At 46.8% G+C, this 142167-nt stretch overlaps 2 pseudogenes; both read right to left on the bottom strand.

Annotated features, from left to right (window-relative positions):
- Window positions 1-28960: 28960 nt before the first annotated feature.
- Window positions 28961-102259, bottom strand: LOC127692017 (glyceraldehyde-3-phosphate dehydrogenase-like; annotated as a pseudogene).
- Window positions 102260-104648: 2389 nt separating this feature from the next.
- Window positions 104649-106023, bottom strand: LOC127692016 (histone deacetylase 1-like; annotated as a pseudogene).
- Between the last annotated feature and the right edge of the window lie 36144 nt (window positions 106024-142167).

Below are 142167 nucleotides of genomic sequence, written 5' to 3'. Positions count from 1 at the left end.
AAATTAAAATTCCAACCTGCCTCATTTATTTTTTAAGGTCAGCAGCAGGACCTTCAGCCTTGATTGGTGCTCTGCCTGCAGCGGAGTGCCCCCTGGGCCCCAGCTGGCAAGTAGGAGGCTCTAGTAATAGTTCTATTCAGTGTGTGGCATCTGGAAGGTCCCGCAGCCCATGTAGGACTCTATGCTCCGCTCCTAGCTATACTTAGGCGGTGGGAGCAACTGGAGGTGGGGCGTGGAATGCTCTGCCCAGAATTCCACACCCTAGGGCAGGTGGGAGGGGCTTGGGTGCTTGGATTCAGGCCAGAGTAGCCTCTGGGAGACACATCTGCTGTCAGGCCAGGCACAGGTGCCCACATCAAGTACTCTGGGTCTGTCCTGCTAAGGGGCGGAGTCAAAAAGTGGAGAGAGAGGATGGCACTGGGGCTCCAAGGCATTTATTGCATGTAAAAATAAATAAGTAAATAAATACTGTTGAAAAGAAGAGCAAATGAGAAAGCCCTCCCATGCTGAGAGGACAGGAGAGAGAACGCAGACTCACTTAAATCCGACTTGTCAGGGACATGAAGAAACTGGGCTCAGCTGGTAAAGTGCTTGTCGTACAGGAATATGGACCTGGGCTTGGTACCCAGGACTCAGGTTTAAAATGCCAGGCATACTTGCATGTGTTTGCAAGCCCAGAACTGCTGCGGAAGAAGAGCTGGGCAGATCCCTGGGGCTTGCAAGCCAGCCAGTCCAGCCTATATGATAGCAAGTCAATGTGGGACACTCTCAAAAACTAAGGTGGGCACCCCTCACACCTCTCAAAGGACAATACCCAAGGTCCTCTGTCCTATACCACACACACACACACACACACACACACAGAGAGAGAGAGAGAGAGAGAGAGAGAGAGAGAGAGAGAGAGAGAAAGAACATGTTTTGTAGACAGACTGAAGAAATTACCACTATGGTCAGATGATCATATTGTCCTGAACACACTACATAATGACCTAGAACTAGGGCAATCAATGGGTGTCCTTGGTGAGACCCAGGGCCTTTTGCCTCTGGTCCAGAGAAACCCAAGGGCAGTTTGTTTGGTAATGATTTATTCTGGTTAGCAATGGCGACACAACAGCGTGCTTGGGGGAGATCCCTTTTAGTAGCTGACCAGGGCAGCATTCCTACACGGGATTTGGTTGACAGCAGTCCTGACGTACAGGGTGTTGCTGCAAGTTAACCCAGCTGATGTTTTTGCTTGGACTAAGGATCTACCAAGAGGCCAATCCCAAACAGAGCTGCTCCCGCTCTAGGCATAGCAGACGGGTTATTTCCAACCCCACTAGCAAGCCTTGCAAGGGCACAAGCTGGAGCAACCATTCCACAAAAGTGAACACTGAGGTCTAGGGGAGATCTCCAGAGCCAGACACACCCTCTCACTCTGTTCCCTGGCTGTGTGCACCCCTTCCCGAGCTCTGACTTTGCCCAGCCTGTGTACATCTCTGTTCCCCAGGCCAGAGGAAAGAGCAGAGGCTCACTACAATGGTCTTTATCGCCACGTGGCCTCAGAGCATTCAAGAGAGATCCACCTATGCCCGACTGCACCAAAGGGACAGCGGAAGCCTGAGGAGAGCAGGGGAGTCTGGTATAGGTACCCAGTGGGTGGTTGTCCCTGTGACAAACGACACTGGTAGCCATGGCACACGGCTCAGGGATCGACAATATCTCATCAAGAGAAGGTGCTTCTTCAAACATCATTCTTGCCATGAAGAGTCCCCTCCTTAGCCAGGAAGCCCCCTCTTTGTTAAACTCCCACAAAGAAAGTTTTGCCCACTCTCCCTATTTATAGTAAGGCCTGCAGGTGCAGCTTGATACCCCGAGGCAATTGGTGAGTGGGGGAACTACCCGGAAGTCAAATTCCCCCAGGTCTTAGGTCAAGGAGTGAGCCTTTGCAGCCCGACTAGCCAGGCTTCACCAGGCTCTTTTCCCTGAAAAACTGGCAGAAATGTGACACCGAGGGTTTGCTGTGCATCGCCTGTGAGATCGAAGAGACCCGTCTGTCACCGGGACTCCGGACTCGGTGAGGGTTTTATTTGCTATTCCTTTTCTCTCCCTGGGAGCCAAGGCTCCTCCATAGTCCTGGGGATGGACGCAAAAAGGCAAAAACCCAAAAATGTTTGCTGGAGGGAGTACCCAGCCTCGGTGTTTGCGTCTTCTTTGTCCCTACCTTGGTCCTCAGACTGCATACTTCAGAGCTCTGAGTTAATTCGGAGGAAAAAGAAAAGGACGGCTAGTGGTAGGATGTGAATGAAAACGTGTTACCTTACTTCTGTTGGAGAAAAGATTAAGCCAGCTAACATAATTCCCTACCTATCATGTGTCCTTATAGTCTGAGAACCAAGAGATCAATTCCTCCTTCCTCCCCCCCTCCCCCCCCCCACTCTCCCCGGGCGTGCAGTCCCGCGGGCGGACACGCGGGGGCACAGCCACCGGCGGCTCCCTCGTTCAGCAGTTGACATTGTAAAATTGGGGGATTTTCCACACTTGCTTCGCTGGTTCTCAGTCGGCTGTCTGCCCATTGTTTCTGAAGGAGTGGAGGGGCAGTCACGTTGCCTTTAGAGCCTCCCCTGGGGCTGCAGGCAAGGAGCAGAGAGAGGTTTTGCTTAAGGACAAACTTTTAAAGGTGACTTGGTGAAGCCATTGCTAATGGGCTGAGTCGAGAGCTGCTACTGTGGGATGGGGGGAGCCGAGCTGGGCCACTCTTGTGGATCTGAGCCCACCAATCCCCATAGACGGAGTCTGCTCCCCGTACCTCTGTCGTCGCCTGGTCTGAAGGGTACTTTCTTTGGAGTCCCCAGTATCCTCTACCAAACAACCTTTCCTCCATATTCCCTTCCCTCCCGTGACCACGTTGTGCTGTGGCCATGTGGGCCCCTACCCACTTTGTAGTACCCTCCCGCAAAGGCCTGCCTACTGGAACCCAAGGAAAACATACACGATCTAGTTATCCTCTAAAAATAGCCCACTACCAGTGGTTTGAAGAACTCAGACCTGAAGTGGCCACCAGAGCTCCTGAGACTGTCCCCTCCTTTACAGGAGAGCCTGAAGAGTCTCCTGCAGGCTGGTGCCACTCTGAAGAAGGCCACCCCCAAGGAATCATCTTTCCTGCCTACAGGCTGCCTGCCGTGTAAGAAGGCTATGGTCGCTCCTGGCGGCTGTGCATCCAACAGTGGAAACTTCATTTCAGGCCCCTCTTTCTCTTGACCTTTCCAATGCTGGACTTGGCTTCCCATGTCACATCTCTGAGATCACAGTGGCAGGCTGGGCGAGGCAGATTCCTAGAGCTTGATGAGACGTGGGCAAATATATTGTCACCCAAAGGGTTTTGCCTGTCTGTGCGAGTGTGCATTCACAAGCATGTATGTGTGAGTATTGTATATGTGTGTGTCTGTATTTTTCACATATGTGTGTAAGTGAGCATGCATGTATTTGTATGTGAAAGTCAGAGGATGACAACTTGTGTATCTTCCTTGATGTCTGCTTTATTTTACTGAGTCAGGGTCTCTTGCTGTCCCTGGAGTTTTGCTAATCTAGCTAATAATCTCTAGCTCTGGGCATCTCCTTTCTCTGCCTCCCAGGACTGTGATTACAGGCAGTTCATCACACCTACCTGACTTTTATTTGAGCTCCGGGGATCCAAACTCTGGCCCTCGTATTTGTATAATGGTGCTATATCTGCTAAGCCGTGGCCCTAGACCCCTGGCTGGTCATTTCTGCTTGGAACATCTGCTAGGACTTGCCTCCAGAGAGAGAGTGTAGGAGGCCTCCTACCAGATTCCTGCCATGGCTTTCCTTTTTCCAGAAGTCCTGACCCAGCTGGGATAGGGGGTGTCATGGGAGAGGATAGTGGGGGGTCTAGGAAAATGCGTGGGGCCATCTGGGGAGCATGCATGACTCAGCGGAGGGTTGACCCCAACAGGCTGAGACAAGCACCTAGACTGAGAAGGTCTTTTTCTATCGGTGCCTCGCCTGGGTAGGCAAAGGCCGCCTCTGTCCTGGCCCTATGCCACCCTGAACCTGGTGGGGGTGGTGGCACTTGGCACACCTCCATCCGCCACGGGGCTGCTGGTGGCTCACCTCCTTTGTCTCCTGCATGTGACTCCTCCTTCACCTGTGACACTGCATCTCTCTGTGGTGGGAGCTGCCCTCGCTGGGCGATAGCAGAGCCCCTCCCCTAGCCAGCTCTTTTTTAACTGTTCATCTCTGCTGACCTCAATGGTTGTTTTCATGATAGGCTAACGACAGCTGGGACAGAGCTCAGTGGAGCTGCTTTCTCAGGGCAGTATTCTGTGGTGATTTAAGGAGAGGGGCCAAGGTTTCAGAGAGAGTCTTTGCCAGCAAGGTCTTGGCTGTGGGAAGTGGTACATTTACACATATGTGCACATATGTGTGCATGTACAGGAAAGCCAGAAGTCAGGCTCCAGTATTGTTCCCCCAAAGATATCCACTGTGGTTTTTTGAGGTACCATTTTTTTTTTTTTACCAGACCCAGGGCTTACTGATAGAGCTAGGCTGGGTGGCCAGAAAGGCCACTTAGCTCCAGGTTTATAAACATATGCACCATGTTGGGCTTTTTTGTGGGCTTGCTAGAAATTGAACTTGGGCCCTCCTCATTCTTGGGTGACTTACTAAGTGATCTCTCTAGCTCTCCAAGTACATCTTGCCACTTGCCTTTATAAACTGTTCTCTCCTAAGGAGAGGATTTCGGATGAAGTGGGCCTGGTCCGGGGGTGCACAGTAGCTTGGAGTGGAGTCTGGCAACCTACTCTGAGTCTAAAAAAAGATGTCAGGCATGTAGTGTGACCCTACACGATCCCACAGCACTTAGGAAACAGGGCACTGCCCACTGGCCAAAGGACTGAGCTTTGAACAGATTCTTGTAGTCTTGGCAGCCCCAGCAGGGGCTAACCAGGAAGAGGCCAGCTCCTAAAGGAGTGACAGGGCCTAGACTGGCTCTTTCAGCAATAGGGATGGTTGCTTAGACCTGCTGGGTCTGATGCCATCACTCAGTTCAGAGCCTTGTGTATCTTGTGACAATAGCTGGTCCTTTGGTAGGAGCTGGGCCACTGTGTTCGACCCTCACAGGTTGCACGGTCAGTACTACACCGGGCTGCGTTGTGGGCAGGGCCCTCTTTATCTCCACTTTCCTGGTGGGTGTGACAGCTCGGGACTGAGTTCATTAGTAAGGCCACAGGGCTTCAGGTCAAGGAGAGTGGAGATCAGGGGCCTACAGACGTGGAGACCTCTTGGTAGACGCATGGACCTGGAATAGCTTTTGAGTAACCGGGGCTTTGCATATTTCTTCCACCTTCCCAGCTCGGCTACAGGGTCCAAGGATAGTCTTGGACTCAGATTATGGAAGCTGAGGGTAGCTCAACTGTTCAGTACTTGTCTAGCATGTATGAAACCTAGGGCCTTACTTAGGTTCACATTGCTGTGATAGAACACCATGTCTAAAAACAACCTAGGGAAGAACAGTTTTATTTTACCTTACAGTCGCCCCTCCTAATTCATCACTGACGAAAGTCCAGAGGATGCAGATGGTCCCTTGATTGGGAGGGAAGGGTCCAGCAGGCACACCAGGCCATTCCTGAAGTCTTTGATGCCGAGATAGGCCCCAGAGGCTACTATACCCTAAATGGGGATGCAGAACTCAGAGATATAGGCTAAGACAGAATGGATGCTATAGGTACATGGGCCAAGTTATCCCTAGTCCCAGACCCGCTTCTTGTACCCTCTCTGTACATCTCTTGCAGGTCCAGAGCGTCACAGTGCTGGATTGTGCACACTCAAGGCTATGCTCCCTATTGCATCACACATGGTCCTGTAAGATTCCCTAAGTCTAGAAATTTCAAAGGCCGCAAATGCCCTCTAGCCATGCAAACAGACACCAGACTGTCCAAAGAGGTGGGCGGCTGTCTGATGACTCTCTGAGATAGGACTGGTAGGGTTTGCTACAAATATTCCCCGGGGCCTGGGGCTGTGATAAATCTGACCGGCTTCTGGCTGGGGTGGGGGTGGGGGACCGGCCTGGGAGAGAGCAAAGCCCATTGTGATACCACCTGCTCCACATCTGCGTCAGTTTAACTTTTCACAAACAAAAGCTAAGACACAAAAGAAAGCCTCAGCAATTACTGGATCAGGCATCTCCCAGGGTGAGGTTGAGTCAGGTTTTTTTTTTTCTCCATCACAATGGATTGGCTCTTAGGCAGGTGGGGACAGGTCAGCACAGACTGAGCAGTGGTCCGATTCTGATCAGACAAGGTGGTTTAGACTAGTCTGTTGTTCTTTGTTGAGAGTTGTTTGGCGTCAGAGACAGACAAAGGAGGCTGATTGAAGGTGGGAGGGATACTAAGTTGATCTGCAACCTGGGACTTGGGAAAACAGCAGAGGAGGGTGGGTCCTGTAGACTGAGCCTTCTCCAGGGCGTGTGCCTCCACTCTGGTGTGGTTCCCTGGGTATATGTTCCTGGGAATAGCTCTCAAGGTGACCTCCACAGACGGAGTGCTTTCCTGTCACTACAGGCCAGTGCTGCTGTTGGGAATTCCAGGTGAGCCTTGCATTTCCGAGATGTGATGACAGACTAGATTGGGGAATTTCCTTCCCCTGAGGTTCGAGCCCTGTCTCCACACTTCATCACCGGGTGACATCAGCAAAGTGCACCTCCACCCATGCCCGCACACACACTGGCCTGGCCAGTACAGAAGGTAAATCAGCACGGTCCACTGTGAGCATGGTGAGAGCTTCGGGCTCATTAAGGAAACACAGAGAAGTGGAGGCTGTTTCCCCTTACACATCCTCCCGAGTGCCTGGAAGCTGATCGTCCCAGAACCCGGAGAGGGAAAGTGGCAGGCACTCTGTTCCGTGACAGAGCCCACTCTTTTAAAGGGGGCAGTCTCAAGCCCCAGGACAGTCGCTAGATAAAGCTTTGCATCCTTAACCAATAGAATGAGGACTTGGGGAAGGGGAGGTTATGCTAAAAGAGCTCAGAGGATAACTGTGGAGAGCCAGCCTATGGGGAAAGGGGGCAGGGGCTTCTCAATCAGGGCTTTCAAAGCCGATTTTGCCTTTTCTCTAGGCTGGTGTCCCTTTTTTCAGAGTTGAATGAACTGTTTCCCTTTCGCTAGCCTCTTGAGCTCGTGGTTGGAGAGTGGGGGGGGGGTTGTTTCTTACACTCGAAGCCCCTTCAGGTCAACTGGCTGGAACATTCCTCCACCTCCTGCAGGACTGGCTGATTCACTTGGCCATCAGCCCCCAGCAGCCATACCAGAAGAACCAGACAAACCACACGGACGAAAAGCAGTGCAAGAAAAGGCTGCAGAAATGAGGTTCTCACAGAGCCTGTGCAGCCCACCGTGCAGGCTGGGACCTGCCGGCTCAGCCTCAGAGGGACCGGCCGCTGAGATAAAAACACTTCCCAGCACTCCCTGCAACGTAATGTAATAGAAAACACATCCCGGACATAACAACAACAACAACAACAACAACAACAACAAGCACTCATCAGTCTCCCAAACTGGGAAAATTGCAGCTTGAACATGAAAAGAAACTCAGCTGATGCTAACACATAGTTAAGTCAGGTGTTGGACTTATCTGGAAGGCTTTTCAAGTAGCCATCCTAAAAATGCTTCAATAAGCAATTAGACATTCTCTTGAAACACATTATAAAAATAGAAAAAGTTGTAGGCAAGAAATAGAAGCTACCAGGCCTGGGAAGATTACTGAGTGGATAAGGTTCTTGCTTGGCAAGCAGGAGGGCTGGCTGGCTGGCCACCTTCAGGATGTGTGTAACACGACTGTAATCCCAGCATGCCTACGGGAAGATGGGGGGTAGAGACAGAACTCTCTGGAAGGGTGTGGGCCACCTAGCCTAGTAGACACATGCAATGAGGAAGAACTAGAGGCCCTGTCTCTAACAAGGTAAAAAGCAAAGACCAGCACCTCAGGCGGTCCTCTGACCTCCACGCATGCTCGTGTAGTCACACACACACTCATGTGTGCACACATGTGCGTGCATTCTCATATGCAAACACACAGGCACACATACAGGCATGCACACATGTGCATATCACATACACACATGAAATAGTAATAAATTAAATAAATAGAAGTTGTATAAACTGGACCTGGTATCTTCTCTGCCAATACCTGTTAGCCACCCTTTCTAGCTAGCTCACCACTGTTCCCTTGTGCCAGTTGACAATCCTCAGAAATACTTTCTGGGGACCCCAGTGACCCCTCCAGACTGGGACTCACTCAGCCATCATCACAGAGGCCTCTTGCACTAGATGGATACTCATAGCTTCTCATAGCTGGACAATGTGCAGAGAGCGAGAGACTTGGAAACACTCGGCCCTAAAGGGGCTGCCGTCATCACAGCCTCCCCTCAGGGCTGGGGAGCCATGCAGAAGAGGAAGCAGAAAGATCGCAAGAGCCAGAAGCTAAGGAAATGGCGTCCTCCAGACACACAGGGCTGGTGCACACACGAACTCTCAGAGACTGCGGCTGCGTGTGCAGAGCCTGCACAGGCTCAAGCTAGATGTGGTCCCAGCACTGAGAGAGGAAACCGGACATGGCCTCTCACCTCTAAGAAGCTATTTACAATTGACACCTGCCGACACAGGAGCTCCGCCAGTGGACTCTCCCTGAACATATTAACCACACGAGGGACAGCCCAGCAGGACGTGGCCAACACAAAACAAACTCAGTGGCAGTTTTGTAGACTTTTTGTCTCATTTTGCTTTGCTTAGGCATTTATTTTGTCTTATTGGTCTTTTGCATATTTTGGTTTCCATTTTTATGTTGTTGTGAGTTTTTTGGGGGACACAGGTTTTTTGTTTGCTTTTTGCTTTGTTTTTGTTCTTGACAACGGGTGGGGAGGCGGAGGATCTGAGAGAAGTTGGGGGACGGGAACCATGATTAGAATAAATTGCATTAATTTTTTTTTAATTAACAAAACTGTTCCTGAAAAAGGAAATGGAAGAAGGTGGAATCCATGAGATGACAGAATCCTCACAGTCTGAATAACAGGAAGTGGATTTAAGGAAAAAAAACCCACAGTGGCAACGACCAAGAGATGATAATGAAAGCCAACGTTTGTATGATGGAAGTCCAGCTAGAGACCAAGAGTGACACTGGAAGAGTATTAAGAGAAATGATGACTGGAGTCATCTCATCCTCCAACAAAGGAATGGTTAAGCTGTGGTATGTCTATACACTGGAATACCACACACAGCTGAAAAGGAACAAAATACTGATACTGGCTGAGGGTAGGGTTTGTGGTGGCAGAAGGTGTGGCCTGGTTGGAGGAAGTGTGTCACTGTGGGGATGGGTTTGGAGATCTTCCTTCTAGATGCCTGAGTCTGTTCTTGGATACCTTTGGATAAAGATGTAGAACTCTCAGCTCCTCCTGCACCATGCCCACCTGGATGCTGCCATGCTTCTGCCTTGATGACAACAGACTGAACTTCTGAACCTGTAAGCCAGCCCCAATTATATGTTGTCTTTTATAAAACTTGCATTGGTCATGGTGTCTGTTCACAGCAGTAAAACCCTAACTAAGACAATGTGTGTGTCTGGTGCCTGCATAGGCCTAAAGAGGGTGTTGGGGCCCTTGGAACTAGAGTTACAGATGAATGTAAGCCACCATTTGGTACTGAGAATCGGACACCAGTCTTCTGGGAGAGCAGCCAGTGCACTTAACTGCTGAGCCATCTCTCTAACCTCTGTATCTTTTCTTTTCTTTCATTTATTTTTAATGGCGGTACTAGAGATTGAATCTAGGCTCTTATATGTATGAGGCAGGCAAGTACTACATCACTGAGCTATGGCCTAGCCCTCCCTTATTTGTGTGTGTGTGTTGAAGCCAGAGTTCAATCTTGGGTGTAATTTTTTGGGATATGACCTCCTTAAAAATTATTTTATATTATGTGTATATGTGTGCATGTGTCTGTGTACATGTGTGTGTGGGTGGAAGAAGAGGATGTCAGATCCCTTGGGGTTGAAATTACTGGCCTTTGTGGACCACTCAACGTGGCTGCTGGGATCTGAAGATTGGACCTCATGATTGAACAAGTGTTCTTTACCACTGAGCTATTTCTCCTCTTATTTTTTAAGACTAGAATCTCACTCTCATTTGGAACTCACCAATTTGGCTAGGATGGCCAGCCAGTGAGCTCCATCTGCCTGTCCCTGCCTTCCCATCTCTGGGTTCCAAATGTGTACCACCACACTGAGTTGGAGGATCAAACTCGGGTCTCCATGTTTGCATACACAGCACTTTACAGGCCGATTTGTCTCTGTTCTAGGACAATTCATATTCTAAACCCTTTAAGAAGGGAGAGCAGGTCAATAGTTACTCAGGATTAAGATTTGTATCCTGGTGGTGGTTGTGGAGGCACAAGCCTACATATCCTGGGATTGTATGCAACAGAAAAGACACAAACTGGCTGGGTGGTAGTGGCACACGCATGTTATCCCAGCACTCTGGGAGGCAGAGGTAAGCAAATTTCTGAGTTTGAGGCCAGCCTGATCTACAGAGTGAGTTCTAGGACAGCCGGGGCTACACAGAGAAACCCTGTCTCGAAAAAACCAAATCCAAAAAACCAAAATAAGAAAAGACACAAAGTAACAAGTTTGGGATTTTATGGAGCAGAAAAGACAAAAAGTAACAAGTACAGGATTCTATGGAACTGAAAAGACACAAAATAACTAGTGCCAAAGCTAGGCCTGATCTGCACTAGGTAGGATGATTGTGTTGACAGGATGTCCTGCTTATAACAGAGTGCCACTTTTCTGAAAGTCCTTCCTACTGCTTGCCTGCCTGCCTATGGTTAGCTTAGAACGAAAGGTTTGATTAAACACACACATACACACACACACACACACACACAAAAAGCCAGCAGGCCTGGGAGGTTGCTGCCCAAACACAAGGCCTGAGTTTCCCCAGAACCCAGGTTAAAAGCCAGGTGTGGGGCTGCAGCATTAGCACAGCTGCTGAAACACTTACTGCACAGCTGAAGATCTGAGTTTGATCCCTAGAACTCACTCGAAGAGGAAAGGAGAAATCTGACTCCACAAAGTTTTCTGACCTCCACACCTGAGCCATGGTATGCATAATACATACATACATACATACATACATACATACATACATACATACATAAACAGTAATAAGAATAATGCCAATGAAATGACTCTGTGTACAGGCACATGCCACCATGTTTGATGATCTGATTTCAATCCCCAGGTCACACCGAAGAATTGAAATACACACACACACACACACACACACACACACACACACACACATGCATGGTGCATATTGATGCCCAGGATCTGTGAGCCTTTTCCATGCTCTCAGCCCTGCTGAGCCAAGCCCTGCCCCACTCTCTGTATAACCAGTACATATGGACAGGAGTTGCCAAAGAAGCTGTGAACTGGTGGCTTGTTTTTCTTTTTTGTTGTTGTTTGGTTGGTTGGTTGGGTTTTTTGTTTATTTTTTGTTTTTGTTTTTGTTTTTTGTTTTCAAGGCAGGGTTTCTCTGTGTAGCCCTGGCTGTCCTGGAACTTACTCTGTAGACCAGGCTGGCCTCGAACTCAGAGATCTGCCTGCCTGTGCCTCCCAAGTGCTGGGATTAAAGGCGTGCGCCACCACTGCCTGGTGGCTTGTTCTTTACTTGCCTTGAACTCTTTGTGAGGACAAGGCCAGCCAATGTCCAGCCTTTAGTTTGGAAGACCATCGTGGCCCTACCTCCCCTGTGTGATGACAAAGAGCTGCTCTGTCACACTGTGAAACTGAGACAAAGAGCCCTTAATAAAGAGATGGGCTCTTTGGTCATGAGTGTCCCGGGGTTTGAATTCAGGTTGTCAAGCTTGGTGGCAGTAGAACCTCTACCTGCATGACCATCTTGAGGGCCCTATCTGGTTTTTTGTTTGTTTGTTTGTTTGTTTTTAAGGTAAGGGTTTCTTTCTCACTGTCCTAGAACTCAGCTCAGCTGGTTGGCCAGCGAGCGAGCCCCAGGGATCCCTCCTGTCTCAGCCTCTCCTCTTCAGTATTGAGATTATAGGCACACACTACCCGTGTTCTAAGCATTAAACTCTGCTCCCACATTAACCAACTGTCCTCCCAGTAGACTTTATATGTTTTCTAAAAGAATCAAAGAATCAAACGGCTATAGCTTTGACAGCAGAGGCCTCCTAGTACGGCAGTGTTGGGAGGTGAGATCTGGGAGAGAGGGCAAGAGTGTCAGGGCAGAGGCTCCAGGAGGAGATTGTGACCTGAAGGGAGCAGGCAACTACGCCATGCGCTGGCTCCAGGCCTTTCTCTTTCTGTGCGTGATTTGCCCTCTCCCATTCTCAAGCCATGGTAGAAGCCAAGGCCCCTCTGCAAATGGTAGTTCCATGTGTGTAAACTTCTAGCCCTCAAGATCATAAGCTAAATAAACTCCCCACCTTAGCACACCACATAGGGATGGGGATGTGGCTCAGTCGGTAAGTTGCTTGTCTCTCATGGCCAAAGGCCTGGGTCTTGTCTCTAGCACCTTATAACCTGGACACGGTGGCGCTTTCCTTTAATCAAAGCACTTGGGAGATGGAGGGAGGGGGATCAGAATCCAAACTCATCCTCAACTACACAAGTGTGTGTGTGTGTGTATGTGTGTGTGTGTATGTTTGTGTATTTGTGTGTATGTTGTCTGTGTATGTATATGTATGTGTGTGTGTGCACATGACATAATATGCATGTATAAAGGTCAGAGGACAAACTCAAGTGCATGTCTTTGCCTTGCCTACCTGTGCTACACACCAGGCTCTTTGGCCTAGGGCCTTCTGAGAAGCATCTTACTCCACAGCCTTGCTATCGGAATACTGGGGTTACAGACACATTCTGCCACATCAGGCCTTTCAAACTCTGGTCCTCAAATTTGCATGACAAGCATTTGTCCCCATAAGTCATCATCCTGGGCACAAACCATAGTGTTCAGAAACCGTAGATAGCCGGGGTTATAAGAAACGATGGGATGCTGAACTTTAGAAAGTGGATGAAAGTTGGGATAACTCTCATCCTGGAAGACCAGTAAGAGCAGAAATGCTTGCTACAGGGAAGGAGGAGGCAGCGGATACTTTTGCTTTGTTTTGTGTCGAGACAGGGTCTCACCGTGTAGCCCCCGCCAGTCTGGAACTCTTATGTAGTTTAGGCTGACCTCGAACCCACAGGGAACAAACTCCACTGCCTCCCAAGCCTTGGCGCTAAAGGTATGCATCACCATGACAGTTGACTGCCAACATCTTAATGCATTTTGTAGCCCTTCGTGGCTAGATAGTACTCTAGCAGACACCACAAGGTGAATCCATATGATCTGCCAACTTTAAATGACTAAAGCCAAATGTGGCTTGTCTCTGCTACACAGCAGTGGCTCCATGGGGGAAAAAGGGATATTTCACTAGAAGCATATGACATTAACTTCAGTATTAACTATTATTTTACAGACAGAATCTTGTATACACAAGCAGTGGTGAGGCCCCCAAGAAGTAATAGACAATGACCACACCCAAGGGGGGAAAAAGCATGGAACAGAAGCAGACCCAGATAGATGCTGGGATTATCAGATTTGAATACAATCAGGAAACAAACGTTAAAGGATTCAACAGCAAAAAGACAACTCCCATGAATATGGTTCAGGTATTTTAACAGAGATATGGAAAGCGTGTTGAACTGGAGCTATGATTTCCTCAGAACTGTGGTCAGGAAGCTTAAAACGGGGAGTCTTGAACCAAAATAAAGTGATTCTAGAGCATGAAGTAATAAACTCTTCTCTCTCTCTCTCTCTCTCTCTCTCTCTTAAAGATTTATTTATTATTATATCTAAGTATGCTGTAGCTGTCTTCAGACACACCAGAAGAGGGTGCCAGATCTCATTACAGATGGTTGTGAGCCACCATGTGTTTGCTGGGATTTGAACTCAGGACCTTCGGAAGAGCAGTGAGTGCTCTTAACCAGCCCCCCTCTTTTTTCTCTCTGTGGCATCTTCCTTTTTCAGATTTCCTCCTTTCACAAATTTCTCATTCATTTCCTTGGTTATCTGTCTATTGAAGCATTGATGACCATATTCATAATAGCCTTAACACATTAATGGTATGAATGGGGATAGCCGCGTACACACTTGGAGACAGAGGCAGGAGGATTGAGAGTTTAAGGCTTACTGGGTCCATGGCCTCTGCTTCAGTTCCTTCCTTGGGTCTCTGCGCTGACCATCCTTCATAATTGGTTGTCAGCCGGAGGTGAGATAAACCTCTTCCTCTCCGAGTTTCTTTTGGTCCTGGTGCTTCATCAGACCAACAGAGAGCAAGCTAAGGCTGTGGGTGAGCCTGTGTGCCTAGCCAGAGGAGAGGAGCATAAGGAAACTTTCCGGGGGGGATGAGGTGGGGAATATTACAGATCTTGATTTGCATAAACATGCATGTCAAATTGTATTGAGTGGAATAGAAAAGGCACAAGTTCACTGTGCTTCTGTACTGCTTGGCCCCTCTCCGGGCAGTACTCCTTTTTTGGCCAACTGTCTTGGCGCCTGTAGCTGTGGTCACAGAGACTCTAGTTGCTACTGTGGTTTTGATTTCTCTTTTTAGTGGCGTGGACATGCATGTGCTTATCTGCGTGTATATGTATGATGTGTGTACATGTGTGGAGCTCAGAGGACAGGCTTGGATGTTGGTTCTCACCTTCTACCGTGTCTAAGATAGGATCTCTTGTTCTCGTGTTTCAGGCTAGCTGGCTTGAAAGCTTCTAGGGCAGTGGTTGCCCCCTTCCTAATACTGTGACCCTTTGCTACAGTTACCCATGTTGTGGTGACCCACAACCATAAAGTTATTTTTGTTGCTACGTCCTAACTGTAATTTTGCTGCCATTATGAACTGTAATGTAATATCTGCTATGCAAACCCTGTGGGGAAGTGACCCACAGGTTGAGAACCACTATTCTGGGTTTCTCCTGACTCCATTTCTTGACTCGCCCTTTGTGCTCTGTGGTTACGGATGCTTGTGGTATTTATTATATTCATACATAAGTGATGTCACAGATCTAGGGTTCTGACGTCATGTTCTCATGCTGGTCTGGAAGCACTTTACCCACTGAACAGTTTCCCTGGCCCTGTGGTTTGGATCTTAATGTTCCCCCCAAAGTCCATATATCAAAGGCCTTGTCTCAGGCCTGTGATCCCATGGGAGCTAGTGAAACCTTCAGGAGGTGGGGCCTTTTGGGAAGGTGTTAGGCCACTGGGGAAGCCCCTTTGGAAAGGATAGATGGGCACATACTCTTCTGTCTTTCTTTGTTTTCTGGCTGCAATGAGGAAGCGAACCTTCTCCAGCCACCCCCACCCCCACCATAACTCGTTGCTTTGCCAAGATCCAAACCCAAGCACCCAACAACTACAGCGTCCAAAAGCTGAGGTCCAGCCTTTTCCGGGTGTGTGTCCCTGTATGGACGCCAGTGCCAGATGCCTGCTTCAATCATTTCTTCACCTTAGTTTTTTTGAGACAGGAGCTCTCTCTCTCTCTCTCTCTCTCTCTCTCTCTCTCTCTCTCTCTCAAGGTTTATTTATTTTATGTGAGTACATTTTTGCTGTCTTCAGACACACCAGAAAGGGGCAGGTGATCTCATTACAGATGGGTGTGAGTCACCATGTGGTTGCTGGGAATTGAACTCCAGACCTTTGGAAGAGCAGTCAGTGCTCTTAACCACTGAGCCGTCTCTCCAGCCCTAGACAGGATCTCCTGTTGAACCCAGAGCTTATCCATTTGGCTAGCCTGGCTGGCAAAGAGTTCCATCTCTCCCTCCCCGTATGGGGGCCACGGGTGTGCAGTGTTGTACTGAAACTGCTTGCATGAGTGCTGGGAACCTAAGCTCAAGTCTTCATGCTGGCATAGCAAATACTTTACCCACCTCCTGACGGCACCTGTTTTTTTTTTTTTTTTTTTAGTGGATTTAACTCATAGCGATAGAAAGTTAACATAATTGATCTCAGTTGTTGGAAAGTAAATTTGACTCATCCCCAGTAGGAATAGCACAAGAGAAAAATGGAAATAGTAGGCGTCTAGAACATTAGTGGATTTAAGCATGCTAATCTGGAAGTGGTAATGTCTTTCCTAACAGATTTTCAGTTTTGCAATTCGGCAAGCGAAACTTTCTACTTGAATAGCGCTTGTTTCATCTTACCCCCACCAAAGTAGTCTATGCTTTGTGAAAAACCAAGCTGTGTATTGGGGGAGGGGGCTCTCTTCCAAGCCCCTTCCACACGCTTTGATCCCCTACACCTGGAAACAATTTCAGGTCTTATCAAATTTCTCCCCAGGCCAGTGAGAGCACAGGGTGTGGCTTTGCTCCTTCTGTAGGGGCACTGGGGTCCAGCTTCCCAAGAACCACCACACCCTAGGACTTTTTACCTTGTTCATGAGGAACTTGCAACAAACCTGAAGTCTTACTTGGTTTTTAAAAGATGGAGACTTACTACTTTAAAGTAAGGACACATTTGCAAGCTGTGAGCTGATGGCCGACTTTGAACCATAGACTTTATCTTCAGATCTCCATTCTGTATTCATCAGACAAATATTGCTTGTTTTTTGTTTTTGTTTTTGTTTTTGTTTTTTAATGTAATGGTGATTCCGAGTTCAACTGAGCAGTGTGTTAGAGTCATCTGCTATTTTCTTTCAATAATACAGTTTCTTTCCTCAGCCAGTTCCTTAAAAAATGCACTCGTAATCAAGAGTGTTCCCACCATGGTCCTGTTGTCATCCTGGAATCTTGCGATAAAAGTGACACCCAGGGCAAGGGAAATGTATGTGTGTGTGTGTGTGTGTATGTGTGAGTGTGTGTATGTGTATGTGTGTGCGTGTATGTGTGTGTGTGTATGTGTGTGTGTATGGTGTCTCTGTGTGTGTCTGTGTTATGTGTGTGTATGTGTGTGTTTATGTGTGTGTATGTCTGTGTATTTGAGTGGAACAGCAGTAATGAGGATGGGGAGGGAGGCCAGGATAATGGGGTCTCAGTCTCCTGTGCTGATGACGTCACAGACATGTGGATCTTAACTCCAGGCCCGTCCAGGAACGATTGAGGGGTGTCAGCCACTCACTATCCCTGATTCAAAGTACAAGTTAAAGGGTTCAGAGGTCATATAGAGAGGACACTGTATAGTCTGCAGGTAAGGATTCTGCAAGGATGGTGAGCTTGCCAGTGATGGTGTGGAAACCCTGTTGTGTGTAATTTAAAAAACAAAACAACAACAACAACAAAAAACCACACTTCTTCCTTTGAGCAGGAAAGCCCGGGGCTGCTGTCTGTGCTACCTCTTTTTCCTGGCTAGCTTCACCTAGCCGCCATCAACCACCCCATCTTCTCTCTTTCTCCTGCCCACCTTAGCTCCGCAGAAGAAAAACACTACACAGCTTTATTCCTTTAAAACTAGCCAGATAGCACAGTTGCTGGGCGAAGACTCTCTTGTCTTACACTTATCAGTTAGCCTGTATCAGCTGGTCTGTATCAGCCAGCCTCTTACTGGCAGAGGCAGCTGGTCTAGCCGGGTCTAGCTATCCCAAGATCTTACGTGGTTGTTCATGTTTCTTACCGAAAGCCTCCTCTTTTCCTGCGTCTCTTCTCTCACCCAACTTTATGTTCTTTTAACATTTTTTAAATATTTGCTGGCCATGATGGCATATTCATTTAGTCCCAGCACTTAGGAGACAGAAGCTGGTACATCTCCATGAGACTGAGGCCAGTCTGGTCAATAACTAATGACTCTGATTCATGTAGTCCATACTCTTCTGAGTCCATCTGCTAGAGTCAGTCTACCAGGTTAGAGTGTGGTAAGTCTGTCAGGATCCATAGAGTATGGTCAGTCCTCCAGGATCCAGAGAGTATGGTCAGTCTACAGGATAGAGTGTAGTCAATCACCAGGATCCAGAGAGTGTGGTCACTCTACCAGAATACATAGAGTGTGGTCAATCTACCAGGATCCATAGAGTGTGGTCAATCTACCAGGATAGAGTGTAGTCAGTCCTCCAGGATCCATAGAGTGTGGTCAGTCTACCAGGATAGAGTGTAGTCAGTCTACGAGGATACAAAGAGTGTTGTCAGTCTACCAGGATCCAGAGAGTGTGTTCAATCTGCCAGGATATACAGGGTGTGGTCAATCTACTAGGATACATAGAGTGTGGCCAAATTGACAGGATACATAGAGTGTAGTAATCTATCAGGATACCTATACCCTTAAAAACCAACTGACTCTTCCTGGCCCAGAGGCCTTCATATACCCATAGTTCCTCAGATGATGGGACTAATCAACAGCTTTCTCTCTCCCTGCTGGAGCTGGAGTAGAACACAGCTGGCTCCATCTCTTGTAGGTCATGTGAAGGTGGTCACAGCTTGGTGAGTCCGTGAAGGCTGCAGTCCTACCACACAGCAGACATCCCTGGCCTCTGGCTCTTTTGATTTTTGTGTCCTCTTTTGCACAGTGTCCCCTGAGCCTTTGGGAAGAGGTGTGGTGGATTTCCCACTTATGGTTGGACACTCCACTGACACTCTTCTCCATACTTTAACCATATTTGTATTTCTTCGTCTATGAACTCTCTGTTTAGTTTCATGGCCCACTTTTTAAATGGCTTATTTTTTTTTCTCATTGTTTAGTTATTTGAGTTCCTTTATATTCTAGACACTTATTTTTGGTCAGATACATAGTTGATAAAGATTTTTCTCCCTTGTAAGCGGCCTGTTTAGCCAGTTAAGTTTCCTTTGCAGTAAAGAACCTTTTAATTTCATGAAGTTCTACTTATTGATTGTTGGTCTCATTTCCTGGGCAATTCAGAAAGTCCTCACCTGAGCTGTCCTGAGGCACAATTCACACTCTTTCCTCTAGATGCTTTGGTTTGAGGTCTAATACTGAGAACTTGAATTCATTTGGAATGATTTGTATGAGAGTAAGAGAGAAGGATCTAGTCTTTTTCTCCTACATGTAACTAGTCTGCTCATATATTAAAGATGCTATATTTTTGCTAATGTATGTTTTTGGAATATTTGTTAAAAATTAGGTGGCTATAGGTGGTGGACTTACATCTATGTCCTCAGTTCTAGTCTCTTGATAGGTGTGTCCATTTCTGTTCTAGTATCATGGTGTTTTCACTAGTATGTACACCTTGAATTCTGGTTTATTGATCCCTCCCAGCAGTGATTTTATTGGTCCAGATCATTTTGTCTACCCAGGATCTTTTCTGCTTCCAGATGAATTTTAAGATTGATTTTTCAATTTCTCTGAAGAATTATGTTGGGTCTTGGTGGAGTAGCATTGAGTCCGAAGATTGCTTTTGGTAGAATAGCAATCATACTATTAATCCTATCAATCCATAAGACTGGAGCTCTTTCCATCTTCTGATATCTTCTTCAGTTTATATTTTCTGTGTCTTAAACTTTGCGCTGTACAAATCTTTCACTTCCTTGATTAGATTTATTGAGAGATTTTTTTGAATGGAATTGTTCCTTGATTTCCTTCTTGATATATTTGTCATTGGTATATAGGAAGTCTGCTGATGTTTGTGTGTTGATTTTATATCCTGCTACTTTGCTTAATGTATTTATCTGCTCTAGGTAGGTTTCTTATATATAAAATCCTATTGTATGCAAATAAGGATACTTTGACTTCTTGGTTTCTTATTTGTATCCACTTTATCTTCTTCTCTTATTCCCTAGCTAAGACTTAAAGCACTATGTTGAATGGGAGTTCAGGGAGAGGCCATTTTTGTCTTGTTCCTTATTTTAGTGGAAACACTTCAAAGTGTTCTCCATTTGGCTATGGTGCTGGCTATGGACTTGGTGTATATTGTCTTCATTATGTTGAGACATGTCCTGTATCCCTAGATTCTCCAGGGCTTTTAATCAGGAGGGGATGTTGGACTTTGTCAAAGGCCTTTTTTGCATTTAGGGAATGACTGTTTGGTTTCCATCCTTGAGTTTCTTTATGTGGTACATTACATGTATTGATTTTCATATGCTGAGCCACACTGCTTGTCTGTGATGAAGCCCACTTCATCATAAACCACTTGGTGGGTTATGTTTCTGAAGTGGTCTTGTAATCAGTTTGCACACATTTTTATTGGGGAATTTTGTATCCATATTCATTGGGGACAGTGGCCTGTAATGCTCATTTTGTGCTGGATCTTTGGCTTTGGTGTCAGGATAATGTTGGCTTTGTAAAAAGAAGAGGTCCTTCTTTTTGTATTTTATGGAATAGAAGTATTGGTGGTAGTGCTTGAATGTCTGGCTCTGAACACTTTTCAGTTGAGGGATTTTTTAAATTACTGTTTCTATGTCTTTGGTTGTTATAGCATTTCTTATTCAGTTCATCTTGATTTAGCATTGGTAGCCATATATATTGAGAAATTCATCTATTTCTTTTAGATTTTTCAGTTGATACAATATAATTTTTTAAACATATCTTTATGATAATTAACTACTTCAGAAATTATGAATATTATCAATATTAATTATATCAGAATTATAATTATTATAATAACTAATTACCTCAGTGTCCATTGTAATGTTTCCTTTTTCATATCTTCTTTTATTAATTTGGTTATTAATTCTTTTGGTTAAATTGGCAAAAAATTCATCAATCTTGTTAATCTTTTCTAAGAACCATCTCTGTTCCATTGATTTTTTTTTAAAAATATTTTTTTGTTTTTGTTTTATTAATTTCATCATTGATATTGGTTATTTCTTCCTGTATATTGTTTTTGGCTATTTTTTCTAGGTTTTTAGGTGTATCAATAACATTAATTGAAACTCTCTCAAAGTTTTTATGTAGGCACTTAGCACTATAAACTTTTCTCTTAGGATTGCCTTCATCATGACTTATAGGTTTGGCTATATTGTGCTATGTTGTTTTAATTCAAGTCTATGAATTTTAGAATTTCTTTCCTGGTTTCTTTCTTGGTATAATTATTCAGAAGTGTGTTGCCTAGTTTCTATGAGTTTGTGTATTTTCTGCAGTTTCTATTGTTGTTGTAAGCTACCTTTATTTAGTTGTGGTCAGATAGAATGCAGGATATGATTTTAATTTTCCAATATTTATTGAAACTTACTTCGTGTCCTAATATGTGGCCAGTTTTAGAGAAAGTTCCACAGGATGCTGAGAAGAAAATGTATTCTTTAGTGTTCAGATAGAGTGTTCTACATATGTTTTTTAGGTATATTTGATTTATGGTGCTATTTAACTACAGTACTTCTTTAATTTTTGTCCAGATGGTGAGAGTCTTGCCTATTGGTGAGAGTAGTATATTGGAATTATCCCCTATTACTGTGTTGGGCTTGATCTGTGGTTTTAGAGCTATTTCTTCTATGAAATTGGGTGTACCTGTATTTGGTGAACCTGTAATTGGGTGTCCTATATGGTTAGGATTGTAATATTCTCTTCAGAAAGTATTCCTCTAATGAATATGACATGACCATCTTCAACTCTCTGACTGGTTTTAGTTTGAAGTCTTATTTTTTGTTGATATTAGAATAGCAATGTCTGCTTATTTCTTGGTCCAGCTACATGGAATATTTTCTTCTATCCTTTTACCCTAAGATGGTAATCCATCTTTGATGGTGAGTTGTGTTTCTTAGAGACAGCAAAGAGATGGTTTCTGTTTCCTGCAGACTGAAGCATTCCTTTTTGTGTTCTCTGCTGAGCTTGCTTAGTGCTCCTACATTCCTTTAATCTGTTTTCATCATACATTTTTTATTTCTCTTTTATTTTTAATAGTTTTGCTGGGTATAAAATTCTGGATTAAAATTACTGTTTTACTGTTGTTCCAGGCCCTCTGGTTTTTAAAAGTTTCTGTTGAATAAGCAGGTGATATTCTGATGGGTTTGTCTATATAACTGACTAGATGTTTCTCTCTTGAAGGTTTTAATACATTTTATTCTATTTTTAAAAGCATTATTTTAATTATAATATTCCATGTATATTTCCTTTTCTGATCCTGTCTATTTGGAGTTCTGTAGGCTCTTTGTACCTGGGTGGACATGTCTTTCTCTAGATTTAGATTTTTTTCTTCTATGATTTCATTTAAAAGATTCTCAGACTTGAGAGATGACTCAGCAGTTAAGAGCACTGACTGTGCTTCTAGAGATCCTGAGTTCAATTCCCAGCAACCATATGGTGGCTCACAACCATCTGTAATGGGATTTGATGCACTCTTCTGGTGTTTGTCTGTAGAGAGCTACAGTGTACTCATATAAATAAAAATAAATAAATCTTTTAAAAAAAGATTCTCTATGGTGTTCTTCCCCCCTCCCTCCTCCACCGCCCCCCCAGACAGGGTTTCTCTGTATAGCCCTGGCTGTCCTGGAACTCATTCTGTATACCAGGCTGGCCTCAAACTCAGAATCTGTTTGCCTCTGCCTCCCAATTGCTGGGATTAAGGGCATGCGCCACCACTGCCCGGCAAGGTGTTCTCCTTTTTCTATGCCAATAATCCAAAGATTAGTTCTTCTCATGACTTCCTAGAGCTTTCACAGTTTTTGCTCATATTTTATTTTAAGTGATACTTTGGCCCATTCTGTATGCGTCACTTCCTCTGATTGGCCTGTACTGTATGAGCCACTTCCTCTGATTGGCCTGTACTGTATGAGTCACTTCCTCTGATTGGCCTGTACTGTATGAGCCACTTCCTCTGATTGGCCTGTACTGTATGAGCCACTTCCTCTGATTGGCCTGTACTGTATGAGCCACTTCCTCTGATTGGCCTGTACTGTATGAGCCACTTCCTCTGATTGGCCTGTACTGTATGAGCCACTTCCTCTGATTGGCCTGTACTGTATGAGCCACTTCCTCTGATTGGCCTGTACTGTATGAGCCACTTCCTCTGATTGGCCTGTACTGTATGAACCACTTCTTCTGATCAGCCTGTACTGTATGAACCACTTCTACCTTGTTTTCTGATTCTGTTTCCCAAACATTTCATTCTATTGGTGTGGCTTAAATTGACATTTTGGGTTTTGTTCAATAATTCTCTCAACTTTCCTTTCTTGGATTGGCTCCATCATTTCCTTCATCTCTTTATTTTTATTCTCTTGGAGTATATTTGTGTCTTTTTGAACACACTCATAGTTTGAACTTCCTTGTAATCACTCTTTCGAATTCTTCATTAGTTCTTTCAAGTCTTTTCCATTAGGCGCTATTGTCATGGTGTGAGTGGTTCATGGAGCAGATACATTGTCTCCATTCTTATTTCTTTTTCGCTTTTTAAAGATTTATTTATTATATGTAAGTACACTGTAGCTGTCTTCAGACACTCCAGAAGAGGGAGTCAGATCTTGTTATGGATGGTTGTTAGCCACCATGTGCTGGGATTTGAACTCAGGACCTTCAGAAGAGTAGTCAGTGCTCTTAACCACTGAGCCATTGCTCAAGCCCTCCAATCTTATTTCTATTTCTGCTGTGGGACATGCATGTCTGGAGTTAGTTCATGTGTTGAGTTTTTATTTCTTTTTGTGTGTGTTTTTTTCCTTACTAGTCACCTTAAAATTGTTTTTCCCTTTCAGCAGTGGCTTTTGCAGCACTCAGTGGAGAACTAAGTCCTAAGCAGGACTGCTGTGCTCTTTTCCCCCAGCAAGATTGTTATCCAAGGTCAGAGCTTCTGAGTCTTCCTCTGAGGGTTAGATATTGATCTGTGTCATCGAGAGCTTTGTACTAGTATCTGCGGACTTCCTCTGAGTGGTGCAACTCTCCTCCACATGCCTGTGAGCCTTACCCAGAGTCAGATAAGGCCTACACTTTTGTTCTACAGCTTCCTCTGAAGCTGTTAGGAGATGTGGAACTTCTGTTCACCAGTATACTTTACTCTAACTCAGGATCCAGAGCCCATGCTGAAGTCACTGGAAGGTGTGGACCCTCCTGTGCCTGTGGGTCTAACTTGTGCTCCCACTGTGGCTCTTGAGACAGGGTCTTTCACTGCACTGCACACCCTGGGGTTGGTCCTCATGTTTGTAAAACAATCACTGTACTGACTGAGCCCATTCCCAGACCCATGTCTCCTCTTATAAGTGTTTGGGGAGCCAAAGCCTTATTTTGGAGGTTCTTGCAACTCTTGGCTTTTGATGGCATGTTCTCTGTTCTGCAGTTTTGATGAGTGAGTTCATGTGTGTCCACGAAAACACCTGTGGGACTTTTTTGTGACCCTGATTGGAAGGCATTTCACTGCCTGATATTCACCAAGTGTTACTGGGCAAGGATAAATTTTCTGTGTGGTACCCGGGTGATGAGGAGCAACACACAGAAACTGTGAGCTTTGAGCCCCGAGTACTGTGCAAGCTCTCTGTTGTTTCCTCCAGAACTCAAGCTCCAGCAGCCGCATCGTTGCTCATTGTTCTGCACTGTCAGCTCCATTGTCAAGTGCAGACATCCCTGAGGCGCTGCCTTCCGTAGGGGTCTTTGGACTTGAATTTTTAATCAAAAGTTGGTATTTTCATTATATAACATCCACAGATACTGTCTTCAGTCAGGGTTTCTATTCCTGCACAAACATCATGACCAAGAAGCAAGTCGGGAGGAAAGGGTTTATTGAGCTTACACTTCCACATTGCTGTTCATCACCAAAGGAAGTCAGGACTGGAACTCAAGCAGGTCAGGAAGCAGGAGCTGATGCAGAGGCCATGGAGGGATGTTCCTTACTGGTTTGCTTCCCCTGGCTTGCTCGGCTTGCTTTCTTATAGAACCCAAGACAACCAGTCCAGGGATGGCACCACCCACAAGAGACCCTCCCCCCTTGATCACTGATTGAGAAAATGTCCCACAGCTGGATCTCATGGAGGCATTTCCTCACCTTTCTCTGTGATAGCTCCAGCCTGTGACAAGTTGACACAAAACCAGCCAGTACAGATACCTTATTAAATTACAATTCTTTTGTAAAAAGAGAATTACATAGGGGCTAGAGAGACGTCTCAAGGCCAGCACCCTGCATCTGTGACTGCCGATGATTCCTTAGTCACATCTCCTGTCGCTGAGAAAGCTGAGCAGCTGGTCCCTCCGCGGGAAGCAGAGGGAGGTGAGTGTGGCCCTCACCTTTTCTTTTGGCTCAGTCCTGGAGAACGGCCATGGAATGGGGCAGCTGACATTCCGGGTGTGTCTCCCCAAATCAACTAAGCTAGCTCAGAAACTCTGTCCAAGGTGATCCCGCCAGTTGACAATCACAGTCACACTCGGCAAGAGCAGAGGCCATGGACCTGCTGTGACCTGGCTCTTGCATCTTTGTTACAGAGGAGGCAGAGCTTCCTTCTCTGCCTCTTGTGCAGGAAGCCTCCGGATGATGGAATCTGAACTGAGGGTCAGAGACTCAGCCCCTCCTCACTGTGGCCCACCGCCCCGATCGATCCTGGCATGCCTGGCAAGGAGCCGGTGCAGAGGACTTCTACAGTCATCGAGTTTGACCCTCACAAAATCTGATTATTTTTGATTCCATTTGTGTTAGAATGCTGAGGGACTTCCTAAAGGGATCTAGCCTGATGTGGGGTGGGGGTGTGGTGGTAACAGAGCCAGTATCCTGCTTGCTTTTAAGACTTGTAGGACTTTAGTGCTCCACTGTCTGGGGTATCAGCTAAAGGACTCCGTGCATTGTCCCCGGCCTCGGGGCCACACCATCTCACGTGTGGGATCTTCCCACTCTAACATCTTGGGGTTTTTATGAGGACACAATTAGACAAGAAGAACAGGTAGAGGCCTTGTCAGTGCCTGGCCGTGTGCTGACACATGGCATACATAGTCTCTTTGTTCATCGATACAGCATATTTGTTGGTGAGATTTTTTTCTTTTCTTTTTTTAATTAAGTAATGGAGTCATCAATAGTGAGCAGGCGTCTCTAGGGGCAGTTGCACAGATTGATATCATTTAAGTGGGGGAAGGGCTTTAGAAAGCTAAAAGCACTTTTTGAAAATGCAAATTTTAAAATGCAAATTTCTATGGAGCACTTATCATATCTTAGCAGGCTGGGCACTTAGAAGGCTTCCTGTCTACTTGGTGAGGTTGCCACTCCACAAATAGAGCCAGGCGCGGCTGCGGCTGCTATGGTTGCCAGGCACGTGACCAGAGTTGGGTAACCTCCTGTGTATGAGTGAGAGAGCGTGCCCTCCATCTGACCTGGAGGGCTCATTGGCATCCCGAAGTATTGGGCTTCCAGGGACAACCGCCACCCAGCAACACCCCTCCTCATCCTAATTTCTGGGGGCTGTGTGACTGTGTGGATATTAGGGGTCATCGCCATTTTGCTCTCAATAAGGTCACTGGAGCAGAGGGCACCTGTGGCCACGGTCTTGTGGCTGCTCTGTATTCAGATGGAGCACAGGGATCACAATACTCCACTCATCACCGAGGTCTAGCATCCGTGCAACTGTGCCCTGATTGAGGCGCCCTCGGATTTTCTGCTTCTGTGGAAGATGGTGGGGATTCTTCAAAGAGCTCAATGCCATTTGTGGCTGGGACAGTGGGGACTTGACGTTTGGGAGATGGCAGCATTGCCAGAATTTGGTTCTTGTTAGGGTCACATTCTCTAAGATCATAAATGAAGATGGACAAACTGACCCGGATGAGGATTCCTGTGTGAGGATGAGGTAGTAGTGGGTTGTAGTGGGTAATAATTACGAAAGACTACCGCCCGCCAGGCCTCTGCTCCAAGTCCCGGCGGGTCCTTCCAAGTATCTGGCAAAGCATGACTCTTAAACTTGAATAGTTAACCAAATATATTTATGTATAGGAAACTGCCAATTACATAATGCCAAATTACAATGATAAAGTTTTTTTTTTTTTTTTTTTAATTTTTGTTTTTTTTTCGAGACAGAGTTTCTCTGTGTAGCCCTGGTTGTCCTGGAGCTCACTCTGTAGACCAGGCTGGCCTCGAACTCAGAAATCCGCCTGCCTCTGCCTCCTAGAGTGCTGGGATTACAGGCGTGCGCTACAATGATAACGTTTTATCTCAACATTTCTAACCTCTCGGCACACCAGAAACTGATGCCTTCCAGAACTGCGTCTCCTCCTCTGCTCTCTTGTGCAGATCCCAGGCTCCCTCTCTCTCCGCCCCTCACTCCTCTTAGCTCCTCCTCCTCCTCTCTCCTCCAATCACTGGCCTCTCACTGCTTCCATGTGAATGGATAGGAAATATCTTGCATCAATGGGAGGCCATTTTGAAGCGAGTAGACATGCCAAGGGCTGGGAACTGACTGCAGAAAGCAGCCTCGGGACCCAGGAAAGTCTCTACAGACAGAGTCCTCAGATGGTCAGGCCCCAAAGGAATAGAAGCCCCGGTAATGGCCACGTGGCATCATTCCTGCCTAGAGAGGTGGGGAAGGCTGGCGGCTCTGCCACAGAAAAAGACCAGAGATGGGCAAGACCAATAGCTGTGTCTCTTGGAGTTCAGGCACAGGGGGTGGGCCTATTACAGAGTCCTAGAGGAATTAGAGCTGGTTGAAGTGAAGTCAGTAACTTGTAATCACACAAGTCATCCCTCACGGTGTGGAGGCCATGAAGAAGCTGTTCTCTGAGGCAACCTTTCCTATAGGGCAGAGTGTGCACACGGGGGACTCCTGCAGTGACCCCTGGCTTGCGATCCCCCCTTCCCCTTTCTCCTTTTTACACACATGCACACTCACGCATGCTCTCTCTCTCTCTCTCTCTCTCTCGCGCGCGCGCACACACACACACACACACACACACCCCACACAGTTTCTTCTGTGTGAATTGTCCGTGTGTGATATGTCATAAAAAAACCATTGTTATGTAAAGAAATATACTCAAAAATTTAAAAAGAAAGGTCTTCTGGCCAACTATGTAAATGGAGTGGGGTTTAGGGGTGTGACAAAGTACTCTGGGATGGTGGTCCTTCCAGCAGACGGCCTTAGCCAGGTGAGCACCGGCTGAGGTGGATGCCCTTCTGAAGGCCAGAGACAAAAGAGTGCCAGTTATGAAGATGGCAGGCAAATCCACAACGGTTGGCTCGTGTTTCCACCAGAGAACAAGGAGCAAGGAGTAGACCCAGTGTCCCCAACCTTAACGCCAGCAGCATGTTGAATCACAGGGGCAGTTTTCTCTTTTCCTCACGCCCATCTCACGTTATAGATGAAGCAACTGACGCTAAAGGGTTACTAGGACTTTCTTCGGAGCCGGCTAGTCAGTGGGAAAACTGGGGTGGAAACTCACCGATGGGTTCTCTGCCTGCCTTCAAGGCTTCCTGGCTCCTCATGCAGCCTCTGAGAGATCTCCCAGCCTGACATGTTTTTGTGCGTCAGGCGGCCTGGGTTCTCTTGTACGCGTCTTAATTCACAGCCACAGGCATTTGCGGAACGTCCCCGGGTCCTCCCCGGAATCTGTTGCTCCCCCATCTCACGGGTGCTCACTTGGCTGTAGCAGCGCACTGGGCTTTGCAGCTCGGCGGTAGAGAGCGGTTTCCTAATTTGAGGCATGCCCAGGCTGTTGCCTGCAGATGTAGCCTCACCACATTTGCTCAGCGCCAGAGGAAAGGCAACGCCTCCGCCAGCTGCCGAGGAGGCAGACGGCGGCAGACGCATTCCTGGGAAGCCAGCTCCGGATGGCCTGCAGGCTCCTGCGAGCATTCTGGGCAGGTCCTGGCTCCAGGGCCCGTGGTCCTGGCAGCAATGTCTTAGCTGACCTCCTGCCTAGGATGACCACAGCCCACGCTCCTCCCATCCTGGGCCTCTGAGCACTGGTTCAGGCAAGAGGAGCTCCTTCAGGCTGGTTTGTGCCTTTCCCTTTCTTCTACCTTAAAATAATTGTTTTGGCTTTGTGCAATGGCAGGCTACTTACTTAACCCCAAGGCCAGAGCAGCAAGAGGCTCCGGTGATGGGTCTGGCCACCATGCACACCACCCAGCCTTCGGTCCCTGTGGCCAGTGCACTAATGGCCGGATGGCCTTGGGAGATGATTTTCTTCATGTTTCTTCCGCTTTCCCTCTGCCCTTGCAGGGAAGGGAGCACGTGCTTTGGGCTGTCCTCGATGCAACCTCTTTTCCTCCATGATGGATAGCAGCAGCCACTCTGCATACGTGCAGGGGTTCCTGATGTGTTTAGAGACCCCTGCCATGGCTGCTGGTGTGGGCGAATCCTGTTTTATTCAAGCAGTAAGGCTGCCAGTTGTTCAGAATTCCTTTGGTCCCATGTTTACCACATGCCCAGGCCCAGCCCAGGGCCCAGGGAAGCATTTATGAAAATTTGAACCTTGCTGCTCCGAGTCACTCTGACATGCAGATCTCGTGCTCACAGGGTGAGTGAAACCCATTGACCACTGACAAACAGGAGCCAATGATAGTGATTCATTTTGCTATTTTACTAAGACAAATTCTCACTAGGTGGTTGTTTTAGTCAGGGTTTTATGCTGTGAAGAGATACCATGACCAGGGCAACTCTTATAAACATTTAATTGGGGATGGCTTACAGTTTCATAGGTTTAGTCCATTGTCATCACGGCGCGGTGCTGGAGGAGACAAGAGTTCTATGTCTTGATCTGAAGGCAGAGCCAGGGGGGGAGACTGTCTTCTGTACTGGATGGAGCCTGAGCATAGGAGGTCTCAAATCCCACCCACACAGTGACACACCTCCTCCAACAGGGCCACACCTCCTCCAACAGGGCCACACCTCCTAATAGTGCCACTCCCTATGGCCAAGCTTTCTAACACATGATTCTATGGGGACCAAATCTATTCAAACCGCCACAGTAGTCTTGGCTGGCCTTGAACTCATGAGCCTCCTCCCTTAGCCTCCTAAGTAGTAGAATTACAGACATGTGGCATGTGTTAGCACGGCCAACTGACAAATCTCTTCTTGTCTTTTCTCTAAAGAGCAACCTCTGCCCACTATGCTAAAACTTTTTTTTTAATGTTTAAACATTAAAAATTATACATTATTTGTTTAAATATGAGGCAGATGTGTAAGCCCTCCTGACCTTTTTTTTTTTTTTGCATGTATGTATGTGTATGCATGTCTGTGTGTTTGGATGGTTGTATGTGCCGGAGGTCAACATCAAATGTCTTCCTCTAGTCCTCCTCACCTTGTGCTTTTCAGACAGACTCTCTCACGGAACCTCAGTCTGAGGCAGTTAGGCTTGGCTGGATGGCCGGCCAGCCCCAGAGGCCCTCTCATCTCTGCTTCCCCAGCGCGTGTACAACAACTGTACCTGGCTTTTCAAACATCATTCTGAGGGGATTGAACTCAGGTCCTCGTGCTTGTACAACAAGTACTTTATTGAGTGAGTCATTTCTTCAGCACCTTTCTGGTCTCTAGGTAAAATATTAAGGCCTAAATAGAATGTTAAGGCCTAGGTAAAATGTTAAGGCCTAGGCGACTGTTACCTGACTACCCTGCCATTATAAGGAAACTTTCTCATAGGTTTCTGCAGATACTAGGAACTTTCTAATGCTAAGATTGATTATGCATTCTGTTTTGTTCTGTGTCCTTGAAAACCACACAACAGAAGCCAATACAACTGTTTTGTATAGTTACCCACAAGAGACTTGCACCCAAAACAACCACCCAATAGCAAGCACTTCTTGCACCTTTGTATAATCTTTTATGGTATAAGCTGCCCCTGGGATAGACCACAACATAAGAGAGACACTTGCCCAGTATAAGAAACTATCTGGAACAAGACTTCCATTTTGAGTAGTGGTTGAGTAAAGTTGAAGTTCCCAAGACCTCCCTGGGAAGCTTCTAGTAATGAAAGGCAGGTTCCACAAGAAGCCATGTCGACATGTGTTGAGATCAGTAGTTCTCAGCCTTCCTAATGCTGTGGCTCTTTAACATAGTTCCTCAGGTTGTGGTAACCTGCCCCCACCCCACTCCCGACCATAAAATTGCTTCATTGCTACTGGTATGAATCATAAGTTAAAACATAAATATTAGACAAGCCCCATCCTGGTAGACAAGTTAGGACATGAGCATTAGACAAGGCAAGGCCCCTGCCACAGTCAATGGGGACAGGTACCCCAACCAATGGGGGCAGGATAAGTGTACAACAAAGACATGTTCCTAAGGAAATCCCCTAGCCCTAAACCCTGATTGGTGGAATAGCCTGGCACAGATGTTTGTGGATTTTAGGCTTAATAACCCTGTAGGATCTTAACTCAGGGCCATGGTTCAGTTCCCGAATCTGGACCACGGCCCCAGTCAACCAGTCCTGGGGTGTGTGCTCAATACACTATCCCTGTCTGACTGAGGTCAATGTTGATGTGGTGTGCGAGGCGATTCCTGGACCCCAAGAGCTACCAGCTATGTTGTGAGTTCTAGGCTACCTTGGATTATATGAGATTCTAAAAACAAACAACAACAATAACAGCACATCAAGATGACCTTGTGGTGGGGAGGAACTTTTGAAACAGGATATCCAAGTCCGAACTACAGGAGGGCAGATCAATTAGCCTATGCTACAATGCGTAGTGTTTTCTCACCAAGAGACTGTTACGAGAGCGAAAGGAAGCTCAGAAAGGAAGCTCGCCACACAAAACCCATGAGGCTCCTGCCTGAACACATAAAGAACTCTTGAAAATCAATAAGAAAAGCACAATGCAGTATGAAATTGTGAAAGGGACTTGAACAGGGACTTTGTCAACATGTTCATTTTAAATGGTGTAGTGTAGGGCCAGTCTTTCTGTCTTCTGTAGTCAAAACAATGTAAATTAAAACCACACTGTAATGTCCAAGGCAGTTTTTAAACTACACATATGACATTTGTTCATACTTCCTTCTCCAGTACCCAGAACTTGATGTCCTATCATTGAGTTTGACCTGGAGTGACTTATATGTGTGTGTGTGTGTGTGTGTGTGTGTGTGTGTGTATGTGTATACCTGTTTATGTATGTGTGATCTTGTGCATGTGAGTTTATGCAGTGTGTTCTCTTGAATGTGTTTATAAATGTTTATGTGTGTTTTTATATGTGTATTCTTGAGAATGTATGCATGTGTGTGCTCGTGTGCACGTGTTTATGCATGTGTGCTCTTATGCATATTTGTGTGCTTGTGAATGTATATATGGTGGCCCTATGGCCCAGTGAGCATATGGAACAAAGGACCACATGCAGTGTTAGTTTGAATCAAGAACCCTGTTGTTTGCAACTGTGTGCCACAGATCAACTGGCTATCCCACAGGCTTCTGGGGATTCTCCTGTCTATCTCCCGTCTTGAGATAGAAACCCTGGAATTACAGATTCATGCTACCATGCCCAGCTGGACACAGGTTCTTGGGATTCCAATTCAAGCCTACATGTTTGTGTGGCTAGCACTTCACCCACTGAGCCATTTCTCTTTAGCGGTGAAGTACATATTTAATGACTAACATGCTAAAACTATTGAGAGTGGCCCTTCCAACCCTACGCCATACGAGATAACATGACCCCTTCTGTCTCTTGGTATCTCTCTCAGATTACTGGCTTGGCAGAGACTGAGCTCTCACAGAGAGTCATTGGGTAGCCCCATGGAGAGCTGTGTTGGTGCATGGTCCTGATCTGAGAGCTGGGGAGGCAGAGACAGTGGATCCCTGGGGCTCATTGGCTGCTCAGCCTAGCCTACATGGTAAGTCCCAAGCAAGCGAGAGACTCAGTCTCAAAAATTATGAAACAAGGTGACTGACACTTGAATAATGAAGCTGAGCTTGTCCTCTGGCCTCCACACAAATACACTTATATGTACACACACACACACACACACACCCCACACCACACCACACACACACCCCCCACACCATACACACACACACACCACACGCACACACACCACACACCATACACACACACACACACACACACCCCACACCACACATACACACCACACACACACACACACACACATACCACACACATACACACACACACCACACACATACACACACCCGGAAAAGATGAGGTTAAGCATTCTGGAAATAAAGGCTTTGAATTGAATTAATCTTTGCCGAATAATAAATTACCTCAAGATTTGGTGGCTTAAAGCAAAACACATTTATCTCAAGCTTTATGAACCAGGAAGTCAGGTTTGGCTGGTCTAGATGGCTCTGGTCTTAAGAAGCTTCTATTGGAGTCTTCAGTGACACCGTCAGCCTAGGCTGCAGGCATTTGCAGCTGGAGGATCCACTTTGTCACGAAGGGTAATCTCTTCCTGTAGATCACGATTGCCCTTGCAGGGGCTGGAGTAGATCAGTGTGTTTGTCGGTCCTGGGTTTCTCCTGTTGCTGAGATGAAATGTCCCAACAAAAAGCAACTTAGACAGGGCAGAGTTTGCTTGGTTTATAGTCCTAGGCCACAGTCCATTGCTGTGGAGAAGGTGACAGAAAACCAAGTTGACATCCAACTGAGAGCAGAGAGAAGAGACACACCCTTCCTGTCTGCTTCCTTCTGTCCGCTAGCTTTCTTCACTCTTAGATTGTCCAGGGCTCCAACATCTGCCCGCATCCGCCCGCATCCGCCCGCATCCGCCCGCATCCGCCCGCATCCGCCCGCATCCGCCCGCATCCGCCCGCATCCGCCCGCATCCGCCCGCAGTCGAGACAATCCCCTACAGACAGGCTCACAGGGGAACACCATACAGATATCCATTGTGACCACTCTAGGTTGTGTCAAGTTGACAGACCAACAAGTTGTCCCTCATGCGATGCTCCACTGCAGACACTCAGCTCATTCGCTCTTACAGCTTTTTACCACACACTGAATCAGCCTAGGCCGCTAGGCCACAATCCTAAACTCATGAAGCCAAAAGAGACCTTGAAAAAAAACTACCCAGTCTAAAGTATTTTATTATGACGACAGAAAACAGGCCAAGTAGCTGGGCTTTGTGGTGCATACTTGTAATCCCAGTACTGGGGAAGTGGAGGCAGGGGGTTAGGAGTTCAAGGTTGGTCTAATTTAAGCTAAATAGCTACATCTAATCTCGAAGATGGATGGGGAGACAGGAGCAAGGTTAGAGGCTAGCACAGAGGAGTAGCCCAATCGTATTTCAGTGAAATAACCTCAAGGAAGCGGAGGCCCCCCTCCATTCCTCCCCCCCCCACCCCGACCTTTGCTGGTTAGCAAGGCTTTCTTTCTTCACCTGGTCCGTGGTTACACAGATGTTTAGTACATTACTTACACAATTATGTTTGCTGCCCATTTCCTGTGTGGTTGTATAATTAAGAAAAAGGTTCTTAGGAAACCCACAAACCAACAGGATATAACACCACACACACACATTGCCTGGGCCTGTGGGAAAGCCTTTGGTGTGAGTCCCAGGGCCCATCCAGATGTCCCATTTCACTAGTGCCAACCTCCATAGCCCACCCTCTCTCAGGTGACATGAGCATGTCCTCCAGGAGAGCACAGGGGGTGCGTTCTCTAGGTAAGCCTCTACACAACACATTCATTTGGTTGAATCTGGGGACAGAGAGGTGGAGGTCATGTTCTGTGGTGAGGGTTTAAGTGTGGCTCCTGGTGTGTGGTGGAGTTGGTACCATGCTGTGCAGTCATGATCCTCTTCTGAACACACAATTGCCTCTGATCTTGACAAGTACTATGTGGGCCGTGTCTGCTCCCAGGGCTGTGTGCTCCCCTCAGTGGAGGATGCTGGGAACCAACCTTGGGTCCTCTGTGAGATGGTGTAGACTTTTTATCCCCTGAGCTATTCTGCAGTCCCCTGAGCTTCTGAGGATCTGAAGTCAGGTTGCTTGACTTATGCGGCAGGTATATTTACCCACTGAACTATCTCCTTAGCTTTTGTTTTTGGTTTTTAATTTACTTTTGGGCTGTGTGTATGTGTATGCATGTGTGTACTTGCAAGTCCCTGTGAGATCAACACATTACAGATCAAATGGAGAAGTTAGCTTCTTTCAACAATGACAACAACAATAACAACAACAATAATAATAATACAGGCACCGAGTTTAGGTGAACATGGGTATGGGGAGATAGCAACGTGGCTTAGGCATGTATGCCAGAGAAGGAATTCTATGGTTTCTCTCAATAATAAGACGTCCATATGCCTTGCCACATTGCCACAGATTGTTGCCGTGAATGCCATCTGGATCCCATTTTGACCTCCCCTAGCTGGTAGCTGTGTTGCTGGGAAAGGAATCTGTGGAAGAGCTGGAAGGAAAGGGCAGGTGTGCCAGAGTCTGCTGGTGCTGCTGCTGCAGCTCTCTGGGAGCACATGGGGAGACTGGGAAGGGGAATATGATTTTGGGGCCCATTTCCTGCTTTCTAGCACCTGTATCATGCTAGCCCCCTCTCTAGACCTCCTTCCCTGCCCCTGTGGTCCATTATTACTCTTGTGCTTTCTCCAGTATTTTATCCAGATCTATGTCTATGTCTGTGTCTATGTCAATGACTATGTCTGTCTGTGTCTGTCTATGTCTGTCTATGTTTGTCTATGTCTGTCTATCCCTATGTATGTCTATCCTTTTGTCTATGTCTATCCCTATGTCTATGTCTATCCCTTTGTCTATGTCTATGTCTATCGCTTTGTCTATGTCTATGTCTATGTCTATGTCTCTGTCTCTGTCTCTGTCTATGTCTATGTCTATGTCTATGTATGTCTATCCCTATGTCTATCCCTATCCCTATCCCTATGTCTATGTCTATGTCTATGTCTATGTATGTCTTTCCCTATGTCTATGTCTACCCCTATGTCTATGACTATATCTATGATGATTTGGAACCATAAATGAGAGACGGCATGTGGTGTTTGTCTTTCTAGGTCTGGGTTATCTCATTAGCGTCTTGACTTTTATTTAGTTCTTTATATCTTTCTGCAAATGCCATGGTTTCAATTTTCCTTAATGCTGAGTAGTGTTCTATACCGCATGTGCACCATACTTTTATTAAGCACTTGTCAGTTGAAGGACATGAGGTTCATGTCCCAGCTATTGTGAATAAAGAGACAGGAGCACAACCAAGTAGGTAACTGTGCAGTCAGATGTCGATGTCAAGTCCTTTGGGTGTCTGCCAAAGAGTGGTGTAGCTGGGTGTTCTGTGTTGCTTTCTGATGCTATGACAGGAAAAAAAAAAGAAAAAAGAAAAGAGTGACCAAAACCAGTTTGAGTAGGTAAGGATATATTTGGTTTATACATCCCAGTTACAGCCCATATTGAAGGGAAGCCAGGGCAGGAACTCAAGGGGGGAAGCTAGAGGCAGCAACTGAAGTAGGAACCATGGAGGAATCTGCTTACTGGCTTGCTCCTCCTGCTCATTCAGTCTGCTTTCAAAGACTGCTCATGAGTACCTGCCAAATGGTGGGGCAGTTCACGGTGGGCTGGGCAGGCCCTCTCACATGTCAAGAAAGTGTACCACAGGCTTGCCAATAGCCCAGTCTTGTAGGGGCATTTTATCATCTGAAGCTCCTTTTCTCAGATAACCATAGCATGTATCAAGTTGACAAAACCACCACCAACAACAAAACAAACAAGCAAGCAAGCAAACAAGCAAACAAACACTAACCAGCACTGGGTCATATGGTAGACTTCTTTTCAGACTTTTGAGAATTTCTCAATTTCCTGAGTGGCTGGACCAGTTGCAATCTCACCGACAGGGAGTTAGTTCCCTTCCCCAGGATCTTTGCCAGTACTTGTTGTTGTTGTTGTCTAATAAATGTGAGATGAAATTTCAAAAAAAATGTTTTAATTTGCCTGTCCCTAATTGCTAAGGATATTAGCAAATCTGACACCCTCTAAGACCTTTTTTTTTTCTTCTACTTTTATTTCTTTTTTAAAAGAACTTTCAGTTTAGATCCATAGTTGATTGGGTTGGGTTGGTGAGCACACATTCTTTTTATCATGTTTGTAACCTAGAGAGTTTTTACTTTTTTTTTTTTTTCTGAGACAGGGTTTCTCTGTGTAGCCCTGACTGTCCTGGAACTCACTCTGTAGACCAGGCTGGCCTCAAATTCAGAAATCCGCTTGCCTCTGCCTCCCAAGTGCTGGGATTAAAGGTGTGTGCCACAACTGCCCTGCTAGTTTTTACATTTTTATTTCTTCTTCTTGTTGGGATCCATGGCTTTTAGAAGTTGGAGTACATGCTTCTGATTTTCCATTGAGAAATCAGCAGTTATTCAAATAGACTTTCTTGTATATTTGAGTTGTGGGTTTGCTTTTTTTTTCCCTTGTAGCTTTCAACACTTCTTTGTTCTGTATATTTAATGTTTTAACTATGATATGCTGTGAGGAGCTTCTTTTCTGGTCTTATCTGTTTGGTATTCTGTGTGGTTATATTCATATATAGTTTGGGCATTTGTTTACTTATCTTAGTTTGGTTATTTATTTATTTATATGATCTTATTTAAGATTTGGTCTATATCGTTGACCTGGATTATTCTTCTTCTTCCATGCTTATAATTCAAAGACTTGCTGGTGTTGTTTTGTTTGTTTGTTGTGCTGTCCCAGTGTTCTTGCATGCTCCTTTTCTGTGGTTTAAATTTTTTCTTATTCTTTGCTTGTGTGGTCTAGTTCTTTGATTTTTTTTCTTTATGTCCCGGTAATCTATCTTCTACTTGATCCATTTTACTTGTAAGCCATCTCCCCTGAGATTTTTAGTTGGGATATCGAGTTCTCCAATGCCAGCCTCATTTCATCTTTGGTTCTTCTCAGTATTTCCCAATCTTTCTTGAGGATGGTCTTTGAATCCTGGCTTGTCTTCAGCCTTATATTCACATCTTTATGGGCATCACTTGGCATTCACTCTGTTTAAATCTACTCTTTCATATTTGAGCTGTTTGGTTGAGTCTTGTTTGAAATTGAAAGAATAGAAAATACAGCTTAACTCCAGCCTTCTAAGGAGCCCCAAACACTTCATATTCCAGAGCCTGCTCCTTGTGCTCTTTGTTAGAAACTAGGTAAAAGGTCATATTCCAGAGCCCGCCTTTTGTTTAGAGCTAGAAAAAAAGGCCTTGAATAGGTGATCCTGGCCCCACAAGGTAACTGGAAATGAGTTAAGCTTATCTTGCTTCTGTAAATTGCTTACGCCATTACCCCTATGCAGGAGTTCACACAGCTATAGACATCCGAGAAAATAGGAAACTAATTGGTCCACTGAGCGCAGGCTCCAATAATTTAAACTGATTGGCCTAAAAACTATAGAGTGGTACAAACCGATTGGCTCGCATTTCTCGGGCTTTCGCTGTAAAGGAATGATTGGTTGGTGATTCCCGGGTTGTAAACTTATAAAAGGTGTCCCAATTCTGAACCCGGGGTCCACAGTCCTCTAACCCTGCGCGGTATACGGCTGTGGAACCCAGAATTCTGGAATAAAGAAATCCTCATGTTATTGCATCGAGACTGTTTCTCGCCAGTGATTTGGGTGTCGCCTCCTGAGGCGTGGGGTGCTGGGGCCCCCTCGGTTTTTGGGGGTCTTACAAAATCGTCAATGAAGCTCATGATTGTTCTCTTAAGTTTTGTGTCCTTGGGTTCACCTAGGTGATTCTCATTGGGAATGGCATCTACAGGACTGGTGGGTTTCATGGGGGTCATACTTTCTTTACTCTTTGTATTGTTTTTGCAACAAGACCTATGTCCATACATTACATTCTGGCCCCGACAGTCCCTGGTGTGGAGAGGTTGCCTGTAATGTTTTTGAGATTAGGATTGCTGGCCTGCTGGTCCTAGGGACCCGCCTTCTCCACCAGCACAAGTGTGTGGTTGTGGTTGTGGTTGCTATTCAGGCCCTCATCTCATGCCTAGAAGGCAAGCTTCTTACTGACTCAACAATTTCTCCCCAGCTCTCAACTCTCCTCTCCTCTCCTCTCCTCTCCTCTCCTCTCCTTTCCTCTCCTCTTTTCTGAGATAGGATTTCTCTGTGAGGCTCAGGCTGTCCTAGAACTCACTCTATAGGTCTGACCTATAACTCAGACATCCATTACCTCAACCTCTCAACATATACATGTCTATGTATATCTTTCCAGACATTATGCACCCTCTCAAGCATCTGCTTCAGTGAAATGCCCTCTCACATATCTGTTTCAGCAAAACAATCCTCTCACAAGACAGATTCCAGAAAAACATCTGAGTTTCCAAAGAAACCAGACTTTTCCACTTCATACAACAGGTAGCAGTGAGGAAATCTCAAATACAGCAGACAAATCATCTGGTGATGAAGGACTTTTTTTTTTATTATTATTATTATTATTTTGGCTTTCTTTCTTTCTTTCTTTCTTTCTTTCTTTCTTTCTTTCTTTCTTTCTTTCTTTCTTTCTTTCTTTCTTTCTTTCTTTTGGTTGTTTTGGATTTGTTTTTTTCGAGACAGAGTTTCTCTGTGTGGTCCTGGCTATCCTGGAACTCACTCTGTAGACCAGGCTGGCCTCAAACTCAGAAATCCACCTGCCTCTGCCTCCCAAGTGCTGTGATTGAAGGTATGTGCCACCACTGCCCAGCAACAAAGGACTTTTATTAGGGGTGAGGAAACACACAAACAGCAGAGCCCACAGAGAGGAAGGCCACCTACAAAGCAGAAGAAAGGTGTCAGGGGCTCCCAATCCAACTTTTCTTTAAGGGCTTGGAGTTTTAAGGGCCTTAGGGGTTGAGGTGGGGGACCTTCCTCCTCTAATTTAGGGTTGCTCAGTTTGAACAAAACCCAAGGTGAGCCGGGCGGTGGTGGCACATGCCTGTAATCCCAGCACTCTCCCTATTTCTCTGCCTATCAGGTATCTGTGTAACTCTTAGTCCCTCAAGTATGTCACTCTGAGATGACAGCTCACTAGAGATGACCATTCAGACACAGTTTATAGCTAGTTGAAAGCCTTACTTCCAGCTGGCCGGAAGTACACTCAGGCATTCAGTACCTAAGTGTAACGGCAGGTTTTATGTCAACTTGACACAAGCTAGAGTCATTAGAGAGGAAGAAGCCTCAGTTGAGGAAATGCCTCCATGAAATCCAGATGTAAGGCGTTTTCTCAATTAGTGATCAGTGCGGGAAAGCCCAGTTCATTGTAGGTGGAGCTATTCCTAGGCTGGGGGTCCTGAGTTCTATAAGAAATCAGGCTGCTCAAGCCATTGGAAGCAAGCCAGGAGCAGCACACTTCCATGGCCCCATGCACCAGCCCCTGCCTCCAGGTTCTTGTCCTTTTTGAGTTCTTATTCCTTCCTTCAATGATGAACCACAATCTGGACGTGTAAGGTGAATAAACCCTTTCCTTCCCAACTTGCTTTTCGGTCACTGGGTTTTGTTGCAGCAATAGAAACCCTGACTAAGTGTAGCCTCAAGCATTAAGGGGCTTTTAAGGGCAAACACCACATTTCAGTATCTCACATGGCTGCAGGGGGAGGTCTGAACAAGCAGACAGATTAACAGGAGCTAAGATAAGCTATCTGAGGCATCCCAGCCTCAGGTCCTAGAATAAAGTTGGGTAGTTTTCCAAGGGATTCTCCATCAAGGAGATCAAATTCTAGCTAACCCTGAAATAGCCTCAGCAAGCATACAAGATGGCGGAACATCTGCACTGTCTTTCCCTGGCACATCACCTGTGCTGGGACAGCCCCTAACACCTTACAGTTTGGTAGCCTGAAGTTTATACACAGTGTAAGACTCTCACGAGCCTTAACTTACCAGAGACCCCATGAGTGAACAACTAGGAGCCAGAGATCGATGCAAAAGCAAGAGGAAGTTTATTGTTCCAGCATTCTGGGGTCACCCTGTACAGGAAGGAGAGAGAGAACGGCCCCACAAAGCCCGTTCAGTGAGTTTTTATACATTTTTCAGAGCAGCAGCCATTAGGCACAATGTGATTGGCAGAACAGTGTTACTTTAAACTGATTGGTCTTTAGGGAATGAGGTGGCCAGAATTTCTCTTGTCTGTAGGTGGCCAACGGTCAGTCCACAATGTGTCTATGAGCTCTGGGTCTCCCCCACCCTCAGGTGGCCAATGGTTGGGTTCCCCCGCCACTGCCCCACCCCACGTGGTCTGAAGAATGTAATTAGCCCTTCTGGAGGGGTTGGAGTGCCTAAGTGCTCCCTGACCTTTCTCTTTGAGGGGAGGGGTCTGGTGGAATTTTCCAAAGGTCCTGAACTGGCCTCTTGAACAGAATCAACTGTTATTGGAGCCACTCACAGCTTCAGAAGGGCGTAGTATGAGAGGCTATTCGGTTCTAACAGGCTGCTCTGTGGGCTTCCCCCCAGCAGGGCTCAGGCTAAAAGGCTGGAAGGGAAAACATTTGCTAATGTGGGTACTTTAGTGTGAAGGTTGAATTATGCTTGTCCCAGAGAGTGGCACTACTAAGGGGCGTGGCCTTGTTGGAGGAAGTGAGTCACTGTGGGGGTGGGATGGGCTTTGAGACCTTCCTCCTAGCTGCTTGAGAAGTCAGTCTTCTCCTGTTTGCCTACAAAATGTAGAACTCTCAGCTCCTCCTGCACCATGCCTGTCTGGATGCTATCATGATTCCTCCCTTGATGATAATGGACTGAACCTCTGAACCTATAAACCAGCCCCAATTAAATGCTGTTCTATATGAGTTGCCTAGGTCATGGGGTCACTTCTCAGCAAGGTAACGCTAACCACAACATCTAGCCACCCACTTCCCCAAGAGCATCTGTATCTCAAAAGCTCTAGTCTCTTGCTTGGCACCTTATAGGAGGGGAGTGTGGGTAGAGAAGGGAGGTTTAAGAAACCTCTTTCGACTAGATTTTTCACTCTTGAGTACACCCAAGAGAGATTGGACACACATGGCTGGAGGCGAGGATTGCAGGAGAAGCCAAATGTTCTGGTACTGGAGCTTATGCATTCAGATCCACTGCTCATTCACAGGTCTGCTTCTTCCAGGCTCCGCATGGTGAGAACCACCTGAGGATACCCATGGTCCTCAGAGCAGGTCAGGGCAGAGGACTAGAGTCAGGGGGGAAAGGCATCCAGCTAAACAGAACAAGACAAAAACTGTAGCAGAGGATGATTAGAACGCTTCCAACTCCCCACAAGCTAACTGTACCCAAACAACACAAGCAGAGAGGCACTGAGCCCTGGAAAAGTCCTGCACCTTGTGAATAACACCCAGGGGTTACGATGAGGAGGCTTGGGCTTCGAATCTCAGAGTACCCCAGTTCTCTATATCTGTCTGGGGGTGCTTTTCTCATTTCAATAAACTGTCTCTATTTCTATTCTATACCTGCCCCTGGTCTAATCCTTTACTTTGGGACCCAAGAACTTGGATATCTTTTTTGTTTGTTTGTTTGTTTGTTTTTTTTTTTTTTGGTTTTTTGAGACAGGGTTTCTCTGTATAGCCCTGGCTGTCCTGGAGTTCAAGAGTTCACTCTGTAGACCATACTGGCCTCGAACTCAGAAATCCGCCTGCCTGTGCCTTCCAAGTGCTGGGATTAAAGGCACCACCGCCTGGCGAATCTGGATATCTCAGTAGTCATCCCTAGACTCAGAACTGTGCCTATGAAAGGATACTCTCCTCACCTCCAAAATCAGGGCCCAAGAAATGGGTCCAAGACTCCGAGAAGCCAGCCACCCATGGAACTCCAGAAAGCAGTTCCTGGACCCCTGGAGCCTGGTAACAAGCAAGCAGATTTACCTCCCACCCACAGTGCAGAGGGTGCAAACGCAGGCAACTGATTTACCTCCCAGTTTAATCCAGAAAAGCAGCTTCTGGTTCCAGGGAAGCCACGCTGCTCCCTCCTGTGTACTCGCTCCAAAACTGTTATCAGCCCCCAGAGGGTGTGCTTTCTGTACCCTTGGCTACTGGGCTGCAGGGTTCGGGGCCATCAGTCTCTCAGAACAATAAAGGCTTTCTCTAACCGTTTTGAAGTCTGAGACTCTTCTTTCATCTTTCTCCACTGACCTCTTTCTCACACCTAACATACAGTGTGTGTTACTGTGATCCCCTGCAGTGTCCTGTTCCCTGTCCACTGCTGATCTGCCTTCTACATTCTGTGTCCTGAGTACTTTGCCCCCTCAGAGTTGGGATCCAATGAAGATCCTGGAGCGTGGGCTGCATTATCAGGGTGAAGGGATCCTGAGTTCCTCCTTAGAAGCAGGCACACCCAGGTACACCGTAAATAATATTTAATTTATTTTTATTGTATGTTCATTAGTGTTTTGACTGCATATGTGAGGATCAGAAGCCCTGAAACAGACAGGTGTGAGCTGACGTGTGGGTGCTGGGGATTGAACCCGGGTTCTCTCTGGAAGAGGAGCCAGTGCTCTTAAAGGCTGAGCCATCTCTCTAGCCCCTAGGAGTGGGGGATGGGATGGGTGCGGGCTGAAGTCTTACATCTCTAGCACGTCTGTAGCAATCAGCCAGTTTCTGGGAGAGGGACAGGGTTTTTCTTCTTTGTCTACAGATGGTGGGAGGCTCCAGACCCTGTCTTTGACTCCCTGAGGGTCTGGGGAAAGGCAGGCAGAGGCCCCAGACGGGGGCACATTTTTTGAATTCCAAGCATGTTTTCACACTTTCCTGGCCTGGCTCTGGGTGGAATTTGGAACTTGGCTGAGCTGCCTGCTTCAGGCTCCAAACCCAGACAATCCAGATCCAAAAATGTCACATAAAATATACTCCACCCAGGTGGGGGGCTCAGACAGCTGACCAGGAGTGAAGTGTGTGTGTGGGGGCGTAGGCTCACACGTTCACAAAGCGGGTGTAAGAATGCCAGAATCTAGCTAGCCTCTGCTCTACAGCTGTCCCATGCTCAGGCGCTGACAGGCAGGTACTCACTGGGACGTGGCACACAGGATCTCTCCCCTGGGAAGCGTGCCCACATCAAATTGATGTTTGGGTATTGGCGCTGTTGGCACCACAGACACAGCACAGCCAGCTTCCTCCTGTTCCCTGCCCGCTGCATGAAAGGCAGAGGACCTGGCAGCTCCTGGTGTGAACCTCATTCTCAAAGGTGTGAGTAGAGGTGTCTTCTGCTATGTGGACCCCGTCAGGCAGGCTGTCTGTCTTTGATGCTGCCCCCTGAACTTTCTGGGGGTGGGGCCTGCCATGCTGTTGCCCTCTGTCTGTCCATGAAGTTAATAACATATCTATTAAACACTGTACTTCCCAGTCCATCTGTGTCCCTATCCTAAACCTAACTGACACTATTTCATTTGGGAAGCAAAGTGTCATCTAAAATTAATTTACAGGAGTTTGGTTTTTTAAAAAATTGTATTACAGTGATAAAAGTAGAAAAAGAAAGAAAGAAAAGATTAGAAGGCTCTCCTTTATCATAGTTCTAAATTTATATTATGGTTATACCCGTGTATTAGCAGAGATAAAGTGTTTGTGTGTATGTGCATTTGTGTGTGTGTGCCCTTGCACACGCAAAACCAAAACTGTTGTGTTTTATAGAAAGGTAAGGAGAGAAGTAATATGTCTGGTGGATGTGTAGACAGGTATGGGGGAAGGGGGTGCTTCTGTGTGCCCATGCTGAGGCATCCCTCCCCTGCCTCCCAACCCCCACCCTGCCCCCAGAGAACAGGCACAGGATGGTATGGCTTAGAATAGAGTTTATTCAGGGCATGGGGAGGGGCATTGAGAGGGTAGTAGAGACGGGGTGGGGAGAAAAAGAGACAGAGAGAGAGAGGGGGGGGTATTCTGTCTAAGCTCCACCCCACACTTACCTGGCAACAGCCTGTTATGCCCCGCCCCATAGACCTGGCCCACTCTAAAAGGGTTATTTGCCCCTCCTCCCCCCCTCTCTCTCTTTCTCTCTCTCTCTCTCTCTCTCTCTCTCTCTCTCTCTCTCTCTCTCTCTCTAAAATTTATAGTGAGTCAGGAGGACCTTTTCCAGGTAACTGTGGGGCAGAGCTTAGACAAAATGCTAACAGCTCTCAAAGAGAATTTTAAGAGTTTATTGTGGAGCCAAATTTGAGTTTCAGTGGCCAGGGAACACAGATTTAGATTGCTCCAAATCTGCTCTGAGATGGTAGTGGTTTAATGAAATTTTTAAGGGGTGTATATATGTATACATTCATGTGTGTGCAAGTCCATATGGAGGCCAGATTGGTTGGGGGGGGTGCTGCCCTGTGTCCCCTTCTCCTTTGGGGTAGCCATGAGCTGGACTGGAGGGAGGGGAGCTTAGCTGGTGGGGGGTGCAGGCAGGATCTTGGTGGGTGATAAGTGCACAGGGAATAAACACATCTGGCAACAGCTTGACAGAACTGGTTCAGTTTATGGGAGGGATATTTATGTCCTGGGGGAGGTGGACAGGGTTTCTGGGGCGAGGTTTGTGTGGTTGTGCACAACTGGCCAGGGCAGGGGTGTTGGAAGAGGCTTCCTCTATATACTCAGGGGCTGGAGTGTCTGGGGGGAAAAGGTTATAAGGTCAAACAAGGAGTGAAGCGTGAGGATAACTAACTGTTCGGGTAATAAATTCTTACCAGGGCTGATGGTGTGGAAGCCAACTTTATGGCACCAGGTTGGGACAGGGGAGGTAGCCAACTCCTGCTGGCCTCATGTTTGAGTTATCTGGGGTCAGAGCTCCCTTGACCCTTCTTCTGTAACCCTAGGCCATTATGGTCCCATCCTGGGAGTCTTTCTCAATTACTCTCCATTTTAGTTTTTTGAGATAGGGTCTCCCCTTGAGCCTGTGACCCATTAGTTTGGCTTGGTCTGCTGCCTCTCAAATCCAGGGAGCCACCTGTCTCTATTCCCTCCAGTGCTGGGATTACAGATATGCCAACAACAGACCTCAAAGTTTGGGATTGCTAATCCCAAAGATTTGAGGTAAAAGTCCACTAACCCAAATCATTATGAGCAAATTAAGTACAACAAGCAATTAATTAAAGCAAGCCTTTAAAATTTATGTACATGGGCTGCCTCTCCCTTAGGCAGGGTTTGAGAGGTCAACATTGGACATGAGAAGACCAGGTTTTTATAGCTTATGGATAGGGAGTTCAAAATGGCGGATGGGGGGGCAAACTAGGCGGGGTTAAGGAGCAGAACATAAGCATAACACATTAGATCTGAAAGGAAGACATGATCACAGGTGGTCCTAAGGTAGTCACACAACAGTCACACAACCTTTTAAAAGAAAGGTAGGTGTCTTAGTTAGGGTTTTATTGCTGTGAGGAGATCATGACCATAGCGACTCTTACAATCAAAAATATTTAAATTAGGGTTACAATTATTAAGTTAAAAAGGCCACACCTCTTAATAGCATCACTCCCCATGGACCTATGGGGACCATTTTTCTCTTTTTCAAATCACCACATTCCACTCCCTGACCCCCAGAGGCTTGTAGCCTCTCCTCTTATCCGGTCATGTCTCACCACACCTGAAATGAAAGTGAAGCGAAATGCATTTGGTTCGACTTTAGAAGTCCCCACAGTCTATCACTTATATTATCTATAATATGACTAATGTAGTTTGTGTAGCCATAGAACAAAAATAAATAAAATATATAAATAAATAAAACTTTCAAATAGGTTGGAAAGGACACTTGTTGGTAAGTTACAGCAAAGTGGGGGAAATATACATTATATATGTATATATAATATATATAATGTATATATCAGATGTTACATTACCTTTGGGACTGATGGAAGCCAGGTCTGTTAAAAATACACCACAAAAGTTTTCACATGAAAGTCACAAAGACGTCATGGCAAACACTCCGGAGGGCAATGAACAGCATTAAAGAGGCCAAAGGTTGCCCAAGATAGTTTGGTTCTGGAGTTAAAACATTCCAACTTTTCCCAACCACAAGTCTCTAGTTAGCTAGCCCTGTGGAATCTTTAAAATAGGCATATGTCGGGGTGGGGGCACTTCAGGTCACCATGTTACCTACAAGGTGTTAAAACACGACTATCAGTGCGCATCTGATGCTCTTGTGTTGTGATTCATTCAAGGAGTCATTTTCAGACCACCTCCCCGCACCCTTTCAGTGCTGGGATCAAAGCCAGGCTTGATCAAGTGTTCAAGCACTCAGTGAGACTGTTGAGAGGGTCTTGTCACTATCCTGGGGCTTCCTGGGAGCTTCGGCTCAGGGCTGATGGCTACGCCCCTCTCACTGTGCCCATTTTCACCTTCCTGGGGTGGGTAGGCTCTTCCCTCTTCAGCCGGTGTGTCCCTCATCCCAAGCACCCCCTTTTCTATGACTTGGGGTTTGAGGGAAGCAGAGAGGTGTTCCTTGGGCTTTATTCTGTATGTTGTTGCTGTTTTTATTTCACAGTGCCTGCTGAGCCACATTCCCTATACTGTGCACTCGGCCCTCTTCCCCCCTTCCTCCCTTTAGTCTCCTATCTCCCTGCATAGTTTTACTTCTACTTTCATGTAATATACCCTGTTAGCATTTCGTCTAGGCTCTACCTCACAGTTATATACATATACACACACACATATACATATACAACATATACACATGTGATTTTCCATAAGGTCTAGGAACTACATATGAGTAAAACCCATGCTGTCTTCCTGAGACTGCCTTTATTCTCTGAGTCAAGGCACATCCATTTTCCTGCAAGTGATACAACTTCATTATTATTTATGACTGAGAACAATTCCCATTGTACATGCATGCTGTGTCTTCTGGGTGGCCATTTCCTATACACGGTCTCTGGATGGTGTGGGCACCACTGATCTGTGCAGGAGACACCGAGGCTTCCATGGTGTGGACATCTGTCTAGAAGGGTGCTTCTCAACGAGATGGTCGGATGACCCTCTCCCAGGGATTGCTAAGACCATTGGAAGACACAGATATTTATCCTATGATTCGTAACAGTAGCAAAATTACAGCTATGAAGTAGCAATGAAATAATTTTATGGTTGGGGTCACCACAGCATGAGGTGTATTAAAGGGTTGCGCCATTAGGAAGATGGAGAACTGTGGCTCTCTGTAGGTGGCTTCTCTGTGTTTTCCTGAAGCTTTTGGGATGGCTGGGCTATCTGAAATATGTTTTACACGTCTTTTCTACTTGTAAGAGAGACTATCTCCTCTCTGAGGCCAGGGGCATCCTGTCATCTTTGTTTCTGCCAACAACCTGCACGCCCCGCCATCCAGATCAGGGTTCCTCAGAGCCTTAACCTCCTTTCCATTGCCATGATAAAATACTCAGGCAAAAGCAACGAATAGGAGAAAGGGTTTACTCCAGCCCATAGTTCCAGGACTAAACAGTCCATCATGTCAGGGAAACCCGGAAACAGGTGGCAGGGAAGGGGGAGCAGAGAGCTGGGGAAGCTAGTCACCTGATCCCAGGAAGCAGAGGGAACCGGAAGTGCTCAAGTGCGGCTGCTCAGATGCACGACTGTAAGTCAGGTTCCTCCTCCTAAGGATTCCACAACCTTCCCCAAGGCACCACGTGCTAGGGCACCCCTTTGTTAGAAACTGGGTCTGTGGAAGGGCATCTTTCATTAAAGGTACAATACTTAGCCTGCTTCCCATTTAGAGCAGCGTCCCTTGGTCCTACCTTTCCAGGGCAGACGTCGTCTTACACTGGGTGCTTTCTGTGTATTCACTCCTAGACTCGAGACACTTCTTTGTGTGTGTGTGTGTGTGTGTGTGTGTGTGTGTGTTTGAGCTCTGGCTGTCCCGGAACTTGCTGACTTGCTGCGTAAATCAGGCTCCCAGTACTAGGATTAAAGGAGTGCACCCTCACACCCAGCCTGAGACATTTCTGGAGGCTCCTGGAGGTGAGACAGCTGCCTAAGTCTTCTGTTTTCAAAACTTTCCCTCCCCCGCCCTTAACACTTTTGCTTTATTTCTCTTCTGTGCTGCGACGATGACTTCAAGCCTATTGCCTTACCCCAACCCCGGGGCTGAACCACACTCTACCTCTGACAAAGATTTTATGTGTATGTGTATTTTACCTACATGTATGTCTGTGTACCATGCACACCCGGTTTTGGTAGAAGCCAGAAGAAGACATCTGATCCTCAGAACTGGAGTCACAGATGGTTCTGAGCCACAGTGTGGGTGCTAGAAACCAAACTGCTAAAGGAGTGAGCACTCTTATTGTTATGGGGATTTTGGTGCCCCTTCCTGGGGTCAGACGGTACTGGGAAAGTCGGATTCCCCTCTTGGAGTTTTTAGTGCCGTTAATAAAATAACTTAGGAGTGGAAATGGATTCAAATGGAAGCTCAGAGATAGTTTTACTAAGGTTTTTTAAGGAGCCTCAAAACTCCACAGCAGGCAAGCGGTAGACTTCAGCAGCCGCAGAGAGGAGGGGAATGGGGGCAGTAATCTGTTTTTTTTGAAAGTTTTATGGAAGCTCGTATGGAGGCCAGGAATGCAGTGGACAAGCAGCCACGTGACAGGGAGGGAGGCTCAGAAACAAGAGTAAGCCCCAGATGCTCAGAATTAAGGGGGTGTTGCTCAGGAAAGAGGAAGGAAAAGGAGTTTGTGTGTGTGTGTGTGTGTGTGTGTGTGTTTAAAAGATTTATTTATTTAATGTATATGAGTACACTGTAGCTGTCTTCAGGCACACCAGAAGAGGGCACCAGATCCCATTAGAGGTGGTTGTGAGCCACCATGTGTGGACTGGGAACTGAACTCAGGACCTCTGGAAGAGCAGTCAGTGCTCTTAACCTCTGAGTCATCTCTCCAGCTCTTTGTTGTGTTTTATAAAAATAAAGAGAGAGAGAGAGAGAGAGAGAGAGAGAGAGAGAGAGAGAGAATATGTTTGGCAGATGTGTAGTCAGGTGTGGGGTAAGCAGGTACCTCCAAGGCATCCTTTCCCCCTGAGGGATCAACCACATGACAGGATTGCTTAGTATAGAATAGAATTTATTCAGGGCATGGGGAGGGGAATGGGGAGCAGGAGGGAGAGGATAGAACTAGAGCAAGAAGGCTAGAGAGGGAGGAGGGGCAAGCAGCCCCTTTTATAGTGAGCTGGGCACACTGGCTGTTGCCAGGTGTTCTAGTCGGGGTTTCTATTCCTGCACAAACATCATGACCAAAAAGCAAGTTGGGGAGGAAAGGGTTTATTCAGCTTACAGTTCCACTGCTGTTCATCACTAAAGGAAGTCAGGACTGGAACTCAAGCAGGTCAGGAAGTAGGAGCTGATGCAGAGGCCATGGAGGGATGTTTCTTACTGGCTTGCTTCCCCTGGCTTGCTCAGCTTGCTCTCGTATAGAACCCAGGACTACCAGCACAAAGATGGCACCACCCACAAGGGGCCCTTCACCCACAAGGGGCCCTCCCCCCTTGATCACTAATTGAGAAAATGCCCCACAGCTGGATCTCATGGAGGCACTTCCTCAACTGAAACTCCTTTCTTGGTGATAACTCTAGCTTGTGTCAAGTTGACACATAAAACCAGGTAACTGTGGGCAGAGTCTACACCAAATGCTAAGTTATACTCTTCTGAATAGTTCAGAAAAGCAGACAGATTTCTGAAGCTACTCGGCTATGGCCTGGTAAGCTACCATGCTGCAGGTAGGGATTGTGGGAAGAATAGTAATAGTAATAATAATAATAATAATAATAATTATAGTATCTCATTAAAGGACTGATTATTCTACTTTTCTGTTTAGCAGAATGGCTGAAGGTGTTACTCAGGGTGGTCTGTAAGACAGATGATTGAACCAGCCCTGCAGGAATTTTTTTTCCTGTAACATAAATTGCTGACCCATCTTTCTAGCACCAAGATTCCTAATTTTGTCAGTCATCAAAGACCACATGCCTGGGACCTCCTAAAGGGAACTTAATTAATGTTTGTGAAGAAGCAAGGCCTCCTTGTGAAAAGGTGCTGTGTATAGGAAATATTCTTTTAAACATCAATTGTCTGGCCCCTCTAGAGGCCCTGTAATTAAGCAACTGTTGTGGTTCCTGAGTGGCTAAGACTTTAACATTTAACTATATTGTAATTAAGCCAGGCCTTCTGGAAGTTGGTGCCTCGCTTTGCAGCGAGGAAGAGAATTCCGCCAAGCATCTCTTTGCGAAAACACGCTCAGGTTCCGGGAACCTTGCCAATTGCTTTTCCCATAATCTGAATGTGGTTACCATCTCCCTCTGCGCAATTTCTTTTGAGGTGAACGGAAATGTTTTCTGTTTCTTAGACTCCTCTGGTATGTAATTGGTCAACCTTCCATATCCATCGGCGAGAAGTTTGACTGGAACACTCTGTATCCCTGGGGCTAGAAGCAGAGACAAGGGGATGTGTGTGGCAATGCTGGTGGAAGGGAGTGGGATGGAGAGATGGTTGTGTGGGGAGAGGAGCAAGAAATCCCTACCCTCCCAGATAGCCTTCCTAGGTACTCCTGGACTACATTTCCCAGCCTTCCTTGCAGTAAAGCAAAGGACATGTGGCTGGGCTTTGACTGATGGGATGTGAACAGACCCTACATCTTTAGGCCTTGGTAAACATCTTTTTTGGCTCTAGAATTCACTGACATCCACATTCCAGAAGACCCCCAAGGACCTTTTAAAGGACCCCACAACACGACTCTCCCCCCCAAAATAAAACAAAACCCTACCAAAACCAGTCAGTAAAGCAGGCCAAGGATTCAAGAAACTGACCATCCGTGGAATTCCAGAAGGCAGCCAACCTCATTATAGGCCCTGGAGTCCGAAGGTCCCCAAAACAAACACTCCGACTTCCCTCCCACCCAGAGCTTAGAGAAACAGTTTACCTGAAAGCTATTTTCTGGGCTTCGCAAATTCAAGCTCATCCCTTACCCACCCCGCCATCAATCCAACCAAACCGAGAAACCTTACAAGTTCTCAGAGTTCATCTTGTTCTCCTGTACCCTCGGACAGAAACCGCAGTGTTTGGGGGCTCCAACCTCTCTCAATCATAAAAGTTTCCCTCGTGGTTTTGAGGTCGAATCGAGTCTATTTGATTTCCCTTCTCTAACTTAGCTTCTTACACCTTTGAAGGTACTGACACCACAAAACGTCAGGGCGGGCAGGAGGGAAACGCAGTTGAGATCCTGAAACCCCAGGAAAACCCGCAAAGCAGAAAGTCTTCACTGGGTTTTGCATAAATACAGTCAGATTATTATTATCATTACTTTATAATTATTATTAATCTTTGTGTGTTTGGCTTGTGTTTGTGCCTGTGAGTGTGGACAGAAGTCAGTGCTGCCTGCTGGTGTTTCTATCCACTGTTGCAGGAACTTTCCCGTCCAAGTTCATCAGTACAGAGAGGGTCTGTGATTGGATAGGGAAATAGGGGGCAGAGCAAGGAGTTGTGGAGGAGGACTGCAGGAGAGCCAAGATAGGTGCCTGGGAGGTTGGAGATTCAAGATGGCTTCGAACATTTTACTGGTGTTTTTAAAAGGTTCGAAATATTGGGATAAGACTTTTACCACTGCCGTGCAGTGGTGGCACACGCCTTTAATCCCAGCACTTGGGAGGCAGAGGCAGGCGGATTTCTGAGTTTGAGGCCAGCCTGGTCTACAGAGTGAGTTCCAGGACAGCCAGGGCTACACAGAGAAACCCTGTCCCAAAAAACCAAAAAACCAAAAACCAAAACCAAACCAAACCAAACCAAACCAAACCAAACCAAACCAAACCAAACCAAAAAAACCACCAAAAAAAAAAAAAGCAAAAACAAAAACCTAAAACTAATAAATAAATAAATAAATAAATAAATCTTTAAAAAAAGACTTTTACCACTGTCAATTAGCATCTTGTAATTGTGAGTTTAATATACATAAATCTCATTGGCTAACTAAGCATTAAGAGTCATGTTCTACCGGGTAATTTGGGTATTGTGAGCTGGTGGCTTGGGGGGTGAGTGGGACCCCACTGGAGATATGGCCAGGCCAGCAGGACTGCCAGAGAGCTGGGGTGGGGGTGGGGGATAGCAGGGGGTGGGGGGTGGCAGGGAACATGTTTTTGTGCCATGGTGGGGCAGGAGGGTTAGGGAGGAACACTCTCTCCCCATGTGTCTGAGTGTGTGTGTATGTGTGTGTGTGTGTGTATGTGTGTGTGTGTCTATCTGTCTGTCTGTCTGTACCGAAGACTGCAAGTAGAGGTCAGAGGATGTGTTCGTGGAGTGGGAGTCAGTTCTCTCTGTCTGCCTTTATTATACATAGGGCTTTCTGGGATCCAGTCCAGGTTGTCTGTTTTGCTCAGCAAGCTCTTTTACCCGCAGAGCTATCCCATTGGCCACTTCTCCCTCTCTGGCCAGCTATTGCATCAGGCTAGCTGGTTCACCAGGTTCTGGAGAGCCCCCTGTCTGCCTACCTTTTCACGGACTTCACAGGGAAAATAGGTACCACTGTGTCTAGCTCTCTATAGACTCTGGGGATTTGAGCCCAGGTCCTCACATTTATGTATCTTTATCCCAGCCCAGAAAGTCAGCTTTTTTTTTTTTTAATTCTAAAGCTGCACATTCCAATTCTTTCATTAGTGGGAGCTGATTTATCTGAAGAAGGAGAGAGACAATTTTCTCATCTGCAGAGTGGATATAATGATGGGGTTTCCGAATTGCCTCACCAGGCTGTGGAAAAGATGCAAGGGGCCAGCTAGATAGCTCAAGGCTGATAACTTCACGATCTCCAGAATCTGTGGCAGAGGAGAGAACTAATTCCCCAGTGTTCTCATTTGGCCTTCACATGTGTACTCTGGCAAAGGCATACCCCACTCATATACACAGCATATGTACACACACATTAAGGTCCTGAGTTCAATTCCCAGCAACTACATGGTGGCTCACAACCATCTGCAATATGATATGATGCCCTCTTTTGGTGTGTCTGAAGACAGCTACAGTAAATAAATCTTTTAAAAAAAATTTTTTTAAAAGGCACTGGGGATCTTACCTCTTTAAATAAGAAAAAGCAGACAAGAGTGGAGAAATCATTTGAAATGGGATCAAATGTCTTAGAAGTGATGCTCACTTCTGTTCCCCAAGTGATGATTCACAAACTGCTCCAACATAGGTCTGTACTCAGACTACCCTAGCCCACCCCCTGCATCTGACATACTGCAGCAAGGTTGACAGCTTCCTTATCCTCATACTCTCAGAGAACTTGATGTGCCCTTTGCAGACATCACTAATCGAGTACAGAATACATTTAGTCTAAACCGAGAGGCGGCCTCAGACTCTTTCTCAATATACTATTCAATGCTCTCATCCATCCTCAGTGGCCTAAAACCTAGGAGTGACGAATTTTCCTTGCATTTAAGTTGGCTGCTTAAAGCTAACCAGCACTTTTGATCTTCCGTCTGTTGGTGGGCAGAGCCTGCAGAGAAGATATGTCTGAGGCCTCATGTTGTGGTAGACGGCTAGGTTGATGCCCATGGTCTCTCCTGCCACCAGGGATCATGGTGAGGTCTGTGGCAAGTGGTGATACAGGAGACCATGTGGATGTCTGCTGTCGCCAGAAACCACACAGAAGTCCATGATCCATGCTCTCACTGACTGTACAGGGCAAGGAAGCATTGGCATTGATGACTGCAGACTCACAGTTGACAAAGGACATGAGGGCTTCAGTGACAACCCCTACCTACTCCCAGTCCCCCTAAGAAGTAACAGCCTCGACAGGAAACCATTGAAGAGAACTATTAAAAACTGTGACAATGACGCTGAAGCAGAGCTCTTCACAACTGATGGCTTCTGGGACGGGGGTGTCGGAGAGGAAAGACTCAGTGTTCTTTAAGGGGCTGGCTACTGAGAGTTTGATCATGTTCCAGGGAGTCCAACACAAATTGGACTTTGTGTGTGTGTGTGTGTTGGGGGAGGGGAGTTACAGTATGGGTGAGGACTAAAAAGTGACTGTGATTGGGGTACAATGTGATGTGAGGTTTCCAAATAATCAATAAAAATACTATTGGTAAAACAAAACAAAACAAAACAAAACAAAACAAAACAAAACAAAAAAACTCAGGGCTGGAGAGATGGCTGAGGAGTTAAGAGCACTAACTGCTCTTCCAGAGGTCCTGAGTTCAAGTCTCAGCAACCACATGGTGGCTCACAACCATCTGTAATGGGAACTGATGCCCTCTTCTGGTGTATCTGAAGACAGCTACAGTAAATAAATCTTTTTTTAAAAATTTTTTTTAAAAAGGCACTGGGGATCTCACCTCTGCCCTCTCTCCCTTCCTGCCTTCTTTGGGCCAGGCCACAAGGGGTACCGCCATATCTTCCCCTTAATAAACTGTCTCCTTTCCTCCAACTACCCACATGTTTCTATACAACTCATTGTAACGAGGCACAAGACCCTGGAAACTTCAGTGCCCACTGTGATGGTTTGTATATGCTCAGCCCAGGGAGGGGCACTATTGGAAGGTGTGGCCCTGTGGGAGTAGGTGTGTTACTGTGGGTGTGGCCTTGTTGAAGGAGGTGTGTCACTGTGGGTGTGGGTTTTAAGACCCTCATCCTAGCTGCTGAGAAGTCAATCTTCCACCAGCAGCCTTCAGATGAAGATGAAGAACTCTCAGCTCCTCCTGCACCATGCCTGCCTGGATGCTGCCATGTTCCTGCCTTGATGATAATGGACTAAACTTCTGAACCTGTAAGCCAGACCCAATTAAATGTTGTCCTTGTAAGAGTTGCCTTGGTCATGGTGTCTGTTCACAGCAGTAAAACCCTAAGACATCTATCTATCTTCTAGATTCTTTTCTGTTCTTGTAACCTCACATGGTCCAGACTATCCTTAAACTGGGTAGAGTCCTGGAACTTCTGATCCTCTTCCTTCCATCCCTTGAGTGCTAGGATTCTAGGCATTCATTGCCATAGGTGGTTTATGTGGTGCTGGGAATAGAGCTCTGGAAATGTTAGGTAAGTGCTAGCTGATAGTCTCTGGAGGTGATAGTTCTGTGCCTCGATCAGATGCTACAGAGACTGGTACAAGCTTCCATCTTCCCAGGCCTTTGGCCTTTTCTCCCACCCAGATCTTGTGAACGGCGGCAGCACTAACACTGGCCTGCTAAGGCAGGCCCAGGCCCCTGACAGTGGGATAAGGGTCAGGTGGTATGTGTAACTGAAGCTCCTGGAGGATAATTGCAGGGCTGTGACCAGGATGCGACTGAGGTCTCTCTGGGGAGTGTGCTGTGTTCGGTTTTGTGCTTGACATTAGTGAGAAGGGCTTTACAAGTGGGTTCCCCAGAAACCCAGACCTCCTCAGGCTCTGAAACCAGCCCAGCATGAAGGAAGATATTCCAAAGAGATACTGTGCGCCTCTCTTTGGCTATCAGACTATTGAGACACAGCCTCTAGGAAATTGGAGTTTTCCCAGGCATCTCATGCTGGGGGTATAACACTAGGATCTTGGTGCCAGCCAGTGGGGTGGGGTGGGGTTGAGGGACACTTGTTTCCTGGAAAGAATATTCACACTGTTCTGACAGCTTAGTAGACCTCCTTGCAAGACCAGCTAGAACTGAGATATTGGTTGGTGGCAGGCACCTCACCTTGATTGGACAGCTTAGTTATACATACTGATGTGCTCTCCCTACTGAACCTGAGTCTTATGTCAAATCCGAAAGATGAACTTTAGGTGTGGAGGAGGGGCATAGCGGGGAATCTTCATTTTTCTCAGTGTGGCCATATTCACCAACAAATCTCTACTTATTACTGTTAATTTTGGCAGACCTAGGAAAAGTTACCAAGCTTAGTGTATCCAGGATGCCAGGGCCTAGATTCTGACCCCCAACAACTCTCCTAATGCTCCCTAAAGGCTGGTGGGAGCAGCAGGAACCCTCCTTAGAACAAGCAAGACAAAGAATGTTACTTCATTGTCTCCTTTCTTTCCTCTTCTGATTTGAAAAGCCGTCAGCTTGCGGGAGACTGTGGAGAATACCACAGAGTAAGAAAGCCAGGGAGGATGTGGGTAAGCCCTGTCTGCGGTGACCAGGGGGGAACAGAGCCTGGAACTCCCGGGAGCTGACCTTTCCCATCGTGCAGCAGGCTCTGCTGGAGCCCACCGTGGGAACAGTCTGCTGGGGAGCTGGGGAGAGGCAGCCATTGTCCTGTGTCCCTCCCATTCCGTAAATCCTGCCAGAGCCTGACATGCTGGATAGTAGGGATTGATGGAGACTCGGACTTGTCCCGGCACTGGGGCATTGGCCGGAGTTTCTCCCCACTTCTCTGGAGCCCAAGAGAGCCTCTGAACCAGTCTCTTGCAAAAATACCATTCCTGATTCCAGGAGGAGCCTGGTCACCCTCCAAGGTGACAATAAAGCCAGGGGTGCCAGAGCCCAGGGATTGGCTGGGAGAAGGCAGTTGTAAACAATAAGACTTTTGGGAGGTCAGGGGACCTAGAATGACTCTCTGTGGGTAAGGGCCTCTGTTTCAGACGGGCTCACACCTCTGCTGCCTCATGGCTTGTTTCTAGGCTGCACAGTTTGGGGCAGAATTTCCCAGATTCTCAGAAGATGGTTTCTGGAATATTGAAAACATTCTCACACCGTCTCCACTGGCAGAGATTTGGAGTGGACAGGCTCACGAATGGGGTGAAACTAGGAACAGGGTCTTTGGCGTCAGACCTGCTTTCCAGGTCGGATGTCTCTCACCAGGGTGATGGGCTTGGACTAGTGATGCCTCTTTCAAATTGGAGCACACGGGAGCTGTGCATGCTCAGATGTAGCATACTGTCCGTGAAAACCTGCGTAGCTAGGAGATGGCGTATTATCCATGCGTTTGCAAGCACTGGGCCTCACTTCCTAGCAGGAGTTCTACATAGATAAATCCTCAGAAATAAATGAACCTCAGAGTTGAACCCTGGGCTAATGATGGCCAAACTGGTGCCTCTGGCCTCTCACGTTGCCCTTGGCTATGCCATGAGCGGTGACCCTTGATGTGAGAGACTGGTCCTTGGTGTCCCACCTCACCCAAGTCTCGTGACAATGGTCTCGGGGCTTGACTCCTACACTGACAACATAGACCCTGCCATTAGGTTCTGGGGACCTGCCTGCCTCTGTCCTTGCCTTGTGAGGGGTATAGATGTGTCTCACCCTACCCAGCTTTTATTCGGGTTCTGGAGACTTGAACTCAGGTCTACAAGCTTGCAAGACAGCTACCTTCCTCACTTAGCCATCTTTTAGCTTTCATGTGTGCTTTGAGACAAGGTCTCTCTTTGGGTGGACAGTGGCCTCTAATGGTCCTCCTCCCACGCTTGCCTCTCTAGCCATGAAAGTACAGCCTTGTCTCCTCACCATGCCTGACTTGTTTGTTTCCCCCAAACATTGGTTCTGAGGATCAAACTCAGGTCTTTATGCAGGTATGCAGCAAATACTTCATCAGCTGATCTATCTCCCCAACCTACCCTTACCCTGTGGGGTTCTGAGGCAGGCAACCTGCTCAGGAATTCTCTCTGCCTGATACCTACAGACTTTTGGGCACAAGAACCTGGTGGAGCACTGACAGTGTTCCTAGACTGTGTCCTTACTGCCACCTAGGGCTGCTGCCCTACTTTTGAGTGTCCAGCAGCTGCTCTCTGATTTTGCTTCTCTGTGGCCATCCTTGTTTCTCTGGCTTAACTGCCTGCTTGGTTCACAAAGCCTACCCTATGTCACATCTTTTTTGTTTTGTTTTGTTTTGTTTTTGTTTTTTTCTGAAACAGGGTTTCTCTGTGTAGCCCTAACTATCCTGGAACTCACTCTGTAGACCAGGCTGGCCTTGAACTCAGAAATCCACCTGCCTCTGTCTCCCAAGTGCTGGGATTAAAGGTGTCACCACTGCCTGGATACTATGTCACATCTTTGGGTTGTGAACACAGACCCTTGGGTACCAGGCTTTAAGGATCCTGAGGGACCCTAGGGTCCCACACTGTCCTTACAGCTTCCCCCTCCTGCCTGGGGTTAAGGCTAGGCCAAGTTCCATTCTCCACCCACAGGAATATTCTTGAGTAAAAAATTCTCAGTGACTGATAGTCACCTGACTCTCTGGAAAGTCCCAGGTAGAGTCATGTGTGACATGTTTGCTAGTCAATAGATTTAAAAGTCAATATGCTTAGCCAATAAGTTTGAACTGTAACCTTGCTGATGAAGCCTGTGTCCCTAAAAAAAGTATAAAAACTGCTTGTAATAGCCATTCGGGGTCACCTTCTTGTCACTCGCCTTGAGGGACTGATTGAGGGTTGACCCCGATGTGCTGGAAAATAAACTTCTTGCTTTCGCATCGATCTGTGCCTCTGTGTCTCATTTGGGGGTGGGGGTGGGGTACCTCAAAGTAGCTACCACTGACCAAGGGCCAGGGATCTTACAATCCAAGCAAAGAAGCCAAAACAGAAGGTAAGCCACAAAGTGTGTTGGTTATGAGGACATGAAAGAGCAGTAGGTCCTGGGGGACACATGTCTGTTGGGTGTGTACACTGCAGGTGCCTGGGCAGCTATGAGTTCTTGTAGCTATAAGCAGGTTACAGCACCTGGCCCCAACCTGCATCCCCCTCCCACTCTATGGGGCTCATGCTTGCATGTCATGGATTTAGAGAAGGTCACAAAAGGTAGGACACTGGGGCAGGACCACATCATACCCTGCATTGTGTCCCAGGTCCCCTAGTGGTGGGCTGGAAGATCTGGAAGAGGAAAGCAAAGTTCCCCTGGGGCTGCAGCTAGGGTTGAGTGTTGAAGACTCCAGGGACTCATGAAACAAAGCCCGCAAGGTTGGTTAGTCTTTTGCCAACTTGACATGAACTAGAGCCATTTGGGAAGAGGGAGGCTCAGGAGAGGAAGTGCCCGCATGAGATTGTCATGTAAGCAAGTCTGTGGGGGTCTTTTCTTGATTGATGGCTGATGTGGGAGGGCTCAGCCCACCTGGGTGGTTAGTCTGGGTATAGGAAAGATCTCAAACCATGGGCCTGAGGGAAAGCTAGTGGGTAACTCTCCTCTGTGGTGTTTGCCCCCACTCCTCTTGGGTTTGTGCCCTGATTTCCACGAATGATGGACTATGGCCAGGATGTATAAACCAGAGAAACCCGTTCCCCTCCCGTTGCTTTTAGTCACGATATTCACATCATAGCAACAGAAAGTAAGCCAGAACACCGTGTGTCTGTCTTATAGCTACCTGTCCTCCTTGGATGCAGCGCTGGGGCTGTTGTTTGTGATTTTCTTTGGTCCCTGTCTCATCTCCAGCTCAGGTAGGCAGTGGCAGGACAGCTGACATGCATGAGTTAGGTACATGTGCAACTGGAAGAGGGGCCGAGTGCGTTATAGTATTTGCATGGTGTCTGGATTACCCAGCTCTACAGGATGGCTCTGCTCTGAGAGGAGGAGGGGCAGCATCATGGGATCAGCAGAGGCCGTCAGAGAAGAACCAGCTGAGGGGACTCAACCCATCCAGGAGCTGTGCGCACTTGTGTCTGCCTTGGCCTTAGTGGTAGCAAGAGAGGAGTTTTAATATATGCACTGTAAGCATTTGGAACTGTACTAGGCTCTGCTGGCTAGGGCAGGCAGGCTCCGGCTTCATCAGGTCTCAGAGGTCTAGGGATGGCCTCTCTTCTCAGAGATCAAGTTGGATGTTCAGAGAGGTCTCAGTATTGCAACAGTGCCTCAGGGCCCTGTGTGGGCAGCAGGCGGATGGATTTCGCATCTCTCAGGGAAGCGGGGGTGGGGGGGTGGGGGGTGGGGCTAGCTAATATTGTAAGAAGGGACAGGCCAGACTCCTGTAGCTCAAGAGTGGAAGGACCTGGTACTGAGTCCCTGGAGGTTCTAAGAGTAGACCCCGTCATTACCCCACCCTCAAATAGAGAGCCAGAAGACAGTGGGAGGACACCATTAGGAGTTGTAGGTGTGGGCCAGGCCAACTTTACTTTTGGGGTACTATGTCTGCTGTAGCCCATGCTGTCATTTCATCTCCCCAGCCTGTCTGGCAGGAAGGAGAGCATCTGTCACTCGTGAGCAGTAGGGGCAGTGTGAGGGAGAGGAACCGAGTGTCTAGCTAGGTGTAGGTAGGAGAAGTATGTGGCTGAGAGAGACTTGTAGGGTGGTACCTGGACAGTAGCAAGCGTTACGGTTCATGTCAGATCATCCAACCAAGCAACTTTTCATTACAGTTATTTGTGTGTGTGTGTGCACATGTGTGTTATATAAAATAGTACCAGTGTGTCGGTCAGAAGACAATTTGCCGGAGTTGATTTCTTCCTTCCACCATTTGGGTTCTAGGGATTGGACTTAGGTTGTCAGGCCTGGCAACAAATGTCTTTACCAGCTAAACCATCTAGCTGGGCCCAGCTCATTAATTTTTAAAATATTTTTATTTGCATATGTTGCTTGTACAGTACAGTAAGTTTCATTATAACATTCTCCTACTTCCCCATGCATATAGTGTACTTTGGTCACCTGTCCCTGTTGGTCACTCCTGTGGATTCCCTATCTTTGCCAGCAAGGGTCCCTCTTACTTTCATGCCCTTCTCTTTGGGTGAGCCTTAGAGTTCAGCCAGGTGCGCGGGACACTTACCGTTAGCTACGCCACTGAAGGAAATGTCTCTCCATTCTTCAGCTATCATTAACTACTTCTAGATCTTCAGGGAGGTTCAGAGCCTCCTGAGACACGGCTCCCTCCATGACGAACCCACTCCACTCATGCATTTTTATCTTTTTAATTAATTGATTTATTTTTTATGCATATGAATTCACATATAGCTGTACAGATGGTTGTGAGTCATCATGTGATTGCTGGGAATTGAACTCAGGACCTCTGCTTGCTCTGGCCCCGCTAGCTCTGGCCCTGCTGGCTCCTGCCCAAAGATTTATTATTATATGTAAGTACACTGTAGCTGTCTTCAGACTCACCAGAAGAGGGCATCAGATCCCATTACAGATGGTTGTGAGCCACCACGTGGCTGCTGGGAATTGAGCTCAGGACCTTCGGAAGAGTGAGCAGTCAGTGCTCTTAACCTCTGAGCCATCTCTCCAGCCCCACTTAAGCATTTTAAAAATCTGAAACAGTGGTTCCCTTTTCTAGATAGATTTCTCTCCTGGGTGCGCTAGCCCTTCAGCTCTTCCTCTTGCACTGTGGGCTGGAAAGCCTCACAGTGAGCCCTGGTACCCCACTCCACGCCCAGCAGATGATGCAGGCCCAGCAAGGCCCATCTATCAGCGTCAGCTGCACGTGGTGCATCCTGAGGAATCTGGAGGAAAAGCAGATGGTTGTGTGTGGTTGACATTTACTCACTGCCTGTCAATATTTGATAAGTCTTATTACTTTGCAGTGTTGGGTTTTAGAATAAATTAAATGGCTAATGGAAATATTAAAATAGAATTAATTTAACTAAACAAATAAAAACTGGGAGAGGCAATGTGATTTGTTTAGAAGTTACTAAATATGTTTTCAGAGGAAGCCTCGGAAGGGAGATGGGATGGTTCTTGGGAGGACTAAGCTACCCAGGAGTCAGTGGGCCCTGTGGGGCCTGAGCACAGGCCTACATGGAAGGCTGCTGAGGTGGGCCACTCCACCAGTAGTGACACCGGAAATCAGAGACTTACAGGAGGCTGCTCCCAGGGACCCAGGCCCTGCTGTATCCTCTATTTAACGCCTGGCTGAAGATTCAAGTTTCAGGGCAAAGCCAGTGTTGGGCTCATCCTTATCCTGCCCACACATCAGAAAGGGAAGCGGAGAGGTTAACAGGTGACTCACAAGCTGCTCTCAAACAATGTAGTGGCACAGAGATGCTCCAGTATGTTTGGGGGAGTGTTAAAGTCGATTATTTCCTTTTAACAAGTATTGACTTGGCACCCATTTTAATCATCGAGAGGAATACGAAAGCTATTCTTTGCACAGTGCCACATACCTGTCTTGTGCCTTCACTTTTTGCCAGAACCCATTAAGAAAGTCTTTTCTTGGGGTAAAGCATGGCCTCTTTAAGGTTTTTTTCCTGCTGTAGTTGTGGATACTCTCTGGGTCAGACCCAATGCTTTTGCTCAGAGTCAGGGAGACAACTGCAAGTTGTCTTCTGACCATCACACTGGTATTATTGCAACACACACATGCACACGTACACGCACATGCACGTATGCATGCACGTACAATGAAAAGTTCTTTGGTTGGATAAGCTTGAACTATAATGCTTGCCACTGTTCAGCTACCTGCTTGCCAATTGGCCTCCAGCGTCTCTCAGCCACATACCATCCCCCTCCTACCTACACTTACCCTAACACCCAGCTCCCCTCACTCACACGGACCCTGCTCCTGAGTGAGAGATACCCTCTCTCCTTTTGCTCTGCCTCCTTGGCTCTAGAGATGGGGAGGAGTGGATAGACAAATGGTCATTTAGCAGGTAAGGTAGAAAAGGATTCACAGAGCAGATCTTTTCTTTCTCCTGCTTCCAACAGGCAAGACTTTGTAAGCCACACCCTCTTTGGATCTCAGCAGACATGGTGGAGAACTGCCATGGTTCTAATAGGTCCCCACATTTCTAGTATGTTCTGGTATGTCCCTCACATTTCTGATATGTTATAGTATGTCAGCCACATTTCTTATGCTGAAGACTTAAATCTCAAATCATCATGATATTTGAGATTGAGGTCTTTGGGATCAGATCACTCCTAGACTAACACATTAATGGCCAGAGAGTGACTTGGTTAATAGCAGCTACACAGTCTGGTAGCTTACCTTGTGTTGCCCCGAGAGTCTGCAAAGTTCCCACCAACAATAAGGACTAAACCTGATTGAGCCTTACACTTGCAGAACTGTGAGCTGAAGAAATCTTTATTCTTCATAAACCACCCAGGTTGATACAATACACCATTATAGCCACAGAAGATAGGCTTAGGTGGGGAGCCAGAGGACAGTGTGCCAAGCAGGGACATGGTGGAATCCTGTCTCTCAGAGGCAAGAAGATGCAATATGGAGAGCCCCATCTCTCCAGGAGCCTGGACTAGGAGGGGTGGAACTGAAAGCTGACAGGAAGTTCTCTTGGGCGCCTCTAGAACCCTGACTTGGCCATTAGTTGGGTATCCAGTCAGCAGCCATGGCTAGTGGGAAGTGGAGTGTGGGTGTATGTGTAGCATTTTGGAAAGGTTCCGACTGGGATGCTAGCCAGAGGTGGTGGGGAGCCTGGGCTACAGAGGGAAGCAGCTCAGACACATGCCTGGTTGGAAGCAGGGAGACACCAGAGAGAAGGCAGGGCTTAGGGGGAGGTCTGGGCTTCTGACTCTCAGGTCAAATGCATGATGAGCCAATAGCCCTGCGCCAGACCTCAGTTAGTCCCCAGTCCTTGAACATCTTACTATAACAAAGGAGCATGTGGTAGCATGTGGTGTTCTCACAGTCAACATTAACAGTCCCAGAACCCCCATTTCTCAGCACCTATGGTCTAACAAATAGCTGTAGGAGTTTCTTCAGAAAACTGGTGTGTGTGAGTGTGTGTATGTGCATGTATATGTGTGTATGAGTATATGATGTATGTGTGAGTATGTGTGTATGTTTGTATATGTGTATATGTGTGAGTGTGTGTATGTGTATGTATGTGTATATATGTGCATGTATATGTGTGTATGAGTGTACGATGTATGTGTGAGTATGTGAGTATGTGTATATGTGTGTGAGTATGTGTATGTATATGTGTGTCTGTGTCTGTGTATGAGTGTGTGTTTGTGTATGCATAAATGTATGTATATGTGTGCATATGACTGTGTATGCATATGTGCATGTGTGTGCATGTGCTGGTGTTCTAAACCACATGCAGAGTCCACCCACAGGGGAATCCAAGATCTGACTTTGCTTCTGAGAATGCTCCTGCCTACGTGTGGTACTGTACTCTCTGGAGAGAAGGAGCACTGTACAATCACACGGTGAAAGGTGGACACACTCTCCTGTGATTCCTTTACAAGATCACCGAATGCCAGTCAGGAACCAGGAGTCCTTATGACCTCTTAAAGGCCCCACCCCTTAGCCACATTACACAAACCTGAATTTTGAAAGGAGCACAGTCACTAAATCACCTTCAACCAATCCACTGATGAATGCATTAAGGAGGCCTTTCTTAGCTCTGGGGATTTTATATCCTGTGACTCAAAGTGGCTCTCTGCCAATCAGGTGCTGCACCAGCTGCCATCTGGTTCCTGCTGCTCATTATATGCATGCACACCTGCATCTGACACTGCCACCTGCCTTTGCTCCGAGGGCTCTAGCCCCCATCCTCCAGGAGTGTTGTCCCTGTCAGTCCCACCTGCTGCTGCTTGGGGCCTGGAGGCAGCTCACCATCTGCTCCTTCTCCCCAGCAGAAGAGATTTCCAAGTCTCCTGGGGGAACGTGGGTGCCTGAACAGTTTCCTTCCTACACAGACGATCCATGGGGGCAGGCAATTGCTCTTGTACTGTCTGGGGGAACGTCTTGCAAATATCCCAAAAAATAGGAGCAGTGTGCATGTGTGTAATGTACAGGCGAGGTGTGAGCCAGGGTCCTTACAGGATGCTAATTCCCTTCCTCACTAGTACTACCTTGCCCAGTGTCTATCCTTCATGTAGCATCCTAACATTCAACCGTGTCCCTGCTCCTGCGCCTGTTAGGATATGGACTGGTCCTGCAGATTTTGGGGATTTGGTGATATGACATCCATCTCTTGTTCCTCTCTGTATTCATTACTTTCTATTGTGACATTGGCCAAAGAAAACCTGGGGAAGAAAGGGTTTATGTGGGTCACACTTGCATGTTGTAGTTCATTATTGAGGGAAATCAGGACAGGAACTCAGGCAGGAAGTCAGGACAGGAATGGTAGCAAAGACCACGGGAAGTGCTGCTCACTGGTTTGCTCTCCGTGGTTCGCTCAGCTTGCTTTCTTTTACAACCCAGGACCACCTAAGGGTGGCACTGCCTGTGTGGGCCAGGTCCTTCCACATTAGTCATTGGTCATCAGAAGGCCTCACAGGCATGCCCACAGGCCAAGGTGGTGGAGGCAATTCCTCAGTTTAGGTTTCCTCCCCCCAGATGACTCTAACTTGTATAATAACCAGTGTGCTCTGTCAAGCCTGGCCTTTTCCACCTGATTGCCCTAGGTGTGATGCTGTTTCTTGGTAAGTCACAGGAAGGAAACGCTCTCCCAGCAGTGACCTCTCTGATGGCACTTGTTCATTTAACTACTGGAGGGTTTTCATGGGGGCTGGGGTATCAGCTTCTAAAGGAGCTAGATTGCTCTAGTCTTTCCTCCTAGCAGGTTTGGGTGTCTGAGAGTTGTACCCAGTGTGTCTACAACACGAGTACCATTCTTATAGAGGAGGCGTTGTGGACTGGCCTGGTGCTTTTCATGTGAACCAATCCCCTAATGAATAAAGGAGCCAATCACTGGGAGAGTAGGTGGGACTTCCAGATTGAACAGAGAAAGAGAGGAAGCAGGGAGAATTAGGTCTCTTTTGACAGCAGAGAGGAAAGATGTAGCTGCTAGAGTTTCCTGGTATCATGGTGGGTCTGCAAGGATTTGCCACTGGAGGAATCAGATTTTAATAAGGTTTATGAGATTAGGTTTTAGTTGTTGCACCCAGAGATTGCGTTACCATTGTTTCTGAACTAAGTTTGTGTTGTGTTTTCTTTCACATAGTGACTCATCAGGGTTCAAGAGAGAAAGGTATAGCGGCCAAGCGTGAGTTTGCCTGAGGTGCTCCACAAAAGCCGTAAGGGATTTGAAGCACCGAGTTGGTGTGGTAGCAACTCGCCAGTGGGAACCTAGTAAGCTGGGTGGAGAAATTGTGAAGTTCAGAGTCAGAATCTCCTTGAGATAAAAACAGGGTGGCCAGTGAGCGCCAATGCATGTTTGGCCAGGCTGCCAGGGCAGAGGCACAAGTGCTGGAATGTGCTAGTTCTACTTTTTTAATACTTACCCCAACAAGGGGGAGCTTCCGGAACCCTCTGCAGGTAAGCTGTCTAGCCTAACATCTTGCCCAGCCCCATTCTTCTGGACTTACCTGTAGGGGTAAATAACTATAAATTTGTACCGCCCTGCCAGGCCTCTGCACCAAGTCTCAGCATGTCCTGCTCAGGGCGACTCTCTCTTTCAGCTAGCCCTCACAGCATCCCAGCTGTGTTTCCTCTCTGCCATAGACTCTGTAAACGGTGGGAATCCCACGCTTCTGCCCAGCACCCACTCCTTCCAAGTATCTGGTAAAGCATGACTCTTAAACTTGAATAGTTAACCAAATATATTTATGTATAAGAAACTTCCAATTTCATGAAGCCAATTTACAATGCTAAAGTCTTATCCCAATATTTCTAACCTCTCTAAAACACCAGAAATACGTCTGAAGCCATCTGGATATCTGCACCTCTTTCTCTGCTCTGCTGGGCTGGTCCACCCAGCCTCCCTCTCTCTCCGCCCCTCACTTCTCTTAGCTCCTCCTCCTCTCTCCCCTCCAGTCACTGGCCTCTCACTGGCCCAATGTGAATGGATAGGAAATACCTTGCAACACATACCCAACCCATTCCAGTTAACCATCCACTCCAGCAGGCATCAGTTCCCTAGTTCTCAAGTCACTCCTGCCGTGGGGGTCAGGGATGCTGTACTGGTCTTGCATTATCATACGTGTCTTGTTAGGGTTACTATTACTGTGATGAAATACCATGACCAAAACAATATGGGGAGAAAAGGGTTTATTCAACCTACCTATCATAGTTCATCATCAAAGGAAGCCAGGACAGGAACTCAAACAGGGCAGGAACCTGGAGGCAGGAGCTGATGCAGAGGCCACAGAGGGGTGCTGCTTGCTGGCTTGCTCCCTATGGCTTGCTCAGCCTGATTTTTTTAATAGCACCTAGGACCACCAGCCCCAGGGATGACACCACCCATCATGGGATGGCCCCTGTCTTAGGGTTTCATTGCTGTGTGGTTGGGTTCACACCACAACCACAGCAACTTTCATAACTGGGGGCTGGCTTACAGTTTCAGAGGTTCAGGCCATTATCGTCATGGTGGGAAGCTTGGCAGGTTGCAGGCAGGCATGGTGCTGGAGAAGCAAAGAGTTCTACATCTTGATCTGCAAGGCAGCCAGGAGGAGCGTTTTTTACATTGGGCGGAACTTGAGCATATATCTCTCCTCAAAGCTCCCCTCACTACAGTGATACACTTCCTCTTGCAAGGCCATATATTAAGTCCACACCTCCTCATAGCGCCACTCTCCATGGGCTAAGCATTCAAACATGAGTCTATGGGGCCATACCCCTCTATGCAGCCATCCCCCCCCCTCCCGTCAATCACTATTAAGAAAATGTCCTACAGGCTTACCTTTAGCCCATCTTATGCAGGCATTTTCCTAATTGAGAGTTCTTTCTCTCAGATGACTTTAGCTTGTCATCTTGTCACTTTAGCTATGTCAAGTTGACATAACACTAGCCAGCACATCCTGTAAGTCTCTGGGCCCTGCTTACCTCAGGATGATTTGCTTTGATTCTAATACTATACTCTGGGGCTCTGCCAAGGGAGTCAGCTCTAGAGGTCCCCTTTAGAGCCAGCTTTCTACCAGCTGTCTGAAGTGGTCTTCCCCTGAAGCAGATTCTGAATAAAAGTGTTTTTTGTTTTTGTTTTTGTTTTTTTTATGCTGAGTGGTTTTGACGGCATCCTTTGGATTCTAGAATGGAACAGGCCTCTGGAGCTTACCTGCATGGGGGTGATGGGCTGGGTTTTTGGAATCCACACAAAGCAGCTATTGGCCTCCAGACTGGTCCTAGAAGAGGGGGGGCAAAGAACCTTGGAGGCTGCAGCTGTGGACAAGTGAGGTAGCACTGCGCCATCTTCCCTGGAGCAGCTGGCAAGTCCATGCCCAGGATAATGTCACCCGCCCTGGCCCCTTGCTGGAAGGGGGATAGCGGGACACTTCCATGAGGGTGTCTTGTGTCTTGCTCCCCCTGGCTGAGTCTGACATGGCATGGGAGATCTCTGTGACCCAGGGAAAATGGGTCCAGGGGCTGGCTTGGCACGGGAGCCAACGCCCTGGTTAGGTCTTCATGAGTTCTTCATCCAGCCAGGCCAGGAGCTGAGTGTGGGTGAACTGTTGGGTCCTCTGTGATGGTGTAAGGTCTTCGCTTGAGCTCAGGCTATGGGGAGAGGGCAGTGCTTTCCTGTCTGCTTCCTTTTTGTTTCTTGCATTTCACCCTAGACGTTGTAAGGAGGTGGGAGGGTGGTTGAGACCACAGTGCCAAAGGGCATCTTGGACTAAATGGAAGTGTACCCCTGCTCTCTCATTGTCTGCTTAGTATCTGCCCCTCTGTCTCTCACCTCCCCCCTACCTAGCTTCTGTTTACTTCTGTCCACACAGGGACCTTGCTGATGCCACAGGCACGTGTCCTTGAGAGACAAAGCTTAGCCCACCTGGTGGAAGGCTGCCTTCTCTCTCTTCACTGAGCCAGGCCCAGCAATCTCAGAACGGTGGCCCGACTCCAGATTTCATTAAATCAAGGGAAGAAAATATTTTTGAAAGAGGGTAAATAGAACTTTAATTTGCCATGTGGTTGGAATTAACAGAGAACACTTCCCAGCAGCCTCTGAAAGGTTTGGTGGTTGAAACAGCTTCACTGGCTCTGGGTTGGGCCTCTGCTATTCAAAGCCTCTATCCCCAGGGCTGGCTGTGGCGGCGGCTGGCTGGGGTGGGGTACACAGCGCATCTTGGGTAAATGTTTGCCTGTCAGTGACTGAGCTGAGAGATGCAGCTGTGGAAGAGCTTCTTCCGCTCTGATAGAAATCTCGCTCTGAATTTCACGAGGGCTGCTGCATTCTTGGGGTGGGGAGCTGGCAACAAGGAGATAGACTCATAGGAATCACTCCAGCTGCCCTGGACCCCTTATTCTGCTCAGGATATGCCATGCACAGCTGGTAGCCACATGTTGTAGGGGAAGAACATGTGGCGCTGCTGTAATCTGACCATTTCCCGTCAAAGTTTCCTTGTTGGGAGGCTTAATCCCAAGTGCTGTGTTGATGTTGGTCTTAGTTTGGGTTTCATTGCTGTGAAGAGACATCATCACCATGGCAGCTCTTATAAAGGGAAAGCATTTCACTGAGGCCGGCTTACAGTTCAGGGCTTTAGTCCATTGTCATCACGGCAGGAAGCCTGGCAGCCTGCAGGCAGACATGGTGCTGGACAGGTAGGTAGCTGAGGGGTCTACATTTGGATCTGCAGGCAGCAGGAAGAGATTGAGACATTGGGTCTGGCTTGAGCATCTGAGACTTCAAAGCCCACCCTGAGTGACACACTTCCTCCAACAAGGCCACACATCCTAATAGTGCCACACCCTGTGGGCCTTGGGGGCCATTTTTTTTTCAAATCCCCACAATGGTACTTGTAGACTCGGTCGTTTGGAGATAATCAGGGTTAACTGAGGCCATGGCAGTGGCCTCCATGATGGGATTAAGAATCTTAGCCGGGCGGTGGTGGTGCACGTGTGTAATCCCAGCACTCTGGGAGGCAGAGGCAGGCGGATTTCTGAGTTCGAGGCCAGCCTGGTCTACAGAGTGAGTTCCAGGACAGCCAGGGCTATACAGAGAAACCCTGTCTTGAAAAAACCAAATCTAACCCCCCAACCCCCCCAAAAAAAGAATCTTACTGTGTATATGTGGTATGTTGAAGCATGTGTGCATGTTGGCTTCGGCGTGACTGCACGGTGGCTACATATACACAAGTGCGTGTGGAAGCCAGACTCCATATCTGCTGCTGTTCTTTTGACTTTGCCTACCTTGGTTTTGGAGACAGGATCTCCCATTGGCTTGGAACTCAGTGATTTGACTGGCCAGTGAGAGCTTCATGGGCCTGTCTTCTACTCCCCAGAACTGAGATTACCAGCACATGTCGACGTGCCTGGCTTTTAAACTTGGCTTCTGGGTTGAACTCAGGTTCTTATGTTGTGTGATCAAGCATGGCGCTGGTTGACCCATCTCCCCAGCTCTGCATTTAGGAACTTTATTTTTCGTCAGTTGAGGACTGAAGAAGTAGAAGCAGAAGAAACAAAAGAATTAGAAGAGAAGGGGATGAAGAAGATGAGAAAAGGAGGAGGGGGAGCAAGAGGAGAAGGAGAAGGAAGAGAAGGAGAAGAAAAGGAAGAAGAGGAGGAGGGGGAGGAGGGGGGAAGAGAAGGAGAAGGAAAAGGAGGAGAGGAGAAGAAGAGGAATTGGAATAGGAATAGGAATAGGAAGAGGAAGAGGAAGAGGACGAGGAAGAAGAGCCCTGAGTTAGTACACTCTTTCTTGTCCATCTAATGTGCCCAGCCATGGAATAATGTCACCAGAAACAGCCCTGCTATCTTGAACTTCTGTGCTCTAGAAACAGGTACCTGGGCTCATGCATGTAGTTATAGCAATAGAAAATGGGGTGAGCACTGACCAGTGGCCTACTGTAGACTTTGTCTACCTGTGTGCCCCGGTTTGCTTTCTATTGCTGTGATAAACACCATGATCACAAACAGCTTAGGGAGAGAATGTAGTGGTTCCAATAGGCTTGGCCCAGGGAGTGGCAATATTAGGAGGCGTGGCCTCGTTGGAGGAAGTGTGTCATTGAGGGCTTGGGCTTTGAGCTACGCCTAGCTGCCTGAAGATGACAATCTTCTCCTGTTTGTCTTCAGAAGGAGATGTAGAACTCTCAGCTGCTCCTGCGTCCTTTCTGCCTGGATGCTGTCATGTTTCAACCATGATGACAACGGACTTAGCCTCTGAACCTGTGAGCCAGCCCCAATTAAATGTCCTTTATAAGAGTTGCCTTGGTCATGGTGTCTGTTCCCAGAAGTAAAACCCAAACTGAGCCAGGGAGGAAAGGCTTTATTTGGCTTCCACATCTTAAGCATATTCCATTACTAGGAGAAGTCAGGTTAAGAATTCAAGTAGGGGCTGGGCGGTGGTGGTGGAGGCTGCGGCGGTGCACGCCTTTAATCCCAGCACTTGGGAGGCAGAAGCAGGCAGATTTCTGAGTTCGAGGCCAGCCTGGTCTACAGAGTGAGTTCCAGGACAACCAGGGCTACACTGAGAAAAAAACCTGTCTTGAAAAAGCCAAAACAATAAACAAAAACTACCAAATAAAAAAAGAATTCAAGTAGGAACCTAGAGGCAGGAACCTGAGGCTTGCTCAGTTCGCTTTATTAGGCGCCGTGGAGCCATTTGGTTGGCACCACTGAGAGATCTGCCCCCACCCCCAATATAAATCACTAATCAAGGAAATGCCCCTGAGACGTGACTGAAGGCCAATCTGATTGAGGTAGTTCCTGAACTGAGGTTTCTTCTTTTCAAGTGATTAATCTGTGTCAAGGTGAAAAAAAGAAAACAAAACCAAAACAAAAAAACCAACCAGCACAACCAAGTCCTTGCCAGCTTGATACACAGATATATCACTGAAAAGCCATATCCTTTTTCATTTCTTTTTCCAGAGATCTTATGTTAACATCACAATCTAAAATAGTCTTTTTGACTGCTTTCTAAGTTGCAGTCTTTAAAGACATCAGCATGGGGGCTGGAGAGATGGCTCAGTGGTTAAGAGCACTGACTGCTCTTCTGAAGGTCCTGAGTTTAAATTCCAGGAACCACATGGTGGCTCACAACCATCTGTAATGAGATCTGACGCCTTCTTCTGGTGTGTTTGAAAACAACTGCAGTATACTTACATATAATAAATAAATGTTAAAAAAAAAAGACATCAGCATTTGAAAGTTCATTTAAAAATTCAAAGTCTCTTGACTTGGGATCCTATAAAACTGAAACCAAATCATATACTTTATCATTCCAAGAGGGAAGAACCAAGACATAGTTATATCTGAAGCCAAACTGAAGTCCAACCATGTATATAGCTCAGTATCTGATGTCTGGGACTCATTTAAAATCTTCTGTGCTCCAAAGGGCTTGGACAGCTCCATTTCTCTGGCTCTGCCTTCTGCAGCACAAATATCTTGTCTTATAGGCTCAGAGTGGCTCCATACCACATCTAACTGCTCCTGTGTTATGGGACCTCCACTGTAAATGAGGCTGTACCCATCGCCTCTCCCGGCCTCTTCACGGACTTTGACCCTTCTATGTGATACCAAACTTCAGCTTCTCTCACGGCCTCTTCGATCCAGCAGCTTCTATGATTTTTTTAAAAAGATTTCTTTCTTTCTTTCTTTCTTTCTTTCTTTCTTTCTTTCTTTCTTTCTTTCTTTCTTTCTTTCTTTCTTTCTTTCTTTCTTTCTTTCTTCATTTAAGTACACTGTAGCTGTCTTCAGACATCCCAGAAGAGGGCGTCGGATCTCATTCCGGATGGTTGTGAGCTACCATGTGGTTTCTGGGATTTGAAATCACGACCTTTGGAAGAGCAGTCAGTGCTCTAAACCGCTGAGCCGTCTCTCCAGCCCCCAGCTTCTATGATTTTAAAACCAGTAGCACGTGGCAGGTCCATACACGTTACCAAATTAGGTCACCAGCTTGAGATGAAGCCTTGGCCTGCTCTGAACCACACTGTCTGTATTGATGCTGGAAATACTTCCCAGAAGATGTCTCTTCAATGGTGCTGGTCCCTTATTAATCAAGGTTGATTTTTTTAGCACCAGTTAAACAGCATCTAGTATCCCAGTAAATAAAGGTTTCACGCTAGTAATGCTGGTCTTTAGTTAATCACAGCTGATTCTTCAGCCCCATGTCACACGATTGGCCCCCAAGTATCCTTGCTACCTTTGAACCTTCACAAGCCAACCGTTCATCACCTGCATTGCTTTCAGGATTCTTCCAAGCTCTCACAGAACACCCAGTACACTCTAAGCATTCAGTGGCTTCTCCAGCCCAAAGTTCCAAAGTCTTTGTATAATACTCCCTAAAAACAACATGGCCACGTCCATTATAACAGTGGACTCGCCGGTACCAATTTCTGTGCCAAGGTAAACACCACGGTGAAAAGCATTTGGTGAGGAAAGGATTTAGTTGGCTCACAGGTCCTGATCACATCCGTTGGAAGAAGTTGGGGAAGGAATTTGAGCAGGGGCAGAGGAAGCTGCTAACTGGCCTGCACAGCTTGCTTTCTTATACAACCCCGGCCCACCCTGTATGTTAGGGTGTCTGTTCTGCCTCAGTTAACTTAAATCTAGAAACATGGTCGCACAAAGAGGCTCGTCTCCTTGGAGACTGAAGAGTCTGTCAAGTGGCTGTCAATCATCACAGAGGCAAGCACAGGAATGAAAAACCCAGAAAAATGAAGTAGAAGATAAGAACTATAAAAGTGAGAATTATTCCTGGAGACAGTATTATAAGCACGAGACAAAGTTAGGGGGATATGGAGAAGAACGAATGAAGATATCACAGCAATGAAAAATTTAATATGTAGCCGACTGGTAGGAGAGGCCAAGCTGAAGGAAAATTTGTGGTTACAAGATCAAGTTGGAGGCTAGAAAGAGCAGTTAAGAGCAGATATTGCTCTTGCCGAGAATTCTGATTCTGTCCTAGCATCCATATGGGGAAGCTCACAGATGCCTGTAACTCTATATCCAGGAGATCAGACTCCTCTGGTCCCCATGGACACCTACAATCATGTGCATACACTCAACTTCTGCCACATACACAGACACACACAGACACACACAGACACACACACACACACACACACACAGAGAGAGAGAGAGAGAGAGAGAGAGAGAGAGAGAGAGAGAGAGAGAGACAGGCAGACAGATAGACACAGAGAGAGACAGAGACAGAAGAAGTGGAGAGATTGGTCAGCGGTTAAGAATACTTACTGCATTACAGAAGATCTCAGTTTGATTTCTAGCATCCACATGGTGGTTCATAGCCCCCTGTAACTCCCTGTCTGGGCTTCTTCTGACTTCCACAGCTGCGAGAACATGGTGTGTGAGCACATAATCAGGATAATCGTGCATACCTATTACAAAGTAACTATTGCAAAAGAACATCTCACAGCCAAGACGGCACGCTAGGCTCCTGCTGTTAGAAATGTGGATCTCAAGTATCAACACCGCTTTATGTTTGTCAGAGGTTCAGCCTCAGGGGGCCGGCATGTGTCAGGCAACAAAGTGTGAGCTGTACAAGTGTCAGGATCTGAGTTCAAGCCTCAGCATCCACATTAAAACTCCGAGAATGGCGGATCATTCTTGGAATCCCAGCCCTGGGAGGACGAAGACGCGTGGATCACCCGGACTCACTGGCCATCCATTCAGCCTGCCTTAATGGGTAGGTTCCAGCCTGGAGGGAGAGCTTGTCTCAAAAAGAAAACAACAACAACAACAACATACTCCCCCCAAACCTAAAAGGTAGAGCAACACCTGTGAGCTCTCTTCTGGCTTCCATGTGAGCCCCTCTTCCCCCTCCCCCAGCACCTGCACACACATTCGTACACATAAGACATGCATTGTCAGAGCTGGTGGTGGTGTACTGTGATCCTAGCTCTCGGGAGGCAGAGGCAGGCAGATCTCCGTTATAGAAGGCAACCTCAAGGATGTTTTTCTTGCTTCTTTACCCTGTTTAGCTTGGCTTTATGTGTATGGGAAGGCTGCGCTGTTTAAAATCTCTAGCTGCTTCTTGGAGACTTGTGGCTAAGGGGAATTTCCTTTCTGATTCAATCCAAATCCTGCCAGAGTTAATGAGCCTGGGGCTAAAAGCCACACTGAAATCATGGTGATGAGTTTATTCTTGGCAAGGATTCATTTTCTTCTGCTTTGAGAAAAGGGCACAAAAACGACTTTTAAGAAGTTAAAAAGGAAAAGCCTTCTGCACGTTAAAATTCTTGGAAGATGTGATTTTTTTTTTAATGACTTGAGTGTGAATTAATAAGAAACAAATGCTTAGCCTTTGTGAAAATAAACCAATAGAGAAAGGTTGGTGAGTTAATCCCATGTGTGACTTGAGAAGGAAGCCCAAGAGTGTGGTCAGCCCTACTAGGTGTGACAGGAGGGTGTGGCCAGCCCTACTATGTGTGCCGGGGAGGCTCGGCCGGAGGTGAGACTCATTCCTTTGTGTGTGTGTGTGTGTGCTTGAGGCAGGGTTTCTCTGTGTAGCCCTGGCTGGAACTCACTCTGTAGACCAGGCCGGCCTTGAACTCAGAAATCCACCTGCCTCTGCCTCCCAAGTGCTGGAATTAAAGGCGTGCACAACCACAGACCAGTGAGACTCATTCCTTCAGTCACTTCTGTTCCAGCCAGCCTGACTGACTGCAGTCACGACCAGGAATTAGTTAGGACCCTGTGGACATGGAGATGTGCCACATCCAATACGGCTCTGGGGATGGAGCTGATGCACAGAAACACGGACACACAGACATATGGACATGAGACGGAAAAAACTGGGACTGGGTGAGTAGATCTTTCTGATGGAGAAACCACAGCACCCTGGGAGTTCAGCATGCCTATTATATAGAGTTGAACAGAAAGGCGAAGCTGTTATATAGAGATGATCCAGGAGGCGGGTTCATAGAATACAGGTAGACAAGGATGTGGGACCGCTACATACAGATACATGAGGAGGCAGGCTCATGGTATACGGCTGGACCAAGGAGGCAGGCTTAGCTTATCTTGGCAGGAGCAGTTTTGTAGGGAAGTAGCGTTCAGGTGGTGGAGATCTGGGGTTAGAACGCTATGGTAGACATGCTCTGCATGCACCATCAACATGCACGCATGCTCCAGAGGAACGGTTTTGTCATCCTTCAGAGCCTCGCCATTTTTCCCGTGGGTCTGAGGCTAGGGTGCTCGACATGGCCGGCTCATGTCAACAACATGTACCTACTCGGGGTTCACACCTCAGGGCTTCCTCTGCTCTCCACAGAGAAGTGAGTCACATCGGTGTCCTGAGGGACTCAGAGGAGAGTCTCTTCCAGGGAGATGTGCTACCTTAGAGGTTGTGAGGAGTAAACTGGTGGGTGACTGGTGATACCCGTAGTATTTCCCTTAGGTTAGTGGTGGGCGCCTCCTTCTCGGAGTACAGTGATGGTTTCCTCCTCCCAAGAACACCCTGCTGAAGAACGTTTCCTGTGGGATTTGAGGCCCAACTTGCCTTCTCTTATGTAGGTAACTGGGTTTTGCTTTCAAAATCTTCTTGCAGTGAATGTGGGTAGAAACGGGACATGCCCATGATGGCCCGTGGTCATCACCTGATTTTGTTTTCTATTCAGCGCTGTGATGGAACAGGGTAAAGGAGCATCGGTGAGAAGCAAGTTTGGGGGAAGAAAGTGTTTATTTGGCTTACAAGTGACAGTCCACAGTGGAGGAAGATCAGGGGAGGAGCTTGGAGACAGGACCTGAAGCAGAGGCCATGGAGGAGTGCTGCTTACTGGCTTGCTCTCCGTGCCTGGCCACTTTACTTTCTTATACAACCCAGGGCCGCCTGTCCAGTCTAGTGTGGCACTGCCCACGGGAGGCTGAGCCCTTCCGCATCCATCATTAATCAAGTGAATGCTTCATCAGCATGCCAGGAGACCTAGCTTTCCTGGGGACTCTAGATTTTGTCTAGTTTGTATCAAGTTTGACAGAAAGTGATCGGAACATAAACTCAGTGGGATTTATAATCACCAGGGAAACGGATTTCTTGGCACGTATGTGAGGCAATTTATAGCTTAGGTAAATTGAGGGGGACGATCCACCCTAAGTGCGGATAGTATCACTCCACTGCCTGAGATCCTGGGTTGAAGAAAATGGAGAAATCAAGTTGAGTACCAGCATCTGTCCCTCTCTGCTTCTTGACTGACCATGCAGTGTACCAGTTGTCTAATATTCTTGCTGCCTCATATTACTGTCACTGGGGTGGACTGTGCCCTATAACTGTGGGATGTAAGATACCTCCTGTCTGGGCTGGAGAGATGGCTCAGTGGTTAAGAGCACTGACTGCTTTTCTGAAGGTCCTGAGTTCAAATCCCAGCAATCACATGGTGGCTCACAACCATCATTACAGCTACAGTGTACTCATATACATAAATAAATAAATAAATAAATCTTTTATAAAAAGAACCTTCTGTCCTTAAGTTGCTTTTGTCTGGTATCTCATGGAAGCAAGGAGAAAAGTAACTGAAACCTCCACCCCAGTTATCAAGGGATCCACCCACTCATGGGTACTTTGGGGCATGTGTTGTATGGTGCTTGCCCTCTGGGCATAATAAGATGTCATAGTTTCGAAGACTAGAGAAGAACAGTAGAGTGGTATCCAGAACTTCTGTAAAGGTAAGGGAGCCATTGACACTCCCTAGGGAGGGTCAGGGAACCAGATGGGGAGTCCAGTTATTACTTCTGCCTCCTCCACTCCAACTGCGAGAGATCTTGGGAGATGCTAGCCCATATGAAAAGGTAAAATGTTGATGAAGCTCCATTATCAGTGTCTGTGAGGTTCCATCCACAATGGAATGACATTTTGCAGTAATGCAGTTATCTTTTTAGGGGGGTGTTCACTCACATTCTTGTAAGTAACCCCTTGTCGATGCTCCATAAGAAAGTCTGATAAATTATTGGTCTCGCCAAGTTGGACTTTGGGGAAAGTCGTCATTGGAGCCCATCTGGTGCTGGGGGTTGGGGTAGGATTCATTTGCATCTCTCAATAAATGTTAATCGGACAAACTGGTGTCCAGTGTGTGGCAAGGCAGATGAGTTTGGGAAGTGGGTTACAAGACACAAAAGGGCTGACTGAAGAGCTTCAGTTTGGGGCATCCAAGGGGGAAATCCTGAGAAGGCACTTTTTCTCCCCCTGCTGGGTAGTGTGTCTTTTTTTTGCTATCGTGACAGTTGCATGGATCTTGCTATTGGTGGTGAGAAATATAATTAAATCTGAACCATTGAGAGCTGGAGTTTCTTTCTGGAAAATCCCAGGGTGGCTTTCTTTATGCGGTTTGGAGTTGTACACCTGTTTGATGAGTGGGGTCCCCTGTAGGAGTATGAAGATGCCCCAAGAAAGGATGAAGGCTTAGAACAAATTTTACCATTCTTCCAATGCAACACAGAAGGATTGAGAGTGTTGGCAACTGTTGAAGAAGCTTCATGGCCACCACTATATACTCTAAGAGGTACTCTAGGGGGAAATAAAGTCAGCACAAGACAAAAGCGGGACCGCCACCACAGAGTCCACCTGGAGGAAACGGTCACATACAGTTGTCTGGCAAAACACCTGCCTGCAATTATCCCATTTTAAAGAACACTCTCCTAACCTCTGCATTCTTGATCTGCTTCTGTAAACATGCCTCACCATGCGAGAAGAATTTCTCCTTGTTTGATTTTATTTGCACAGACCCTCCCCCCCCCCCAAGGCTGATAGCTATTTCAGCCTCTTAATGATGTAATAGTTAAAGACGATGCGGAACTGTCGTGTGGTTGCACAGGGCTATGGGGGCCGCTTTACTGAACTCACACGTAATAAATTCTTCTCATCCTTCACTTTGTTTCTGTGACCTGTTGAACAGAGGCTTTCCTACCTCAGTTTCCTACAGCAGTATGTCCGAGGCCCAGATGGCTGCTCTGGGGGGACTTGTGTGTGTAAAGGGGAAAGTACGACGAGAAATAGAGGTGTGGCTGGCGTCCTCTGCTTCAGGCTCTGATGGGTCAGACAAGAGAGAGCGTGAGTCTGAGGTACCCATTTCCTGTTTCTTACAGCTGGGATACTAAAGGGAGAAGGGGGAACAAGCTAGATCTGTTTTAAAGACCCCTTCCTGAAACCCAAAACCTTGGCACCCATGAGAGAAATTGATTGGATGGTGAGGCAAAGTGACAAAAGAAAGCCCAGGTCCCACTTTTAATAGCGAGGAAGAGAAAAATACCCATGATTCAACACGCAGGTGGGACCTTAATAATGAATGGCCCAGCACAGAAAGTCACGAGAGTCAGGGCGTATTCTACCTTTGAACTATGTGAGTTGGGAAGGACTTTAAAGTAAGAAATGAAAGAACTCTCCTCTTTTGGATCACGAGGCTGTGGGGCATCAGGCAGATTGAATGAGTCTGAGCTCTGTGGAGGCAGAGAAACTGAGAAGCAAGGCCCTCGTTTTGAAACAAATGAAAGAGACTTTCAGAAGTGAAGCAGCTTTTGCTATTTCATTCCACAGAAAGGTTTAGGACCCCGGTGTTGAGAAAAGGCACGCCTCTCGGGCTGACTGGGTGTGTGAGCCAGTGGTTTTTAAAGCGCCTGAGATGGAAACTTCCTGCTCTCTTTGCTATAGGTTGCTCCTACAGTTACAGTCTGTGCTTTTCCAGTACAGCCCCTTCGACAAACTGCTCGTCCTATTGGTTCGAGATACATAGCTATGAATGTTCTGGAGTTTGAGACTGCCCATTTCTATTTATCTGTCTGTCTGTCTTTCTCCCTTCCTTCCTTGTGAAGAACCAGCTTGCCTCCATTTTAGGTTTAAAAGCCTTCTGTAGAAAAGACAAACTAAATTCATTCCGGATTAAGATTAAATCTACTTCTCAAGGATGGGGCTATGCCCCACCTGTGACCTTAACTACAAGTGCTTCTGTACTGTCTGTTCCAGGAAACCCCAACAGAGTCTCTGTTTCAAAGAGTTGAAATCACCTTGGAATCCTACCTTTGTTTCAAAATGGTTGTTATGTCTACTTTGTTACAACTGCCTTTTGTTACAACAGCATCTTTGTTTCCTGGTGGCTTACTTGTTGTGCTCATGGCCTCCTCCTGTAACCTTGCCTATGTTGCCTGCCAAATCCCCCATTTGGAAAACCCCTACCCCTGAGCTACAAGAGTCTTGTCTTCCTCAGTCTACTGCTGACCGCTCAAACCCAGCCTTATGGGAAATAGCCTGTGTCCATGAATAAAGAAACTTGCTTCATTAATTGCTTGCTTTAATTTATTTGGCCATGATGATTTGGATCAGTGGTCTTTCTCCTCCCATTTTTGGGATTAACACGTTTTCTTAAAAAGTTTTTGGTGTGTGTGTGTGTGTGTGTGTGCTGTAGGACTGAAGCCAGGCCTGCATATGGAGGTGGTGCTGGGGTGGGCGTAGGCCAGGAACTCAGTAGACTAAGCTAGCACATGATCAGTGTTTTCAGAACTGGGCCTGGGAGTTTGGCAGGTATGGATCTAAGGGCACGCAATTATCTTTAAAAGTAAAATATAGTTCGAGGCCAGCCTGGTCTACTGAGTGAGTTCCAGAACAGCCAGGGCTATACAGAGAAACCCTGTCGTGAAAAACCAAAACAACCAAACAAACAAAAAATCAAAATAAAACAGCTAGCTGTTGATGACATAGGCCTCCTCTTCTGCCTCAGCCTCCCAAGTGTTGAGGCTATCCACATGAGTCCCTGCTTTGTATTTAGTGAGATTCTACTTGTTTCTTTTCCAAACTGATCTATTCATCCACAAGATACCCTCTTGGGGATGGGGCTGGAGAGGTGGCTCAGCAGCTAAGGGTGCCTCCTACCCTTGCAGGACCAAGTTTCTCCCTGCCTCCCTCAGCATCCATATCAGGCAGGGGCTCTGACACTCTCTTACGGTCTCTGAGGGCCCCTGCATCCTGGTGGCATATACACATACAGACATACACGCATACACAGAAGTGAAATTCAAAGTTACAAAAAATTCCTTTTTCATTTTGAATTCCTTCGTGTCTTTAGTAATTTTAAGGTGGCTCTGTAATCACTGTCAGGCTGAACTTTAGTCAGCTTCTTCGGGGTCAGTTCTTCTGTTTGAGACATTTGCTGTTTGTCATGCACAGTAAATGACCTTAATTATGTTTCGTAATTCTGCATTGTGGCTGGACTCCAAGAGATCATATCTATTCTGATTTAGGTTTTGGGTTTACCAGGCTATCAAAGGAAGCTACCTGCCTGTCACTTAGGTTTTTAAAATGCTAATTTCTTAGCTTACCCCACATGGTGGAGGGAGTGCAGTTTTTCAAATCTGAAATCTATGACTCTCAGGCTCAGGTTCTTACAGAAATTTTCCTTCTGGACCTAGAGACCAGGAGGAAGTGAGAAACTTTTTAGTCCTCACCTTAGTCTCTGGGTGGAATTTTTCTCCAGGCTCTGAACTCTGCATCTGGAGCCTGTTCTGGGACTGATTTATACCCACCCCTACCCAGGGCAGGTTACCTGTCCCCACCTGGACGCTTACCTCCTGTTGGCCTCCGTCAGCTTTCCCTGCAGTAGAACCATTTCTAGATTTTTATTATCAATTCCACGTTGTAAATCTGTGTAATTACTTACTGTGTCGCAGGAGCTATAGCTCCGCTGACTGCCTCCAAACACAAAGATGAGTTCCCGCACTCATGTAGAAATGTAGTTATCAATTCCTTGCCACTGGCCTCTAAAGTAACACCGAGTTTCTTCTTGTGTGGTGTGTCTGCATGGGTGTACACATGGATGCATGTTTGTATAAAAGACACAAGGCAAACCCAGGAGAGATTTTTTTTTTTGAGATAGTCTTTCATTGGCGTGGAACTTGACAAGTAGACTAGGTTAGCCTGCCAGTGAGCACCAGAGTTTCACCTGACTCTATCCCCACTCCCAAAACTGGGATTATAAGGGTATAATTTTGTCCTACTTTGTATTCTGGGAGTCAAAAATCAGGTCCTCATACTTGCAAGACAAAATATTCATTCTCTTTCACAGCACAACAGGAGAGATAAGGATGAAGGTTGGATAGATTGTGACTCCTTCCAGGGGTCAGCCATGTGGCGCTCTCTCTGCCTTACGAGTGTGTGTGTGTGTGTTCGTGTGCCTTTGTATGTGTACGCGTGTGTATGCCCGTGTGTGTGTGCCCGTGTGTGTGTGTGTGTGTGTGTGCATGTGTGTGCATGCGTGTGTGTTTGTGTGCCTGTATATGAGTGTGTGTGTGAATGCATGTGTCTCCTGAGATCTGGATAGACTTGAGTTAGGTTACAAATAGAGAAGCGGTTATACCACAGAGACACCTGAAAGAGGTCAACAACATGTAAGTGTACAGGTGGGAACAGTTTTGTTCCAGGTTTGCTGAGTATGGAGGTTCTGCCAGGATCCACTCGGTGTTGGTAGAGGGACATCTCAGATTCACAGCGATCAGCTAACTCAAAGAAAGGCACTGAGGTGAAAAGGCAGAGCCAACAGCATACTGATAAGGCTGGTCATAAGTGAAGTTTGGCCATGCTGATGACTCTCCCCTTTGCCCTTGGCAGAAGGATGCAAGAGGCAGAGGTGCAGAAAAGTTCCTTTGAGTTCTGAGGCTCGCTGTCAGTGGCAGTCACAGCTGCATTACTCAGAACCACCGATCTGGAACATCAGCCAGCATTTGCCTAAGTACCAAGGGCAAGCCATTTAAAGAAGTGGGAGGCAGGGCTTTGTCAATGGGACCACGTGCATGACACATGGAGGTAGGAGACCCCTGTGTAAGGTGCATGTTCCTCAGCCTTGCAGAGTCGCTCTCTTCTGACAGGAAAGTCTCCTCCTCCTTCTTCTTTTTAAAGACATCTATTTATTTGTTATATCTAAGTACACTGTAGCTGTCTTCAGACACCATGTGGTTGCTGGGATTTGAACTCAGGACCTTTGGAAGAGTAGTCAGTACTCTTAACTGCTGAGCCATCTCTCCAGCCCCTCTCCTCCTCCTCCTTCTTTCTTCTTCTTCATTTCTTTCTTCTTGAAAGGTTGTATAAGCTCATGCACATCAATGAAAACATAGCTCTCGCCTCAACGTGAATAAGTGGTAGTTTATTCTGAAAAGTTTTGGGTTTGGAGTCCAGGGGACACGGAGGCAGGTTGGTAGCTCTGTTAGAGATCTCTTGAAAGGGTTATAAACATGGAGACAGCAGCATGGCAGGGTCATTTCGGTTTTGGGTCCTATGCTGGCTCTTCTTGGTTGTCAGCATGACTACATCTGGAAACAACTAAAATCCAAACAGCTAGGCACATCTGTGAGAGATTTTCTTGATTGGGGATCATTTAGGCAGAAAGGCCCACCCTAAGTCTGGCCTGCACCTCCTGGAGGCAGCTCACATAAAGAAGGAAGAAGGAAACTTTGGCTTTTTGCCTGCGTGTTCCCACTCTTGCTGGCAAGTTTATCTAACCTGTTGTGGAGGCGTCCTTTCACTGATACTGGAACCTTCTTATTCAGTATTCCAACAAATCTCAAAGACCAGCAGCTCTCTGACCCCTGGGGACTCTAGCATCAGATTGGGACTGCTAACGTATCTGGTTTTGTGGATCTACTGGATTAGCCTTTTTGTTTTGTTTTGTTTTGTTTTGTTTTGTTTTTCCGAGACAGGGTTTCTCTGTGTAGTCCTGGCTGTCCTGGAACTCACTCTGTAGACCAGACTGGCCTCGAACTCAGAAATCCGCCTGCCTTTGCCTCCCAGAGTGCTGGGTGGATTGGCCTTTCTTTTGGCAGACATCCTTTGTTGAAATTCCCACGCCATAGGCTGTAAATCACTTCAATCCCCCCTTTATATGCACATATATATTTCGTTCTATCAGTTCTGCTCCTTTAGAGAACCCTGACCAGGCCACCAGTTGTCCAGTGAGTGGTCAGCTAAAGAATGTCAGTCAATTAATAAACATTTTTTTTTCTGGCTGGACACAACTTGGAGTCCATAGGGAAGAGTAGAAAACAATCTAGAAAAACAAAATTCTTTCTTTCTGGAAACCAAACTTCCGTATTTATGGAAATTGTCACAATCCAACCAAAATGGAGGAGGTTTTATAAAATGTAATTGCTTTAACTAACACATGCCTTTAAAAAACTCCATTATATATATTTTTGAGATAATTAAATTATTTCTTTCCTTCCCTTTCCTTCTTTGCTCTCTTTTAAATTCATGGCCTCTTTTCTCCATTAATTGTTGCTACATACATGTGTGTCACACACACATATACACACCCATAAGTACATAAATTTGGAGTACTCAGTCTGTATGTTATGTGTACGTATCTGTTTCAGAGTTGACTGCTTGGTACTGGATAACCAGTTGGCTCTTCCCTGGGAAAGCATATTTCTTCTGCTAGGGCTGAGAGCACAGGAGCTTTCCAACAACCATATTAGCGTGTCTATTGGTGTTATCTGTGCCTAGATCATGTTAAGGAAAGACATGAGACAGAGATGTATGAGTGTAGCTTCTGACATTCTGAAGAGATGCCATCTTATGTCTACACTTCTACACTTATTTCCTCCCTTCTTAGAGCCCCCCATTTCCCCCCAAGTCCCCCTTCAGATTCGTACCCTGCTATTTTCCTCTTAACTGTTCCTTGACAATGATACTTTCATGAGTCCTGCAGTCTAACATATTCTTGAGTTAAATGTGAATGGCATTGTAATTTTTTTTTTTTGAGACAGGGTTTCTCTGTGTAGGCCTGGTTGTCCTGGAACTCACTCTGGAAACCAGGCTGGCCTCGAACTCAGAAATCTGCCTGCCTCTGCCTCCCAAGTGCTGGGATTAAAGGCATGCGCCACCACTGCCCGGCTGGCATTATAATTTTTAAATGGTATTTTAAAAAGATTTGTTTTTATTGTTTTAAATAATGTATATGTGAATTTGAGTGTTTCTGTGTGGGTGGAATGAGTGTGTACATATGGGTGTAAGAGTCCCAGGAGCCCAGGAATCCCAAGAGCCCCAGGAGCCCAGGAGCCCCAGGAGCCCAGGAATCCCAGAAGCCCAGGGGTCCAGGAGTATCAGAGTCTCTGAATCTGCATTTATAGGTAGCTATGAGCCAGTCCTGGGCGCTGAATGTGGGTCTTCTGCAAGAGTAGCGAGTACTATCAACTCCTGAGTCATGTCTCTTACCCACATGACATTTTACTAGTCAAAGAACACAGAGAACTGCAAGTCAAAGCATTTACTAAATACAGCGGTGGAAACACCATGGAGACAGGTTATAGTAAAGCAGAGAGGTGTCTGTTATAGGCCTCAGATGCTGCTATTGTCACTTTTAGGTTGCTTAGGGGAAGCTGGCTGTCTACTAAAAGCACATTTAAAGGTCTTCTTGTTGTTATTGAGATAATGTCTTATGTAACCCAGGCTGGTCTTCAAATTGTTACATAGCCGTATTTCTCCTCCTCCTCCTGTTTTCTCCTGATTCTGCTGTTGCTGCTTCTGTTTCCTCCTCCTCCTTCTTTCTTCTCCTCAATCTCCCCCTCTTCTTTCTTCCTCTTCCTCCTCCTCCTCTTCTTCCTTGTCATTCCCCTCTCCCTCTCCCTCTCCTCCTCCTTTTCCTCCTCCTTCCTCAAATAACCACTGAGTTTAACCAGGGATGCTTACACGAGAATGAGTATGGGGATATTTGATGGAGTACGAACAAAACTAACCAGTGACTACACCATAGAAAAATGACTCCATTAACTGTTAGTAGCTCCCCAGCTAGGGGTGGAGCTCCATGGGCCCCTCCCCTATCTCTGTTGGAATGTTGGTGCTCTGTGCAGGGCATCATAGCTTCTGAGTGAAATGTCCATGGTGTACCCAGAAGGCACTGACCCACCCACGTCCTCTGGCTTGTATATGTATTTGGTGCCTTCTCCAGTGAAGCTCCCAGATCCTTGAGGTGGGAGATGATATCAATGTCCTGTCGTTGGCTGAGTCTCAACCATTGCTTTCATCACTTCCAGTCACCACTACCCACAGCAGACAAAGTCCTGTGAGGTTGGGCAGCACTAACCTATGAGTGTAAACATAAATATTTAAATATCTTTAGAAAGCAGTTTGACAATAGCAGTTCCCCCTTGGGCCTAATAACCTCCCCAGCCACGGGCTCTGAAACTTTACCTGTTCTCATTCTCGATTGGTAGGTTCTGAAATGTTTTTTTTTTTTTAAATATAATGAATTAGTGTATTCTTAGAGAATGTAATACATGGTTATAATACACTTTGATCATCGTCACATAGCAGCACTAACCTATGGCTATAAGCACATATATTTAAAAGGGAGTTTGACAATGTATTCCTTTAACAAAATGGTGGTAATGCATTTTCCTCCAGGCCTGGGACTTCTCTAGCTGTGGCTTTATGACCAGGCTCTACAGTGCCAAGATTGAATTCCTTTCTGTGCTGCATACCTCAAATCCAAGCAGTAAGTTTACTGGTTACCTCCCTAACACTCAGGCCGCTCTCGCTGTTGTACTGAGGGGGTACATTCTACCTGGCAGGCAGGCAGGCAGGCAGGCAGGCAGGCAGGCAGGCAGGCAGACAGACAGGCATTGCAGTGTGCAGGGGCTGCTGCTCTGAAAACTTCAGCTGACTCAGGAGGTTTTTCAGGGAAGGAGTAAGCTTCCAGACCAGTTCCTGTTGTGGTAAATCTCCAAACAGAAAAGCCCGATCAAAGAAATCACAACTCAATTAATTGGAATACAAGCTGCACGCCTAGATTGGGCAGACCTATCACTACACCACTCTATTCCCATCTATGAGATTCCATATAACTTGCAGTTTTTCTGAGTCACGTGCTTCTGCTCCATTCTCCTTCTTCCTTTTTCTCCTCCTCCTCTTTCTCCTCCTCCTCTTTCTCCTCCTCCTCCTTTTTCTCCTCCTCCTTTTTCTCCTCCTCCTCTTTCTCCTCTGTCATCCTGTCCTTTCTCTCCTCTCCTCTCCCTTCTCCCCCAAACTTTCCAGCTCCACATTCCCTCCTACCACCCAATCACCGGCTCTAGCCTTTTTTTTAAAAGTTGAGGTGGGGAGAAGGTTCACAAGGCGCCTCGTCTGCAGCCTCTCCAAAGAAGAGCAGAATTAGCATCAAAATACAAGACCCGGGCTTTCCACAGCAACCTCCAGCATCACCTCTAAGTATGTGGTATCCTCAGCAAGTCATCTCTCTATATTCTGCAATCAAAGTATGGCACACGCCTTTAATCTCAGCACTGGGGAGGCAGAGGCAGGCGGATTTCTGAGTTCCAGGACAGCCAGGGCTACACAGAGAGCCCCTGTTTCAAAAAACAACAAAACAAAACAAAACAAAACAAAACAAAACAAAACAAAACAAAAGTATGTGGTATCTTTGGCAATTGCACACATTTCTACGCATACACAAACTTCAATTTTTTTGTTTGTTTTAATGCAAAAGATGAAAAGCAACCTAGCAATTTGAGAACTTCACTCAGACAAGTGGGGTGAGATTATACTTGGCCTTGGTCCTGGAAGGTTTTTCTGCAGAGCCTTCCTGGTCTCTGCCTTCCATTATGGGCAAGGCTTTTAAAGTGACTAGTTTTACTCCAGGTCAGGAAGTTGTTGACACCCTGTACCTGTACCGACACAAGCCTTACTCTGTAGAGAGATGGAAGAGATAAATAAAAAGATAGAACACTGTTCTAGGAGAGCGTACTTGTTACAAAAAGACAATTGAAAGTAAAGAATTTTACATTGCTGAGGATTATGTCCATAAAAGGTTTTGAGTGGAAAAGCACACTTTGAACTCTGTGATGTTCTAGAATAGGGCCATTCAGTCCATTGGTGGTTCCAGACTTAACCATTCTCCCAAATGCTGTTTCTCCAAAGCCAATGCTACCAGATCGGTCCAGAGCCGTTCACTGAGAGGCCCACGACGGCACAGATCCGAGCGCTTCCTGTTCAGCCTTGGCCTGCATTTTCTGGGTTCTCATTGAAAACCATGAGACTCCGGTGGGCACGGTGGCATGCACCTGTAGTACTAGCCTTAGAGAAGGCAAGGTCTGAGGCCGGTCTGGGCTACAGAGCAAGAGCCTGTCTCAACAAAACAAGACTGATTGCTCACATTGAAACAAAAACAGACAAATAAATTAAAAAAAAGGGGGGGGGTGGATAATGAAAAAGAAGGGGAGGAAAAGAAAGAAAAGGAAAGGAGAGAAAAGAGAAGCTAAGAGATTAAAATACCAGATAAGAAGGGCGCGCGGCACTTGTTGAATACTATTGACTAAAAGAATGCAGAATGAGAATTCCAGGAAGTTAGTTATTACGGCCTGTCAGTGACTGGCCGCTGTTTGTTTCTGGTGCTGTTGGATATGCACTTTGGGAGCATTAAGCTGTTTTCCAAGAAGGGAGGGAGTCGCGGTGCATTGTGGGACATCCAAGGTCGGCTGGGACCTGGCTGGGTTCTCCCGTCTCCCAGCTCACTCCACAGCAGCGGAGGCTCTGCTTTGCCTACATCTTCTACCTTCCACTTCCTGTGTGGGGTCCACATCTATTTCTAATTCCCCAGCGTCTTGCACATCTGCTGAGGTTCTGGCCCATTTCCCTCCTGGGTAGGAGGCTCAGCACTTCCTGCCAAGAAGCCTTAGGAGTGTGTGTTAAACACTCGAAACTCATTAGTGGTTTGCTGGGCTGCGTCATTCATTCGCTTAACAGCCAAGGGAGTAAAGAGAGTTGGTGCCTGGCATTACCTGGCCCCGGGCTCAGCGACGCTGACTCTCTTTTATGAGTTTATTTGGTATCTGGTACCCTCTTCCCTGAAATGGTTCGCTATGCCCTTTGTCCCATTTCTAAATGGACTGCTGTTTTCACCATTGAATTTTAGGATTGGTTTTTATATTCAAGGGTGTTTTGTTTTGTTTTGACAAGGACTCATTATGGCTGACTCAGAACTGGCTATGTAGACCAGGCTGGCCTCAAAATCATAGAGATCTGCCTGCCTCTGGCTCCACACAAAATTTGATAGATTATTTACAAATACATACATTTTATAAACCTCCACAAATTTTATAAATTATGCACCAAGAATGGTTCTTTGTACATTCTAGAAAGAAGTCATTATCAGATAAGTGTTTGGCTTTCTCTTAGGCTAGTTTGTCTTTCCTAAGCAGGGATGCTTACAGGATGAATTTTAAGTGTGTATGTGTGTGTATGTGTGTGTGTGTGTGTGTGTCAGGGGTAGATATGAATTCACATGCATGTCTGTGGAGGCCAGAGGTGTATATCTGATCTCCACTCTATTTATTTGAGACAGGGCATCTCACTGCACCTGGAGCCTGTCACTTCGGGTGGACTGCCTCAGAGTTCCAGGAGTCTGCTTACCTGTCTTTTCCTCTCCAGCTCTGGGATGGCAGACAGGCCCCACCATAGCTGTGGTGATAGCGGTGCTTTAATTTTTGGTTTTGGAGGACGCTGGGGCTCAAACTTGAATCCTCATATTTGAGTGTCAAGTACCAAACCTGCTGAGCCTTCTCCTTGGCTTCGAGCTGTAAACTTTGATGTAGTCTAGCTGATGAGAACGGGAGGTAGAGCATGGCCAGGTGGGGCAGGGACACCAAGCAGCAGTTTTGAGGATGTGCTTGCTGAAGCCCAGAAGAGAGTTCCGGGCTCTGTTCCTTCACTGTCTCTTAAATGAGCCCCTGAGAGCCCCTGAGGGCCCACTCGAGGCCACACGATAAAACTGAAGCGGCATCTGGACACCTGGTTTGACAAACTAGACTGACCAGCTCAACTCTTTCCTCCTCCCCCCATTCCCCATAGTTCACCTCAATCTTTGTCATACTCCTTTAAGAAGACCCCTGGCTAACAGCTAGGTGGTATCCTATTTCTTACAACCCTTCCCGTTGTGCAGGAATTCTGAGACCTCTGTCTCTCTCACCTTTGAATAGAGCAACACTCTCTAAAACTCATCCTTCGAAGCCTACAACTCTTATTCTTTGAATTCACAAGACGAGGACCCCAAAGCTACTGGTTTGCTGCGGCTCTAGTAGCCGTGGAGCTCCTTGAAGCTGAGCTCGCTGAGAAAGCCTCCCATCTCCCCACCTCGCCGCAATATTTCAGCACTGCATTGTGGCAGCCAGCTTTCCTGTACTGTACTATGTGAGGTAAGCCGAGGAGAAATGGCTGAATGGCCTCACAGCTTTAGGAGGAAGCTGTTGTGATTTAAATTATGTGTGTCCTGTAGTCTTTGGTGTTTGATTTTTTTTTTTTTTTGAGACAGAGTTTCTCTGTATAGCCCTGGCAGTCCTGGAACTCACTCTGTAGACCAGGCTGGCCTCGAACTCAGAAATCCGCCTGCCTCTGCCTCCCAGAGTGCTGGGATTACAGGCGTGCGCCACCACCACCCAGCTAGTCTTTGGTGTTTGAATATTTGGTCCCCAGTAGGCAGCACTGTTTGGGGCGGCTTAGTGTGTGTGGCTGGAGAAAGCCTGTCACCAGGGGCAGGCAGGCTTTGGGGTTCTCAGTCAGCTCTGTTTCCTGCTTGCTGTTTGAGGTGCGAGCCCTCAGCCTTTCTGTTGCTCTGCCTGCTTGCTGATGCACTTGCCCACAGTGATAGGGATGGGCTCTTATTACTCCGGAACTGTAAACCCAAATAGCCCCAGCCTTCCATAAGTTGCTTTGATCATGTGTTGTCTCGTAGCAACAGAAAAGTAACCCAGACAGGAGTTGACCTGTTGCTTTTGGGCCTGTGGCACAGCAGCACATCCTAGTGGGAGTCTTTGTGAAGGAAGCCACTACTTTACAACCAGGAAGAGGTAGAGAGGGTCCCATAGAGCCAAGGCTAGCCTGTCATCTAGTTCACTGAGGAGGGCAGTGAAAGGAAGGGGTGTGGCCCCAGTGATTGCAGGGGCAAAAGTTGCTGGCTTCTGGCATTTTAACTCTTTCTCTTTCTGGGGCCAAAGACTGGTCTCTTCTGGTAATTTAACTCCTGGTGACAGAAGCAGGGGATTAAAAATATCTTAGTTACTTGGGCTCTTTTCTCTTTGCTTCAAGAGCTCGTCACTGTCCTGGCTAGAGGCTTGGAGTTCATTAAGTGTGAGCCAGAGAGAAAAGGAAAGGAAGAAAGTCAAGAACACATACACACACACACACACACACACACACACACACACACTCATAAACTCCCTCAAACACATAGATGCACAGACACATAGACACACAGAGACACATAGACACACTCGAAGACATACACACATACACACACACAGACTCATGGAGACATACACAGACACATAGACATATACACACACAGACACATAGATACATATACAGATATACATACAGACACAGGCACACACACAGAGACACATAGATATATATATACACATACACACACACAGACTCATGGAGACATACACAGACACATAGACACATACAGACTCATAGATACATATACAGATATACATACAGACACACAGACACACACACAGAGACACATAGATATACACACAAACACACATACAGACACACACATAGACACACAGAGAGACACACAGACACACACATTCATACTCTCGTCCGGCCTGACCACCTGTTTTATTAATTTCACAAGTGCACATGCATATACATACTCATACCTACATACATATAGGCAGACATATATACACATACACATACACATACACATACACATACACATACATATACATACATTTGGTGGATGGAACACAGTCCCAGCAGCTGCACTTAATTTTTTTCTCTCAGCCTTTTCATGCCTTCTTAGACAAAAGTTCTTTATAAAATTACACATAGATAAAATGTTCCACAGAGGGGGAGTCACAGAAGGATGCTGATAGAAGTTCAAAGCAGTGCTTCACTCTGTAAGCTCATTGTAAGTTCACAGCCACAGTTTCCCGTGGCCTGGCTTCATCATGGTGCACACCTGTGGCCTCATCCTTGGACCTGACCTAGAATGAATATTTTCCTTGATCACAAATCTGTCCTGAGCCTATATCTCTTCTTAGTGTAATTTATGAAAGCTCATTGTATTCCTAATTATGCAGCCTTTACTATTTTATGAGGAGGGGTACATTCTGTTCTTGACTCTAATTTTATTACATCTTTCTGGCAAAACAAATAAAACCATCTCCTTAAAACTTTTTTCCTAAAATTATTTGAATCAAATCAGAAATTCTATAAAGTCATTAGTTCCTCTAAATAGCCTTAATTCATGAAGTTCATCTTCGTGTTAATGATCTGCAGGAAAGTTGCCCAATAGGGTGGGCTGATGCCCAGAAATCATTAGGCTATGTGATAGTGACAGGAAAAGCTTATCACAGAAAGAAGCAATCCTGGGATGAAGTCTCTGGGGCTGTGCCTCTGCAGAGTGCACCCACCACAGCCTTGCAAACCAATGGGCCATCTCTGGAAAACTCGCTTGCCATACCCTTTACTAGATGGCGTCTGTCACATATGCCCATAGAGATCTTACAAACTATGATTACTTCCTCTCGCTAGGCCCCACCTCTTAAAGACTGTGCTTTCCAAAAGTACTAGGGGCTGGGGACCAAGTTTTAGCACATAGGCCTTTGGGGACACTTAATTCAGAGCATCTGGTATTTGTTTCAGTGTTTCCTCTTTCTCTGCACGTATGGATGTGAGTGTCACAGAGGCCAGATACAACATGGAGTCATTCCTAGGATATCAGCCACCTTGCTTTTAGACATAGGACCTCTAATTGGCCTGCAGCTCATCAAGCTGGCTGGCCAGTGAACCCCTGGGGTGTACTGTCTTCCCATTCCTAATGCTGGAATCACAACTGCCCCAACCAAGGTTGGCTTTTTCACATGGGTTCTGGGTATCAAACTTAAGCACTCACGCATGTGTGGCAAACGCCTTCCTGACATGGCTTCAGCTCCTTTCGGTATTTCCTGTTTATGGGCTTTTGGCGTCTTGTCTACAAAGTATTTGGCAAGCTGAAGACCTGGATATTTTCTTTATACATTTTCTGCTTTATATGCTATAATTTCTGGTTCTGTGTTTATATCCGTTGTGAGTTAAATTTTCATAAAGTTATATTTAGGTCAAGGTTTTTCCCTTTCTTTTGCTTGTGCCTGTGCCATTTCTTGGCCACCACCCCCCCCCCACACACACACACCTTGTTGCCTTTGACGCTGTCAAGCATCAGTGTGTGGGGCTGTGGAGAGGAGAAGGCTTAGTGCGCAAGCGGGAAGCCCCGAGTTTAGATTCCCAGAGCCAGAGAAAAAGCTGCTCAGTGTGACACTGCCTGTGACCCCAGCCCTCAGGAGGGGTAGGGAGGGGTAGGGAGGGGTAGGGAGGGGTAGACTCAGGGCAAGCTCGGAGGCTAGTTAGCCAGGTCAGAGGCCTTTTGTGATGACTATTCTTGGTTGTCACCCTGACTACCTCTGGAATGAGCTACGGTCTAAAAGAGGAGGGTGCACCTGTGATCCTGACCTTGAGGCATAGTGGCCATGAAAAGCTTAGGCCCAGGCAAGGTAGTACACACCTGTAACCCCAGGAGACTGAGGCAAGGAGATCTCTGAGTTCAAGCCATCCTGGAGCAGAGCAAGTCCCAGATCCAGGCATGGTGGCACATACCTTTAATCCGGGCCACACCATCTGCTGGAGGCCTACATAGGGACAATGGGAGAAGGAAGGCTCTCTCTTTTTCACCTGCTTGCACTTACTGGCCAGCTCATCTGTTGGAACCTCCTTCTTTAGGATTTCTGCTTATACAGAAGACCAGCTGAAACAACTAGCCTTGTGGGACTGAGCAACTTCTAGATTCTTGGACTTCCCGTTCACAGCTGCCCATTGCTGGGTTAGTTGGACTGTAGGCTATAAGTCATTAGAATAAATTCCCTTAGTATATAGAGACATTCCATAAGTTATATGACTCCAGAGACTCCTAATACACCTTGTATTGATAAAGTGAAGAGAGATTGGAAGAAAACCCCTGCTATTGAGCTCTGGTCTCTGCATGCAATACACACACACACACACACACACACTCACAGACACACATACATATATGCATAAACATGCATACACACTCATACACATACACTCATAAGCACACATACACACATAGTCAAATATATGTACATATATATACATATATGCATATGTATATACACACACACATTTGCACAGTCTTGATTCAAGATTTCAAATTGGGTTCAGCAATCCTTTTTTTTTTTTTTTTTTTTTTAAAGACAGGGTCTTCTTTATACCCCTGGCTATCCTAGCACTCACTATGTGGACCAGTAGGCTGGCCTGGAACTCACAGGGATTAGTCGGCCTCTGCCTCCTGAGTGCCAGGATTATAGGCGTGCACTGCCATACTTGGCTAGGTGCAACAATTCTTAACATCATAGTCTTCTTTTCAACTCTATTTTCCTCATTCTTTTGTCTTTGCCTATATATTTTTAGGATGAGCTTGTCTATATCTTTAAAAGTTCTTGCTGAGTCTTGATCGGAGCTGTGTTAACACTCTAACTCAGGGCTGGGGAGATGGCTCGGTAGGCAAGAGCACTTGCTATACAAGCGTGAGAGCCTGAGTTCAAATCTCCAGCACCCATGGCCAAGCTGGCCGTGGCCATGAACTCTTTAGCCCTGGCTGGGGTAAAGAAACAGGAAGAGGTGGGGCCTGCTGGCTGGCAGCCTAGCTCCAGGTTCAGTGAGAGACTTTGTCTCAAGGGGACATGGTAGACAGTGATATTACAGGGTACTGAGCAAATCCTCTGCCCTCTAGACAAAGGAGGGTGGTCACACACTGCCCACCTCGTGGACATATAGCTTCCTAACCCCCACAAACAAACCAAACAAAATTTGTCAGTCGTTTAGGAGAGAGCTGGTGTTTTACCAAACGTATCATATCCATGAACATCATACATTTTTTTCCTTTTAACTTGGAATATATACATTTTAACCATCGTTTTTGTAAATTTTCAGCTGGGCACTTGTTTTTTTTTTAACAGATTTTCCATCTATTTTTTATCATTACCTGCACAGCTGGAGTTCTGTTGTAGTTTAAATGGTAATTTCCACGGGTCACTTTCCAGTCAGAAACAATGCTGTCGGTGTTGGCGTGTGGATCTCGTATGCTTCAACCTTAATGACACCGCATGCTTGTCCCGGGCTTTGTGTTGTGGACTACGTGGGTTTTCTGCGTAGACCGTTATGTCGTCTGCAGGCAGCTGCATTTCTTCCTTTTCTTTGCCCCCTCTGGTCTGCGTGTTCCCTCCCCCGCCCCCACTGTTGCTCAGTTGCACGGGTCATTCATCTCTGTCGTAGGAGATGTCATCTAAGTAAGCTGTGCATATTTAGAAGATTTTTGTTATCCAGGTGAGAAGTTTCTCTCTGTTCTTCTTCTTCTTTTTTTGTTTTTTGTTTTAAAATCATAAGTGACAAGTGGGCTTTTTTTTCTTATTTTCTTTGCTTACAAGCTGAAGTATAATTGTGTGTTTTTTGTTTTTTTGTTTTGTTTTGTTTGTTTGTTTGTTTGTTTTTTTCAAGACAGGGTTTCTCTCTATAGCCCTGGCCGTCCTGGAACTCACTCTGTAGACTAGGCTGGCCTCGAACTCAGAAATCCTCCTGCCTCTGCCTCTGCTGCCTCTGGTGCACCACCACCACCTGGCATAATTGTGTTTTTTAATCTCCCTTAGTCTGTTAGTCTACTGAATTATAACAATCAAATTTCAATTCCGTGCCTGCAATAAGTTCCACTTGATCATGACGTGTAATCGCTTTGAAACTTGTCTTTGAGGATGAATGGGGACGGGTGACTCAGTGGCTATAGGACTTGCTATGTAAGCGTGAGGCTCTGAGGTTGAATTTCCAGCGCCCATGTAGGAAGCAGGCTCAGCGATGCGTGACTGTAACCCTGAGGCTGAGTAACAGAGACAGGTGGGCCCCGGGGATCAGTGGCTAGCCTGCTCTACAGCTCTAGAGCTCTTGGTCCACGTTTCAAAATCAATAAAGCTAGGAGTGGTGGTGCATGCCTTTAATCCTAGCACTTGGGGGGCAGAAGCAGTTGGACCCAGTGAGTTCGAGAACAGCTTGGCCTATATAACCTGGGTTCCAGGTCACCCAGGAATATACAGAGGCCCTATCACCACCACCACCACCACCACCACCACCACCATCACATGGAGAGTAATGGAAGACATGGCTCCACATATTACTGAGCTAATTTTCTAATATTATATAAGGATTTTTGTGTCTTTGTTCATGAGAGGCACTAAGTTGTACTTTCCTTTAGTCATTTTACTTATTAAAGAAATCACATTTATGTATGTATGTATGTATGTATGTATGTATGTGAAAGAACAGCTTGTGAGAGTTGGTTCTCTCCTTCTACCCTGTGGGTTCCTAGGATCAAGCTCAGGTCACGGGTCTTTGCTGCAAGTGTCCTTACCTACTAAGCCATCTCGTTGGCCCTGTTTAGTAATTTCTTGATATCTACAAAGCATTGGTTCCAGCACCTTTATTAATATCGTATCCAGCAACTCATAACCACCTGGATGCAACTCCAGCTCTAGGGAATTTGATGCCTCCAGCTTCTGTGGTACTGTGTTCATGTATATGAGCATACACACAATTACAATAAATAAATAAAAATAAACTTTTTCTTTTACTCCACCTCTTTTCCTCTTCTTCTTCTTCTTCTTCTTCTTCTTCTTCTTCTTCTTCTTCTTCTTCTTCTTCTTCTTCTTCTTCTTCTTCTTCTTCTTCTTCTTCTTTTTCTTTTCCCTATTTATTTATTTATTTATTTATTTACAATGCCTCACTATGTAGCCATAGCTGACCTGCAACCCACTATTTAGATCAACCTGGCCTCAAACTCACAGAGGTCTTGCTGCTTTTGCCTCCCATGCCCAGCTTGCATAGGTGAGAAAAGCCTGCATTGTGCAAACATAGGAGAGGTGAATGTTGGGGAAACATTTTTTTTTTTTTGGTGTTTTTTTTTTTAATTTTTTAATTTTTTTTTTTGTTTTTTTTTTCGAGACAGGGTTTCTCTGTGTAGCCCTGGCTGTCCTGGAACTCACTCTGTAGACCAGGCTGGCCTCGGACTCAGAAATCTGCCTGCCTCTGCCTCTCAAGTGCTGGGATTAAATGCATGTGCTACCACCGTCCGACTGGGAAAACACCTTATTAAGGGTCAAACACCTGGTTGTAGTGAGAATTTTGGTTTTCTTTAGAAACCCAGCTATGCTATGTGAATGCATTTTTGTTTTAATCCCAGGTGTGGGATGAGAGGCTGCTTCACAGTAGGTGATTGTGATTTACCTCATGCCCTAGCAGGGGTGTGATTTTGTCAGCTGCAGATAGTTTAATTCTGGGGACTCTGGGAGAAGGTGTAAATAGGAGAGTCCCCAAGAAGGCCTGTGGTGGTTGCTGCTGGAGGTTCCTGTTACTGCTGCTGCTAGTTGTGGTAGTGGTGGTTCTGGCTATTGTGTTTGTTGGATTGCTGGATATTTTGATGATGAAGATTGGACTTGCCCATAGGAACCCAATGTCTCTAGTCAGGAGTGGGAAGCCTAAAGAGGTCTAATCCCCCCCTCCTTCCCTCTATCCTTCTTTCTCTCATATCTAGTGTTTGGGGTTGGAAGGCATTAACATAGAATAAGGGTTGGAAGGATGGTAGACAAATAGAATCCAATAAAATAGCTAAAATATATGCCAATACCTGGTGGCCCAAGGCTTCTCTGTCATGGACCAAGGCTTTGCCCTTAGATCACTAGCCCACTCCTTGCTCAGTTCTGCTTCCCTTTGTTCAGATGGTCTGATTCTACCTCTAACTACATGTCTGTGATGTAGTTGTTTGCTCATGAACACAAGAACCTAGGTGTCCAGCATCCCTGGGGTATCTTCATGGGTATTGAGAACTCTGACCCCTGATTATCACTGAGTCCCTACCAGCCGTGCTGAGTTGGTTGCATGAGAATTGCTAGGGCAGAGCCAGGTCTTGGCAGCACAATCAATAAGTCAATAAACCAATTAAAGAAACAAGTCACAGTGAAAAAACAGAGAAAGGAGATTTATTTGATGTGGCCATGTTGGGAAGAGGAACAAAGAGGCCCAGTGACTTCCACTTCTGCCAAGTCTATCTCGGTCCTGATATGAGGTTTAGGTTTAAGAGAATAAGAGGCACCTAAAGGGACCTTGTGAGAGCATGGCCCCACCCAGCGTTGGGGCCTTGGCTCAGCCTCATCTTCGAGGTGGGCTGACAAATTGTTAGACTGTGTACAGTTTCTTTTCAGGGGACAAGCTACCCCTCTGGCAAGCCCCTGGGAGGTGTAAGTTTAGGGTGGGGGGTGGGGTGAGAAGTTCTGGGAGGAGCCACAGGTACTGAGGGATGCTGGAATAGGTGGCCAGCATCCATTTTAATATATTAATAGTCACCCAGGTTTCTGAGACCTAATGGAAGGGATACATTGTAAATGCTGTAGAAGGTGACTATGATTAATAATTTACTGTAAATTAAAAAAAAAGCCAGGAGAGGTTTTTAAATATTTCCAGTACAAAAAAAAAATGACAGTGGGGCCTGGTGATTTAATTTAGTTGGCAGAGAGCTCAGTAGGAAGAGTGCTCAGGGCCAGAGTGCTAGGTGGGCAGAGTGCTCAGTAGGCAGAGTGCTTAGTGGGCAGAGTGCTCAGTGGGCAGAGTGCTAGGTGGGCAGAGTACTCAGTAGGCAGAGTGCTTAGTGGGCACAGTGCTCAGGGGGCAGAGTGCTCAGGGGGCAGAGTGCTCAGGGCCAGAGTACTCAGTGGGCAGAGTGCTCAGTGGGCAGAGTGCTCAATGGTCAGAGTGCTTAATGGGCAGAATGCTCAGTGGGCAGAGTGCTAGGTGGGCAGAGTACTCAGTGGGCAGAGTGCTCAGTGGGCAGAGTGCTCAGTGGGCAGAGTGCTCAGTGGGCAGAGTGCTCAGTGGGCAGAGTGCTCAGTGGGCAGAGTGCTCAGGGGGCAGAGTGTTCAGGGCCAGAGTACTCAGTGGGCAGAGTGCTCAGTGGGCAGAGTGCTCAGTGGGCAGAGTGCTCAGTGGGCAGAATGCTCAGTGGGCAGAGTGCTCAGGGCCAGAGTACTCAGTGGGCAGAGTGCTCAGTGGGCAGAGTGCTCAGTGGGCAGAATGCTCAGTGGGCAGAGTGCTCAGGGCCAGAGTACTCAGTGGGCAGAGTGCTCAGTAGGCAGAGTACTCAGTGGGCAGAGTGCTCAGTAGGCAGAGTGCTCAGTGGGCAGAGTGCTCAGTGGGCAGAGTACTCAGTGGGCAGAGTGCTCACTGGGCAGAATGCTCAGGGCAGAGTGCTCAGTGGGCAGAGTACTCAGTAGGCAGAGTGCTCAGTGGGCAGAGTACTCAGTGGGCAGAGTGCTCACTGGGCAGAATGCTCAGGGCAGAGTGCTCAGTGGGTAGCATGCTGATTGGCATGGTGCTCAGTGGGCAGAGTACCTACCTAGCATGTACCACAACAAGTCCTGGGGTCCAGCCCCAGTACCACATCAAACAGGTATAATTTACATAACTGTAATCTGGACAGGAGATAAGTCAGGAGTTCAAGGCTATTCTTAACTACTCAGTGATTTCAAAGGCAGCCTGGGCTCTATGTATCCTATCTTAAAGAAGATAAAAGTTTAAGGTGATGGATGGGCTAATTATGTTGATCTGGCTCTTATGTGGGTTCTGGGATCTGAACTCAGATATCAGAGTTACCCAGTCTTTACCTGTGGATTCACCTCTCTAGTTTGTTGCAAAATATTCTTGAATGGACTAATACGTATTTCCTACCTCTTTAATGGCTGTTAGAACTGGGCCAGCAGCTTACCTTGGTTTTCTGGGATTCTTCTGGATTTGGCATTATACAATTCCCATGTTCCAGGAAGCCCCTCTATCCAAGGCATAGCCCACAGTTGGTCCCTGGCATGACTGACTTGTGGAATCTCTTTCCTTTAGCCCTAGGGATAAACTCACAGTGTGAATGTGCCAGGTAATCTGGAAACTGTAGTGTTTGAAGTTGACAAACATGCTGTGTCAGCAGCCCTGTGGTGGCCACACTGGTGCCTTAAGATGATGTTCCCAAATCTTCATCACAGTTTGTAAAGTGGACATAATCTAGAAATCACTTGGGAAAAATCTTAAATAGGGACTGTTGAGATCAGGTTGGCCCATGGGCATGAGTGTGGAGGATTGTCTTGATTACGGTGGGAGGTGGGAAGACCTGCCCCTTGTGGGCGCCACCATTCCCTAGCAGACTTGTAAGAGTGGAGAGGGGCTGAAAACATGTAAGCACTTATTTTCATTTTGCTCTTGATGTGATGTGATGTGATGTGACTAGCTACTTTGTGTTTCTGCCTTGACTTCCCCACAATCATTGACTGTAACCTGGATCGTAAGATGGATAAAATCCCTCTTCCTCAATACTGATTCAATCAGGGTATTTGCCACAGCAACAGAAATGAAATTAGGTCATTCCATTAATGCAGTCTCCCCCTCCCCATGCCCACCCCAGTGACCCCTCACTAAGGTAGAAGTGGCAATTGTCTGTCTTTCCAGGGGTAAGTCTGAACAGATCCCCCACTTCTCATAAGTGAGGCAGGAGAGAAAGGTAAGATGAAATGTGGACATGAAAGGAAGGGATCGCCTGGGATTGTACTGGCTGGGTTTGTGTGTCAACTTGACACAGGCTGGAGTTATCACAGAGAAAGGAGCTTCAGTTGGGGAAGTGCCTCCATGAGATCCAGCTATGGGGCATTTTCTCATTTCTCAATTGGTGATCAAGGGGGGAGGGCCCCTTGTGGGTGGTGCCATCCCTGGGCTAGTGTTCTTGGGTTCTATAAGAGAGCAGGCTGAGCAAGCCAGGGGAAGCAAGCCAGTAAGAAACATCCCTCCATGGCCTCTGCATCAGCTCCTGCTTCCTGACCTGCTTGAGTTCCAGTTTTGGTGATCAGCAATATGGAAGGTGTAAGCTGAATAAACCCTTTCTTCCCCAACTTGCTTTTTGCTCATGTTTGTGCAGGAATAGAAACCGTGACTAAAACAGAGGCCACGAGGTCCACAACCCTGTTGCTGTAGCCATATTCATTGTCATACCAGGAAATGAGCTTTACAAAATTGTCATTGAGAGCAATTCCAGCTCCAACATCAAAGGTAGAAGAGTGGGAGTTGCTGGTGAAGTCTCAGGAGACAACCTTGTCCACAGTGTAGCCCAGGATGCCCTTCAGTGGGCCCTCGGATGCCTGCTTCACCACCTTCTTGATGTCATCATACTTGGCAGGTTTCTCCAGGTGGCATGTCAGATCCACAATGGATACATTGGTGGTAAGAGCACGGAAGGCCATGCCAGTGAGCTTCTCGTTCAGCTCTGGGATGACCTTGCTCACAGCCTTCTCAGCACCAGTAGATGCAGGGATGATGTTCTGGGCAGCCCCACGGCCATCACGTCACACCTTCCCAGAGGAGCCATCCACAGTCTTCTGAGTGGCAGGAATAGCAATGGACTGTGGTCATGAGCCCTTCCACGATGCCAAAGTTATCATGGATGACCTTGGCCAGGGGAGCTAAGCAGTTGGTGGTGCAGGATGCATTGCTGACAATCTTGAGTGAGTTGTCTTAATTCTCATGGTTCACACCCATCACAAACATGGGGGCATCCGTAGAAGGGGTGGAGATGATGACCCTTTTGGCCCCACCCTTCATGTGGGCCCCGGCCTTCTCCATGGTGGTGAAGATGCCAGTAGACTCCACAACATACTCAGAACCAGCATCACCCCATTTGATGTTAGCGGGATCTCGCTCCTGGAAGATGGGGATGGGATTCCCATTGATAACAAGCTTCCATTCTCAGCCTTGACTGTGGTTGAATTTGCCTTGGGTGGAGCCATACTGGAACATGCAGACCATGTAGTTGAGGTCAATGAAGGGATTGCTGATGACAACAATCTCCACTTTGCCAGAGATGCAGAGCAGAAGGCAGCCATGGTAACCAGGCGCCCAATACAGCCAAATTCGTTTTGACACCGACCTTCACCATTTTGTCTACACTGCACAAGAAGATGCGGCTGTCTCTGGAACAGGGAGGAGCAGAGAGCCCACCATTAAGACTCTTAACCACAACTGCTCTTTAAGGAGTCCACACTTCTCTCTTAGGTGAGCCTCACTCTCTCCCTGGGCAACGTTGTTTCTATTTTTAAATAAACTTTAACCCTGAGTTCACTGGCACACCCTGACTTTCTTTTCTGCCTCCAAGTGAAGGATTCTGATTTTACTTAAAGATTAAGGGAACGCTGTGGGTGCTGTGGTGACATCCTGGAACCGTGTCCTGCCACCATTGCCACAGCCCATTTTCTTTTTAAAAAATAAAATTTAAAATGTTTTGTGTTCACAAATTTGTGTGGTCTCAAATGTGCCAAAGAGAATGTGTATAAGCCAGAGGGAGGGGTGTTCTTGCCTTCTACCATGTGGGTCCTGGGGATTGAACTTGGGTCCTTAGGCTTGGAGGCAAGCACCCTTTACCCACTGAGCCATCTTGATGGCTATCTTTTTTCTTTTTTTCCTCTAAATGGTTTCTTTTCTTTTTAAAAATTTATTTAATTTTTTAACTTAGATTTTTTTCTCTGTGAATATGTATGGTGTGTGTGCATGCATGTTCACATATGTCATAGCACAAGAGGGTGTGTGTGTGTGTGTGTGTGTGTGTTTAAGTCTGACATTGATACTAGAACTCTTGATTGCTCTCCCCATTATGTATCTGATGGTCGAGGCAGCCAGCTTGCCCAGGGATCCCACAGCTCTGCCTCTCCAGTGCTGGGATCACACACAGCTCCTGTGCCTGGGTGGCTTTACTGTGCCTGGGTGGCTTTACTGGTTCTGGGAATCTGCCCTCTGGTCCAGATATTTGTGCAGTGTGCCCTTTACTCACTGAGCCATTTCCCATTCTATCAGAACCCAGAGCATCTGCCGCTGAGGTCCCCCCCGCCCCCCATCTGCGGCTGTGTCTTTATCTATCCCAGTGGCTGATTCTGTGTACAGGCTGGAAGCTAACAGCGTCCTACCTAACGGGCTAATGGTGGCATACCACACATGATAGGTACACATTAACCAAATGGGCCTCCCTCGGCATACCACACATGATAGGTACACATTAACCAAATGGGCCTCCCTCAGCATACCACACATGATAGGTACACATTAACCAAATGGGCCTTCCTCCCCCATCCAGTCATATCCTGAAGGTCATGCTCCCTGCCCCATACCCACCAGACAAACGAGAGACCTTCCCTGCAACCCCTGTCAACTAAGAATCAGAGACAGCCCGACCTTAGGCACAGCAGAGATGGGTCACTAACTGTGTGGCGTGGATCCTCCCTCTCCTGAAACCTACATATAATTAGGGACCCCCCCTCCACTCTGCCCATAGGCCCAGGCTCTTCTCAGAGTCCCACAGAGTTGTCTTCTGTAATGTTTAAAGCATGATAAGTCAGCACTCAGGACACAGAGGGCAGGCAGATCTCTCTGAGTTGGAGGGCCAGCCTGGTCTACAAAGTGAGTCCAGGACAGTCAGAGCTGGTTATACTGAGAAACTCTGTCTTTAAAAAAACAAAAACAAGCTGGGCAGTGGTGGTGCACGCCTGTAATCCCAGCACTCTGGGAGGCAGAGGCAGGAGGATTTCTGAGTTCGAGGCCAGCCTAGTCTACAGAGTGAGTTCCAGGACAGCCAGGGCTACACAGAGAAACCCTGTCTCAAAAAACAAAAACAAAACAAAACAAAACAAAACAAAACAAAACCCAAAGAAACCAAAACCAAAAATATCTCACCTAAAAAGGCATTCTGCTTCAGTGTTTCTACTGAACCTCAAACCTGAACCTTTCACAACCCAGTTTCTCAGTTTGATCAGATTAAGAAATGAAAGCCCCCCCCCCAAATGAAAGCCCCAAATCAGATTGAGGAGTTTTTTTTTTTTTTTTTTTTTTTGGGCATGGCTCTCCGCAGCGGGAGGAAGGCGACCATTGCAAGTGTCCACCTGGCACATAAACGTCACAGGAGGCTGTTGGTTTGGACACGGCTCCTGCACTGGCCTCAACAGAACCATCTCTGAATACATCCGAGTTCCTTACCCTAAGCTTTCCTGTCATCCAAGTTACTGTCTGGCATCCAGGGGATGTCAGCGTTAGAGCCAGAACAGCAGAATTTCCCATGCAGGTCAGATTCAACCGGTACAATAGCGAAGTCCTCACAGGAAATGTAACCTGCGGGTAAGCAGTCAGTTGCTCCACTGTTCTGCCTGGCCACCTGCCTGCCTCAGGAAGCAGCTTCGAGCTGACCACCTGTTCTCTGCTTCTGCTCTATTCAGCATTCTGCCCTGCGCTGGCCAGCTGCCCTTCTCTGCAGGCTGTCTGACGACTCTCTCTCACGAGCGATATTACTTATGGTTAGAGCCAGCTCCTGACAGCATGAGAATAGGCAAGTCGACACTCGTAACAAACTCCATACACTTGACATGCCCTTTGAAGCAACTTAACCGACCCCCAGACAGGGACTCTGAGCCACACTGTAAGACCACCGCTAAATTAAGCTGGAACACGTCCATTACTTTGGATATGACTGGCTTGAAGATGGCTTCGTAGGACCCAGCATCTATCCCATCTCAGAGTGGGTAGTTAATAGCCCCAACATCCTGTTCCTCCCCAGTTCCTGGAAAGTACTCTCTGTGTTTATGAAAGGATACTGTCATGACCCAGTCTGTCGTAGAGAAGGCCTCTTCCACGCCATCCCCATGGCGAATATCAGTGTTAATACACAACACCCTCTGGTGATACTCTATGGCCAAGACAATATCATTGATGTAACAGAAGCCAGATGCTTCAGACTTCATTGCACGACACAGTAGTGTCTGTCTGCTGGTGTGTGGATGGGCCTGGTGCTATTCTTGTGAACCAATCCCCTAATGAATAAAGGAGCCAAGTAGGCAGGACTTCCGGGTTGGACAGAGGAACAGGGAGCAGGAGAGAGTTAGGTCCTTTTGGAACTGGGACAGAAGAGGGGTAAGATGTAGCTGCTAGAGTTTCCCCAATATCATGGTGGATCTGCAAGGATTCGCCACTGGAGGAATCAGATTTTAATAAGGCTTATGAGATTAAGTTTTCAGTTGTTGCTCCCAGAGACTGTGTTACCATTGTTTCTGAACTAAATTTGTGTTGCATTTTCCTTCATGTGCCGGCTTGTCTGGGTTCAAGAGAGAAAGGTATGGTGGCCAAGCATGGCTTTGCCAGATGTGTATCTCAAAGGCTATGGATTTGAAGCACAGGATTGGTGTGGTAGTGACCGGTGAGTGGGGACTTAGTGAGCTGGGTGCAGAGATTGTGGAGTTCTGAGTCAGAGCCTCCACAAGATAAAAACAGGTCGGCCACTGCCTGCCAGTGCTTGGCTACGGTAACGTGCCAGTTCTTTTTTAATATTTCCTGCAACATGCTGGTTATTAAGTTTCACAGCACTTGCCAGAGAGCCACCAGTAGACATCTGGCTAATGTCAAACAATCTGCTTGCTGTAGTCATCTGTTATCTGGGAGACTAGAATGCAAGAATTTAATGTAGTCATCACTGTGGTACTTGGTTATCTCGTCAGAACTGGCTGTGTGAAGGCGATAGATTTTTCAGTAGAGACCGTAGTTGAGCAGCAAATTGTGCCATGCAGATTCAGAAAGGCTTCACTGGGTGGCCTTGTCCACAATAGCATTTCCAACATCTCTGTCGTGGTGGTAACAGACTCTCCTCTTGGTGCCTCCTGTCTCTGCCATCTCGCTCACCACCTGGCTCTCCCATCAGTCTGCCCCCCCTTTTTTTTCTTAATAAGTTTTCTCTAATACATTTTCTAAGTAAAGTTTCATCATTATCCCTCTACTCCTGATCCAATTCCTGGCTCTGGAACACAACCTGGAAATCGTAGTCGGTGCCACAGAACTCTGATCCACCTTTGTAACAACTAACAGTGTGCTGTACTGCCGGTTGTTAGGGGACCAACTGGGATCAACTCAAGGATGGTGGGAGAAGTGCAGGGTAAGGGAGTCCCCATTCTCTGCATCCATAAGGCACCCTGGTCCTTGATACACCTCAGAGAATTGTGGTGGGAGGTCTCAAGACCCAGTAATTCTAGAGAGACTGTGTGTGTGTGTGTGTGTGTGTGTGTGTGTGTGAAGTCTGACTGATGCTCAGATTCCATGGGGTTCAGATGGATCAGGAGAGAGTAAGGGAAGATATAAGGACATCCATTCTTTCTTTTGAGACAGGGTCTCATGTAGCCCAGGCTAGCCCCAAACTTGCTAAGTAGCCATAGATAAGCTTGAGCCCTTAATCCTCCTGCCTTTATCTTCTGAGTTTTGGAATTACAGCCGTGTGCCACCATTCCTGGTTTATGCTGTGCTCGGGTCCACCGATTTCAATTTGGAAAGAAAGATATCATCACCCTCTTTTGCTCCCAAGATGGAACCAGTGCCCGCCTCCCAGCTGCCAGCCCTGGCAGCTCTTCATCTTGCTATTTTGCAGAATATACGATTTCTTTGCATAACAGAGAGCATAATCTCATTTTCTCGCTGGCTACACAGCTTAGCTTTCAATCAATTATTCTCAAATACATTAAAAAAAAAAAAGGTTTCCATTTCGCCTCTGTGCCTCCTTGGTGCTTGGTTGTCCCTGTCAAAGAATTTGCAAATCAATTGCACTAACAATACTTTCCACAAATTACCTTCAAATGCCTGTGATGTCACCACGGTTAATGGTTAATGTGTTCCTGATAAATAATGCATCAGGAAGTGGCTGGGCCCCTCTCTGATGTTCAGCGTGAGGCAGCCTGTTCTCCACGAGCTGCTTGGCTCAGCTGAACCCCAGGGCTCAGCCAGGTGAGCAGTTGAAGGCCGACCATCCACCGCTCTGCCCCTGCCAGGACTTGGCATCTTTCAGCTCTAATATACAAGGGTAGTTACAGGTGTCCTACGGCCATAGGGAGGGTCTAGTTGACTCTGCTGTGGGAGGTGGGGATGATGCTGTGGCCCCCAGAGAGGGAGGGTCCTTGGGAGTGGCTGAGGAGCAGAGGGCTTCCTCAAGCTTGGCAACCCCCTAGCCCAAGGTTGCCAAGGATCTGCATTCCAAACACATTTTGTTCCCTATTACATAAGCAGGGCAGTACCGGAACAGTGTCTTGCACTAAATAAGGCTTTGCATGAAGTACCTGGATGTGTTGTATGGTGCATGGTCTTGGGAAGAGAGGTATGTCCCAGGGACTCAGGCTTCATTTGATTTGTCTAGGCTGAGATATAGGCCAGAAGGTATATGACTCCGTACCAAGGCTTGTGTAGTGTCTTTATCCTTTACATTACAGATATATGTGTTCACATTTGCAACAATCTGCTGTGGACTACTTCATGACTAAGACAGGCCACAGGGACCTTGGGCATCTGTCCTCTGAGGTTGTAGTTTGTTCTGTTCGGAAGTCATCACAGACTTGGCTGGGAGAGAGTTTGAGGGGGTGGGGCTGGCACAGAGTTGGGCCCTGCTTTGTCTTTTCTGACGTACAAACTGGTTGTATAGATGCTTTAGAGACTGTTGCAATAGCTGGATCCTTTAGAACTCTACCCTGGGGTTGGCTTGCTTGTGGAAGGTGCGGTTAGACTACATAATTTATTTACAGGGACAGACTCACTTTCCTCACACAAATATTGCTTGTACTAGTGTCTTAATAGTATTTTGAAATACGGAGCTCAGATCTCAGGGCTTCTTTCTAGGAAGCCAAAATAAATGGCAGTGTGGCAGCACCAGGCCCTGGTAAAGGTCTGGAAGTGACCTCAGCTCTCTGCCCCCAATGTGGATGGGTCTCACCTCTGACATACAAAACAGGCATTCTAAGAGCAGAATGTCCAACCAGTCCTGTTTGACTCCAAAACAGACTATCTCCTTTTCTCTTTTAGGTGACAGCTATGTTTTGTATTGTCAAAATTAAACCATATACCTCAAAAGATGGTTCAAAGTGTCAACAAAATCCCTGGAAAGAAACCGTGCCTTATATGGAAACTTCTGTAAGGCCCGTTAAGCAATGAGAACTTCAGTATATGGAGATATGGGGACACTGCTGTACCAGGGCCTAATCACAGTCTAATTTGGGCTATCCTATCTTATAGTATTTTGTCTCTTACTTTTCTTGAAATTACATTTGTGATACACAGAGTACCCGTAGATGTCAGAAGGGATGACTTCTGGGAGTCTGTTCTCTTCTGTATAGAGCCTTATTGGGGTGCCATGCCACCTTGCAGGAACTTGACATCGGATGTCAGAAGGGATGACTTCTGGGAGTCTGTTCTCTTCTGTATAGAGCCTTATTGGGGTGCCATGCCACCTTGCAGGAACTTGACATCAACCAAGATGAAGTTCCTCTCCCAGCCTTTGAACAGGGACTCCTGTGTTAGCCAAAATCCCCTCCACTTAGGGTGGAGCGCTCAGACCAAGGTGAAGCCCATTGTCCTTCAAGGACCTGCAGTTTCCTGAGAGATACTAGTCACCTGCTGAGCAACCAAACCTGTTCTGCCTAGAAGTTCCCAGCCTTTGGGGGAAGGGTTCTCCCCTGCCTATATATTAGGAGTCCTCCATTAAACCTTGAGACCTTGAACAGCAGGTGTTGTCTTGGTCTCCATCTCTTTTTGCCCCCTTCCCATACATCCCCAGCTTTCCTTGCAGGCAACCTGTTCGATGTAACTGTGGGCAATTATCTTCTTCTACCATGTAAGTCCCAGGGATTGGATTCAAGCTATTGGCATTGTTGAGGCAGGAAGGAGGAAGATGAGGGGCATTCATCAGGAACCCCTCCCACTTTCTCCTGTCGCCTACCTCCATGGGGCAGAGGCCACTCTTAGTGGGGCCCCTTTACCATCCTTTGGCAGCCTCTCACCTCTGCGTGGACATGGAAGAGGGAAGCACAACTTGAGAGTGTGGCTGACTGGTGGTCGGCCACAGACCAGCAGAATGGCTGGTATGGTGAGGGAGTGCAGCACCATGAACTCACGAATAGAGGAAGATGAGTCCAACTCCCCCGACAAGAGAATGCAAACATGCATACCTTAGATTTAGATAGATCCAGGCTTGAGACCTTGTGCAAATTATGACCCTGTCAGGACCACTTTCCATGTCCACAGATGCTCAAGATGATGCTGGTGTTTGCCTCTGGAGTATGTGATGGAAGATGCCCAGTATATAGCAGGTCCTCAGTAAGCACAGCCCTGCTGAGAGGCACTGGCCACTTGCCTGCTCTGAACCCTTACTCTTCCCAGTTTCCATCACACCTCCTAATGCTCCTCAGAGTGCATCCCAGCTGTGGTACCCCTATTAAAGCATCCCCTTCCAGGGAAGCTGGTCCTAATGTCTCTTCCCAGCAGGGCTCATTACTACATCTTCTCCCTAGGTTTCTGTGTATTGACATTTGATTACACCCGGCTTCACACTCAGGGTCTTCCATATATTACGCTCTAATTATTTGTGTGTCCTTAAATAGAGACGACAAAATGTCACTTACTATGTTAATTGGGGTTTGTTTTATCCCCCAGCAAGTGTGTTGTGCAGGTAGGCTGGATTCCGTTTGTTCTCTAACTCACCATCTGCTTGTCAAACATTATCTAGAGATTCCTAGAAGCTAGGTACCCAGGCTCCAGAAGACAATAACCTCTGTCCATAGTCCTTCCAGATCACAGGCCACCATGTCATCAGTTAGCTTTCAGTCACTGCAACAAATACTGGAGAGAGTAAACTTGTAAGGAAGAAAGGTTTGCTTTGTTGCACAAAGCTATCACACTTAACTTTAGGGAATGGAGTTATGCCCTAGATTTTGGAGTCTCAGCCTATGGTTGTCTGGTCTTGTTGTTTTAGCCCTGTGGCAAGCTGGGGACACGTGGTGAATCAAAGCAATCAGCTCAGGTGGAAAGCAGAAGAGATAAAAGGAAAGGCTGGAGTCCCAATAACTGGTAGCATGACCTAACTTCCTTACACGGCACCTGGATCTGACTCTTAAAGGCACATCACTATTCAGCAGCACCTCAGTAGACTGGGGATCAAGTCTCTAGCACATGGGCCTTGGGGGGGGGGCGTTCACGACAGAGATTCGAAGTGTGGAACACAGAGTGGCAGACCTGGTAAGGGTGGTTGAGTGACTGGGAAGAGGTAAAGTACTGGTGGGTCTCGCATCTCTTCTGTCTACTGAAGCCATCTGGAATGGGTAAGGAACAGGAAGTGGGATTTACAGATTTATATTTTGCCTCCATATATGCCTTGGCGTCATGTATGATGTGTTTTATAGAGCATGGTATGGTGTGGTGGGAGGGGGTACCTCAGTGGGTCCATGCTGAGGCATCCCCCCCCCTCAAGGCACCAGCCATACAACGACAGGTCTAGTATAGAATAGAGTTTAGTTAAGGGCATTGGAAGGGGAGTTGAGACTGGAGTAGAGGCAGAGAAAAAGAAAAAGGGGGAGGGGGAGAGGGAAAGAAGAGGCCCACCAGGAGCACAAGGAGATAGAGGGGAAAGGGGGGAGGGAGAGAGGAAGAAGGGGATCAGAGAGAGAAAAGGGGCGGAGAGTCAGAGAGAGGAGAGGAGAGGTCAAACAGTCCCTTTTATAGCAGGCCAGGCCTACCTGGCTGTTGCTAGGTAACTGATGGACAGAGTGTAGAAGGAATGCTAACAATGTGCCCTGGTATCCACAGAGGCCAGATAAGAACATCCACCCGAGGATGCGAGGATGCGAGCCACCATGTGGGAGCTGGGACTCAAACCCTGGTCCTCTGCTCTTAGCTGCTGAGTCATCTCTCTAGCGGCCCCTTCTAGTGAATTTTAAGCAGGGATCACATTTGCATTCTTTTAGAAAACCTAAAGTGGCAGATTTGGGGTAGAATAGTCACAGGGCCTGGAGGGAGGCAGGACAGATGGTGTCCAGATGCTACAGTTGGGCAGGTCCAACTGGGTCAACAGAATCCAGATGGTGTGAGGTGTTTGGAATTGCTACAGACAGGACACTGTGGTGTCACATCCCTGGGGGGGCTCCTGTCTTTCCATTCATGTTTATCCAGACCCTGGAGCCTATATCCCGGACAGTGTTCTGGTGTGTAAGTTTGGCCCCACAGGCATGCTGCAGTGGTCAGGACAGTAAGGCTTGTTTAGAGAAACAGCTTCCTGCCTGTTGAGACAGCAGGAGAAGGAGCCTGGGTGCAGAACCTGGCAAGCTGGGTCCCTAATGATGGAAGGAGAGAACGACCTTTGCTTTTTACCTACGTGTCATGGCCTATGCATCCCAAAGAAAAAAATGAATGCTAAAAAAAAAAAAAAAAAAAAAAAGAAAAACAATAACCTCAACTATGGTTCATCAATATGTCAAGTTTTTTTTTTTTAAATAATTTTAGGGATGCTCTAATGCCCAGATTTTATGTATAGCATGATCTGTCCAATGCACACACAGCAAGGCACTTTTATCTGGTAGCCATGTGAACTACTGTTAGGCATATTTGTTGCCATTTCCTAGGAAATACTGTATTCTTTTACAAAGAGGCCCATAGATGATCCAACATATCACCTTCATGGCTGAGAGGCAGAACTGAACACAGTGGAACCTGATAGACCATGAGTGTCCCTCCACAGTGCACACACCAAGTGACTAATAAAACCATTGAGTGTACGGGGCTAAGGTAACTGGCCTCCCACCTCTAGAGACAGCTTGCTGGGGACTTCTGTCTCTGTGGTCTCTAACCCAATGAGGAGGGGTCTGGAAGCTGCCTATGCTCTGTTTCATAGCTATAGCTACATAGCCTCACCTTCCACCCAACCTAGTCTGCTAGGTAGGATTGTGGTGATCGTTATCCCAAGGCTCTGGCCAGGACTCTGCAATGATAGGCAAGGTCTCAGATTTGTCTGGAACTCAGGTCTGTGTGTTGCCAATCATGGCATAAAAGAAAAATTGGACAAGTTAGAGAGGATTCTAGGGTGAGGTGGTACAGGCACTTCTCTTAGTTATAGCCATGTTGCCATGGATGGCAACATCAATAGGTGTGACCGTAATGGAAAGAGGTGGTCTATGAGATTAGCTGTGAATCTCCACACTCACAGCTGAGTATACTGACATCTTTTTCTATTATGCTAGGTAAAAGTCTCATCCCATCATTGTGCAGGTCAGACTTTGTTATTGTCTCTGTTGACTGCAGACCTTAGAGAAGCTGTAGTTCAGGATTTGGGAGGTTGTTAAGTCAGTGAGGACCAGAGTTCCATCCCTAGAATCCAGGTAAAGATGCCTGTAATCCCAGCACTCGGGAGGCAGGGACTGGCTGATCTCTGGGGCTAACTGGTCAACCAGTCTGGGGTATATGGTGACTTTCAGGCTAGTGATAGACTGTCAAAAAACAAAACAACAAAACAAAACAAAAAAATAAAGGTGGATGGTACCTGAGAAACAAGACCCAAACTAGTTCCTCGAGGCTCACACATTTTTGGGTACAGTCCTCCCACCTTCAGGATGATGACTAGGTAGGTAAGGACATTTTCCCTTGAGGCTAATGATCTGGGTTTGACCCCTAGCAAGGAAGGAGGAACCAGTTCCCTCCAGTTGTCCTCTGACTTTGACATGCACACTGGGACATTCTGGTGTGTGTACCCATATATACTAAATAAATAAAAGTAAACTTTTTTTTTTCAGAGAGAAAGAAAAGCTATGGTTCCCAATGAGGACATGAACAGCCAAGGGGCATCTTGTGTCATGGCATCTTGCAGAGCACATCAAGTATGACAACCTCCGTCATTCCTGCTGATAAAGGTGGCCTTCTAGGAGGTGACCTTGAGCAGAAGCATTGGGTAAGATGAGAGCTCTTTGCCTGTTGTTTCCAGGGCCATTGAAATCACTCCCCCCCCCCCACACACACACAGAGAGAGAGAGAGAGAGAGAGAGAGAGAGAGAAAGAGAACACAGCTACCTCTGAGGTGGGGAGAGAACTAGAGAGTCTGGGATGAGCGTTCCATTGCATCGTTTAACTCATTATACTGAATGGGCCTAGGCTGGTGGGCGCCTGTGCCAAAGCTCTACTAGAACGAGGTGGGAGCTATTTCTGTCCCTTCTGGCTTGAAGTTCTGTGCACAGATGATGCCAATAAAACTTCCCTGGGAGGCTGCTGTCATGGCCACTGGAAATGGTGGCAGATTAAGCATCTTAAAATTCGATTGTGAAATCAATATGCCAATTACAGTAGTTAAACCTCTGCAGAGCCAAGTTCCCCTTTCTTCCCTAGTGGCTGCATGGCTCAGGATTCAGGGCTGCATTAAGGTGCCACTCAAGGCCAGGCTTGTGGTTTCCTCTGTCTCCTTTGGGAGCCCTACATTTTCTTTCTGACTACTTTTGTCCCTCATCAAAAGCTGTTGTCAAAAACTTGCATCCCAGTATTGGGAATGGGGCTAGGAGGTACAGCACATTCTGAGGCACAGTATTTCCTCCACACACTAAAGCCTCCATAGCATAAGCACAATATTGCTTCTTGTAAGAGGTATATGCACTTTCTCTTGGTGTATAGCTGAGTTGTCAAAAAAAAAAAAAAAAAAAAAAACCCACAGTGGCTGAAGAAAACACCCATCACTTGTGTGGCCTCTGATGTTTGGTCCTTATACTCAGGGCTGGTGTTTTAGTTACTTTTCTGTTGCTGTTATAAGACATCATAACCAAGGCAAGTTATAAATGAAAGTACTTAACTGGATTTATGATTTCAAAGGGTTAGAGTCCATAATAGAGGAACAAAGTCATGATGGTAAGAACAGTTAAGAGCTCTCATCTCAATCTGTAAATAGGAGGCAGAAAGCACACTAGAACTAGCACAAGTCTTTTTAAACCTCAACATCTGCCCCTAGTGACACACCTCCTCTAACAAGGCCACATCACCTACCTAATCCTTCCCAAACAGTTCTACCTCCTGGGGATTGAGTATTCAAACATACGAACCTGTGGTGGCCATTCTCATTCAACCCACCACATTCTACTCTCTGGCCTCTATAGGGCTCACAACTACATCACGATGCAATACTCATTTACTCCATCTCCAAAAGTTCCCATAGTCTTTCAGTCTTGACATTGCTTAAAAGTCCAGACTTATTTATTTATTTTATATATGTGAGTGCACTGTGGCTGTCTTCAGACACACCAGAAGAGGGCATCAGATCCCATTATAGATAGTTGTGAGCCACCAAGGAGCTGCTGGGAATTGAACTCAGGACCATCTGGAAGAGCAGTCAATGCTCTTAGCCACTGAACCATCTCTCCAGCCCTGTCAGAGGCCTGTTTAACCACGGAGGAAGATTCCACATCTCTCTTACTCATGTATCTTTTGTGACTAAAGCAAGAGCCACGTGGAGGACACTGCCATTTTTTGCTACCCATTTAGGGCGAACCCTGGCCCTGAAATTGAATCGCATTTGTAACAGCTTTGATTAGTCTTTGCCTTTTAGGAGCAGACAGTCCCTTAGGCCTTTCCCTTTCCCATGTTGTAAATTAGCTGGGTGGAGTCTTACCCTGAGATCACCCTTCCTTTTGTTTCAATGAAGATCAGGCTTCTCCTTACTTACATCTCTCAGCTCTAGACTTGTTACAACATTGTTTCTGTCTACTTATAGCTCCCAGCACTAGACTTGCTGTAACATTGTTTCCTTTTACTTAGGAAGCTCAGCACTAGACTTGCTACAACATTGTTTCTTTCTACCTGTATCTCCCAGCACTAGACTTGCTGCAACATTATTTCCTTTTACTTAGCGGGCTCAGCACTAGACTTTCTGCAACATTGCTTCCTTCCACTTAGGTCTCTCAGCACAAGACTTGCTGCAACATTGTTTTCTGGTGCTGGTTTGCTCTTTAAACTGAACATTTTGTATTTCTTTTTGCCCTGTACTCTTTATTGTTCATTGTAGACATGCACAAGAGCGATTAGTAAAAGTTACAAGGCTGAGCCAATATTAGGGTGCCTGGAAATCTCCACCAAAGAACGTAGCCCATTATTTTCTGGCCTCCAGCAAATTCTTAGGATAAGGATAGAAGACCAACACATTTCTGCTAAAATATCACACGAATAGGCCCTGGCTCAGTTACTGTTAAAGCCCCTACTTCCCTCTTATCTTCTGTTCATCTTGGTTGTCAACCTGACTGTATCTGGAATCAACAAAACCCAAACAGTTTTGCACACCTGTAAAGGATTTTCTTGATTAGGTCATTTGAGGTGAGAAGATGTACCTTCAATCTGGGCCACACCTTCTGGTGGAAGGCTACAAAAAATGAGGAAAGGAAGCTTTTGCTTTTTGTCTGCTTGCCTTCATGTTTCCTGGCAAGTTCATCTATCCTGTTACTGAGGCATTTCTTTGCTGGTGTTAGAAAATACTTTGCTGAGATCTCAATGTATGTGGTTTTAAGACCAGTTAAAAGCCTCTGGGGACCTCCAGCACCTAATTGGGACTGCTGAGACATCCAATCGTGTGGACTGAATATCTACCAGGGAATTTTTGGCCTTTCTACTGGGAGACAGCCTTTGTTAGACTACTAGAACCACAGCCTGTAAAGCACACTAAAAACTATCATATGTATATATATCTAACAGTTTTGTTCCTTTATAGAGAACTCTAACATAGATGATGTAAAACAAACTTATCTAGGTCTGCTCATGTAGCTGTAGTCAGATGGTAGATCATCTGGGAGTGTGTTGTTCTTTAGGGGCCTCCTTTTCAAGACTGGAAGAATGTCAGTCCATTGTCTGGAATGAAGGCCTCCGAGTTGTGAATCTTCCTTCCCCAGGGGCAGTGAGGCTTGGCTCCATGTCAGTGGCATGGTAGTCCATGTGTGTGTGTGTGTGTGTGTGTGTGTGTGCGTGCAGGTGCTTGTGTATGTGCATTATGTTAGAGATCATGCCTCATCCCTTCCTAAGCACTGAGGTTTAAAAGTAAATATTTGTGTCAGCTAGATTTTTGTTGGTAGTATTCACTGTGAATGCTTACTTCCATCTCTTGAAATATTATGCAATGCTGTCATTCCTTCATTAATTGATTTGAAACATTGTTTATTGACTGCAGTGGGAACTGGTGATTGAGTCCTCCATGAACTTCCTTCCCTTGGCTCTTCCTCTGTCCTCAGTATACTTTATCACAACTTTTGGTTAAATCAATAGTCAGTGCTTATGTCATTACGACAGTAGATTATGCTTCCAGCAAAGTAGAGTATGATGAGGTTTCTTTCCTGGAGCTAATGCCCATGTGTTTCCCCTTTATTGAGATTTCTGTGTCCCTGTCTCTGCTCCCTTTCTAAATGCCACATTAGATCAATTAAATGTGAATTCATATTACTTCCCAAGTAGCTAAATGACTCTTCTATCAATTTCCTTTTTTCCTGGATCATCACACTTGGGTTCCTGGCTGTGGATGGCTCCTCCTGTCCTGACCCTCACCCTTGGCCTTGCCTCTGAGCTCTTCTTAGCCTGTTGCAGCAGGATTGTGATGATTCTGGGCTCCTTCCGTGGCTCACACCACTGTTTTTCTGAAGCTTATCTTCTAGCATCTCTCTACGAATATGCCCACTACAGTAATTCTTTTGGTGTGTGTGTGTGTGTGTGTGTGTGTGTGTGTGTGTGTGTGGAGAAGTCCCTCCATATCTATATGTTCCTCTTTGTTCCTCTTAAATGAACTCTGAGACATGGACTTGAATAAATATGATCCATTTAGGAAATCCTCTAAAGGAGCAGAATGGCAGGATTGGAATGGTAGGAAGTCAAAGGATTTCACCTGCTGTAGGTGAAGTGCCAATCTCAGGCTGGTCAGAACTGATGCCAGGCTGTGGAGCTTCTATGCTGATTCCCTGGCCACTTGCTGGCTGCAGGTCCCCTAGGATCAAAAGTGGGTATTCCAGGACAGAGTTATCTGAGGACCATTTTGGGCAGGAGAGTCTGCAAGCAGGCACTACAGCTGGTAGCCTGGGGTTGGGAGAAACTGCTTTGGAGACCCTGGATCAGCTAGTTCTTTGTTCAACACAAGATAATATGCCACAATTATTGGAGGGTGTCTTAGTCAGGGTTTCTATTCCTGCACAATCATCATGACCAAGAAGCAAGTTGGGGAGGAAAGGGTTTATTCAGCTTACACTTCTGTATTGCTGTTCATTACAAAAGGAAGTCAGGACCGGAACTCAAGCAGGCCAGGAAGAAGGAGCTGATGCAGAGGCTATGGAGAGATGTTCCTTACTGGCTTGCTCAGCCTGCTCTCTTATAGAACCTAAGATCACCAGCCCAGGGATGGCACCACCCACAAGGGGCCCAGCCCACTTGATCACTAATTGTGAAAATGCCCCACAGCTGGATCTCATGGAGGCACTTCCCCAACTGAAGCTCCTTTCTCTGTGATAATTCCAGCCTGTGTCAAGTTGACACACAAAACTAGCCAGTACAGAGGGGTTATAAACAGACAGTTTAAAAAAAAATAAAGACAGTTTCTAAGTAGGGCATAATAATGGTTAATCTTGTCCACTTGATGGGATTTAGAATCACCATGGAAAACAGATCTCTGGGCATATCTGTTAGGGATTTTCTAGATTAGGTTAATTGAAGAAGGAAGACCCACTGTAGCTGTAGCCAGCACCATTCTTCAGGAGGGGTCCTGATGGAATAAAAAGGAGAAAATAATCTGAGCAACATCATTTATATCTGCTTCCTGACTGTGGATGTGATGTGAGTAGCTGGCTCACCCTCTGGCTGCTTTGCCTTCCATGCCATGATATACTATACCCATCAGACTGTGAGCCAATGTCAGGATAGACTGTACCCATCAGACTGTGAGCCAGTGTCAGGATAGACTGTACCCATCAGACTGTGAGCCAATGTCAGAATAGACTGTACCCATCAAACTGTGAGCCAATTTCAGGAAGGACTGTACCCATCAGACCATGAGCCAATGTCAGGATAGACTATACCCATCAGACCATGAGCCAGTGTCAGGATAGACTGTACCCATCAGACTGTGAGCCAGTGTCAGGAAGGACTGTATCCATCAGACTGTGAGCCAATGTCAGGATAGACTGTACCCATCAGACTGTGAGCCAATGTCAGGATAGACTGTATCCATCAGACTGTGAGCCAATGCCAGGATAGACTGTACCCATCAGACTGTGAGCCAATGTCAGGATAGACTGTACCCATCAAACTGTGAGCCAATGTCAGGAAGGACTGTATCCATCAAATTGTGAGCCAGTGTCAGGGAGGACTGTACTCATCAAATCATGAGCTAAAATAAACACTGGACTCTTTCAGGGACTTTCAGAATGACATAGAACTGCCCCAGGGTAGGGGTGTGGTGGTAGGGTAGGAGAGCCGTGGTGGTGGGGTGAGGTAGAAAGGTGGGAGAGCTGCTCCAATGCAGTTTCAGAATCTGGCCTTCAGCAGTCTCAGTCTCCTGGAAGTGGGAGGTTGGGCCCCTTAAGCTTCTATGTAGATTTAGCATAACCTAAAGAGAAGCCCTCTCCCCACCATCCCTGCTTAAGTCACAGAAGGAAGCTGTAATCCGGAGAGAATCTTGCACTGGTTAAAGGATGTTTATGAGGCTGGGCTTCCAGCAGCTTTGCAGATTGATTTCCACATGTAGAACCTGATACACATGAGTCCACGAATGTGAATTTTTGAACAGACAGGAAGTAGTAATAGTTGGGAGAACAAAGCAAATGTCCTATAGCTAGGTATGGAATTGTACATTTGATTTGGACTGGTGTTTTTTTTTCTGAGACTAAATGAATGAATTTATGTATACATGTAGCATATACATACACACTTGGAGGGCAGAGAAGGATGACAGTTTGTCTTGTCCTACCATGCTTGCCTTATTCTCTTTAGACATAGTCTCTTGTGTGACAAAGACTTGGTCCCCAGCTAGTGGGAACTTAGGTGTGTGTCGGGCACTAATTGGAGGCCATTGGCAGTGCCCCTTGAAAGGCACATTGGGACTCAGCTTCCCTTTCTCTTTCTCCCTGGATTCTATTATGTAGGTGGTTTGCTCTCTGCCCCTAACAGCGAGGCTCTGCTTTGTCACAGGCCTAAGGTGATGGGGACAAGAGACCAAGATACTATAAACTGATGCTGCTAAAATGGCAAGTCAGAATCAACCTCTTCTCCTTTACGCTGCAGTACAGGATATTTGAACCTGTTTCTAGCTGTGATGTGGTTCAGCCCTTAGCACACACCTTTAATTCCTCTGGCTGGAATACAGACATGTCCGTAGTACTCACCATTAATCTCAAACAATAAAGGTAAAGTTGTAGAAGGAAGCACCCATGTATGAAAGTGATGTCTAACTGAGTGGCAGACAAAGTGAAGAATCAGAGAAAGATTTGGTAGAATAGGATCTGCCCAAGTCTCATGAGAACAGAGAGAGGAAAGGGAAGATGCTTAAGGGAGACACAGACAGTGCAGGGAGGAAGAGAAGACAGTACAGGCTACAGGAGAGTTCATGGAGAGCAGTGCAGTAGAGATGAGAGGGAGAGCAGAGCAGGAGAGAGAGGGAGAAGGAGGCAGTGCTACCGGGAGAGTTCTACAGAGACAGACTGAAGAGAGAACAAGCTAGACACAGGTAAAGATAAAATGAGCAAGAGAATATGAGGAGCCAGAAGATTAGAAAAGATATAGTCAGTTTGAGGCCATTTTGAGCAATTCACAGGAAGCTAAGAGAAGCCAGGTTGAATTAGTCATCTTGGAGAGGAGTTCGAGCCAGAACAGCTGAGTGGACCAGTGGGCGAGCCCAGAAAGAACAAGGGTGAGCTGATTCAGCAAAAGTCTTAGAGGATGAAAAACATTCTAGGTCCAGATTAAATTGTACAGAGGTAAGAAACTTCCAGGCCTAGGTTAGCAGACTGAGGCAGTAAGCCTTAAAGATGACAATTACATCAGCAGAATAAAAGTTACTTTTACAAAGCTGGGTTTGCTGTTGTTGTTGTTGTTGTTTTTGCCGGGTGGTGGTAGTGATGGTGGTGGTGGTGGTGGTTGTCACAGCAACTGAAATCTGACTAATGTAGTTGTCACTTTAGCAGTGTACTGCAAGAGACCTGACAAGGGCAATCAACCTTCCCTGCCTACCTGTAAGCTCTGCATTCTTGGCTATTCCTGTGTGAGGTTTGCTCCTTCCTAGGCATTTACAGTGCACAAGTTGCTTATGTCTGCAGGAAGGGTAACAGATGTCAAATGAGCCCATAGGCCCTTTTGCATCTCATGCCTTGTTAGGGTCTGCAGGTCTTAGCTGGATGCTGCCAGGGAAGGTGGTTTAAAATGGATGCCCAGCGAAATGATAGGCCCTTTCTCTATTAGGGTCTGCTGATCTTGGATCGTGACTATCAGGGCAGGTTATGTACAGGACACATTACAGTCATGGGCAAGATACCCTTGGGGATATGAGCTGTGGGGACAGCTCAGTTGTTGTACATGCATGAGGATCTGAGCGTGATCTCCAGAACTCATGTCAAAAAGCCAAGCATGTGGTGCACACTGGTAATTCCACTGCTGAGAGGGCAGTGACAGATATGTCTACCTTGGGGCTGCTGGCTAGTCAACCTAGCCAAATCCTGGTCAAAGGGAGGGAACTTCTATTGAGACACATGGTCTTAAGGAAGACACTTAAGGTTAACTGTGGGCCTCTATAGCACATACATTTGCAAAAATACATGTGTACACACACACACACACACACACACACACACACACACACACACACACACACACACACGATACCATTGGAATGTGAGCCTTCATGGGGGTGGCTGTAACAACCCAATGTCTGTAAAAGCCCCTTTCCTTCCTGGTGACTTGCCCTCAAGGCAGCTGGAAACACAAGGGACCTCCTGCCTCTTGGGGGAACATTCTGGCGGCTTTGATGAACTGGTCACTGCTATTCTTATTCACATGTCCTTCAGTTTAGGGAGAGTTATCTTTTGTCCAGCCAGATTTGCATAAATTATGTGCATCAGCTGGTGCCTCTCCCCACTGTGTAACGAAGAATTCCAAGTCCCTGTGGGATGGGGTGTGAAGCTGTAGAATTAATTTCAGATGAACTTCCTGGGTGTTTGAGCCCTGCGTCCCCTGCACTGGTTAAGTACCCATGATGCCCAAATCCTAACCCTAAAGTGTTCCAAAGTCTAACTTTGAATACTGACACGATGTCCCCAAAATGAAAAAAATCCAGGTGACAGGCTGCAGTCAAAAGGCATGCACACTGAGAACATATAAAATTCTCCTTAGACTACATCTATATAAGACACAATGAATTCTGGGAGTGAGGCCCAGTTGGTAAAGTGCTTGCTCTGAAAGACTGAGGGGGTTTGATCCCCAGAACAAGTGAAACAGAAAGCCCGCCATTGTGGTGGATGTTTGTAGCCCTGGTGCTGCGGAAGGGGGAGCAGGTGCCTCTCTCAGACATGCTGGCCAACCGGCTTAGCCTAACCAGCAAGTTGCAGGGTCAGTGAGAGATCCCATCTCATAAATCAAGGGGGCCGGTTCTGAGAGCCAGCACCTTAGGCTGACCTCTGACCTCCACATGCACCCACCCACCCCTGCACACACTCTTTCACCAAAGACACCTATGTCAGTTCTAAGATTGTATTTGGGTCCCATGTCCAGGATTTCTCATTATTTACATGTGCCAAAACTGAAAAACAAAGCAAAACAAACAAAAACAAAGAACAAAAAAATGGAAACATTTCTGGTCTCATAAATTTTGGATAAGGGCCCCTCAGTCCGTTTTCATTTTCTGATGCTGTATAACTGATTGTCATAACGTCATTAATCATAGTCCCCATCACTACAAGAGACGGTATGGTTGGGTGCTCTGTTCAGTGAATCCCAGGGTGGAACGAGAAGTTTGCTGGTCTGAGCTTTTTTTTAGAGGACCTGGATGCTTCTTCCTGGCTCGTGTGGTTGCAGGGGTTCATTCCCTGTGGGACTGAGGCCACCTTGCTGGGGTCCCAGGCTGCTCAGAGCTTCAAGTGTGCCTCTCCCTACCCCCAAGGCTTCCAGCTGAATTGCCTTGAGTCTATTTCAGACTCTATTTACTTTTCAATTCTGAATCAGGGAAAATGTCTCGTAACGGGGACTCGGGGACCCATGAGGCTGATTTTCTGACTTTGAAGTTGCTGGTGCCAATGTGGTAGCTTAATCTCAAAGGTCAATCTACCACAGTCTTTTAATAGGTTTGCATATGTTCATGTGTGTTCATGCACACATGTGCATATGTGTGTAGAGGCCAGCAGTGGTTTGAATGAAAAATATTCCCTGTAGGCTCAAGCATTTGAACACTTAGTCCTTAGGCAGTCTCTCTGTTTGAAGAGACTTGGGAGATATGGGCTTGCTGGAGGAAGCACGTCACTGGCCTTTTTAAAAAAATGTGAGTTTTGTGGCACGAACTGATGCAACCGCATTTTTGATGCAAGTGATTAATTGAGCTATCGTTGTGGTGTCTCATGGTATTCTCAATCCTAGGATTTTTCAAGGAGTATACATCTGAGTAGTGGACCAGGTCTGTAAGAGAATTCTGCATTCTCTACCCTGAGCCAGAGTCGCTGTGGGAAGAGAGCTAGGCCCGTATGCCTCACAAATGTCCTCTCTCCATTGATGAGGTGGGCACAGATAACCTTAGTCTTAGGGACAATATTGGAGATCATGTTTTCTGCTTAGTTCTGTTTCCAGCTACCTTAGCATCTTAGACAAGTCACACTGTCTCTCACGGGGTCTGTTAGTGGCTGAACTGGAGCCAACGAATCAGCCGCTTTTGATTGCTTTGTGGTGTTCTATTGAGGACTGTGAGGTTAGCATGCTCTTGGTAGGGAGTTTAGGATTAGTTGTGCTTGTCAAAGACACTAGACAAGAGGCCGGTCTCTCTAACCATCTACTTTCTGAGTTTAGAATCAATAACGTGCAAGCTTCTACTAAATGCATATTTATAGATGTCTTCTAGGTGCCAAGGGCAAATGGCATATTGCCAAGATATCTGCTCTCGACAGAGTGTCAAGAGGTCACCTCATGCGTGCCGGCAATTAACAGGAAGGCTCTCGGGAACAGTAGATGGTACAGTTTTGAGCTGGATTGTGACGGGCACAGTAATAAGGGTCTCAAGACTGCTGCAAAGAGATAAGAGGTAGGAAGGCAGAAAACTCACATTACAGATGCCTTCTGCCAGTGACCACTATTGCCTGTCTTGCTGGCCCTCCTGAGTATACACTGTACCTCAGTTTAATAAATCAGAAGCACAAGGATCAGACTGTTGAATCACTTCTCTGTGATTCCACAGCAGGGAAGAAATATGAAGACATCACCTCTCAAAGAGCAATAAGCACTGTGGTGTTGAGTCACTTCTGTGCACGGGATAGCAAGAGAACCCGTGTCCTGCACCTCCTCACCAACCGTTCTTAGTCCGGAGGCATTTGCCAATCAACGGATAATCCCTCTTTAGACAGGAAGCAGGAAGCCTGCTGCACACCGCCTATCAGCGAGAAAACGTCCCTTTCACTCAGGGGACATTAATAGCCACAGAGTCAGGGGCTGCTTGTTCCCAGTTTGGCTCCTAATCACTCTCTAAATCCCTTATGGCCTGTGAAATAAACATGATTAACTCCTGGAGCTGACTTATAAAGCCTGGTGGAGAGGAGGCGGTGGCAGCCCAGGGACAAGACAGCTCATTTGATCAGAGGTGGCGATTTCTACCTCTGCCTCTGTGTCCAGGGCAGATAAAAGCAAGGGAGGGTGGTGAGGCTTAATTAACCCTGTACTCCTTTGATGGGCTCATTAGCATATAGACGAGGGTCCTCTCCCTTCCTAGACCTAGATGCTTCCTAGATGCTGCCTCTATTCTTTGCAAAGGGGTGCTGGGTGCTTGGGGAGCAGCTGCCCAGGCCTTGTGGGTTACATTCTTCCTTTTAAGTTTTATTTTAGTGGCACTGGGGCTCACACTTAGAGCCTTGCACTAAATAGGAGAGCGCTTTACAGCTGTGCTGTGCCCTCAGCCCCTTTTCTGCTTTTTATTTTTCTATTTTCATTTTCTTTGAGTGCATGTGTGTGTGTGTGTGTGTGTGCATGTGGAGGCCAGAGAATAGCTCTGGCCATTGTTCTTCAGGTATACTTCAGGCACACCGCCCACTATTTATTTATTCATTCATTCATTCATTCATTCGCCTGGGTCTCTGAGGCATCTACCCATTACTGCCTAGGCCTAGAAACAAGCACAAGCTACCATGACTGTCCTTTTCCATATGGGTGCTGGGGAGAGGGCGAGGACTGAACTCAGGGAAGGTCACACTTGGTATTTTCTACTGGTGAGGACCAGAGATATAGTGTCTAAGGAATGGGATCATTATTCCATCCAGAGATGATCTACTTGAGGCTGATCATGTAACAATTGTGCTGGGCATGGTGGCACACACCTTTAATCCTGCAGAGGCAAGTAGATCTTTGTGAGTTCAAGGCCAGCCTGGTCTATAAAGTATGTCCAGGACAGCCAGGGCTACACAGAGAAACCCTGTCTCAAAAACCTGAAAAACAACAACAACAACCAAACAAAAAACTAAATAACAATTGCAATGCATTTACACAACAGGTGAGCTTCAAAGTAGAACCAGAGAGCCCAGTGGGAAATGTCAGAGTCCTGGCCCTGTATTCCTCTTGGCTGGTGCAGGGTAGTGGGGAAGGTGGTGTTAGTCACATATATGAAGACCTAGGCTAAGATCTGTAGGAACCACATGAAAAGCTAGGCATGGCCAGCTATGGTGGCTCTTGTGATGAATTTTAGTACTTGAAAGTCAGAGGCAGGAGGATCTCTCTGAGTTTTAGCCAGCCTGAGCTATATAAAGTGATATGTCTGAGACATGTCAAGTGTTAGGGTAGCTAGAACTACACAGTGAGACCTCCATGTACAAAAAATTAGAGTTGAACTTGGCGGTATGAGCCTGTGGTTCTGGCAATGGTGAGATGGGAGTGGGTTGGGCCTTGTAGGCCCCTAGTCTACTCAGTCAAGTTCCAGGCCATGAGAGACTCTGTCTTTAAAAAAGTAGGTGGCGCTTGAGTAACTCAGGGTCATCCTTAAATCTTCACAATTATGTGTACTTCTACAAGTATACACACACACACACACACACACCCCACACCCATCACACACACATGCACACACATATACACACATAGATGTACACACATACACACATAGCACACACCCATCACATATATGCATGCACATACACATATAGATGTACATATATACACATATACAACACACACCCATCACACACATACACAACACACACCCATTGCAAACACACATGCACACACATATATACATATATAGATACACACACACATAACACACACACACACACACACACACACACACACACACACACACAGAATTCTTCCCCTCCTATATACTCAAGGGAAACAAAGTAGGTTCCACATGACCTCCCAGTGACTCTGTGCCTTAGGACATGTGCTGTGAGCACACTGGCAGCCCACACTGACGTCAACTCTACAGTGCTCAGTAAGTGTCAGTATCCTTGGTCCATGTGAAGGTATTTCTCAGTGGTGTGCACTCATCATCTGAACAAACTGATGGGCTTTGGGAGCTAAGTGCCTAGTGAGTACTTCAGGAACAGGAGACTGCAAAGAAATCTCAGGAAGGAAGCTTTCAGGTTCCCCAAACCTTGACCACAGCAGCTCAACAAAGGATGTCTCCAGAAAAGCCCGAGCAGAGAAAGCTGGGCTCGTAAGATAAACTTAAGTTAGCACAGTGGCCAATGCCTGCTATCTTGGCATGAGGGAAGAGTGGGGGAGCACGAGGGTAAAAAAGGTCATTTTTAGTTACACAGTGTGTTTTAGGCTAGCCTGGTCTACATAAGAGAGAGGAGAAAAAGCTCTCCTGAACACTTGCTGGGACCCTGCTCTGGGCTCAGCTGTGCAGTGTGGGGATGACTGGAAGACAGAGGCAACTGGGGAGCGTGTGCTGCAAGGCAGCACGTGGGAACCAGGCTAAGACATCCAGGGCTGCAGCAGCCCCTGGCAAAGGCCTTGGGGCACTGGGGTGGGAGTGTCTAACCCACAGTCTGTGCGGTACACAAGGCCAAGGACTGCTATCGTGTGGCCAATGCAAAGAAGAAAACGTACTTCAAAATGGGAGAGATTATTTTGTGATTTATTTATTTTGTAACTTGATTGCTCAGCTCTCGTCTGTGAACCCTGAGGATGATGACTTCAGGCAGCAATGTCAAAAGGCTGAGCTCTCTCGCTGGTGTCCACAAACACAGGGCCTCCTTGGGTAGGCAAGTCTCTCACCTCTTCCCGTTACGCCTGGCTTGAATTTCATAAGAACCGGAGCAGGGCAGACTAAGGCTCAGAAGAACAAATCTTGTATGTTCCCACTTAAGCAAAATGCCTGATGTACTAAAGTCAGATTCACAGAGACAGAGAGCAGAGTGTGGTACCCAGGATTGTAAGAAACAGAAAAGCAAGGATTAATAAATGAGCACGCGTGCCTTCATCCAAGCAAGTTGATAAAATGCTATGTGGTGTACTGTGTGCAGGTCTAAAGTTAACAGCAACGACACACACTAAGAAAGTTGTAAGGAGGGTAGGTATCATTTAACATCTGTCCCAGTGATTAATACCTAAGTAGCAACCAATTTAGCGGAGAAAGAAAGAGGCTGTTTTGGCTTACAGTTCCAGGTTCCAGTCCATCACAGAGACCCAGCCAAGCCCGAAGCGGGCCACAGCCTAACAGCCAAGAGCAGACTGCTTGCCCTCAGATAGCTTTCTTCTCTCTTGCCCTGTCGAGGGCCCCCTGCTCAGGGAATAGTGACACCCACAATGGGCGTGTATTTCTACATCAATTAACAGTCAAGGCATTCTCTACAGATATATGCATCTCTAAATCCAACGCTAGAGTATTCCTCATGAAGGCTCTCGTCACAGGTGATTATAGGTCACGACAAGATGACAGTTAAAAGTAACTACTGTTTGGGAGCTGGAGGGGTGACACAACTTTAAAGTGATCATTGAGCTATCAGCCAAAGAGTGAACACGGGCTGGACCCAGGCCTCCCGCTCACAGGTAGCGGATGTGTAGCTTGGTCTGCATGTAGGTCTGAACGACTGGAATGGGGGCTGTCCTAAAAGGTATCACCTGCCTGTGGGATATGCTCTACTAGCTGGGCTGCTTGTCCGGCCTCAGTGGGAGAGGGTTTCTCTAGCCCTGCAGAGACTTGATGTGTCAGGGTGGGGGGGATACCCAGGAGGATCCCCACCCGGGTCAGCGGAGAAGTGGAGAGGGATGGGGGAAGGATTGTGGGAGGCAATGGTTGGGAGGGGGGCATGGAGCAGGATGTAAAGTGAATAAATAAACAAAAACAACAACAACAAAAGAAAACAAAGAAAGTGATTACTGCTCTTCTGAAGGACCAGAGTTCTGTTCCCAGCCTCTACATTGGGAGATTCAAGCTGCCTGTAGCTACAGATGCAGGAAATCCAATGTCTTCCTCTAGCCCCCGTGGGCACCTGTACATGTGTCACAGGTACACATACATATAAACAAACAAACAAACAAATAAATAACCCCAGTACAACATCTTAGCACAATGCAATTTGGAAACAGACAGATACACAGAAAGGCAGATGAATTTTGTATTGGGGCGATAGCATAGCCAGTAAAGTGCTTGCCTTAAAGTGTGTGTGTGAGTGCATGTGTCAACCTCAGCGGTTCCCAATAGATTGTTCATACTTCACTGCTGTTCTTGTTGAGTCAGGGCCTCCCACTCACCTGAAGTTTGCTCGTTTAACTACTAGTCTGGGTGGCCAACAAACCCCAGAGATCTGTCTGTCTCTGCCTTCCTGGTGCTGGAATTAAAGAAAAGCATGAGCCACCTTTGTCTCTCTCTGTCTCTTTAAACTTGAGCTCTAGGGGTCGAAACTCAGGTCATTTTATTTGCTGGGCAAACTTTTGACTGACTGACCCAGCTCACCAGAATCTATTCAGAATCTACTGTATGATGTCCTACATTTCAGTTGATAATCTATTCCCCACTCCCAACAAAACCCACTGGGCATATGTGTGTGGGTCTGTTTATGAGTTTTCTAATTTGCTCTGCTGATTAATGTATCTGTCTCTCTGACTGTGCTGCTTTGCCTGTGTACTAAAGCTTTAATGTCAGGCCATTTTCTCTTTTATGTTTTTTTTCTTATTTTAAGATTATTTGCTATTCTGCCTTTCCATTTCTGGCTGAAGGCGTCATTTCTAGACTCTTGCGGTGGTGGCTACCAGCTGGTGTTGGTATCTGGTGGCATTCACCTGTTGATCTTCACACACATGTCTACGATGCTATGTCTGACCTATTACTGATAACACAGCATCTTTGTAGGCTTTCAGAAGTCCCCAGAGTCCCGTGCCATGGGATTATTGTAAGATAAAGTCTAACCCAAGCAGTTGGAGGCGAGGAAAGATGTTTACTTGGTAGCAAGTCAGAAGCACCATCTTTTACCTTCTTTTTTCTTTAGCTGTTTCTCTTCCTTCAAGTGCCAGTGATTCAGCTATGGTTCCAAGGAGAACATATGGTAGAATTAATGGCCCTTCTACATACATCGTGGGCCAAATTCAGTATAGAGAGAACATGGAATTGTCCTTGAAGAGTATAACACTAGCAGCTGTCACCCTCTAGGCACCTACTAGGTGTCACATAGTGGCTAACACTTCACATCCTCACAGTGACATGAAGGGTTGGCATCATCTTGTTCTGGAAGGGGATTGGAAATACATTTGAAAGGAACATGATTTGGTTGGTAAAGTGCTTACCTAATATGCATAAAGTCCTCATAAACCATGCATGGTGGTGCATGCCTGTAATTCCTATACCTAAGAGTCAGGAGAGGCAGAGGTTTAAGGTTATATTTGGCTTTATTCTAGTTGGCTTGGGCAGAGATGTGAGTGCCTGTGTGAGTGAAGGGTGGGTGATGTGTGTGTGTGTGTGTGTGTGTGTGTGTGTGTGTGTGAGAGAGAGAGAGAGAGAGAGAGAGAGAGAGAGAGAGAGAAAGCATGCATGTACAAGTATGAATATGATTGTGTTTGTGTATGTGTGTGAGAGAGAGAGAACATGCATGAACAGGCATGAATAAGACTGTGTGTGTGTGTGTATGTGTATGTGTGTGTGAGACAGAATGCTTATGAGAAGGTGTGTGTGTAGAGTGTATGTGCCTGTATAGGTATGAGTATGAATGTGTAAGAGTAGAGATGTCCTGGATCCTGGGGTTAGCTGAGCTCCCAGATGAGCACCGTTGGGCACTGCCACCAACTTCAGGGTCAGAAGGAGCACTCCCTGAGCCCTGGCCCACTCTGGTTCCCCTGGCATGAGGGTGAGTTAAATTGTGGTGCCTTAGTCTGCTGTATCTTGGGATGGTTTGTAAAGTAGCAATGGATAAGCAGAATGATCAGTTATTTTTAATATTTCCCAAATAGTAATGTGTCATGCTTAGTAAAAGGTTTCTCTAAGGCTGTTTCAAATTAGAAAGGACAATATCAGCAAACTGTGAGGGTGGTGGGGGGGAGATGCCCGAATCCCAATGAGGCACAGGGCTGGCTCATTCTTTTGGATTCCATTCTCTTGATGATGACTTATCCTTCTCCTGCTAACAGCATCACTGGTAACTAAAGTTAGTCTTGGCTCCAAAATCAGCATGTTATTTTAGAGCCAAAGCAGGCAATGAGCGAGCTGTTTGGGGACTGACGACAGCTCTGTGGGATCTGGCAGGCAAGGGCCTCTTTTTTTTTTTTTTTTTTTTTTTTTTTTTTTTTTTTTTTAACTGTTGCTTGGGTGGCTGTAAGGAGCAGCCAGTGGCCTCCTTGGCAGTCAGCAGCCTGCATGGATGCCCAGAAGTCTTCAGAGGGTTATCAGCCACTTCAGCCTCTATGGTCTGAGCTACGTTCCACTCCCACACTCAAGCTGAAGTTCTAATTGCTGAGGGCTGGGAGTGTGACCTTATTTGGACATAGGCTGCTTCTAGGAGGAATCATGCTAAAAGCAGGTCACTGTGCAGGCCTGCTCCAGTAAGAGCAGAGTCATGGATGGGAAGGTGGCCCAGTGGGTAAAGTCCTGCCTTGCTGGCATGGGGACCTAAGTTTGGGTCCCCATCTCAAAATTTTTGTTTTTGTTTGTTTGTTTGTTTGTTTTGAGACAGGTTTTCTCTGTGTAGCCCTGGCTGTCTTGAACTCACTTTGAAGACCAGGCTGGCCTCGAACTCAGAAATCCACCTGCCTCTGCCTCCCAAGTGCTGGGATTAAAGGCGTGTGGTGTGTGCCACCACCGCCTGGCTGGTCCCCAGCTCAAATTAAAAACAAAAAACAACAAACAAACAAACAAAACAGAATGAAAACAACAGAATCCAGGTGTGCCTACATGCATCTTTGACCCCAGTGTGTGGGGAGCATGAAGGAAGAGAAGGTGGATCCTTGGAGCTGGCCCGCAGCCAGTCTAGTGGCATCAGAGAGCCCTAGGTTCCAGGGAGAGGACCCTGACTCAGGATAGAAGATGATGACTCCCAAGAAATGACACCCAAGGTTGACCTCTGTCTTAGTCAGGGTTATTCCTGTACAAACATCATGACCAAGAAGCAAGTTGGGGAGGAAAGGGTTTATTGAGCTTACACTTCCATGTTGCAGTTCATCACAAAAGGAAGTCAGGACTGGAACTCGAGCAGCTCAGGAAGCAGGAGCTGATGCAGAGGCCATGGAGGGATGTTTCTTACTGGCTTGCTTCCCCTGGCTTGCTCAGCTTGCTCTCTTATAGAACCCAAGAACACCAGCCCAGGGATGGCACCACCCACAAGGGTCCCTCCCCGCCTTGGTCACTAATTGAGAAAATGTCTTACAGGTAGATCTCATGGAAGGGGGCATTTCCTTAAGGGAGGCTCCTTTCTCTGTGATAACTCCAGCCTGTGTCAAGTTGACACACAAAACCAGCCAGTACAACCTCTGATCCCCACATACATGCACATGTACACCCATAACCACATACTCCTCCCAGTACATGAGGGTTGATGCAGGGAGAGATTAGCTAACTAGGAGAGAGACTTTGTGGTCCTCAGATGGAGACAGCACTGCTGCCACCTTGAATTTGGACTTCAGACTTAAGACAATACATCTGTTATAGAAGGCATCCAGAGTGAGGTGCCTTGCTTCCGGGAATCCAGGAGGTCTATGTAGCCCATGTGAGGGACACTTGTTGGATACCTGCCTACTTTCCATGGCTGTACAAGTCATGACACTTGTGGGTACAGTCTGCAGAATGATCTAGACAGCTGGAGAATTGGCTTCAAGTGAGTGAGTTTATCAAGCACGGAGCAAGAGAAGTGAAAGGGCAAAGGGCAAAGGGCAAAGGGCAACTAGCAGATAAACAGCCAGCAAAGCATCATCAATTCAGGAGTTTAAGACACCTAACAGAGGTGAGTGGGGTGGGCCTAGACAGAACAAACAGAGGCGTTGTCCTAAACAGCACTTGCGACATCCAGTAGACACAGGCAGTGGAAGCCGTGCTGAGGCCATCAGCTGGACGGCCCGGCTCACAGTCTTCTCTCTGTGGACGAGCTTCTGACTTCTTGCAAGCATTTTTATATCATGGGATAAACAAACGTGACATCTGTTAGAAAGGAAACAATGCTTTTTTTAAGATTTGTTTATTTTATTATTTTATGTATATGAGTACACTGTAGCTGTACAGATAGTTGTGAGCCTTCATGTGGTCCTGGGAATTGAATTTAGGACCTATGCTCACTCCGATTAACCCTGCTCACTCCGGTTGGCCCAGCTCGCTCAGTCCCTGCTCACTCCTGCCCACAGATTTATTTATTATTATAAATAAGCACACTATATCTGTCTTCAGACACCCCAGAATAGCACGTCTGACCTCATTACAGATGGTTCTGAGCCACCATGTGGTTGCTGGGATTTGAACTCAGGACCTTCAGAAGAGCAGGTCTTCTCTTAATTGCTGAGCCATCTCTCCAATTCCAGAAGCAATGCTTTTAACATCATTAACTGTTTGCTTTTTCTTTTTTTCCTCCCTGTCACAGACTGAGGAGGGAAGCTGCCTCAGGACAGAGAGTTTTGGGCTTGAAAGAAGCTGAGAGCCTGCGTTTGGTAAGCATAAAGGGCACATGACGGTACTGATATATCACATACAGTGGAGCTCTGCCACCGAGGACCGTACTCCTCCCCACCACGGCAGCCCAGAGCCACACTCTACCCCGGCCAGAGCCCTTTGTGTCCCCCGAGACTCTGTTACCTCTGGAGGCAGTCTCAAATGGAAGTGACTCACCACGCCTCTGTCCAATGGGGAAGGTTTCCGGGTAGGGCAGTCCACAGCGCAAGGAGCGATTGTTTAGTCACGTGACCACGCACAATTGGATTGGGTCACTGCTCTTGTTCTGCTCAGTGACCTAGAGGTCATGGCGGTAGTGAGAGGTTGGTAGAGGACAAAGGCTTCTGGGAAGAGGAAGAAGGCCACTGAGGACAGAGGAAGGAGGGCCTGGGCTGCACCCACGGTGGCCCCGCAGCATCCCTGGGATCCATCCAGGGTGACAACAGGATGATTTCTAGGGATCTGGCAGGGATGTACTATGGGCTGCTGATGTGCTGGCCTTCCTCCAGTGACCTCTGTGTTAGCAAGGAATTCCTTCATTGATGTCTGGCAGCTACTGTGGGTCTGGTGGGCAGTGAATGAAATGACTCCATTTATCAAAATGATAAAAATATTTTATTGACTGGGCTGCGGGTGGGTAGTGGGCTGGGTGGTAACTACAATGACTCTCTCTCCCAACCTCCCGGCAGTGATCTCAGTTACATGCAGACATTTGGGCCATGGTAGCTTTGGTTTCTTTTTCTGCACTGTGAGCGTGTGCTTGTGTACATCTGTGCTTGTGCATGTGCATGTGTGTGTGTGTGCAAGCATGCACATATGCATATATGTTCATAATGCATTATACATACATACATGCATACATACATGCATAAATACATACATACGTACGTACATGAATGCATGTGATTAGTCACATGACTATTGGATTGGGTCACTGCTCTTGTTAGGCTCAGTGAGCAAGAGTTAGAGGGTGAACTTAGCTGTCATTCCTCAGGCTCCATTCACCACCCTGTGTTTTAGAGATAAAGGTCTCCCATTGACCTTGAATTCATGAAGTAGGATAAGGGGCTGGCCAGTGAGCCTCTGGGATCTGCCTGCCTCTACCTCCTTAGGACTGTGATTACAAGGTCATAAAAAAAAAAAGGTTCTGGGAATTGAACTTGGGGCCTGTGATGGTTTGAATATGTTTGGCCCAGGGAGTGGCACTATTAGGAGGTGTGGCCCTGTTGGAATAGATGTGTCACTGTGGGTGTGGGCTTTAAGACCCTCACCCTAGCTGCCTGGAAGCCAGTTTTCTCCTAGCAGCCTTCAGCCTTCAGATGAAGATGTAGAACTCTCAGCTCCTCCTGCACCATGCCTGCCTGTATCCTGCCATGCTCCCACCTTGATGATAATGGACTGAATCTCTGAACCTGTAAGCCAGCCCTGATTAAACATTGTCCTTACAAGAGTTGCCTTGGACATGGTGTCTGTTCACAGCAGTAAAACCCCAACTAAGACAGTGCCTCGTGCTTGCAAGGCAAGAACTTTACCAGTTCTTGGGCCGTCTTATTATTGACTATTGTTTATGTGTGTGATATGTGTGGCCGTGCGCGTGCAGAGGTCAGAGGACAACTTCCTAGAGCTGGTTCTCTCCTTCCACCTCTACACGGGTTCTGGGGATCGAACTCAGGGCATCAGGCTCTTGTGGAAACTGCGTTTACCCACAGAGCCGTCTCACCAGCTCCTCGTTGTTGATTGGCATCTGCTCCCTCTGTCTTTCCTCCTCTGGCAATGCCCTGGGTGGCCAAGTCCTCAGAGTTTAGGATTTCTTGCTGTCATAGATAAGTGGGATTTGATAGGCCACGTGTCCTGTATGGTACTATTCTTCCCATTCGTGGGCACACATACTTGCGCCCTGGAGCCCCGGGCCTTTCCTAGTAGCCCTGCTATGACCATGTTGCTCACCTACATTCTTCCTGCTGCAGGTTGGCAGGGTCAGGGCTTATTTGGGATGGGGATGTTAGATTCTAGAAAGTAGAGATGGGCAGCTGAGGCAGCCAATTGCAAGGCACTTGGAGAAAGTGCAGAAGGGGTGTGGCCAACTGTGGGCAGCAAGGCAGGGGCAGCAGAAGGGCAGAGATGGGAGACACAGGAACCCCGTCTCTAGGGCTCCGGTGCATTGCCTTGACCTCTCCCACACACGCGCTGGTGCCTCTTGAAGCAAGTGCTCCTGAACCTGCACTTAGGGAGGAGATTCCTTTCCAGAACCGGGAAAGGCTATCTGGATCCAAACTAGGAGTGGCTTCATTTCCATCAGAGACCTAGTGCATCCTAGGGAGCCATTCTGGGGAAGTCTCTGCCCTTTTGGAGTATAGGCTAGGCTGTGAGGGCTCCAGTGAGTCATTACGGGGTGGCCTTGGTGGGCTCCAGCACCCAGGACCTGTCTGGTCCTCTGTCTTTTCCCAGCATCCTGTTTGTCCTTGTGGTTTTCTCTGTCCATCACTCTTACTCTCCTGGTCTTTACCTGTCTGTCCTGTCTTCTTTGGTGTGTTTGACATGCATCTCTCTGGTCAGGCTTCAGTGGCTGGCCCTGCATGCCTGCGGCATCTGAAAACTGTCCAGACAAGACATCTGTAGGAGGGATACAAGCGGGCTTGGAGCGTGCAGGGGGGTGGGGGGGAAGTTTGCTCCAGGAAGTCATCAAGAACCTGAAAGGGCCAGAGCAGGGTAAATCTAGACCTCAAGCAAAGTGAGTTACCCTCCAACTCACAGGTGTAATTCTGGGAGGACTCTTGAGGCTTTGTTTATGCAGACACCAGAGAGAAACCATTTATATGCACTTTAGGGGAGTGGCTAGCTACTCCTCCCACCATCTGGGTCCCACGGGTCAAACTCAGGTCATCCAGTAGGAGGCCAACTCACAGGCTGAAACTTATTTTTTATTAGAGATGACTATTTTAAAAATGAAGAGGAAATGGAATGTTCTTACCATAGTGGCATGTGTGGGTGTTACTGAATTCATTCATCCTGGTCTATAAACCTCCCAGAGAGAGCAAGTCCAGACACAGCTTGGGCTGAACTCCCGGGGCCAAAAAGAGATGAGTCAGTCGTTGCCCTGGGGGTGGGGTCTAGCCATCAAAAGGTTAACCAAGCGCCTGAATTGACAAGACAAAATGTTTGCGACAAAACCTGACACAGCTGGGCATCTGTATCTGTGGGTTTAGCCTTTGTTAACATCTCTCCGATGGAAGATATGTGGAGAATAATTATGCCTGTGTCAAACATATATAGATCCATGCCCTCATATCCCCTAAATAGACTGGTGTTTGTATTGTATTGGGTGACGTAAGCAGTGAAGGGATTATTTAAAGCACCTGGGGTATGCATGTTTGTCATACGTGAACACTCGAGTACTGGAGGACTTTGTTAACTGTAGAGGGGCCTGGAACCGATTGTCTGAGGTTCCTAAGGGGTGGCTGGACAAAGAGCAGGCTGCGGAGAGGATCGCCCCACTGCAGAGGATGGCGGGTGGCTTAACTGGAGAAGTACTTGCTTTGCAAACCCTGAGTTTAATCCCTAGAACCCATGTAAAAATTCCGGGCATGGTGGTGAGCTCTTGTAACCACAGCACAGGGTGGACAGAGGCAGGGGGATTGCTGGGACTCACTGGCTAGCCAGCTGAGACAAATCAGTAAGTTCAGGTTTAGTGAGAGAGACTGTCTCAGAAAGTAAGGGATGCTGAGGCTGGGGGCATGCTCGGTGCTGAAGAGCACTGCTGCTCTGGCAGAGGACCAGACTCCAGTTCCTAGTGCCCACACAGGGGGCTCACAACCAACTGCCTGTAACTCCAGCCCCAGGGCATCCAGCTCCCTCTTAGGCCTCCACAGGTTCCTGCAAACAGGTACACACACTTAGACAAAAACAAGCAAACAAACAAACAAACAAAAAAACCCAAACCACCCTCACCCCCCAAAAAAACCCCCACCAAACTTTAAAATATAAGGTAGAGAGTGACAGAGGAAAACATGATGTTCACTTTTGGCTTACACACACACACACACACACACACACACACACACACACACACGCGCGCGCAGACATACCGGCCCCCCACCCCCATGTGACAGAGGAAAACATGATGTTCACTTTTGGCTTACATACACACACACACACACACACACACACACACACACACGCAGACATACCGCCGCCGCCCCCCCCCCCCATGATTCGAAACTAAACTAAACTAAAATCTGAAATTGTAACTCAGCTTTGTGTTATACTCCATAATTCCAGCTAGGAAAAGTGAAACCAAAAGGATTACAAATTTTAGGTTAGCCTGGTCTACCTAGCAAGACCTTATATAAGATATCACACACAGACACAGACACACATACACCCCCTCCATAACCAACAACAATGACAAAGAAAAAGAGAAAGAGAGAAGAGAAAGAAAGGGGGGAGGGAGCACAGAACCAGCATCAACAAAGAAAAACAAAAAACCCTGGGAGAGGAACCAGTTCTGTCTGGTCAGTGCAAATGAGGACAAGAGTGGTTCCTCCAGGCTGGGATTCTGGGACCTCTCTCTCTCTCTCCTCATCTCCTCCTTCCCTTTCTTTTTCCTCTCTCTTGTCTCCATCCTTCCTATCTTTCTTCCTCTTGACAGGGTCTTGTGTAGCCCAGGCTGGCCTTGACCTCATCACATAGCTAAACATGCTGCTCCTGTGTCTGTCTCCTGAGTGTTAGGATTATAGGCATGTACCGCTGTGTGCAGTTTTACAGAGCTGGGGAAACCAAAGGCTTCCTTCACAGAGGGAAAGCGCTCTACCCCCTGAGCTGTGTGTCCAGCTCCTGACACTCTTCCCCAGGGGTCCTGATGGCATCCTGGAGGCTGTTCCGGGGTGAAGCCAGACACTGGCAGGGTTAGCCCTCTGTGGTGACTAGATGGAGGAGGGAGGAGCCACGGGGACAACTGTTTCCTTTCACAGTTCCAGTCAGAGGACCCTTTCTGGGCAGCCCTACCTTCTCATTTGCAGGAGGCTGAATGAGGCCTGTTTCAAAGGTGAAGGGGCGAGTGGAGGTTTGTAAGTGCCAAGCGCTTGTGTAGGGTTGGATAGCTGGTAGGTGACAGCTGGGCAGTCAGCTCTGGCAGCCCCGTGGCTCTGCGTCTATGCTGCTGCAGGAGCTCCGGCAGGATCAGTCTCTGAGTATGCAGATGGTGCCATCAAGGAGGAGAGTGTCCCTGGGGGCAGCTTCATTTCCAGACTTTTTCTTAAGTGGAGATCTGAGGGCAGATGCCAGAAGTGGTCCCTCGGTGTCCCTGTGAGGTGTTCAAGCACTGTGTGCATGCTATGCATGTTCTGGTGTTCTCATGGTGTGGCTCAAGCTCATGTTATAGAGTCAGTTGTCAACTTGACACATTTGAGAACAGGGAGTCTCAACTGAAGAGTTGCCTCTGTTGGATTGGCCTGTGGCCATGGCTGGGAGGGTTTTCTTAATCAATAATTAATATAGGATGGCCCACCTCCCTCTGGGCGATGCCACCTTGGGCAATGGGCTTGGGCAATATAAGAATGGGAGGTGAACATGAACCCCCAAACCAGCCAGTAAGCAGTGTTCCTCCGTGGTCTCTTCTTCAGTTCAGGCCTCTAGGTTTCCGCCTGGGCTTCCCTCAGTAATGGACTGTGACCCATAAGTGTTTCCTTAGTTGCTTTTGGTCTGTGTTTTATCACAGTAACAGGAAGCAGAGTAGGACATCAGGTGTGTCTAACCTCTGATGTGATATCATTATCTACGAAGTTCTCATTCAACAATTGCACAGTTGAGTTACAGTGTGTGTGTGTGTGTGTGTGTGTGTGTGTGTATGTTTGTGTGTGTGCACATGTAGAAATTAAAGTCAGGTGCCTTTCTCACTCTCTGCCTTATATTTTGGTGACATATTCTCTCACGGAATCTGAAGCTGTCTGTCAGCCAGGCTGGCTGAGCCCGCAGTACCACTTGTTTATCCCTCTCCTGAGCCAGGATTCTAAGCACGTGCTCTACTGCAGTTAGCTTTTCACCTGGGTGCTGGGAGTTAAAGTCAGGTTCTCATAGCTGAATGGCAAATATTCCTGAGCATGTATGTGTGTGAGCATGTATGTGATCATGTGTATGCATGTATATGTGTATGCGTGTATGTGTGAATGTAAGTCTGTGTGTGTGTGTGTGTGTACCCATTTGGATCAGAGGGTGACTTGTGGGAGTCAGTTCTCTTACCATCAAGGTGATTTGTTCTAACCTGTTTTCTCTGCCTATTAAAGGGCTAAATGGCAGAAAAAAATATGTCGCAGTGGACATATTAGTAACTCTTACTAAAGGGAAAGAAACACAAAAGGTAAAGAAACACACAAAACAAGGCATGCACAGGGAAGACTCCTGCAGAGGAAATGAAGAGTCAAGTCCTTTCCCCCTTGGCTAGCTGGGATGGGCCCCCCTTGCTCCTAATTTAGGACTGGCCAGTTTCCAGTAGTTCGCAACTTTCCTGATGTTGTGACCCTTGGACACAGTTCCTCACAGTATGGTGACCCCCAACCATAAAATTATTTCATTCCCACTTCATAGCTGTAATTTGGCTACTGTTATAAATCTGATGTAAATATCTGATATGCAGGACATCTGATATGTGACTCCTGTTGGGGGTCAAGACATGCAGGTTGAGAATCTCTGGTGTAGACAAAGAAAGGGAAGCTGATAAGCCACAGCTTTGTGTAAACGCATCTAGGTCTAGCCTTGAGTTGTGTCTGGCTAGACTGGACCCATCAGCTGGAAGTGAGGAGTGGCTGGAGAACTGCAGGCAGGAATGGAAGCCTGCTAGACTTTTGTCTCAGAGCAGGATGGGGAGGAAGCCAGAAGTAGACCATTTTCATGCATCTGCTTGTGACTCTTTGGGGATCTGCCAATCAGGGATCTGACTATTCCTTAGTTCCTCAGCTCAGGGTGTTGGGCTTGCAGCACGTGTCTTTGCTCTCTGAGCTAACTTTCAACCCCACACCATAATAGTTTATAATATTGGTTTATAATATTGGACGGGCTTCCTTCACAGCCATGCTGGGCTGTGTGCAGCCCATGGACCATGGCCTGGACACTCTGGATAGGGTCCTGCAAAGCTTCTAAGCACAGATCCCCGGGGAATGGCATCTGAGTTCTGTGTCCCTGAACTATGTGGGCTACTTTTTCTGGTGTTTCCCCAGGAAGATAAGATGGTTTGTCTTGTGTTCCAAGAAAGGCCCCACCCCTTCTGGGAAGGAAGAAGCAGAAGAAGCCAGCATGTAGGCCTTGAGAGCAGCTGGGCTGAGCAGAGAGGTCAGGTGAGGGAGCAGACACTGCCGGGAAGAACATATTGATTTCCTCCTTTTAAAGCTGGCCTGGAGTCCTTCATAATGTGTTCTCCCGAGGCTGACAATACCCATTCCCATCACTGTCAGGGAAATGGATCTGTAGCACTCTCTAGCAGAAAGCAAACACTTTGCTGGGCATGTGCAAAGAGGGATTGGTTCTGTCCCCAGATACTTTCTGGAGGCCACGATGGTGGCTTGCTGGAGACAGAGGTTAGCAAGATGCACCAGCTTAGCCATTTGGAGACACCATCTGTGCGGGACATTGTTAGCAAGTAGTCACTGCCCAGGGGGCTGTGTGTTGATTAGTGAAGCACATGGGGGAACTAAGGGAGTCTGAAGGTCAGAGGGCTCAGGAGAGGTAGCTTGGGAATCCTGGAAATGGAATGACCTTGAAGAATCATCAAGGCACAGAAATACCATGCCCAGCACTGGGCCAAGGGCCTCCTGGCCCAGAGCTAGTGATAACCTGATGTGCCTGGGTCCACAGAGTACAGAGGTTATAGATGTGAGCAGAGGCAGACTTGGGGACAGTCCAGGTGTATATCAAAAAGCCCTGGGAGAGAGAAGGGGTGGTGTAGCTCACTGGGCCTGGAGCTAGACATGGGACCAGACTGGGTCACTGCTTTGCCTCTTGGAGACTCTTCCTGAGGCTCCCGTGAGAGGTCCAGGGCCAGTGTCCTGGTAGGTAAGATTTCCTTGAGGCTGGCACTACGTCAGTTAGGGACTACCACATTAGGATGCCACAAAGAGCGTGCACTGTGATATCTACTCAACCACTCATTTGTGTCTCTGCAGGACCATCAATAGTAAGGTCTACTGCGTAATAATTTTATGACTGGTGGGGTGTTAGGTTCCAATTGCTGTGACAAAAACCTAAGGGAGTCAAATTTAAAGGAGGAGCTGGACTGGGACAATGACTGGGTATAGTGTTTACCTGGCAAGTGTGAAGGCCAGAGTTCAGATCCCCAGGACTGACATAAATGTTGGGTGAGCATATTGGCCTGCCTATAATTCTAATGTTTGGAGGGCAGAGACAGGGTATATTCATTACTTTTTGTTGTTGTGATTAAAAGACCATGGAAGAAAGACTTTATTTGGGTTCATGGTTCCAAAAGGAGAGTTTGTAACAGTGAGGAAGGCATGTGGCTGGAGCGGCAAACTGAGAGGTCACATTTTTAACTGTAAGCACCAAGCAGAGAGAACAAACTAGAAATGGGGCAACCCTGTCCCCAGGTGGTTTTCTGAGCCTGGAGTTCCTGGGAAGATATAACACACACGTCTGCTTGCCCTAGATAGTGAGCCCATGGCAAACCAAAGTACTGATTGTAGAAGGGTCCAAGCTGGTGACCCAGGGAGTTTACAGGGTTACTTATGGGAGCAGGGATGACTCAAAGGCAGCCATATCACTGAAAAAGCCCACCCATCATGGGTGACCATTTACCAGAGCTGCAATCCTGGAGCTCTCTGGAGGACCTAAAGGCAGCTTGACAGGAAGGAAACTTTCCTGGGCAGCTAGCCCAGCCAGTGGGTCTCCCACTCCCAGTCATTGTGTGTTCTTTTCATAACCTTGTAGGATGACGGTGGAGAGGGTAGGGGTGGGCTTGTAAACCTTGTAAGTTTCAGATTTCCCAGGCATGAAGTGTAGTCCAGTCTCAGGACCCTCCTTCCTCCATTCCTGAGCATGTTAGGAGAAAGCCACTATACAGTGGGAGAGGATACAGGTCTCACCATGAGAAGATTTTTCCAGTCATCCTGGATGCCAGAGCCACATATAGATGTTAACTTTCCAGGAAAGTGATGTTCTTTGTGATTTTATGAGATAATTTGTGGTAGACCAGATGGCTCTTGGGGAAGGGCTCCATCCTTGCATGAGCCTGTTAATATGCAGGTCAGAGAGACCTAGGTCCCCTTTAGCTTTGTGACTGGGAATCTCATTACAGTTCATTTTCATTTCTACAGCATAATGAACCTTTATGTACCATTTGTAATAATGTTAGCAGTGCTGGGTGTCGAACCCATTGAGCCATACCACCCTACCTCCCAGCTTGGATAGTTCAATACATTTCCTCTAGGAACTTGGAAGTAGTTTTTTCTGGTCACATAGACGGAAATGTGCTCTGCCCTTCTTTCAGAAGGGTCTGATGCTGTCTAAGGTTGTCCAGTTGATATGAGCTGGCCTCAGTGCCCTGAGGGGTATTTTGACTAGATGCATCTAAGTTTTCTAGGTGAACTCAACAGGCTCCAGAGGAAGGACACAGGGCTATGGACTGTCTTCAGTTTCTTCAGGTCATGACCTCAACAACACTCTTGGTTTTTGTGCTTTGGAAAAGAAGATTCCAGAAGGAACTTGATGGTAGGACTGTTAGTCAGGAG

The sequence above is a fragment of the Apodemus sylvaticus genome, chromosome 9 (genome assembly GCF_947179515.1).
Source record: "Apodemus sylvaticus chromosome 9, mApoSyl1.1, whole genome shotgun sequence".
Lineage (NCBI taxonomy): Eukaryota > Metazoa > Chordata > Mammalia > Rodentia > Muridae > Apodemus > Apodemus sylvaticus.
The sequence above is the reverse complement of the archived record's forward strand: the minus strand, read 5'-3'. Positions and strand labels throughout refer to the sequence as shown.